General features: G+C 40.5%; 3 protein-coding genes and 1 long non-coding RNA gene across 8 annotated transcripts in view; 3 read left to right on the forward strand and 1 right to left on the reverse strand.

Moving 5' to 3' along the window:
- Nucleotides 1–346: 346 nt before the first annotated feature.
- On the reverse strand, nucleotides 347–36,562 carry STAM (signal transducing adaptor molecule). 3 transcript variants are annotated; one of them, XM_040547906.1, is made up of 14 exons: nucleotides 36,327–36,562; nucleotides 24,443–24,527; nucleotides 17,087–17,162; nucleotides 16,903–16,998; nucleotides 16,210–16,356; nucleotides 15,844–15,934; nucleotides 13,812–14,004; nucleotides 13,413–13,507; nucleotides 12,602–12,690; nucleotides 10,848–10,935; nucleotides 9,074–9,128; nucleotides 8,578–8,731; nucleotides 6,561–6,736; nucleotides 347–5,469 (listed from the first exon to the last, which is right to left on the reverse strand). In XM_040547906.1, exons 1-14 carry the CDS (start codon nucleotides 36,364–36,366, stop codon nucleotides 5,220–5,222), a joined length of 1,635 nt encoding a protein of 544 aa, XP_040403840.1. In that variant the 5' UTR covers nucleotides 36,367–36,562; the 3' UTR covers nucleotides 347–5,219. The 3 variants fall into 3 exon arrangements, with proteins under 3 accessions (XP_040403840.1, XP_040403843.1, XP_040403841.1); XM_040547909.1 differs by lacking the exon at nucleotides 36,327–36,562 and adding an exon at nucleotides 32,876–32,999; XM_040547907.1 differs by lacking the exon at nucleotides 36,327–36,562 and adding an exon at nucleotides 28,661–28,796.
- A 9,548-nt stretch (nucleotides 36,563–46,110) lies between these two features.
- On the forward strand, nucleotides 46,111–64,054 carry HACD1 (3-hydroxyacyl-CoA dehydratase 1). 3 transcript variants are annotated; one of them, XR_005816944.1, is made up of 8 exons: nucleotides 46,113–46,436; nucleotides 50,645–50,762; nucleotides 51,825–51,843; nucleotides 51,924–52,012; nucleotides 54,647–54,768; nucleotides 57,018–57,196; nucleotides 58,685–59,160; nucleotides 63,706–64,054. XR_005816944.1 is itself a non-coding variant. In XM_040547911.1 (7 exons), the coding sequence occupies exons 1-7, from the start codon at nucleotides 46,309–46,311 to the stop codon at nucleotides 58,765–58,767; spliced, it is 732 nt and encodes a 243-aa protein (XP_040403845.1). In that variant the 5' UTR covers nucleotides 46,111–46,308; the 3' UTR covers nucleotides 58,768–64,054. The 3 variants fall into 3 exon arrangements, 2 of the variants coding, with proteins under 2 accessions (XP_040403845.1, XP_040403844.1); XM_040547911.1 differs by having other exon boundaries at nucleotides 46,111–46,436; nucleotides 51,930–52,012; nucleotides 58,685–64,054; XM_040547910.1 differs by having other exon boundaries at nucleotides 58,685–64,054.
- Nucleotides 64,055–77,620: 13,566 nt separating this feature from the next.
- On the forward strand, nucleotides 77,621–94,137 carry LOC121066107. The gene is made up of 3 exons (XR_005817512.1): nucleotides 77,621–78,475; nucleotides 90,327–90,523; nucleotides 92,629–94,137. It is a non-coding gene; the product is annotated as an uncharacterized LOC121066107 (long non-coding RNA).
- Nucleotides 94,138–98,076: 3,939 nt separating this feature from the next.
- ST8SIA6 (ST8 alpha-N-acetyl-neuraminide alpha-2,8-sialyltransferase 6) overlaps nucleotides 98,077–144,179 on the forward strand; it is a 46,903-nt gene continuing 800 nt past the window's right edge. Inside the window, exons 1-9 of the mRNA XM_040547992.1 lie at nucleotides 98,077–98,321; nucleotides 98,477–98,572; nucleotides 108,707–108,805; nucleotides 114,465–114,551; nucleotides 125,987–126,131; nucleotides 127,947–128,059; nucleotides 129,343–129,435; nucleotides 132,451–132,923; nucleotides 137,481–144,179. The exon at nucleotides 137,481–144,179 is cut by the window's right edge and continues 800 nt beyond it. Coding sequence (XP_040403926.1) covers nucleotides 98,092–98,321; nucleotides 98,477–98,572; nucleotides 108,707–108,805; nucleotides 114,465–114,551; nucleotides 125,987–126,131; nucleotides 127,947–128,059; nucleotides 129,343–129,435; nucleotides 132,451–132,919 — 1,332 coding nt within the window. The 5' untranslated portion in view covers nucleotides 98,077–98,091 and the 3' untranslated portion in view covers nucleotides 132,920–132,923; nucleotides 137,481–144,179. The remainder of the gene's footprint in view (nucleotides 98,322–98,476; nucleotides 98,573–108,706; nucleotides 108,806–114,464; nucleotides 114,552–125,986; nucleotides 126,132–127,946; nucleotides 128,060–129,342; nucleotides 129,436–132,450; nucleotides 132,924–137,480) is intronic.

The raw sequence follows: 144,179 nt of genomic DNA on the forward strand, positions 1-144,179 counted from the left end.
TCATTACTAACACTTGAAAATATTTTATTTATATATATATATATATATATATATATGGGGGTATGCAGCATACTGAAGAAGTATAATGTATTACTTGGACTTTAACTGAAGGAAGTTAATCACAGATGAAAATCTTGAAAAGTAAAAATTCTATCATCTTTGTGTAAACATCATAACAACGGCAGTGGCAAAACAGCAAAAACCACCCACCCCTCCAAGAAATAAGAAAATTTGATTTCAAGTTTTTCTAACAGACCTTGTCCATTGCATCCCCAAGTCCTTCCAGCAAAGTCCTTTTCTGATTATTCTTCTATGAAATTTATAAATTGACTTTGCAACATAATGAACTAAATACTCCAACTTTAATATTTTGCATTCATACCAAAAACAATTAACAGTTTTTACAAATAGTGTTATTTACTAAAACAATTCTTGTACAACAGTGCAGTATATCTAAATATATACATATGCCAACATCAAAGGGAGCATCAAACCAAACAAAACCAAAAATGCACTTTGCTACTGTGCACACTTCATTACAACCAGAACAGACTGGAGCAGGCTTCTTTTCTTTTTTGTGACAAAGAAAGAAAAGATTTGGGTTTCCAGAAGCACATGCAAGGGAGAAGAACAAAAACTCTTACCACCTTTTTGCTAAGGTGGCAGCATGAAAATTGAATGAGGTCTGCGATTATACATAGTAGCAAATGGAATGTTTTTAATTACAAACATCCTAATTTAGGAAACGAGGCTGCAAAAAACTTACATAGTGTTTTTATGGAAGCAAAAAGTTCAAATTTCAAGGCCTTCCAAGGTTTTACTATGCTGTTGGATAGTATTAAAGTAAATATTCTTCATCACAGCCAGAACTGAGAAAGGAGGATCTGTAGTGTGAAGATGGTCAGCTTTACTAAAATTGAATAACAGAGTAAAAAATGATTCTGCCTGCTGTTAGCAATGGAGATTTTTGTAGATTTTTTTTTTTTTTTGAAAAGCTCCTCCTGATTTTTAAATGGAAAAATCACGCTCCCTTGTCCTTCAAAACAGATGCACCTTCTCCACAGGAAACTGCAGTTATGTAATTCAAAGTGCCATTGTAGCCACTGTAATTAGAGACATTCTCTTCCATTCTGTCTGTGAAACCCAGCAGACAAGGACTAAAGTATGACCTTTAAAAGTGAAGACAGCACAGAAATCTTTGAAATGAGATTGCAAAAATAAAGGTAAGTGATATTAGAACATACTAAAAAAAAAAAAAAGGAAATTGAGGTATTAAGCAGTTCTCCAGTGTAAATCTGATGTTCCTGCCATCTAGATGATATCAGAGAGAACTACAATAGCAGCCTAGATTTGATTGGCAAAATATGTACATGCTATTAAAAGCAGATTTATCTCCTTTGTTGTATCTAAACATTTGCAATCTGACAGAATTATAGGAAGTTCTGGTTATTCAAATCCATTTTAGTTCCCCCCTCAAAACGTATGAAGAATCAGGGTGCCATGAGGGCCATCAATATGCTGCTCCACGCCTGTTGAGAAACATGCGGTACTTCTTCTGTTCTGTTCTTTTTACTGTTGTTTTACTGCTGTATACGGACTGTCTGGTGACATTAAATACACATCTACATGGGTAACAGTTATTAAGCACAGGTGGATAAATACGTTGTAACTGCAACTGCACACTCTTGAACATACTACCATGACATCAGTGTAGCATACCAAATCTTAAACAAACTGCCTCAGTATTTTTCCTGGGACGCTTTACAGTAAATCTTTACATCTTTGTTATGTCCACAAAAACTGAGATGATACACATGGGTAAACAAATTTCGTTTATAGATGTGAAGTGTGCAGAAGGCACTTTCCAGAGTTCGCTCCTGTTCAAGAAATCCAAGCTACAAAGATACCCCTCCTGAAGTTAATGTTTTTGTATTCCTTAATGAAAGGATTAAATTACAAAGGTTTACACAAAATATCATGAAAATATTTCAGCCTTTCATTGACAGTTTACATGCAAAGAAACAAGACATTAAAAAATTAGTTCTATTGGAACACGAATGACATGTCTTTTCCTGCGGTTCTTAACTTTTAGATTAACTTCTTGACGCTTAACTTCTTTGCTAAGAAGTTTTTCCATACAGTAGCTGTACATGTCATTTCCCTCCCTCACCCATACTCAGTGTTCAATACCGTAGTGAGACAGAACAGACATGAGCTTGCTCAAAACAATGCATAAATAAGGAAATTCAGAACAAATCACAGCAGAGAAGCACCAGTAAGGTGCTACACCTCCATGTAGATGACACTGTATCATCAGAAAGGTGAATTGAAATTGATGAATTATCAGTTAGAGAGGACATGAGAGGATGAGTGAAGGAATTAGTGCAACGACAGCAGCTAGCAAAGCAGGAGGAGGCATCACTGAAGAATACTAGAGTGAAGGACACAACTAAGTGAGCAGGCAAAATAATCTTTCTGCTAAATGGAAAAAAAAATCTACATGAAGTAATATAGCTCCAAATTCAATTTAATCTGAAGACTGCATCTGAAATGAAAAAAATGTAGGATGCAATAGAAATGCTATGACTGAATCCAAAAATCTAGTGATCTACTACACCAACTGTGGACAACGAAAACTTATTTTAAATCAACTAAAATTCACAGATTTGTTCCAGGAAATATTTTAGAGCAGTGGCTCTAATAAAGGCATGAAGAAAAAAAAAATATATATAGATTATACTGAATTTATATGGCATTGCATTTTCAAAAGTGTTTTTTGGTCACGATGAACACAAATAAAAGGTGATTTCAATTTCTTTAAAAAAAAAGGATAAATGCCCCAAATCAGTAAGATGGAAGGCAGAAAAAATGAAGATACGTATAAGTTTTCTGTGATCAAAGAAAAAAGCAGGAACAAGCATTTCTATGTGTTAAGGGAAAAAGATTGAAAAATTTAAAAAATGACAAATTAGCAATATAAAGTATTTTTGCTGAGCCATTCCAGTTCATTATACAACATGTGAAGAACTAATACAAATTGTCAAAGTCAGCTGGACTATTTTGATGCTTCAAGCTCCTCCTTGAACGGAACAGTTATTTTCACTTTTGTGTAGAAATTACACACTTCTATACACTGTTTCTCTGCTTTCGAATACTTAAAGCATACAGAAGACACTACCTAACTGATACTGTATGCCCTTTCTACAGAAAACCACCTCTGATCTCTCTGATCTATTAAAAACAATCTATGACAGAATGGCTTGGAATTATTTTTTTTGGTAGCATTTCCTTTCAAATTCCACAGACTCTCGTGGTAACACCAAGTACTGATGTACTGACAGTTTGTGAGTGTGCTTAAGAATTCTGGAAAAAGGAGAAAAAAAAGGAAAAGAAAATACCAATAATCAAAACAACCAGTTGTCCTGGCTAGAACATCACCAACTGGAAAACATCAGGTATGGGCATGTTTTGTAACCACCCTGGCTACAGAGTTATGCAAATTAGTCATCTGAAAACATTATCAGGCAGAACACACCACTGTCTATTAAAATAGTGAAACAAAGGCTTGTAAGGTAACCGTACGCAGACAAAGCAGGAGTATATGGGGTAACTGAGGTTAACTTACAGTACAATTGCAAGTGCAACATTTAATTCCAGAAGCATCACACTAAAATACAGTACACAAAAGCGAACAATTTCTGGCATACACACTAACGAGACTGAGAAAACAGCTTTGATGTTGAAGCCACGAGTTCTTTTGCTCTAACCGGAATTAGAGTCACCAGAAAAGGTAGAGGAAATAAGGATGCATTAGTAGATTGAATACAAATGCAAAGTAACACCAGTCTTTGTACAAGAAACTCTGATCAGGCATATCAGAATTCTGCCTTCCATAACCATATTTGTTTTGCAGAACCTTGGCTGTAGAAAGAAAATATCATGCCTTAAAGAGCCACCTGGCTCAGTTTCTGAGAAATGCAAGTTGCTGCAAAAGAAAATTCAAAGTAATCTGAAAGTCAATGAAATTAAGAGGCCTCATAGAACTATTTATACTGCTAAATAAACTCAAGTGGTAGAACAACTGGAAATTGAAAAATTAACAGATGTTTAAGGCAGAAGTGTTTGTGTTAGAACAGTAAACAGAACAAATTGCTAAGCAAGGCCACAAGAGATAAAAATAAAGCCCTGAAAGTTTGTTCAGCAAAGAGATTTAAAAGTCCATCATTCTCCATTAATTCTCCAATTAAGAGGACTTGAATATAGTAGTGTTATTCATGTTGTGTGTTCCAGTTTACAACTCCATCATTTCTCCTCCAACTCAATTTCTCTGTCTTTGGTGTACTCTCTACCAACACATATAGAATACAGTTCCTGTTCTCATTTTAAAAAAAAAAAAAAAAAAAAAACAAAAACCAACAACTCGGAAAAAATAAATTATGTGCTTCTCATGATAAAATGCAAAATCCTAACCTGTCGTGTGGTCCCATGATGTGTTTAGCAGCCTCTGAATAGTAGTTTTAGTTGTATGTGAAACAGAATCATAATTTGCTGTTATCCTCCCAGATCACTTACTAGTTAACTAATTAACTTTGGTAGATAAAGCCATCTAATAGTCATGACACATCTGTGTTCAGTTCAAGAAGTAATGAAACCTAGACCCAGTAAGTTTGGAAATTTGCTTATAGACCTTAGCTTGTGAGTGTAACTATGATACGCAAAATTACCATTTTCCCTGCGTTGGAAAAAGACATCACAGCTGTCATAAAACTAGATAAAACTATGAAACATGGTTGTCAGTTCATGATTAAAATAAAATAGTAATGTAAATTATTTTTAACATTGTGTTAAATATATTCACATGATCACCATAGCTATACGAAATGGCCACTACTGCAATCACACACTATATGTACATAACATATGCCACAACAGTTTGCAAGTGTTGAGCTTTCACAGACTAGCCAATTTTACCAGACATAAATAATCTTGTACCAATTTTTAGGCATTTTAAAAGGAATTATATGTCCTAAATATATCTGTTCCTCTGCAAAATTAAAAAAAAAAATCCTAAAAAGTCAGTGCAAATTGAACTTGTTCACCAAGATAGATTCTTATTAAGCTGGAGATAAACAAAGTTTAAGAGATTAAAGGAAGAAACTCAAAGCATTGTCAACTGCCTTTAGCAGAGATTAAAGATGAGGAATCCGAAGTCCTGGATCCTATAGCAGAGCCTTCTGTGAATAAGTATGCTGTGGCTGTTGAGGTGGCGGAGGCTGTGGCTGTTGTGGAGGTGCTTGTTGACTGCCTGTTGTCTGTGGCAGAGACGTAGAAGCTAAGTTATAGTTTGGCACCTGGGACATATTAGTTCCAGCATTCTGATAAGCAGCAACATCAACAGTAGCAGGTGGTGGACTGTACACTGAAGCTTGGTTAGAGTAAGTGTTTCCAGCAACAGAGCCAACCATTGCACTGAAAAATAAAATAAAAAATTTAAATTAAAAAAAAAAAAAAAACCATCAGAGCAGCAACATCAACACAACTTTTATTGTTCCTTTAACCATGCTATATATACACAGAAAAAGCTACCTCCTGGCTCTGAGCACCTTGCATATATAAAGCTGTAGCCAGTGAATATTCCAATTAAAGTTTAAACATACTCCTCAGATTTAAACACACCTAACACACTTCTAATAGTTTTAAAACTAAAATAAAACATACATTCAGTCTAATGTGCAATACGGAACCCCACCTATTTTCTGTTCTGCTCATGAAAAAAGCCAAGTGTTTCATATGGCAAAACAAGTTAGGTGAAGTGTGCAGAAGCTTGCTTTATCTGTTTATTTGGCGTGTCTTACCACCCTAAAATTTAAATAACTTGGGGAGACCAAAGAATAACAAATACTTTAATAACTCAAAATGGATCTCTCTCTCGACTTTTTAAAATAAAATTACCTTATACAGAGTCCTAAGGTCAATTCAAAACTATCTCACAATATAGACATTTTAGCCTACGCATTGCATCTTCCCAAAGCAGAAAGCCACTTGTAGTGTCTTTATACGGGGAAATTGTATAAACTTTATCAAGAATTCATAGACCATTCATTTTGTTCACAAAATGAGCAGAATCCTACCCATGCTTCCACAGTAAGATATTTGAAACAAGTGTGATATAATATCCACTATCTCAAAAATTATGCAAAGCTAGACAGAGCAGCAGATTTTTTTTTAAATAATTTTTAACAGATGTTTAATGATGAAAATTATGACTATAGCATTTTCTCTAGTTTATATATTTTCTCTAACTTTATATATACACATATACGTACATATGCATGTATGTGTATATATATATACACACACAAAGAAACGTTTGAAATTTGTCAGGAATTTTTACCAAATTTACAACACCAATATAAAACACCACTGGAAGTAATTGCACTGAAATATACTTCAGTTGTCATTGAAATTATACTTCTACAAGACAAATTTTCTCCTTCAAATATGTAGTCCTTTATGTTTAAATTGATTTAAGTTTAAATAGGAAAATAACTTAAAATTACTTTGTATAAGACGTTTGTGCAGGCTGGCCAGGCAGTACCGAGCTGGCAGATGGAGTAACTGTGCCTTGGCTGAGGGAGGAGAGTTGTTCAGGAGGAAGATTATAGCCTTGAATATGGCCCATCTGTGCACTGCCTGCCACCAAATATGCATTACCTTGAGGTTGCCCCGGATAAACCTAGGAAGGAATAAAGGAATATTAAGAATAAAAGAAAATAAAATTTTGGTAGTTAATATCTGGTGAAGAACTTAAAGACAGTCTCTCAAAACTTTTATTACAGGTATTTTAAATAAAAAGTGACTGATTGTCTTCTATTAGGTGCTGAAGTACGAAAAAATACCGGATTTGTAAAGGACACTATTTGCATTTCTATCCTCAGGCTCTAGTACCAAAAAGGTCAGACAGTTCACTGGACAACTTGTATTCCTCATTTTATTTCAATGAGTATCATTCATGCTAGTTAGAACTTCCACTTCTGAATGAAAATACTGATTATGTTGTATAATAAATAGCAGTCTAAAGCAGAGGTTTTTGATGCCCAGATAACAACTCTACTTAGTGAAAGTTAAAATGGACAGCGATTCACACATTATTTTCCTACCTTTAGCTAACCTATAATTTCTTGTAACAGATGAGATTGCCATTGTTTGAGGGGGGCAGAATAAAAAAAGAGGTTTTAAGAAAAAGTTTCAATGGAAAATAAAGTTTTATAACTAGCTGGAGGGAAAGCTTGCCACTAGATGTTTCAACAATATTCCAAATGAAGACTAAATTTCTAAAACCTATGCTTTTGTTCAGTCTGAATTATCTAGCTTAACAAAAATTAAGAGAAGAAATTATGAAGTCTCATGCATAATTGAGTTCATGTAAGTTAACATCATACAGCCCTTCTATCTTAAGATCCATGAATCTCTTATAACATTTAAAGAGTGTAGATCAATATCGCAAAATAATCTGGAGGCCAGAAAAGGCAGGAGACCTTCTAACTTTTCAGGACTTTATACTGGTTCACGTTCACCCCCAAAATCCAGTTTTTCCTTTCAAAAATCCCCAGAAACATGCCCTTTAATTAAATATTGAAATTACTTTATAAGAGTTGTGACATGATTGCTTGTATGACATGCATGGTATACAATGTCTTCCTCAATGACACTGGAAAAACACATCTTTTTTAAAAGACACTGAAAGTAGGGGTATATTTGTAGGAAGCTAAAAGAACTAAATCTGCTCCAATGCTTTTATGAGCATTAATAAGTTGGCTCAAAGGTTTTTTTTGAGTCACTAAAAACCAAAGTAAATTATTGAAAAAACAACTTGAAACGTTACGTATTCCTACAAAGAAGAAATATAGCAAATGTACATTAGACTATGGAATTAAAAGCAAGCTAAAAGCCAACACTGATTTTAGGGTGGAGTATAATTTTTAGGGCGGAGTGTAATTGTAATCTAAGAATCACAATTCTTAAACAGGAATTTTACTCCTTTGATTCTGTACTTTCTTTGACCCACTATGCAAAGGCCTAGTCAGCTTCAACTTTCCAGCTGTTTATTTTGTGTGTGACTCAAAACAGGATAGACTTTTTCCTTGATCAAAATAAACTGAGCAGAAAAGAACTAGAATTGTTAAAAACTAGCAAATGGAAAATCTCTAAAGCTTGCAGCTGAAAACACAATATTCTGTTTTCATACTGTGATGAGAAAGATTTGCTAGTTCATTTTAGAATATTTCTGAGGGAGCAAGATGATTTTTAACCGAGCATTAAGGCAATGAAGTTTCATAGAGGTTTCCAACTCCTAGGGTGGAGGAGGCAGCAGCAGCAGGGCAGAAACAGGAAATACTTGCCACCAACATGCCCCACCACACTTTAGAACTTGCACTTTCTTACAAAATCAGTAATTTATTTCAGTAATGTACAGAAGTATATTGTAAAAAAACATTTCAGCAAAATTTGAGCAAATCAACTCTAGCCTAGTATGTACTTGATAATGTCGATTGCTCTTAAAGCTTACGTACATACCTGAGAACCAGAAACGCCCGATGACGGCATGTAATACTGTTGGTTTTGTAGCTTTGCATACATTGAATACATTGGGTCCTCATTCATCAACTTGTTATACAAAGAAAGGGCCTCCATTGCTTTAACATTGAGCTCTGAGAGTTCTGAGTGTTTCCTAGAAAATACGTTATATAGCTTATTCTACAGTCTAGATAACTTCAGTATAGAACATACAAAACAGGGGAACTTTCACAAGGGGTGATAAGCAAAATTCTCCTACTGCCTGTCAAGTGATGCCTGTTAAGTGCCATAATGTCAAATGGTAGAATACTATAAAATACTATGTGACCTTGAAAAAAAAAAAAATCCTTCAGACCTCCTCCCGGATGAGAAGATACTAATAAATACACCTGTTTTCTTTACCAGTATTGACAGAAATGGCTAAGAGTATATTTAAGTAGCAACTCCATTATTTCTAAAAACCTGTCTTAATTGAGTCAAAACACATATGTTTTACCTGTCTATATCTTCCAACTTTTCATCTATGAGGGGTCCCATCTGGTGGCACATTGCTAGAAAAGAACATTAAAATATTATCAGAGTAATAAATATTTCTATATAGCAAGTCAGAAAATAGCTTTAAAATGAATTATCGGATAGAAATGTGTAGATGCAAAAATAAAGAAAAACATTAAAAAAGAAAATTATGATCAGTACTATAAACTATATGCCAAAGAACTACAGTAACAGATGCAGTTTCATGAACAATTTAATAATGAGATCCAGCTGAAGTTTTCAATAATAGCACAGAGAAAGAATCCCAGTTTAAATAGAACAAAACAAAACACATTTAACATCCAGGGAGTGTAAAGCAGTATCAGCTGTAGATACGGCACATAAAAAAGGTAAATAGAACGATGAACCTATTTTGCATTAAAAAAAGCTCAGGTAATCTGAAAGGTAATCTTTCTTCAAGGAAGAAAATTTGCCACTGGAACCTCGATCATGTGCTCCATCAACAGTACTACAAAAAAGATTGCCTATCAAAACAATGAAGGGGGAAACAGACTGAAATGATTTAAATTATCTGCACATCAAAGCCACTAACAGCACATTGTTATTTCACTGGAATCCTAACTGCGTGAGGGGGATCCTGTCAGGTAAGGCTTTTTCAAACCACTAAGATATTACATGGAAAAGCCAACACGAAGAAAAACCTAGCAGAAGTAGAATGGAAGAACATTAAAATAAAAGTGCACCTCCTCACCCCAACTTCCAGCATAAGGACATAGGGTTCATGTAACTGCAAAGCAAACAACAATTAACTAACAGAAAGTCTGATTTTGTCAAACGTAAAATAAACAGGAAGGAAAGCTGAAATGGGACACTACAGCCTAACCCTACTTCAGAATGCAAAATGTGCCTACTTATCCAAGCAATGAAGTATTTACTAATTTAAGGCAACCTGCTCTAGGGAACCTGCTTTGGCAGGGGGGTTGGACCCGATGATCTCTTGAGGTCCCTTCCAACCCCTACAATTCTGTGATTTTGTGAGAAGATGGGAGATACCCAAGTTTACAAGCTCAAGAACCTTTTCTTGCTCAGCTTCTAGATAGATTCAGAATCTCCTATTTTCTTAAAGTCTGGTCCTATCTGGATTGTAAATTAAAGCCAATGTTCTGTTCCTTAACAGGCAAGTTTCTTTACTTCCTTCTCCAAAGTTCCCTTCTAAAACCTTCGCTGCATCTATTGACCCAGATAGAATGGTCTATAATGCCTCTTTGAAGAGGTATTCTGAATAACTTTGAGTCTAAAGGACTAGTCTAAGGTATTTGTAGTACTCTGTACGGTATTTCTTAACTCTAAAGTGCTAATAGGAAAATGCATGCAAGTGAAAAGCATGTGGAACACCCACAGGCCCATCCTAAGTCACAGAAAAATTTTTATTCTTCTCATGGAATTCTCTTTACATTGCTTTTGCCACTTATGCTGTGCTACTCTATGAAGAAGAAAAAAATGGAGAAAATTGAATTAAGTATTCCTGGGTCTTGAAAAGTAAATGAAAATGTAATATAAGGTAATTGAGAGAAGAGTAGATTTTCTTAAAGCTAAAATACTGCATTTTGGTCTCTTAGATGTGGGAAACAGGAAGTGAGAAGACAGTTAAGGCTTAAGCACTTTCCTCAGGCATATTTGTGGTACGCATACAAAGCTGAAGTAGTTTTAATTCATTTTGACATAAGTAATTACTGGAAAGCAAAACAATAACAACAACACTGAGATTTTCTTACCCTCAAGATGAAGCAATTCTGGAAGGTCAGGTTGGTCATCAGATGGATCTGCACTTTGTAACATCTGCAAGAGTTGGTCCATTTTATCCTAGAATAAAAATTGTGTAATTAGTGTGGATAGAGTGGGGGAAGAATCAGCAGTTTCAGAATAGTAACTTAAAGCAGCTATTTACAACATCCATTTGGGTCTCTTGGAACTTGGAAATCATCTATACTAGCTTTAACAAATGAAGATATTTCAACAAGGATAAGCCAAATGATAAAAAAATGATTAGTATCTGCAAGTGAAATGTGCAGTATACCCCTTTAATTTTAAAAGTCATTCTAAACAGTATTTCCTGAGCAGTTTCCATTTTTCCATTCTACTTATTACATACACAATACTACCACCTAGTGGGATTAGTGCAAATGTTTTGACAGAATACACTGAGAAAAAAAATAGGTACTTAAAACTAAATTCACTGAAAAAAAAAACAACCCACATTTTGCACATGCACGATGCCCATCAGCACATAAGCAATGTCATAACTAATATATAGGAAAGAGTTTTTTCAGATGATGTTCGGAGGGGTTGTATGGTTTACTTCAGAATTTTATATCCTCGATTAACAAGGTTAAGTGTAACCCATTTACAAAAATACCAAGGGAAAAAAAATTAACATACATAAGCTCTTCAAAAAATATGCCTTGCTGTAAACTATACTGCTTAACAAAACATTACATGAAAATGATTAAGAATCACTTTTTAGCTGAGTGGTATCAAATAAACAGTCTTAACAGGGCAGAGTTACATAGGCAGAAAGTGGAAACTAGACATGTTTTTTCCTCCTCAACCCTGGGGAAACGTGGGAAGAAGCCAAATGAAATACTTCCTTAAAAAATATACCATGGGAAGTTTAACAACAAAACAAAATGCTAACATGCAAACTAACATGGAATCATCACAGAAGACAAAGCTGAAAGGCACCTCAACACAGGCCTGAGGTAAGTCATTTCTGCAGATTACAAACTAACAAATACCTCTCTGGAGGAAGACTACCTGAGAAAGGGATAGATGAGGCAGGAGATATATAGGATTTTAGGAAGGCAGTAACTCATTTTCTTCATTTCACAAAACAACGAAAGAACCATAGTTGAGAAAGATATAGAAGCTCATGAGAAAGAAAGAAAAAAAAATCTTAAGACAATAGATCTAAGCCCCCTTGGAAAAAGAAAAAGGCAGGGTAAAACAGCTTTGACTGAGAGCTCCTGGGAACCCTGCAGTATCACCAAGGTGAGATTTTGTGAATCTTAATAAATACATTTTAGAGCTACAAAAAGCTCACAGTTTTCAGAGAAGGAAGTGCAGGCGAAGACAGCAGTGTTTATACTAGAGATAAATCTAAGACAGTATTTAAGATTGGTACATCTGAAGCATCTTGAGGTCCTTAAAGCTAAGCTTTAGAACAAATGCATCACTCCACACCAGGCATCTGGATGGGAGGTAAACAGCTGTACAGTCCTGGAGTGGGGCCCTAAATTGAATGCAGCCTCCAAATTCAGTTTCCGAAATTCCTAAGAACTTCAAGGCAAATGAACAAATTAGAGCACTGCAGATACTCATAAAAAGTTCAACTTTTCCTTCCCATTTCTCTTTTGGTTATGCTCTCTTGATATTTCAAACTGATTACTTTCAAGGTAAAGGATGAAAGAGTTAAACATCGCATGTTTAAACATACCACCAGTTGAAAACTCAGTACCTGTATCACACTTACTTCATCAATATAAACTGGTTCGGGCTCAGGTTCTATTGTCTCTACTTGAACTTCATCACTGAACTGCACTGTTTTCTTCTCGGTTTTCACTGTAAGGTAAAGTCAGATCTTTATTTTTTAAAATAGAAATAAACAAAGCAATGACAATGTTACACAGCTAGCATGTCACACCCCTGACACACACATATTGAGAACACAAGAAATTCATCTTGCAAACCCATCAGGTTTACAGAAATGAGATTTAGCATCTTAAATCTTTGCCTTATATATAATGTTATTTTACTACATGCTTAGAGTACGTTAGACTGATAATAAGTTGATACAGAAAGATAAATCAATATGCAGCAAAAAAATCCTTCCATAATGTACACATACATACCGATATAATTTAGATTTCTTAAACTGTTTGAGCAATGGAAATGTTTCTGATTCCTACCTTCAGTTTTTCCTTGATTAAATATGTACTGTTGCAACCAAGTAAAAAGACAATTTAGAAAAAAGCTGCTGTTGCATACAAAATTTATCTAGCTGTCTATGGAATTGTTAAATGAGTCTCAAGGAAGCTAATGACAAAGCCAGCAGTATGCAGCATCCTATTTTTCAACAGATGCCAGCTTAGGTAACCTTGGTCTGGCACACAGAGACATGACTAAGAGCACAACAAGGGCTCAGTTTTACTTAGAGCTTTACATTAACTTGCAGCTGAACCCTTCCCGTTCAAGAAAGGAAGCAGCGATAATACCTGACTACAGAAACATCCCTTGAACCAAGGCAAAGCTTAAATTATATATGTAAACATAAAGTTACTTACTCATTTCTGGCTCAGCAGAAAGATCAGCTGTTACAAAATTAGATGGAAACAATCCTATACCCTGATGAGTTTCACCCTTCCACCAATTTGGATCACTAAAAGATAAAAATAAATACACATTTAAAACCCCATACTGACATGGAATTTTTCCAAGAATTGCACTGCACAAGGCATTTGTATTACTTGTACATAAACACAATTTACATATATGCAGAAATCTTTATACATTAGTCTTTATACCATTACATTTCTGTGTCAAAAACCAAAGAGAAAATATTTAATGTATAAATGTATTTTATTGCAATGGTATTCCAATATGCTTCTACATAGCAGACACCATTATTCCTGATCGATTTTTAGAGTCTAAACCACTTCTATAAAGCATTCTATACAAGTTACCTGTCATCAAGGATAGTTATAAGTTCTCCAGCTTTAAAGGTTAATTCGTTGTCTTCAGCAGCCTCAAAATCATAGATTGCACGAACCTTTCGGCCCTCATGTTTGTGATTTGTTAAAAGGCTTGAGGTGCTTGGATACAAGCTGGAAAGTGTTGTTTGCTGTTGCCTTTGTTCTTTTAGTGACAGTTCAATAGCTACAAAAGAAAAAGTTATTCAGTTAAGTTATGAAAAGTTCTTAACCTGCAAAGTTATCCAGATGAACATTCACTTTATATTTGAAAATCTAACTCTATGAAAACTTGTAGTATAATTCCATTCTTTTTGCATCATAACCAACTTCTGACTTTCATTTAGAAATAATGGTAAAAAGATGAAAAGATGTTTTACAACTATGGAGCTTAATTCTGCTCCTACAGTTACTGAGACTTTCAACGTGGACAGGAGGAATGAGTAGCACTTAAGCACAAACAGGAAAACTCAGTGAAGTGATCCATTTATTATTATTACTATTACTGTTAGCATCTTAAACAGATATGGAGATCTACATTCTAACTAGCATACACGAGGTTCAACTCTTCCAGACTGCTTAAAATGCTAAAAAGATACAGCTGTTCAGCTGCACACTATTTGCCTTTTAGATCAGTAGGCTTTAGCCTAAATCAGAGAATCACACAGATTAATTAAGGTTGGAAATGAGCTTTGGAGGTCATTTGTTCCAAACCCCCACTAAAGCATGGTCACTTAGGGCCAGCTGTCCAGGACCATGTCCAGATGGCTTTTGAATATCTTCGAGAAAGGAGACTCTACCACCTCTCTGCAACCTAACTGTAAAAAAGTCTGTCCTTAAATCATAATTTATAGAAAGCCTTTTGCTTGTCTATTTGTCTATCCCTTTTTTCTCTCCCTATCTCTCCTGGAATAATTTTAAATTGCTTGATCACTTTCAACTAAACTTGACTAAGCAGAGAAGTTTCAGTCATAATAAACTCCTCCAAATTTGTAAATAGATGACTATGTATAAGATGGGACAGACTGAGACACAAAAGAATAGGACAAACATTAAAGAACCCATGCAGAATCTGAACCTTGAGACAGAGAAAACCCTTGAAAAACAGACTTTGGTGGATCAACTACAGAAGAAGCCAGAAGTAACATTTACAGATGGGCTAATGGTGATTTAAATAGGTCAAAGTTATATTAGATAATAGCTAAATTAAGAGTTTTTCTATCAAAGATGAGGAACTGCAAATATCCACCAACTACTAGCACAGGAGCTTCATTCATATAATGAATGAGTCATTGTTATAACTTTAAGCGAAAAACCATACTACATACAAGGGCTAACTGATGCCTTTATGTTGCTGAAATCTGAACACTCTGTAAGCCATAAGGATCAGTCTACTGTAAGAATAACTCTTTGCACATACCTCATATAGGATCATTAAATGATCTTTAAATATACCTTGGTACAACAGTAAATAAAAAAAACATCCTAGATTTGTCTACTGGGACTGCAGTGAGACATTTAACACTCTGCTTACAGCAGCCAAAGGCTTAAAGTTATTTTAAGTATATTAAGGAACCATTATTCAAAGAAATACAAAGTTTAAAGTAGCACACCCAACATACTGAATCCAACTTTGCATACCACTTATACTATAATCCTTATGGTCTGCTTCAATCAAATGTTTAAATTACAAGTGAATGTGCTTTACTGGCCCCTGAGAGAGGGAAAATCCAAATGCAAAACTTGTATAAAACATTTCCATTGTGGAGCACACTCTGAACATGAGGTTTTGCAGATTTTTACATTGTTTTGGTCTAGCAAGGGTTAAAAAAAATCAGGCATTATTCTATTTTGTTTTATACATAGAATAGTTTTGATCTCTAACCCTCCAAAAAGGAAGGAATAGAAATCATATCTATAATCCATAAACGCACTGCACACAGTAAGGAAGGAAGCAAAACATTTGTTCCTGCCTTATTAGATACTTACCAAGAAATTCTTTGGGTCAGCAAGTAAATGTACTCACCTTTAGCTAAATCCTCCTCTTCCTTTTTGTTAGCTACTGCACCAGGATCTTTGGCAACTAGTGCTGGACTTGCTTTTGCCTGTTCAGCAGCCTAGCCAAAAAAATTAAAGAAGTAAAAGTAAATTAATTGAAAAACTGTGACAACGCAGTAAGTTCACCGTTTTGATTTGCATTCATCTGCAATATAAAAATCAAAGGAAAACAGAGCAGTTCAACTCTCATATGAATGTTTTATTTAGAAAAGAAAGATTTTGTTTTGTTTGCCAAATGCATTATAGAATTCAAGACTACAAATTTTAAAATACAGAACTGAGGATAAAAAGAATTTGTGATTCCTTTTAAGAACCACCACAAAATGTATTATACCTGTGAACCAATAGCTGGGAAGGTAACTCCTTGCTCTTTAAGATTTTTTATCATAGCAGATATTAAACTAAGCTGCGGGTCATTCTTGAATTCATCAGTCCATTCCACCATAAGGGCTTTCAGCTTTTCACAAACTTTTGGATGACCCTGCAGAAAAACAGAAACTAGTTAAATAACGTAGGAATCTGTTCTTAATTCCTAAATTTTACATAATTTCATGTTACTGTCAACATAAACTGTATAGACACTATACACTTTAAAGTCAAGTATATTGACAAGTATATACTAAGTGATGTCCTTATTAGAAAGGGGACACCAGCTTTTCAGCACTGTGTTTGATGGCCTTCAGGAATATCACTTAAACAATAAGGACTAGCCTCAAAACAGCGTAAAACAAGGTTATAGAAAGGTCCCGTGTTATCTCCGTTTGTATATTTATAAAGTAATCCCACTGCCCAAGTGAACAGAATACATAAGTAACAGTACTGTGAAATGATATTCCAGAAGATCTTTCTCACAGTCAGTCTTCACAGCAACGTGTATCCTTCTGCCCAAATCACACACCCCCCTTCTCCTTGTTTCCCCTCCCAAAATTTCCAATCTTCCAGAAGTAGATTCCACTCCAATTTCAGGTTACCCCAGCTCTCTGATTTAGCTTTTATATGAAACATATAAATCAATGTAATACATTACCTTATTCAACACATTGCTTACTTCACTGGCAAAATCTCTTGAACAGACTTCTAAATGAAAGATTTTACCACAGTTTGATACACACGCTCCTAGAAGCTAAAGAAAGAAAGATTAAAAGTCAGTTAAGAGTTTTTGCAATATAGCTTTCTAGGAAGGAAAAAGACTACATTAAAAAGTAACCTACTGTTAACGCCTGCATAGCAACATGGGGATCTTTATGGTTCACTCTCTTCATAATAGAACGGAGACAATCCTTAGGCCTAAAGAAACACAAGACAGCTTTAAAATAATGTACTGCAATGAACATTTCCTATTGCACACATGACAACGCCAACAGAGAGCAAGCTCTCCTGAATACAAACAGTAAATTATTTAGTAGCTTTAAAGTGCAACATTAAATTAAAAAAAAAAATCAACACCATTAGCCGTTCTAGCCATTTTTATCTGTATGATTGCTAGTCTTGGTTATCAAAACCAATCCTTTTTTTAGTTGGAGAGAATTACTGTAAATACTGCAGAAATGCATAAAATTCCTGACAATTAGAGTACTGTAGTTCTCTGTAGTCTGTACACCTTCATTAAATACTTTTTTCACTCTAAGAAAAACTCTTATCAGATAAATCATCATGTAAAATATTTTTATATGATTGCAATGTATTTCAAAATTTCATAATATGATTTTAATGAAAATATTTTTGATACATCAAATTTGTCTGGTTGCTTTTAATTTCTTTTTAACACAGACCTCTTAATCTGGTATCAAAACAACACCTCTCAGCATCTAAGACATGCAAGTGAATTTACAATCATCACTTCAATGGCATGTTTGTGTTCTAAGATATTTCATAATCGGAACAAAGAATACAGAGAGTGTTTCTATGATCAGGATCGCAATTTCTTGTGCTTCTCTCCTACCTGTTCCCCAGAGTGTCTTTCCCTGTGTGGGTTACTCTTTCCCCACTCCAACCTTCTCACACAACAAACACGTTGAACTCCTTCAATTATCAAAACTCTGAGTTACTTCCCCCTTCTCCAAGTGAGCTCTGCAAGTGCCCAAGGACACTGAACACTTGCTGCAAGGATTCAGAACTCATACTCCATTAATGACAATACAACTCGAGAAAGGAATACTTGCATTTCGTTTAAGGAGGAGCAGGGCAGAAGTTGTCGCTTTTACATGAACATAACCAAGTTTTTGCACTGTAAATCCCTTCCTTTTCTCCCTCATTTAACATCTCTCTAGTTCCCACATGCATCCATTCAAATCACAATGAAAAAACTGTGACTTTTTAAAGTTAGTTTACAATCTCTACTTATGTCAGTTTTGTAAATAAGCTAAGCCTAAGTCAGTTAGAATCTTCTCTGGAAATACATATAAAATACCGTAACTGTCAGCGTTAGTCACTAACACAAAACTTGATACGCAAAAAACCTGAAATTAAGACATAAATGTTGTAGAAGTCTCCTTCTCGGATATTCAATGTTTTAACGTCACATTATAATTTTTATTAGTAACTGAAGTTAAGCAGAGAGCAAAGTTTCCTACGTTTAACTTGTGTCATGCTCATCAATTACCATCAAGAAAAATGCTCAGTAAGCTTAGCTTCACTTTCAATACATCCCACTCCATACTTAAAAATTAGTCTGAATATTCTATTCCTTTTAGTAGATATACAATCACCTTATGCAATTAATATTTATTTAATGAATTAGGGTGATAATTTCCTCCACATACATTTCCTTAAAATCTACTGCTAATCCATGTTCCACATACATACCTAAGAATATGTGCTTACATACTGATTACCAACATGCCTTTGCTGCATTTTTTTTTTTTTTAATTACCACCACTATGCTCCTCAGAGTCCGTTTTAATCTACAGGATAACATTTATAAAGAAAATACATAGCAAAGAAACAAGTGGAAAAAAAAAGCGTTAGACATACTGCATAAAAGTTTTAAAACAGCTAAATATAGAATTCACGTTTTACCTATGTTGTCCTAGATAGACATAATGGGAAAAGGAAATTTAACAATCAATTTGCATGGGATTTTCAGACAGTTTAGTGTATTTAAATCTGTGTGTGTCTCAGTTATTTTGTCTCTGGAGATGGTAGAAGGCTGAGCAAGTGTAGGGTATAATTACCATGAGCATACAAGCATTACCTATTGAATAGTCCTAAAAAGATAGCCTTGAAATAGGCAACCGTAGGGAAACAGAAAAAGAGAAGGGTAAATTTAAAAGTAAGAGATTTTATGCTTTTTTGAGTATTTACAGCAACTTTGAGGTTTGTTTTTTTCTTGGAAGCAAAATCAGTTTTCTATTGAACTGATATCCAAGAACTAATATGAAACTCAGGTATAAGTTACACCACTGCTTGGCTATACTATATTTGGCAGTGTCTACATTTTACAGAAATGTCTCTCTCATGTTTAGTAGTACTAATTATAGAAAATGCCATCACACTGAAAGACTACATATTACTCAGTGTATACCTTCATATAACCAATTATTACTGCAAATGAAGGCTGTAAGACAAGTACTGTCCGTTACCTATTAATTATCCAAGACTTCTGCTGTGTTCATTTTACCTGAGAAAGAATACATGATAAAACTTTCAGAAATAACTGTGTTTTTAATGTATACGTTAATATATAAATAACTGCATTAATTTATGAGTAGGATATCAATGTGTTAGAACGGCAAACAAAAAGAAATCATGGACAATGGACATTAACTGCTAAGCCAGTATTTATAAAAGTAGGCTACACAGTCAGGAGCTTAGTAGTCCAGGAACAGGACCATTAGCCTAAGATGATTTTGTTACGGTAACTCCTTCTAAAAACTAATAAACTAACAGGAAACCTTCAAAATCAAATGATCTTCCATATACGTCAAGTACAATTTAAATATATATATATATATATATATATAAAAAAACACCTTTCTCATTAATTCATAAAAACTTATAAATACATCAGCAAAGATTTTTGGACTGACCACAGCCCCCATTCCCTGTTCCCCTGCACTGCTCAGGGGAAGGCGGTGGAAGAGAGTGGATGGGGGAAAGATGTTTTTAGTTTCTCACTGCTCTAGCTTGTTAGTAATAGGCAATAAATTTCTTTAATCTCCTTATGCTGAGTCTGTTCTGCCCATGATGATAATTGTTGAGTGATCTCACTGTCCTTATCTCAATCCCTGAACCCTCTCCATAAAATTTTCTACCCCAATTCCCTTTGAGGAGGAGGAGTGAGAGCGTTTGTGGTGGAGCTCAGCTACCCAGCAAGGTAAAACCACCACACCACGTGTCTCCATTTTCCTCCTTGCTCCATTAGAAACAAGCTAGTCCAAGAGCTTCCTGGTTTCTGTATGACACATATGCTGGATGACTATGGATGACTATGTAAAATGCTACTTACATTGGGTAACTTGAGGGGGGGGGAAAAATGATAGGAAGTGGTTTAGAAGACTATCCAGCAAGCAATTTTACTGTTTTCTCTTGTACAAACAGGCATGGAAACAACAAAAGGAGAATGAGCTAACCAGAACACAGACTCATTGAGGCGGTGATTAAGCCATAAGGACTCAGGACAAAGTTAAACAAGTAGCGACACAGACGAGCCATTTCTGAATGACAGGTTTTCAATATCCTAATCTCTGTCCATGAACAGACAGCACTACAACGTTTCTATTTTCTCAACCATTGCTATATTCACCCAAGCACCAATTTCATATTTTTTCATCCCCTCATTTTTATTAATTACCATTCCTAGAGAAAAACTGCAGTAGTTATAGTTTCAAACGTAAATACTAATATGTCTCATTAAGTCAAAACAAAAGGTAGAAACTTCTCAAAGCCAAATGCAAACAGACTTGGACTCAGGAACTGGTCAGCACTGAACTAAAACTCACTGAGGAAGAAAAAGAGAGCAAGCAAGACGGGTGCACCTCATGCTAAAACACATTACACGTGGCCTTTAAGTTTCCATTTCTTTCTGTTTAATGAGTAATTCCAGTGTCGTAACATTATTTTACTAAGAGCTGATAAACTATAGCTTAAGTTGTGTAAGCACCTGGATTGCAAGCCAACAATATGCAGAATGTATAATTTAAAATGCAAGTCAAACACAATCAAAGGTTTTAAAATAAGTTTTCAAAAACACATTGTTTTAATAATCTTTTTGTGTTGAAAGGCAACTTGCTCACTGAACAGTTTTGGATACTAGCAGTGTTCCTAAAAAACATAATAAAAAAATGCAATACACAACTGCAGAACTGGACAACTTACTAAAAAAATAAATATACATATATCAGAGATTAAAAAAGCTGTTTTGATTGACTCATAGTTAGACAAATTTTAGATCACTGTAAGAACCTGATACGCAAAACATGCAGAAAGTATCGAGTTAATTCCAATTAAAAAGAGGGAGCTTTGGAGGAGTTCCAACTTGCTAAAGCAGGCTTTTTTTTTTTTGGTTGAATTAAGGGAAGAAAGATAAAATCAGTAGCTATTGGTGATTTTCTGTACCCAAGGTATGACAACATAAAAACTAACAGTAACACAACTGTATGCATCCAATTAGCAATTCTGTTACTGAACTGTAACTAATTTATCTTAGGAGAAAATGAAACGTCTCTGTAGCACAACAGGTATCCAACAACTACCCTGGATGCAAATAAATTGTTAGCAGACCTAAATGGGACAATGTGCCAGATAACACTATGCAACAAGAAGTGCCACTTAATAAATAATATAATCCCTCTAGTCTATCGTGGCTTTTGGTGTAAGGTGATTTCCATCTACAATGTTGCAGGGCATGCAATTTAAAGACTAGTACAAAAGAAAATCCATAAAATACAGACTATGTAATCTAAACTTCTGCCAAGAACAGTTTGCATCAGACCAGAATTGGTGAAGAAATTAAAGCAGACACCAGTTCTGATGACCAGTATCCCTACCATAGGAACTTAAATTGCAGAAGAGTTACAAACAGTGTAGCATATCTGCCTTAAACTTAATGGGGAATGCTGCCTTGCTTTACCTTGCTGTAGCATGACATAATCCATCAAAACAAAGAAAACACACTATCAGCAAGTTTTAACAGAATCTGATGTTAAGCAACGAGTCAGCTGGCAGCTTATTACAAGCAGGGTGAGTATTACAAAGGTTAAAGTCACAGCCAGTATAAAACCACTTTTGTTTTGTTCTGTTTTTAAAATCACAACAGAAATTCCAGCTGTCATGGAGACATTTAGCTGTATGTTGCCAGAAGATTTGTCTGCACTCCCAAGCAGCTGTCTCTTGCAGCCAAACACAGTTGAGCGCTGCTCAGGGTAAGTCACTGTGAGGCTAAATCTTGCCTATGCAAAAGCTTTCACTGATGAAATAGAATACTGAAGCCTTCAATAATATTATTATTGTTACATGCTCAGCATCAACACACACACAGCAGAAATACAGTTTTACATATAGGGACTAACAGCATTATTAATAACTTACCAGCTGTTATCTTAACTGTAGCTATACCCAACAGCACAGCAGTCTCAATACACCATGCTATTTATAAACACTCCTCTAGAGACCATCTCTAATCCCAAGGAATAAGCTTATTTTCGAACCTGTCCTTTGGAACAAAAATCCCAGGTGAGAATTTGCTGTCTGACATCCTGTACTGTTTCCCACAGTCTTACAAGGCAGTCCTAGTCCTTCTCAGAGAAGCATTGCTCTAAACAGCAGCAATGGCATGGCTCTCTTTTTGATGCTATTCCTTACGTGAATTATTTCAGAGAATGCTTGGGGAGGACGTATTCAATACATGTCCAAAATCTAAATACAACACTGAATAAAAACGTGATAGATACACTGAAATATTGTCTTTAAGCTGCATTTTTTATTTGCTATCTCAACTTACATTTTAACTTTTCATGTCCAAGAAATGAGGCCATGCATAAAGTCTATGAGAAAGTTCATTAAATAATTAATGATGGAAGCATTAATGGCCCATATCAAGGTGGGTTTCATTCAATAGCACATTTTCAAAATGAACAGTTAATAAAGCCCTGATGTCATAAAATAGCTTCTCAAAACAAAGGGAAAAACACACAACCTCATTTCTGTGACAAAGAGGGGGCAGCGGATGCTTTCTATTTCGATTCTAGCAAAGCTTCTACACTGTCTCATAGTCTCCTTATCGCTCAACTGGTGAAATATTGACAGGATGGAAGGGTGATAAGGTGGCTGGAAAGCTAGCTGGACTGCTGAGATCAAAGAGCTGTCACCAGTAGTGCAAATTCCAGCTCTTGGGACCAGTACTGCTACAGGTCTTCTCTAATGACCTAGATAATGGGAGGCAGTGCACTCTCAGCAACTTTGCTGACCAGTTGGAAGAAGCAGTCAATACACTGGAGGGCTGGGCTAACTAGAGGGATCTGGACAGTAAGGAGAAATGGTCTGGAGAAATGGGCAGACCTCCTCAAATTCAACAAGAGAAAGACAAGGTGTTCCATCTGGGGTGGGCAGCACTAGCCTGCCACCAAGAAAGCAGCTCCACAGGAAAGGATTGGCAGGTCCTAGTGGGTGACAGCAGTCAGCAGTGCAGCCTGACAGAAAAGATGACCAGCCACATCCTGGGCCACAGCAGAACATCATAGCCAGCAGGCCAGGGAAGTGATCCATCCCCTCTGTTCAGCACTTGTAAGACTGCACCTGGAGTTTGCCTGGTTTGGGGTTCTCCAGCACACGGAGGATATTGACACGCTGCAGCAAGTCCAGTGGAGTGCTGCCAAGACGGTTAGAGGAGAGTCACGTACACGGAGACATGGAGATCTGGGTTCAGTTTTGAGAAGGGCAGGCTAAAAGGGGACCTTGTTGCTGTCTTCAACTCCTTAAACTGAGAACACAGAGAAGATGAAGCCAGACTCTTCTCAGAGCTGTGGTCACAGGGCAAGATGCAGCAAAAAAGTAGGAACAAGGAAAATTGCAATCAGATAGCAGGTTTATTTATTCACTTGCTTACTATGAGAGTAGTTAAATACTGAAATGGGTTGCCCATATAGGTTGTGGAAACTCTGTCCCTGGAAGCATTCAAGGCTCGGCACAGTCCAGAGCAACCTGATCTAATTAGACTTGTTTCAAGCAGGGGGGTGGACTCGATGACCTCTGGAGGTCACTTCCAAGCCAGATTATGGTTCTACAAGAAAACCCCTAATGATGTCTCCTGGATTTACACTGATACTGCTAAAACATTTCAACTTGGTTATTCTGTTACACCAATGAAAAACTGCCGTATGTAATTCCTAATTTTAACAGATCAGTTAGTATCTCCAAAGGAAGAATTGTAAATATTTGGGCAGAAAATCCCTATGTTTTCCTTTTACTTGTAGTACTTACTTACCAGAGTAGATTTCAATTAAGTTAAACTGAGTTGCTTCAAAAGTCTGTACAAGACAACAAAACTTTCATTCCTCTCATCTGAATATAAGAAAGACTGAAATAACAAAATTAAAGTCTATGAGGAGACAATTTCTAAAATCACTTACCCTGTGCGTGACTGCCCAACTTTATCACAAATGTCTAAAATGAGGCCCCAGTCCTCCGCAGTGTTCATCTCACTGGTGGCTTTCTCTGATGAAAGAAGCGCAAGTAAATCAAAATACAATTATTATTCTTGAAAAAAAAAAAAAAGATAATTTAACCCAATTGACTATAAAGATGTTACAATATTACCACTGTATACTGCTAAATGCATGACAAATTAATATATTTAATATTCATATATTAAAACTGTTATACGTAATTCTTTTTACTTTTCAAATGTTCACTTGCAGCTCTAAAGTTATATTAATAAGCAAATTAATATACATATTTTGTCCACATAATAAACATATACAAAAGTGTATCAGTTAGCAAGAGATTTACTTGGGGGGGGGAGGGGGAAGGGAGCATCTGGAAATGTTAAGTTTAATACCACACGAATACTCCAAGTATTAATTCATTGTTAGCAGAGTCGGACATAACAGCATTTACCCCACCATCAGACACTAAGCTGCTGTATCTTGCATTTGCTTCATATGTATTTTCTCCTTTCTCCTCAATAAGGAGGCTTCAACAATTCATTAATAGTCACTAAACTTCTACCTCCCTATTCTTGTCTCTGCTTTGGGTGATATATTCCACCTTCTCTTTCAGCTACAGACTGCTAAACTAAAGCTGATCTGATAGAAGCCACTGGGGCTCTTTCTTCCAAACCTTCTGAATAGGACAAGAACAGTCCCTGCTGAAAAGTTAAGAAATAAAGAGGGTAGGAGGAAACAAAGCAGAAGTAAAATAGACTAACTCCTTCCCTAGTTCTCCACCAGGAAAGCTTGGGTACACAGAGGGTAATGATAAATAAAAGTGATAAAGGAAAGGGAGCCTTACACAGGAGCTGAACGAAAGGTTATCTGAACACTGACAGATCACATCAGGGCTGGAGACACACAAGCAATTTCCATTATTCTCCACACAGGAGAAACGGGCACAGAATCATAACCTATACCTGCTTCGTCTAATATTCACCTCGATCTGTAAAACACAAAATACGCCTCAGCAATGAGTACCATCCCTCAGGGAATGTCTCAGACTACTTTGAGAGAAAGACAAAGCAAGACATCTAATCTCCAGAAATGAGAAGGAATTATTAATCCCAAAGTCGACGGCCTCTGTCTCTCTGAATGAGTTTCTCTGTCCCACAAACTGAAGTCAGATTGCAGTTATTTAGCTTCTTTAATTCAGAGCTAACATGCAGAAAAGCAAAGCTCTCTGGTTGTGTTCTCCCAAAGTATTTCTGAGGAAAAATGAAAAAACCACCATATACAAGTGACACGTAACCCATCAGTTGTACTACTTGCTGCAATGAAGACAACAATGCCACACAGCAAATTGGAACTTACTTGATGACAAAAAAAATGTCACAATCAACAAAAATAAGAAAAACCCCGAGTAGACAACACGCTAACGTATGGCACTAAGAAATACCAGCAGATCAACTGACAACTTTATTTTTCTTTCAGTCTGCTAATGTTCTAAATCACACTTAGGGCTAGCATAACTAACAGAGAAATTCTTGATTTTTAAATCTTATTCATAAAGGAGACACAATGGCAGAACCCAGTCATCAAGCAAACTAAGAATGCCAAAACATGAACACAGAGGAATGACACCGTACCCCGTTTATATCAGTGAGCACTGTTCCATTACTTGAGAATTTCAATTCTGTTTTTGAGGATACTTTATAACATACAAGTAAATGAGATACTAAATAAAGGCAAGGAGAAAGCCAGACTGCAGACAGCTGGTCAGCACAGTCCAGAGCTGCACAAAACAAACCGCGCGGAGGCAGTTTAGTTCCAGGACTCCCCTGCTGAAGTTCGTTGCCAGTTTTGCTGGAGCTGGACCAGCTCCATTCAAAGTGTGTCTACACAGCGCCCTGCAGAGCCCTAACTTGCAGCCGGGCTTAGAGCTCACGTGCAGCCTCGCACACCACGCAGTTCACCTCTGCCTCACGCTGTGCTTCAGCTAGGGCATCCTTCAGCAGTCAGAGGGCTGAGAAATCCAATGGAACCGAAATTTGGGCCTCATACATTAATCTTCATAACAGACAGTACTTCTGGCAATAATCAAATTCTTCTTTCCTCACGACATCAGAGAGAAACAGCATGGCAAACTAAGAAGTAAAAAAAATAGACGCTTAGGGTTTTAAAATCAAAGAAACATAGAACGGTTTAGGTTAGAAGGGACCTCAAAGATCACCCAGTTCCAATGCCCTGCAATGGGCAGGGATGCCACCCACTAGGTCAGGTTGGCCAAGGCCTCATCCAGCCTGGCCTTGGACACCTCCAGGGATGGGGCATCCACAGCTTCTCTGGGCAGCCTGTGCCACTGCCTCACCACCCTCTGAGTGAAGAATTTCCTCCTTCTATCTAACCTAAATCTACCCTCTTTTACTTTAAAACCACTACTCCTTGTCCTACCCCTACACTCCCTGACAAAGAGTCCCTCCCCAGCTTTCCTGTAGGCCCCCTCTAGGTACTGGAAGGCTGCAATGAGGTCTCCCCAGAGCCTTCCCTTCTCCAGGTTGAACATCCCCAGCTCCCTCAACCTGTTTTCATAGGAGAGGTGCTCCAGCCTCTTGATCAACGTTGTGGCGTTCTCTGGACTCATTCTAACAGGTCCATGTCCACTTGTGCTGGGGGCAGCCTCAGGGCTGCTCCCAATCCATTCTACACCCAGCCAGTATTTGTGCTTGGAATTGCCCCAGCCCTGTTGCAGGACCTTGCACTTGGCCTTGTTGAACCTCATGAGGTTTGCCCAGGCCCCTTCCCTCCAGCATGTCAACCACACCACACAGATCGGTGTCATCAGCAAACTTGCAGAAGATGCACTCCCACTGTCCGTGTCACTGGCAAAGCTGCTGAACAGCGCCAGTCCCACTACCAACCCCTGGGGAACACCACTGGTCACTGATCTCCACCTGGACACTGAGCCATTGACCGTAACTCTTTGAGTGCAACCACCCAGCCAATTCCTTGCCCTTGTGGTCCATCCATCAAGTCCATGTCTCTCCAATTCATAGACAAGGATATCATGGGGGACAGCATCACATGCTTTGCACAAGTCCAGGTAGATAACATCAGTTGCCCTTCCCCTATCCACCAGTGCTGTAACCCCATCGTAGAAGGCCACCAGATCTGTCAGGCATGATCTGCCCTTAGTGAAGCCACGTTGGCTGTCACCAATCACCTCCTTATGTTCCATGTGCCTCAGCAGAGCTTCCAGGAGGATCTGCTGCATGATCTTGCCAGGCACAGAGGTGTGGCTGACTGGCCTGGAGTTCCCCAGGTCCTATTTTTTTCCCTTTTTAGAAATGTGGATTATGCTTCTCCTCTTCCAGTCAGCAGGAACTTCACCAGACTGCGCTGACTTCTCAAATACGATGGACAGTGTCTTAACAGCTACATCCACCAGTTCCTTTAAGACCTACAGATGTATCTCATCAGGTCCCACAGACCTGTGCACCTTCAGGTCAAATATCACCAAAATATCACCAAACCATGTTTTATGCCAACTTAAATAGCTTGGCTAAAACTAGAGATAAGATGGTGATTAATGAAATCCCTAATCCATACCAACCTCACCAATTACAACCTTCATTTTAATTCTCAAATGGAACATTTTGCAGCTTTACCCATGAATACAATTACAAGTATTCTACCACAGCTACATTTCTTCTTAAAAGTTGAACCTAGTCCTGTCTTAAAACTGCCATTTGCTTGTAACACCTCCCCACCTTCTGCTGTTAGAAGGACACCTCCTCCATCACCAAACATTAAGTAGTTTCTTACCGTATTTCACTCTGAAACCCGGTTTCACTGTATGCTCTCTGTCTTCTCTAGCAATAAGCATCTATTACTTCCCTTAGATAAAAATCAATCGTAAGACATGAGCAAAGTTTTCTGCCTCTAAAGGTTCAGTTAAATTCTGACTCCAAGGAGGGCAGTTAAAAGCTAATGGCACAGCGTGAACGCTAGCAGTACAGTAGCTGACACGGACTGGCCACAAAAAAGGCCAGTGCCTCTGTCAGAGCGTCAGCAAGCAACTCTCACCTTTCACCACGCTGGCAGCAGGAGCAACAGAGACGCTTTGACGAAATTGGTATGTTGCATCAGTGTTTTGTAGACAAAATTACAACTTAGGGCTACTTAAGTTAAATTACTTACATTATCATCACTTAAAATCCATGAACACTCTCTCCTCCAACATGAGGCATGCATCTGCAGCCAAAAAATCCTTCACGTTCGTTCAGCATTTCCTTACTCCAACTAACGGCTGGCACCCCACCCGTCTTCAGGTACAGCTGGCACGCCACTATCTTAGCACCAAAACAGACTCTGATGGGGAGGTAAAAACACAGATTTGGACTTCAAGTCTTAGGGTAGCTTACCACAGGAGACAAGAAGATAACCTCAAGTTAAACTTTGAAATGTTCTTCATCCTCCATCTCTGATCAAAAATAATTCTGTCATGGTAATATTAACGTTTACCTCCGACCCCCGGCCTGCAGCTCATCACTGCTACAAAATCTTACCGGGCTTGCTGAGCACCAACAGGAGATCAGAGAACATTTCAGGCTTTACTGAAACAACTTTTAAAGACAGCACTGGCTCCTTCACAAAATCAGTGTTCTTTAAGACTTATTAATGCTATTTCAAATGCAAAGGAAAACAGAACTACATGACATAGAGGCATACCGTACCAGACTTTGTCTCTAGTTTTCCAGAACAGCTCTCTCCCACAAAGTTGTCTCACTAATGAAGTAAATGCTCACGGTTTTTTTTTTTTTCCTAGCATAAGCAAGGCCTACAAATTAATGTACCGACTTCAACCTCCGCAACACTGTACCATCTTATGTTGCCTCAGATTTTAATTGTTAGTTTCTAAATTTTACTGCATTGCTTTCTTTCTTTGTTCTCAACTTTCACCTCTAAAAAGTGGCAAAAGTTGTTGTTTCAGAGGAAACGGATACGTAGACCTATGGCTTCTTTGGACAACAATAACTAAAATTCTGCATAATACAAGAATGCCTTTCTAGATAGCTTCTAATAAAACACAAGAAACACATACAAAAGTAACATATCACATTTTTTAGCCAGTTGGAAAGACACAGAGTGTGAAATCAGGGATGTTCTCCCTTTACATTTCCTCTGTACTCATACAACCTATCACACCAAGTAAAACCAATTCCATCTTGCCCCAAATTTAGTCTCTAATATACAACATACCTAAAGAAAGAGATGCCTAGGAAAACACAGAAAAGACTAAGGTAAGCATTAGTTGTACTTCCCTACAACACACCTTGAAAGAACCCCCCAGAAAGGTGACAGGATTGCTGAAGTGCATCTACACCAACGCACACAGCACGGGCAACAACCTGGGGGAGCTGGAAGCCGCTGTGCAGCAGGAAAACGACGACAGCTCCATCACCAACACATGGTGGGACAGCTCGCACAGCTGGAGCACGGCAATGGGAGGCTACAAACTCTTCAGAAGGGACAGGCTAAGAAGGAGAGGTGGGGGGTGGCCCTGTGTGTTAGGGAGCGTTTGGATTGACTAGAGCTTAGTAATGGCAACAACAAGGTTGAGTGTTTATGGGTAAGAATCAGGGAGAAGGCCAACGAGGCAGATGTCCTGGTGGGAGTCTGCTATAGACCACCCAACCAGGCTGAAGAGGCAGACAAAATATTCCGGAAGCAGCTGGGAGAAGTCTTGCAATCACTAGCCCTTGTTCTCGTGGGGGACTTCAACTTACCAGATGCCTGCTGGAAATACAACACAGCAGAGAGGAAATGGTCTAGGAGGTTTCTGGAGCATGTGGAAGACAACTTCCTGACACAGCTGGTGAGAGAGCCAACGAGGGATGGTGCCCAGCTGGGCCTTTTGCTTGTAAATGACAACATGGGCTAGCGATTGTGAGAGTTCTCCCAGCTGCTGATAGAATATTTCATCTGCAATTCGTCAGCAGTCCAGGCTATCAGGGAGGTCCCAGTCAACTGGTGGCTAGCAAATGTGACACCCATATACAAGAAGAGCTGGAAGGAGGACCCAGGGAACTACAGGCCTGTCAGTCTGACCTCGGTGCTGGGGAAGCTCATGGAGCAGATTATCTTGAGTGCCATCACGCAACACTTGCAGGACAACCAGGTGATCAGGCCCAGTCATCACGGGTTTATGAAAGGCGGGTCCTGCTTGACAAACTTGACAAGGAACCTGTCCTTCTACGACAAGGTGGCATGCTTAGTGGATGAGGGAAAAGCTGTGGATGTTCCCTACCTACACTACAGCAAGGCTTTTGACAGAAAAGAACCTGAAGGTATTAGTCAACAGCCAGCTGAATATGAGCCAGCAATGTGCCCAGCATCCTGGCTTGTATCAGAAATAGCGTGGCCAGCAGGACCAGGGAGGTGATCGTCACCCTGTACTCGGCTCTGGTGAGGCCGCTCCTCGAGTGCTGTGTTCAGTTTTGGGCCCCTCGCTACAAGAAGGACATCGAGGTGCTGAAGCATATCCAGAGAAGAGCTACACAGCTGGTGAAGGGCCTGGAGCACAAGTCCTGTGAGGAGTGGTTGAGGGAATTGGGGTTATTTAACCTGGAAAAAAGGAGGCTCAGGGGAGATCTTATGGCTCTCTACAACTGCCGCAAAGGAGGTTGTAACAGGGCAGGGGTCGGTCTCTTCTTCCAAGCAACTGTTGATAGGACAAGAGGAAATGGACTCAAGTTGTGCCATGCGAGGTTTAGGCTGGATATGAGGAAACATTTCTTCACTGAGAAGTTGATGAGGCATTGGAGCAGGCTGCCCCGTGAGGCTGTTGAGTCACCATCCCTGGAATTATTCAGAAGACATGTAGGTGTGGTGCTTAGGGACATGGTTTAGTGGCAGTCTTGGCAGTGCAAGGTTGGACTTGACAATCCTGGAGGTCTTTTCCAACCCGAGCGATTTTACGATTGTATGATCTCACCGTGTCTGAGGCAGCCTCATCAACACAGACACCACTCAGCTCAGTGAGCTGTACAGAACGCAGACCGAAGGATTAAAGTTCTGGTAGGAATGCTGAAAACAACAGTAAGACAAGCTGGGAAAAAGTAGAGATTTTATGGCAAACTGTAACAAATCCTCAGAACTTAAACAACCTTTCACCCAGAACTACCACAACAGAGCAGGAAGGTGAGCACATCAGAGAGATATGATAATGATGGTGATGACTCCATAAACAGGGTGCATCACAGGGAAGTAACACAAACAAATGGCGCCAGGATCTATTTGCAGAGCCCCACAAATCAAGCCATAGTAGAAGTGGCATTTCAGAAAGATCAGCAAGAGACATTACTATCCACATCAAACATATAGTGTTATTTTTACCAGCTAGAGGAACAGATCTTACATGCTGGAGAACTACTTTGATTATTTTGCATGTTGATGTCATAATGTATGTTGCCACGGCTGAAATGAGGGGAAGCACTTAAAGTGACAGCTCTTCCCTGGGAGGAAAGTAAAAGAATTGCCAGTAAAGTACAGCTACAAAAACTCCTTTGCCTAGGGAATGTGAGTTGTCGGCTTCAAATTTGCCTAGCTCAACTCAGAGTCTGGTGATTCATTTGCAAAAAGTGTGATACTAAAGAAAAATTTTTTGGCTATTCTACAGAAGAAATATTTATTTCACTCATCTGGATCCTGTCAACATTGCCATTTTTCATTGAGAATGTACACCAAAGTGAGATATCCTTGTTCTTCAGAAACATTTATAAATAACTGGAAAGGGGCTGGCTACACCCCCTTTCCCACACGTTTTCTGCTCAGCTCACAGTTAACATCCTTCTCCCTAAAACAATGCTGAGAAAAGCAGTAGGCCACCTTGAGCGGAACAAGTGCCAGTCTCGTGACAATCTGAACCACTCCTTGGAAGTCATCCCTCCTTGCAGCCAGAGGTAAGTTACCTCACTCTGCATTCTCCAGAATTCTTCAGGGTCAAGAGTCTCCTCGGTGACGATTTGCCCTCCTTTTGGCAAACAGAGAAAAGCCCAGCTCGCAGAAACGCGCAGTTGGGTGGTTTTGAAGACGCTGACTACCAAATGGGATAAATCTAAAGACTAACCAGTTTAAAGAGCAAGGGTATTTTATTATGAGAAATTACACAATGCGACTCGAGGTCAAAGCATTTCTTACACCCTAATGCGTCAAACTGTATGCTGTGGTACCTTAACATACTTACTTACTGTACCTACATATGACTGTGAGTACAGTCATACGTAATCCATGCATATTATTACATTTCTAAAAGAGCTGTAATAATAAAGTGGTCGATAAATGCCGTAGTTGATGAAAGTGTGGGAAAAACAAATACATCAGGTTGATAGTTTTTCTACATTACCAACCTACCTGCTTAATTTCCTATTAGTGTAAATATTAAGCCTGAATCTTTCCTTTGTTCCCACTCCTGTGATGCCTCAACCCAGTACACCAGCTACAACGAGAACAAGACTAACATGCAAAGCAAATGCAGGACGTGCCTTCATCCCTTCCTGTGGGTAAGGGAGAAAAATCATCCAAAAGAGTTAACGTCATTTGGCATTCTGGACATTGCTGGATGACAGATCAACTCTGAAAAGTTTTTATTTGAATTCCTTTCAAAATTAAAAGTAAACATCTCCCCTTAAAATTGTGTGATTTTTTAATAACTCATACCAGAATTTGTATTTATTATAACCTATACTACTTAAATATATTTCTGAAATTGTAAGTTTACGCCACAGAATAAAAAGCTCTTCCAATTCTCTGCTTACAGCATAGATTAAGTTTACAACACTTAATACCAAGTTAGAATTAAGCATGCACAGCACTGAGTCCAGCGTTACCGACTGTATTCTCGAGACAGCATCTAAATAACACTTGAGAACTGCTTCAACAGTAAGTTCTTCATCAAACCCAGCCTAACCACCGCTACATTACTGATCAGCCTGTCATGACAGACTAGCAGACAGTCTTTTGGTTCGTCAAGCACATTACATCGTTATCTTGCCTGCAAACTTACAGATAAACCCGTACTTCTCAGGAACAATTCTCTGCAAAAGATGTTGCGACTGAGGTTATGAAACATGGCAGAAATGGACTTCATGTTACACTACTAAGAACATCATCAATTCTAAACCCTCCCATGGAGAATTAACTATATCTTAACTCTTAACTATATCCTCAGCAGTTCAGTATCTTGAAGGGGTTTGTTATTTAATATTCCAGTATTATGTTCCTTACATGGACATACTGCCAATGTTTTCCACAGTTGACTGTGAAAACCCACGCCAACTTACGTCACCATTGATTAGCATCCCTTCATGTTGAAATATTCCTAATTATGGTAAAAAGAGGGTTGAGAAAACAGAAGTATTTGGACTCCTTGAGGATGACAATGACCTATCTCCTGAAATCTAGAGGCAGCTTACACTAATAATATTTTAAAACGTTTAACAGTAGTCTTAACATTATTTTGACAGTCACATCTAAAGAAGAAGTGCACCCCTCAAAATCTAAGCTGTGTACTAAGCTGACTGCAAGTGGTACACGATTCCAGATGACCAAGCTCCACAGCATGAGCATGCTAACAGGATTAGGCAGATGCTGATGACTGGAGAGAAAAACTGAGAAATTTCTCCTTCTGAGCTTAGAGACACTTATGCTTCCCAAAATAATGGCAAACTAGTTAGTCCCAGATGTGTTCACTGCAATCCATCATCCAAAACGATTCCAAAGTCATTTCCGACTATTACACAGCACTAATTAGCTGTCCAGGAGTCAAGAATTCACAGCTACCACAGCAACACTATCAACTAGACCGATGTCCAGCTTCATATGAAACTAAGACTAGCTTTTGACTGCTTTCCTACTTCAGGAACGTGATTTTCAAAAGAAAACTTCCTTGCTGAGCAGGAGCAAAAGCAGAGCACTCAACTTTCCTTCTGAGAAAAGAACTGTAAAGTAACACTACTGCTTGACAACTTTTGGAAGTTTCCCGAGAACATGAGAGCTTACTCTACAGCTGACGTTATCTTACGAAGCCTGCCAAGAAGTTCATCCAGATAATAGCGCGTTCCCAAGAGGCCTCGGGGAAGAAGGGCCTGGGGACACTTTCCTGGAGACTTCACCATTGCTGTCTCCATGGCACAAATCCAGTTAAGCGATGGATAAAGGCAGCAAGTAGTTCTGCCACCAACTCGGCTGTCTGCTGCTTCTTTGCTCTCCCTCAGGGCACTGTGAAAGGGGGCCCACACAAAGAAGCTGGATCTATTGCCTAGGGAAAAGCAGCCCATGGCCCACTACCTGCTTTTCCAAGAACAATTTGGAAGTGGTTATTTACTAGTGTTCATACGATACACAGAATAAAGCTTTTGAAAAATATCTACCGGTGTCTGTACTAGGCTGTCACAGCAGGTAAGGTGTTGGCAGCATCCTCTGTCCTCAAAAACAGCAAATAGCCCACTGAAGTACCAGTTGGGCACTACTACTCCACATCGTTAAACTTACAGTGCTGACAAACGTATCTATCTGCCTCCTCAGCTCTCCATAAACTCACTCAAGAAGCCTGATATTCACCACTGCTAGAGAGCTTCCTTAAGAAATAAGGAAACGAGCACTTTCCAGAACCTCAGCGACCACTTTTTAATCTTATTAGTTCAAATAATTCTCAAAGATATTACCAATGTTTCAGCCCTCTAACGGTCCACAGAAAACTGGCAAGCAGTGCAATGTCTTCCTTATTTTCAGCTGCCAAATTATGCTACAGGACAGTGAAACAATGAGGAAAAGATACTACTTTTCAAAATATAGAATTGTTGACTTTGCCATCAAGAAAATTACAAATTAAAAGCCAGTGTTCACCAGAAAAGACCGTGGCACACTTAATTATTCAAAATGGGAAGAAATGGAGCTACGCTTCATTAAGATGTAACAGATTAACAATTCCTGATAACATACGCACAGAGTCCGTGTAACACTCACTTGTTTATGCACTAACCCTTCCCCCAGAAAAAAATAGCCACTTTCCAAACAGTTTTGAGTTGTTTTTTGAAGGCCTGGAATAACTGAATTGGAGCCCTGACTTGTACAGTTGGGTAAACATTAAGAAACAAACGGCACGTTTGTAGCTGAGAGGTGCAGCAAACATAAGGCTACTGAAGAAATGTGTTCCCAGAAACATCGACAGTGTCACACTGCTGTTACGCTGTGGGGAGGTAATGGGGGGAGGTGGGTGCGTATCCAAATATGAGAAGAAGTCACTTTATATCCTGCTGGATCGCTCGGAATTACACAGATGTCAGCAGCAGGTATGAGACCAGCTGTATTACACAATCAGACGTGCAAATTTTCGGACTGCCTACGTGTTTGTTTTACCTCGGGTTTGGCCACACGAGCACGAAGCGTAATTTCTCTCAGGTGGAAGCCTCTCCGTGCAGCCTGGCCTTGGAACGAGCCAGGTGGGGGTGAAACCTGACCACAGCCCAAGTTTCACTGAGAGGGGAAAACAAAGCTCCCGCAGGGATTCGCGTTAAGGCAGCGACCCCAAACCCGCTCTGGGAACCGTGCCTGCCTTTGAGTTGCCTGCGGCTGGCGGCCCTGCCGCTTCCCACCCCCGGGGCAGGACGAGCTCCAGCCTCGGCCCAGCACCCCTCGGCCCGGCACCGCCGCCCGGAGCCTCCCGAGGCCGGGCAGGGCCCGCAGTCTCCCCGGGCAGGCCGCAGCGGGAGGGCCGGGGCCGAGCGGGCCGCGGAGGGAGGCAAAGAGGGAGGGAAGGAGGCGGCGGTGCCCCGGCGGAGATGGGGCTCCCGGAGCCACTCACCCACATCCTGGTCGAAGGGGTTGGTGGCGAAGAGCGGCATGGCGGGGCGCGGCGCGGCCACCCTCCGCTCCCGGCAGCGCGGCGACCGAGCCACGGGCCCGCGGCTCCTGCTCCACCTCCTCCTCCTCCTCCTCGTCCTCGTCCTCCTGCTGCTGCTGCTGCTGCTGCTGCTGCTGCTCCTCCTCGTCCCGCCCGGGGTCGCCTCGGCCGCCGCCTCCCCGCAGGCCCGGCACCGGCCCTCCCCGCGCAGCACGCCGGGAAACCGGGGCCGGCCCCGCCGCCGCCTCCCGGCCCCGGGCTCCCCCCGCCCCGCCGAGCCCTTCCCGGCCCGGCCCCGCCTGGCCGCCGGGGGCACCGGCAGCCGCCTCCCGTGACGCGAACGGGGCTTCGCCTGACCGGCCCCCCCCGGCCAGCCCCAGGGGCTAACTGGGGACCTGCTGCCGCAGGGATCTCGTTGTCCTGGGCTTGCAGCGGTTTATTTACTCCGGGCTGGCTGGGGAGCAGGCTGAGCTCAAAAAAAAAAGGGCTAACGCCCGAGGTGTAGACATCAGAAAGTAATAGAAAGGGCAGAGGGGGGCCGCTAAGATGGGCTGGAGCAGCTCTCCTGTGAAGACAGGCTGAGGGAGTTGGGGATGTTCAGCCTGGAGAAGGGAAGGCTCCGGGGAGACCTCATTGCAGCCTTCCAGTATTTCAAGGGGTCTTATAAAAAGGATGGAGAAGAACTCTTTACTTGGGTAGATAATGATAGGAAAAGGAGGAATAATCTTAAACTAAAAGAGGTTAGATTTAGACTAGATGTTAGGAGGAAATTCTTCACTGAGGGGGTGGTGGGGCACTGACAGAGATTGCCCAGAGAAGCTGCGGATGCCCCATCCCTGAAGGTGTCCAAGGCCAGGCTGGATGGGGCTTTGGGCAACCTGACCTAGTGGGTGGCATCCCTGCCCACGGCAGGGGGTTGGAGCTGGATGATCTTTAAGGTCCCTTCCAACCCAAACCATTCGCTGATTCTAACACTGGCAATGACAAAAAAGGGAGAAGGTACGGCTAATGTTTGCAGCGCAGAAACACTAGATGAAATCAATAGCCCTAACTATGCTCAATAATGAATGTAATTGCATGCATTAGGCAGGCTTTTGCCACATTAGATGAAAACTCCACACCAAGCCTCTTCCCATAGGGATTTGCATTCATCAGGCACTACTCGTTTTCATTTTTTCCAGGATCTCAAGTTCTGTTTCTTTCCCTATCCACAAAGACTGATGCAGGTCAGCATTGATCTACTGTTCAGGACAGACTCCTTTTAAGGAATCTAGTATTCTCTTTTTAGATTCTGCCTCAATTTAATGACATCTGTTAGGTATTCCCAGAGGACGCTTTACCTCCTCGCTATTCATCATCCCCCCACTATGTTCACAAAAGACATATGGCAGATATTCTCGGAGCCTGCTTTATCCCCTCCTTTTTCATCCCTTCCTTCTGATGGGTTTCTAAATGAACTGTAAGAATCCTTTTAAAACAGTCAGAGCCTTTATACTTTTTTTTTTTTTTCTTTATTAAGAGCAAACATGAGATGTGGGGAATTTGGGTTTTAGACCCTCTTCAGCCTGAATGGATTCCAGCCCAATGTTACTTCCCAGGCAACACCCCATTCAACATCCTGAAAAAGGTAGTCCATACTCAGGGAGCATCTTAAGGCTTTATAATTATGGCTCATGTTTTGTTTCTATAATTATTATTTTTCTGTTGAACACAGCATAATGTACAAGACTCCTCTGAATGCTCGATACTATACTGAATCTCCCTCTTCTCCCCATCTCATGGCTCTAGCATTCTTATTGCACAACACTAGATGATGGTTAGAGCACTCTCTCATGAAGCGTGGGTTTTGCCCTCTCAGACAGGGATGGCTATGGAAACCAGCTTTTCCACTTTATGAGTGAGTAGTATAAGGAACATGCCATTAAAAAGGGTGTGTTAAGCTTCCCTTATTTTATGTAGTTCAAAATGTTTGTATTATTTCCTACTGTATTTGAAATGGGACTCGTGCTGCCTAAGCTAGCTATCTAAAAGTAAGGAATCTTGTCCAAGGGTACAGTGTCAAATTGCATCTAATTTCAGGGTAACTACTGCTGATACAGACTGCGGCAACACTGCGCTCCCCATGCCCACAGCTATGTGCTGCCATCACATTTCTTGCTTTAGATTTGGAATTTGATCCAATTCATTTGTGGCTGCACAATCAGCTGAAAACTACCTCACTGCAGAAAAGTTCCCTGTTGGATCATGTCACTCATCTTCCTCACCTTGTAATTAGATCCCGTGCAAGGGAAGAGCTGGGAAGGAGTTGCTGGGGACTGTACACCAGCTTCACCAAACTGGATCAAGAAAAACAGGCACGTCCAGGGGATTATTCATCTATTTCTATTTCAGAACTCCTTCCAAAGATGCCTTTTGCAAAGGTCTGACTATTAATTTCATAGAGGAGCCTATCTGCCCAACACTTCTCTGATGCAGAACTTGTCTTCTGACACCCTTATAGCAAGATAAATTTTCTTTCTTTTTAAATGTATGTACTTTTTTACCAAATAGAACAATCTCCAAGCATTGGTACAGACATCTGTTTTGGCACACTTCACCTTTTATATATCGCACGGTTGTTCATGTACTTCTATGTGATCAAGGTTTGTATTCAGTTAATTGCCACTGCAACTCACTTCCTGAGTTTTAAAGATGTAAAATACTTCTAAATTTAGTTATGAGTCACTATCAAGTAACTTGCCCTGATATATATTCAAGTCATATCGCTATCTATATCTAAATAGTGAGAGTACCAGCAATATTAGAAAACACTGCTTAAGAACTGATGTGTGTATGCAAAGATGTTGCTATAGAAAAATGTTGTGATATGTAGGACATTCACTAGAGTTACATTTTCTATTTAAAATAGAAAAAGGTGCAGTGATGCCACCTAAATATTTTCTGAACTTACTATAGAGTGTATTTAGGAAATACACCATAGTAGTTTATCTACTAGCTAACACGGAGAATGATTTTGTAAATGACCACTGTAAACACATTAATTTTCTAATTTAAGAAAAGTAAAGTTTAAAACCTGCTAGTTGTTGTCACTGACAACATTTTAAAATCTGAAGCAGCGAGTGTAGTCCATTTTCTCCGCATTCTATAGCAAAACTGACAACATGCACTAACAGACTATTTTTTGAAGATGGACACCTGCCCACTAAGAAATTTACCAAATCCAATAATCTGTTAGTTCTTGGCCACTCCATATTCATCTAATACTGATGAAGTAATTAGGAAAGTACACACAGGTGCCAAGTGCAGACACAATTTTTTGTTGTTATATGTTAAACCATGTAGAATGTTGATGTCTAAGTAGCGGTGTGTTTTGTTTCCTGTTGCTGTTGGTTGGTTGGTTATATAAAATATTACTTATTTTTAAAATGTTGATAAGTTTTTTTCTGTACCAAGCTCAGTGCCAGATTCTGACGCTACACAGTGAATCATTTCCCTATAGTTTTTTGCTAGGAAAGGATACTTGGAAACAGTAACTTACCTGCTGGGAAAGTTCTGATATTTTTAGAAATCCCTCATTTGATACACAGCTGCATAAGAAGTGTATTTTTTAGAGGAAAACAAAAACCTTGTGTCCATTGGAGGGAAGGTTCACTGCAGTTCCAGTTCACTGGAGGAGAATTTTACTTGGCATCCCATTTATTTTAGCACATATTAGTTTGCTAGCTGCTGCACTGATGAAGATAAGGTGTGTAACTCCAGGAAAATGTCAGTTCAGTACACTGTTAACAAGGAGACAGATATGAAGACCAATGGTTGTCTCTGGGATCAGTCTCACTGACCTTGGTTTTAACTGCATTTTCACTGCAGTCTATTGCGTACATTGCTTTCAGAACTGGAAGCTGGGCAGAAAAGAAAATCAAAGGAAAAGAGGAAAGTTCAGAACGGAGAAAGTGCCAGGAGTCCATTAATCACAGCTTTTGTCTTTGACAGGGCAAGTACAAGATGTTTTGGATGGCACACAAGATGCTGTAATGCATAACGGTGCAATTATATGATTAAGACAAAATTTATCCCAGTCATAAGCCACATGTAGGTATTCCAAACACTGGACTGCAATGATTTAGTTCCCATCCACAAGTTTATTGTGCACCTTAATATTTTGCTAATTCCCAAATTGCATGGCTTGCTTATGGTATTCTTACATATTGCCTTATATAAAGAGAATTCATGAAACATATCAAAACAGTAAGTCTGGTGTCCTGTGTTATACAAGAAGTCAGGCCACAATTATTTAATTGTCCTTTTTGGCCTCAACAATTATGAAGTATGCAAATGGAATTACATGAAGCATATACCTGGAGTTTCTTCAAGCATTAGGACTAGGCAAGTAATCAAATAATAAACTTAATAGAACAATCCCATTTGCCCTGACCACATTAGAAATCAATGTGCAAATTTCTAGTTAATATTTGCATGTATTTGTGCCAGAAACTGGAATTTGTCTTCCTATTTTTTTTCCTCACTCAAAGCAGTACTTGCAGCTCACATTAAGTAATATTTAATATGTTTACATTGCAGTTTTTTTAAATGATTTTGGATAACAAGTCCACCAAAGATAAACATAAAGATGTGGTTATAGTATTTGCTTTAGTAAGCTTACAATGATGCTTTGTGATATAGCTGTAAGAGGCAGATAATCGGTGAGCTGCTGGAACTTCTGGGTGCCTGGGCTTCCTGGGGTGCTGGCAGGAGCATCACTCTGTGCCAGGTTCCTGACACAGCCACAGGGAACCACTTGTCCTAATGCTTTTTTTGGCACCAGCACCTGTTCTCAGTGTGGCCAAACTGACTACACCCAATATCTTTTCCTTGCTGATAACTTGGACCAGATTTCCACCAATGATGAGGTTAAAATTAATCTTCATGTTCTCTACCACTCTTCTAACAAAGAAGATAGAGATATTTCTACCAACCCTAATGGAATTTAGATTGGAACACTATTCCCTTGGTAAAGAGCCCTTTTGAACTCAAGTCCTTGAAATAATACTAAATGTCAAGCGAAGACTGAGTGTGCTATGAAACTACTAATGGAAGCAGTCTCCTCTATAGAGACTGTAGTACTCATGTAAGCAAGTTACAGTAGAAATATACTGAAAATCAAAAGGTATTTTTAATATTACTGAAGTATGCATTTTGTAAGCTATGTGAAAAACCTGCATGACACATGTTGACAAGGTAGCAAAGCTTTTTTATTTAAGAAAAATATTACATGCTATAGGGAACTTACTCTAACAGTTACACATGTAACTCTAACTCACATGAACAGTACCTTTGAACTTAATGGTACTAATTTTAAGCTTTAAGCACTTTGTACGTGCTTCTGTACCACTAGAACATTATAGCAGAGTTAGCTTTTTTATACAGCCAGTCTGCATGCTGAGAAGCCAATTGCACAGGCTACAGGCTGTGAGGCAGGTCTATCCATCAATCTATCCAAGCCTAGCAATGCAACAAAATGTCAGGATAGTTAAACAGTGGTACAGTTCAAAATATCCCATAAGGAAAATAATTATTTTACGGAGTCCAATTAGTCTATTATAACAAAAAGCACACTGAGTGCTAAACCAATCTCACATAAGGGGGATATTCATCTCCGAACATGTGTGCATCCTTCAACACTGCAGTTTGAATTATACTTTTGTTTCTGAAGAGGATTAAATAGGACAATACACAATGGCATCTCAAACTGGTGCTTTTCATATATATATAGAATCAATAGTTTTCATATACAGATTTCTAAATGTTCACACCAGAATTTTTATATTTTCATATATAGTTTCAGCCTGTGTTCATGACACATTTTTCTTCTCTGACTGCTAAACTATATAGTCAGAGGCTTAATATGAGTCATTTATCTTGTGATAACGGCACAAAACCCCAGCTGTTTCAGACGTACCAAACAGAGACATCTTCTAGTTCTTTCCAGACAACATGCAATCCATTCTACACCACGTCTTTTGAAAACATCTTCTATCCTATTCCTACAGCAGTAAAGAAAATCATAGATACACGTGCCTGGATGAACTCAACACACAAAAAGTACATAAACACTGTGTTGTTCAATCTAAACATAACTAAATCTAAACGTAACTAAATTCTGTTTACTTACCCTTGAATACCTCACTGACAACTCAGAAAATCCCAGAAAGCCAAAATAGTATGCAAGTCCTATACATAAGTCTGTTGTCTCAACAGCTTGTTCTAGCGAGGTGTGTTAGGAACATTAAGAGAAGAGAGGGCAGGGTGACAAACGGAATTTCAGTTGTTACCTTTTTAACAATTTCTCCTTCCTTGGGATATAGTTATCATCTGGCATTCAGCTATTCTGAAGTGTAAAAGGTGATTTCATGATGCTGCGGGGCTCATTCTAAGTAATTTCTGCAGCATTTCATGGTAGGTGACTTTCCCCTGTGATAGTGGAGCTGATAAGTCATTACATTATTTTCACTTTACAGGAATATTGGATAGGTAAATTTTGTAACAACAACAACAAAAAAATGTTATAGAACACTGCAGGAGAAAATAATTCTCATAAAAGCGTCACCTTGTGTTCCTGGAAATAAATTGGAAATAAAAGCCATTCAGGTTTCTAAGGTGTTGAATATCTATTTGTGAAATAGGAAAGGTATAAAAGAAATGTACATCGATAATATCAATAATGAAGAAAGCTGGGAAAAATGTTAATTTTTGTAATAACAGCGTAGCTGTTTATGGTTTGAAACTAGAGCAAATAAAGGAGAACAGCCTATGAAAGTTACGAATTAATATAAAATGTAATGGTGTGCTCACCTACCATACAGAAGACCAACTATCTTAAAATGTATTCAGAAGTTTGATTTCAGACCATACCTGAGTAAGAGCCTAGCTGAGATAGACAGGTATATCAGTCATTATATGAGTTTAAAAACTCTATTGGTTTAAATAATGCAATTAATATATAAGCTGATTCAGTTCCATTGATTAAATTTCCGTGTGTAGACAAAATTTGTGTCAAGAATCATTCTGAGATTTTTGGGGCCAAAAGGCGTTATTAGCCAAAGTTTAAATATTAGAGGAAGACATTGCACTCCGAAAGAAATTGATGAGGAAATACTTTTTAAAGCACGGTATTTCTAATTAAACACAGATATTGTACTTAACGCTTTGAAAAGAACTGACATCAAAGTATCTTATAGTGATTCAGAAACTGAAACTAGTAAAACAGAAATATGTACACAGAATGCTGACAGAAAATCATAATTAAAAAGAGAACAATAGAAAATTTATGAAAATGAAATTATGTTTTAACTATTTTTTTTTTTTTAATTCCTGGAACACATCATTACAAGAATGGGTAAAAAAAAATATTTTAACATAGCAAACACATTTGGAAAAGGCTGCTGATAAAAAATTTCACAGAACTACCAAGCATATGAAATAGTTAGAGGCTTAGGAAACAAATAGCTCCATGGATCAAAACACGGGAGAGAGAAACAAAGAGCAAGTGTTCTTTGTCATGGGAAAAAGAAATCAGTGGGGTGTTTATGAACATTCTGCAATAAGTTGTGTGCTTAATATATTTATAATAAATGATTGGGAAACATGGGCAAAACATCGAATGGCAAAACTTGTAAATGACACAAAATGTTTAGTTAATTCAAATCCAGAAAGGATTGTACGGATCTTCAGAAATTTCTCATCAATTGGGTGAATGGGTAATGTGGTAGCAAAAGAAATTGTACTTTCACAAATAAAAAATATAATACTAGAGCAAAAACAGTGAGATACTTATCCTCACTAATAAGTTCTTAATTAACTAAATCAATTAAAGACAGAACTGGTTACATTAAAAATAATTTGTGTATCCAAAATCAATGACTTTGAGCAAACAAATAACGAGAAGGAAAATAATACAGAATTTTAATGAAAATATTTATATATCGTTGCTTATCGGATTTCAAAAGCTTCTGTGCAAAAGTATGGAAAGCATCCAAGGAAGGATTTAAAAACTGAAAATACCTACTTCAGAAAACAAATATGACTTGTTCTCTCAAAACTGCTGTGGAAAAATCTCGAAAGAGAAATGGCAAACTATAGTGCTAGTGGTATTTTAAAAACTACAACTAATATTAAGAATTTGGGTCAGGTAATGACTTCTTCCTTGTACCAAAATTTAAGATCAGAAAGCCATTAGTGAAGTCACAAGTTGGCAAATTCAAATGAGAGAAAAAACACTTTTCGCATAGCACGTGGTTAATTTGTGATATCCATTTCAACTCCACATTCTCAAAGCCAAGAAGCTGGGAATCTAGAAATACAGAAGAAGTTTTCGAAAGCTTTGGAGTTTAAACCAACTTATAAGCATTACATTAAGGTGAAATTTAGGCTCAGATAAACCATGTATTTGCCTACTATGCAGTTTTTTATGCTTCAGATAAGTACAAGGTTGGCAAAAGTTTTTGAATTAGATTGTTTAATCCTGTGTATAAATTGCTCTAAGTTTTTTAACTACAGGATTCCCAAACAGGGTTATATTTATGACTACTTGTACATGAAAAGTGCCTGTGTATGTATGCATATATATATATATATATATACACATACATATATAAAAACCACTGGTACTTCCTATAGTCTTAGTAGCACATATCTGGTGCCATTTGCCAAAGTTTTGCATTTTTGCATGCATGTTACGCATTTGCTGTTGCCAGTGGTATGAAGCTGAAAGCTGAACATCTGCTTGTGTGCTTTGGTAAGGAGAGCGAGAGAAAGTTTCTGTATGGCACATCTACTAATCCTTTAACCGAAGGCCCATGAACTGAGACCACCTTAGTGTTTAAACAATAAGATGGCTTACCCCATGCTAAAGGAGGTAGGCTTGGATTCTTGAAAACTTTTGGGGCTGACAAAGTAGGATTTCAAAGATAGGTCCTGACTTGCCTTTGGAGTTCTTCTGTCTGCATGACTGTGCTCAAGGGATTTGTCCCGAATGGCAATGGTTGCAGTGCCTAGCCGTGGAGATGAGGGGCCTGAGGCTACATGCCCACCACCCAAAGTGGAGCAGCTGGCATCTCTGGGCTAGCACAGACTGAGCCAGATGGCAGGGTGTGCATATGGCCTGCACCTCTGTGGGACCATGTCACACCAACACAGCTCACAGCGATGCTGCTCTGGGTCCTCAGCTCACAGCCCTGTCCAGGCTCTGTTTTCATGTGCACAGGCTGCAGGCTTACAGTTTAAGGTAACTTATATGTTCAAATCTCATCCTTCAGTCCATAGGAAGGACTTTTTCCCCTTGTCAGGGGGCCTGCCTCAGTCTGCCTCGTGCATATAGGGTGACACCAAGACACACCACACTGGAAGGGATCGTCCCCTTTAGGGGGACCTCTGAGCTGGGGCCCCATGGACTTGGTTCAACAACTCCACCTCTCACCAACCAACCTCAAACCTCCTTGTGTTTTTATTTGTGTATGTGTTTGTGTTGTGTTTTTTTTTTTTTTAAGACCGATATTTTCTGTCACTGGCGCTTGGAGCCGGGGACAAGGCGCCAGCTTCCCGGTGTCGGGGGGCGTCGAGGGGCGGTGAGGGGCAGCCGGGGGCGGCGAGGGGAGGCGAGGGGCGGCGAGCGGCAGCACGGCGCTGCCTCACCCCCCGCGGGCGGGCCGCGGCCCCTTCCTCCCGCCCCTGCCCGCCGCCGTGCCCGGGGAGCCCGGCGGTGCGGAGGGAGGAGCGGGCAGCGCCGTGTGAGCGGGCGGCGGCGGGCGGCGGCCGCCAGGGCAGCAGCCAGATGGGCTGAGGGACAGCGCGAGGTCCAGCTGTCAGCGCGGCCTCAGCCCCGCCGCGGCGGGAGCCCCTCCTCCCCGCGGGCGGGCGGCTTCGCTCGCTGCCCTGCTGGGGGGGAACCATGGCGTCCAGCGAAGAGGACGGAGGCGGCAACGGCTCGGTGGAGGAGAAGGAGAACGGCAAGAAGAGGAGCCTGGGCGCCCTGGCCACGGCCTGGCTCATCTTCTACAACGTCGCCATGACCGCGGGGTGAGCGCGGGCCGGCGGCGGGGAGCGGGGTCGGCGGCGCGGCGGGGACCAGGCGTGGGGGACCGGGACCGGGGCCGGGGCCGGAGCCGGGGCGGGAGCCGCCGTGGGGCAGGGGGAGAGCCGGGGGCGGCGGGGGGTCGCCGGCAGCGGGGCTGCAGCCCCGGCTTGCCCGGCATTGCCTAATACGGTGCAGCGCTACCCGCGAGCGGGCGCGGCGGAGGTTAAGTATAGCCGGGCCAGGAATGCCGGGCGGCGGGGCCGCGCTGCCTGCTGCCCTCACAGCCCGCACAGCCCGCACAGCCGCCGGGCCCCAGCGGGTGAGGGCCCGGCCGGGGCCCCGAGCTGCCCTGGAGCCCCCCCGGGCTCTGGGGACGAGGCCGTGTGGGCGCCCGCTGTCCCTTCAGCGAGGCGAGCGGTGGGGGAGAATTAATCGTTAAAACAGCTTTATCTTGGGTCCCAAAGGGTGAATTCCCACTCTTTGGAATACCGTAGAGTACTGGTGATGCTATAGTTCTGTCAGGGTGTCCACACAGAAGGTCAGGAATAGGATTTAAATGGCTTTCTTCTCACTAGCATCCGTGCACACACTATTCATATATCGCAAGCCTTTGGAAAGTGCTTTTACTGGCGATTTTTGTAGCTTGCAGGTTAATTTCGCCTCATGGAGTTCCCAGCCTCGTCCTCCATGTGTGAATTTGGCAGTGAGCGCTGACTCTTGCCATTGACTTTTATCTGTCAATGCCATTGCCTTTCATCTTTTAATCTGTGTAAAAGATTATTGAACCATTTTAGTTCTGACCTCAGGTGCTGATTCAGGCTGTCCCACTTCCTCCTCCCCATCTTCTGTTGTCATCAAGAGGGATTCAGACTTGCTAAACTGCGTATTTTATGTGGAAACAGAGAAAGAAGAGATAGGAACAAATTCTTGTAATCTTTTCAAAGAGATAAAGTTTAAGAGAAAAATAAAGGTTTGAAATAGAGAAATATTTCACAGGGGCACTACAGAGGACAGGTGAACATGAAGAACAGTATGTTTGTCCAGACGGTGCACTATGGCGAAGTGTTTCTAGAATTTTAACAACCTCTCTGATACATAAGTGCACGTGAACAACCAGTCTAATACCAAATTGCATTTTATCTTTCTAATAAAAATTTAAGGGATACATTCAGCGACTAAAATGGCAGGCCAGTACCCAATCTTACTGAAAGTCCCAGCTGGAAATCCTACCTTTATTGCACAAATTGTTTTCCATTTCCTGCTGATTTACAGTATTCACTACAAGGGCTTTCCTGAAATCCAAAGTTGAAGCCACTGAAAGCTAAATAAAATGATCGGCAGAAATTCCAAATGTCCAAGCAATAATTTACTTAAGAAAAAATGTATTTACAGTCTTCGGTTCTGAATGGAGTCCCAGACTACTTCTCTCTGCAACGCTTTTGTTAAGAATGAGATGCAGAAAATGCCTTGTGAGATTAGATGTAACATGACTTCTCAGGCTAGGCCTAGCACAAAGCTGTGGCTGTCACCATTCGTGCTGCCAGCTGGATGCACACGCGCTGTCACCTTCCTCTTGTCAAACACGTCACTGTAAAACGGGGCAGCCTTGCTGTGAAGGACTACCAGTGAGATTCCAGTAATTCCTCATTTCCACCGTGGTAGGAGACAACCTCAAATTAATGCATTCACCTTTAAAATCTGTTATAAAATCTAAATAATATTTGGGGAGCTGGGCAAATTTTGGAGCTCCAGCAGATCAGATTCAAGGGCTTAAGATAGAAAGAATGAAGGAGGGGAATCATTCCAACAGTGTGGGGAAGCCTGACTAACTTAATGTAGAGCTTGAAACGCTGTCATGAACTGTTGTTGGCATGGACAAAGCGAAGTGACTGTGTAGTGGTAGATGCTACGTGTGAGAGTTGTTGAGGGACTGATACTGAACTGCATGTCATGCGTGGGGAGTACGGAGCTGTTATGATCCATGCAAATTTCATGCCGTTACAGCACAACATGTCCGATAAATTATCCATCTTTCTTGGTGTCTCGTTTCCAATTTTAGCCAGAATGTTATGTATAGGGGACAGTGTAAAAGCTGGGGAAGCGTTAAATATTTATCCAAACGTTTATATAAATATAGAATCATAGAATCATTCAGGTTGGAAAAAGACCTCTAAGATCATATAGTCCAACCTTAAACCTAGTACTGACAAGTCCACCACTAACCCATGCTACTAAATTCTACATCTACATGTTTCTTGAAGACCTCCAGGAATGGTGACTCAGCCACTTCCCCGGGCACAACCCTTTCAGTAACGAAATGTCTCCTAATATCCAACCTAAACCTCCCCTGGTGCAACTTGAGGCCATTTCCCCTCCTCTTCTCACTTGGTGCTTAGGAGAAGAACTTGATCCCCACCCTGCTACAACCTCCTTTAAGGTAACTATAGAGCACAATGAGGTCTTCCCTGAGCTTCGTTTTCTCCAAGCTAAATAACCCCAGTTCCCTCAACGGCTCCTCGTAAGACTTGTTCTCCAGGCTCTTCACCAGCTTCGTAGCCCTTCTCTGGACATGCTCCTGCACCTCGATGTCCTTCTTGTAGTGAGGGGCCCAAAGCTGAACACAGCACTCGAGGTGTGGCCTCACCAGAGCCGAGTACAGGGGGACGATCACCTCCCTGGTCCTGCTGGCTGCACTGTTCCTGGTACAAGCCAGGATGCCGTTGGCCTTCTTGGCCACCTGAGCACTCTGCTGGCTCATGTTCAGGTGAGCGTCGATGAACACCCCCAGAGCCCTTTCTGCTGGGCAGTTTTCCAGCCACTCTGCCCCCAGCCTGTAGTGTTGTATGGGGTTGTTGTGCCCCAAGTGCAGGACCTTGTAACATTTAACATGTAACACTTAGCCTTGTAACATTTCGTTTATTTCCCTGAATATTTCTATACTCTCCTAGTGTGCCTCTGAATATTTCTCAGACCCCACCGCTTTGTGTCTTGGGCCTGCCTCAGCCAGAGTTCATGTTGCTTTACAATATGCTTGTGATGGCTTTGTGGAGCATGAAAGGATTGAATGATTGCTCCCAAATATCATCAGACAAGAACTTAAACTAATGTTATTGCAATTCATGTATTTTCATTTTTAACTCTCAAAATAGCCACTCGCAGCTCTGGCTATGCCTATAAGTTTATATCTAACAAATTTTGTACTTAGCCTTTGTGGTTTTAAGCCTGAAGTTTCAAGGAATCTTGCTAGTGTGATGTTTGTAAGAATGTGGGAATGCATTAACAATGGAACATATGGTATATTATTTTGAAAATTTTAATTTCATAAACATGGATTAATTACGTGGAAGCAACTGCTCATACCTTGGGTTATTGTACTTGATCTGGGCTGGGATGGTGGGGGTCAATCCACCATGGTTATGAAGTGTTTTTTTGTTGTTGTTGTTGTTTGTTTGTTGTGTTTTTATCTCAGTTTCCATTTGAGATCTCAATTTGAATTTTATATTAAATTTCAGTTTGGTTCAAAGATGTTGTTACTTTCTTTCATTTACACATTTACATTGAAAGGATGATCAGCTAATAGCATTGTTCAGTTTCCTTAAAAAAAAAAAAGAAGCCAACACCATCAAATCTGCTAGTTAAATGTTCTTGCCTCTGGAAGCCAGGAGCTTAGAGCACCAATCTGACAGCACATCAGAGTTTGATTTCCAAGGTGACTTCTCAGCACTTCTGAACTGTAGAACAGAAGCATCGATCCCCAGTTGGTTCTGAAAATGACAAGTAAAGTGCCATGAAAAATGTAAAAATGATGTGCATCGGTTCCAACCTGAGACCAAAATGGTAGCCTCAGTGCTGAGTTCATCTGATGTTTTCAAATAACAGTAATTCACAGTAAAGATGCATGAGGATTTAACAGTAAAAATACAGTCACCTCTTGTCTGGTGGGCCCCTAATTTAGGTAATTCAGGTCAATCCTCTGAAGATAAACAAGTCATTCGCTATCCTTTTCCAGGTAAAGAGATAAAAGAGCGTAGTGTTGATGTAACACTACATAATATTTCTGTCTAAAGATATTTTTAACAATCTCCTAAGAACACCGACAAGTGAAGAAGCAAAGATATTCTGTGAAGAAAATATTCTGCTAAATTATTTACCGCGGATGGATATTTTTAGAATTCTTATTTGAAATGTATCCATTCTCTTTCTTTTGTAGGTGGCTGGTATTGGGTATAGCCATGGTGCGATTTTATATACAGAAAGGAACACACAGAGGCTTATTCAGAAGCGTGCAAAAGACGCTTAAATTTTTCCAGACATTTGCTTTGCTTGAGGTAAATTTCAAACATAGTTTGCTTTACTGGATGCTGCGTATCATAGGCAAAGCACATTATTAGCCTGAATTTAATATCAAAATGTTGTGTTAGTGCTGAAAGTTGTTTTACCTTCCTTATTTGATGATAATTTTTTGTGGGGGCAAGGAGATTAGTTGGAACAAATAAGCACATTTAAAAAACTTAATATTTTCATAAATCAAATACTCCCTGGGAACTGCTATGCTTCTAGTTATTTCCAGACTGGATTCACATGCCCCGTATAAATCCTTACAACAAGGTCTGTGCAAGTTGTGCAAAGCATTCTTGAAATAATATGACTTTGCCAACCATGCACTCATGGTCTCAATTTATGGTACACCCGTGAAATAAAACTGTTGGGTATACTGAGCAGTTACGGTTCTTTCCCAAGCTCAGCTAAGAGTGTCTGTCTGCATTTTTACTCTTTTTCTCAGTCTGCCCCTAACATCTGTAGTTCAAGCAGCTGTTTAAAATCATGTGGCCAGCTGTCTATAGGCTTTTTTGCTATTAAACTTTCACAATAGGTAATTCCACTTGGGTCTATCAAAACAATGAAAATCGCTCTATTTGCTAAACATTACTGACCAGAAAATAAATCTCAAGATTCATAGCTCTCATTGGCAAAATGATAATGCTGATATTAATCCATAATGAATACAGAACATTTTAAAATTTCTATTAATTTAGCGTACATTGTACGACTCCTTCCACATTGTCCTGTGAAATTATTCTTTGGCTAAGATAATGGAAGGGAAGTTTACCAGTTCAAAAAAGAAGCGCTTTGTAAGTATTTAAATGTTCAATATATCCAATTAGGAAAATAAATCTCTTTCATTTAGTGCTTACACAGGTCAGATACTGAGCCCATCACCGGTTGCTAGGGCTCCAATGTGTACTTCTTTTAAAGATGCTGAAATGTTAGCTGGAGAAAAAAACAGCAGAAATAAACCTAGGTTTATATTAATATCAAAAAGCCAATGTTAGTAGTGCAGATAGTAACATACTGTAAATTAGTAACCTTTAACTTATTTTTATTTACAGGTAGTCCACTGTGCAGTTGGTGAGTTCTTTCTTTAGTTTCTCCTATAACTAATTAAAACATGAATAATGGAGCAGAGATAACATGTTTCTCTTTTCAAGGAATAGTTCGCACATCTGTGCTTGTGACGGGGGTCCAAGTGAGTTCAAGAATCTTCATGGTGTGGTTCATTGCACATAGTATAAAACAGGTATGTATGTGAGCAAATTGTGTTTTAATTGTTTATAAGAAGGAATTATTAATGCAGTTCTCATTTCATCAGGAAGACATTTAAAAATTAATAAGACTCATACAGAGAAGACTGACGTACTCGAGTGCTGTTTCTGAAATAGGGGTTACAGGACTGAATTTATGTGCTTCTACCCAGGTGGCTGGGTCTGGTTCTCAGGTATGAATCAGCACTGTGTTCAGCATCATGCCAGCCAGCTATGGTCTGCCTAAGTGAAATCAGCACTAGTGCTTTCATTTACCTGCATATGTACCATAGTGCTACCTATTCCCTTTGAAGAACTTAACTTAGCATTTACTGAATGAATCTAAGTGAAAATGTGTCTTAAATTGAATTTACCTGGTTTAAATGGTTGTGATTTTGCAATTTATTTTAGGAACCTTCTCAAAATTTTATTGTTATGGGAATATCAGCATTCGATGGCATGCATACTGCATTGTTTTCATTAAAAGTATATCAAGTTTTCCAGCATGCCACAGGAACACTTAAGGTCCTGAATAAATGACAATAACTTATTTGCCTGGCTGTAGGTGGTTATTGTAAGTCTAGTGATACGTTAGCAGAATGAAACAAGCAGACTGCTTACAGCTAGTAGACAGGACATTTATTCTGCTTTCTGTAAAGGGTATGTGAGAATTCAGTGATAGATTTTGAGTCTGTGCTTCTGAATTTCTTTAAATTTAAAAAGCTGAGCCATTAAACTGTCTCACCAGCAGATGGCATATGCCCTTCTGCCAATGGGATATCATAGCTCCTGCCTCAGTTGACAAATCCTTTAATTTCAGTTCACAGAGAACTTTTTCTAAACACTTCATCTTTTCCTTTACTGTGCTTTTTTTTCTTAACATGAAATAAACTTTTCATAGATTTTTGTAAGTTAAGTGTATTCAGTGTTTTCTTTTTCCCTTATGTGAAAAAGTCTCAAAGATTCACACGTTTTTTTGATATTGAATATTTACATGAATGCTGGAATTTAGCACTGCTTTTTGCCATTTTTTTTTTTATTATCTGCAGTGGATTAAATCTTTAGCATATCCAGTCATTTCTCTTGTTTCCTCTATCTTCAGTACAGCTGTGTCCAAGAAAAATACATCTAAATGTATGTCTGATTGTATTTCACGCTGTTACTGCTTAGCAGGCATGAATGTTCAGGGTCACGTAGGTGGTGAGAGGCATGTTAGTGATAACAGCCAGACCCAGATCTCTCTACTTGACTGGAGATTTGCAAGGCAACAAATAGGAATTCTCTGCATACTTACTTAGAGCACTTCTGCTTGGCTTTAGCACTGTGACAGGAATCTAAGTTTGGGTTATCAATGTTTGTCTCTAATCGCATGAGGCTAAGAACAGCCTAATTCTGTCTTTTCCTTTGCTTATCTGTTTGGATGTCTTAGCACTGCCATTGTTGCTGTTTCTTTGTGAGTTTGGTGGGATTTTTATATCTTTTTATTTTGTTTGTGAGATCCTTTCACTAAAATTGCACCTTCTTTGACTGACACATCGAGGGCGCGATTTTATGAGAAGACGATCAATTAAAATTCTTCTTGACTTTTGACAGAGTTGTGCATTTTCAGCATCTTTGTGATGTATTAAGCTTTGTCATCGTGTTGCATTCTATTAAAAAAAAAGTCATTTCCCTTTTTGTCATTTTAACAAAATTTATGTTACTTTATTTTATTTCACAGACATCCCTGGAGCTTTTCAGCCTTCAGGCATGGAAGTGTATTACAAAATTCCTTCCCTTTTAAAGAACAGAAAATTACTTGCGTGTAATTCTTCTCCTCAGAAGGTAGTGTTTGTAATAGATCCCCACATGCCTTCTTTGTATTTGGGGTCTTCTGTTTATTTGTTCACTTAAGGTGAAAAAGAACTGATGTTTTGAAAGAGCAGATAGATGTGCTACCTACTGATGAGGCAGTTTAATGACTCAGAACTTAAATCTTAGACAGGACAGTTGAGTAAGCTTACACAAAACTCCTGATCTGCCAACTACTCTTCATTTGGTGTTCATCAGTGTTCCAAGTCCTTAACCATCTTGCAGCCAGATTTGATCTTCTGCTACTAAGTTCCAGTCAGCAGGCGATACTAAACATTTCCTTTCATCTAAAGTTTCATGGAGACATGCACTGTATGGTGGGGAAGAAGCAAAATAAAAAGTAAGAGAAAGTCTAGGAGATAGAGAGAGTAGTGAAATACGGAATAGGTAAAAGCTGGTTATGAAAGGAGTGTATCTTACGTAGTATTTTCTTTTTTCTATTTTGAGGAGCAAGAAAATAAGCAAGCAAATCAACCACAGATAAAGAGGGAGACAGTTAGATAGCATAGTGAAAGTGCAGATAAAGAGAAGGAATAAGCTCAAATATAGTTTTATGGTTTTGTATTTGCGTAATGGATAAAGATTGCTGAGTTTGCAAAATGTCACTATGTTAGTAAATATATATATAATAGTCATGGTTTCAGCATGGTTTCAAAGAAATTTTCTTTCTTTACAAGATGTTAGTTCTGTTCCATATATCTTAAACAGAAGACTGTTGCAGTTTGCACAGAAAAGAAGCTTAAGGATGAAGAAAGTGTTGGTTCTTTATACTTCTGCAGATCCAGAATGAGGAGAGCGTTATTCTTTTTCTGGTCGTATGGACTGTGACAGAGATTACTCGATATTCCTTCTACACATTCAACCTGCTCAACCATTTGCCATACTTCATTAAATGGGCCAGGTGGAGATGTCTTGCATTTCAGTTTCTCATGGTTCTGTGCATGTTAGTTTCATGCATGCAGAGCTAACACACGGGAGAGCTTTGGTTATGTGCCAGCAGAGTGCAAGTTGGTTGCTTTCTCTACTTGTGATTATTGTTACTTGGTTTAAAATATGAAAAATATTTTAGCTGAGATTTTTGGGTGTGATTTGTTCCATGCTTTCTTTGTCTCATGGCTTGAACTCTGTTTTAATTCACTTTAATATTTTTTCCTTATCTTTGGAGTCATCTTTTAACTTACAGTATGATTCCTTAAGAAGCTTTTGAATACAGTGCCTAAAATTAAGCACCTGTACTAGTCTTTGTAGATTTAAGGTCTTTGAAATTATTGGAGCTGTTGTCTTTTTCTGTATGCGTAGTATTGCTTTGTGAGAAGTTCTGCTTTATCAGAGCTTTTGTAGTTATATTAATGTAGTGAAGCTAAATATTGGCATAGTTTAGCCAACATAAAAAGTGTGTTCTGTATCAAAACTACTTTGATTTTGAAACACGCTTAAGGTCTGTCACTATATCAGATATATTACAGAGACTGCGTGTTTATCAGGAGATTTAACTGGAAGAGTAACATTCTCTGTAGTTACCGTTTGAAAAATATATGCCAAGACAGACAGACTTCCCCTGTTAGAAATGAAATACCTACATTCAGCACAGGTGACTATTGAAACAAGTTTGTGTGTTTGTTTATTCTGCTTTATTTGTGTGCTATAGATAATGCAGTTCTGATGCTTCTAATGCACTTCTTTGAGGTGTCCAATAATTATGTCCGTTATTAAAAACGTTATTTTTTTTGCTAATACCTGAGGTTGTAGGTTTGGTCATGTTTAAGCACTAAACTTACAAATTATCAGGTCCAGCTTCAGTAATGATTTTTATGTAGTCTTCAGAAAGAGAAATGCATTCAGAAAGTAGTACACTGACGGGCTTTTTGCCATCAAGTCAGTGTATGTTGAACGATAGAATTTTTGTTTCTTCATAATAGGCAAGCTGACATTCTCACAGCAGAGGCGTATGGCGAAATATATAAACAAAACATTCAAAAATGTATTATCTTTTCAGGAGTCCAAAATACCCTCTTTTTGATTTTTAGAGAATCAAATAACACAGCTGAGCATAAATCCAGGATTCCTAAGGAGCTGGACCTTTCTGATCTTTAAGATATTGGCCTGTCCCTAGTTAATGGTATAGGTATGATCTAAATTTTAGCTCAGAGTTTTTACGTTGTTTTTTTTACACTACATAGAGACAATCTGTGTATAGGTCATGGCATCAGTTCCTTCTTATACCTCACGTAATCTGTTCTCTGACCTATGAGTCCTCTAAGGCCATTGGCTCCTGAGAGGGTTTCATGTTCAGTTGCTACCATTTTGGATCTCATCTCTTTTGGTCATGGAATGCACGCTGTACACTTCTCTCAGACCCTGTGTGACAGCTCTCATTGCTCTTCCCCTGAGTGAGCTCAAGAGAGCTGTTCCTTAGGAGAGACTGCAGCTACATGATGCACTGTGCATAAGGACTGCACAAACCCCGTTGATTACATTTTTCATTTTGTCCACATGTCTGTAGCCTGTGGCATTCAAACCATATTTTCTTTAAACTCAATGTCTTTGCCCTTTATTTGAATGTGTTCTGCTTGTTTTTAGGTGGATTTGATGATTTTCTGGAGCTGTTGTTCTCTTTAATTTTTAATTTCTATTAGTGGTAAACGTAGTTTTATTTAGATTTCCCTTGTGGCAGTGGGTAAAACAAGTTTCTGATATTTCTCAACTTCTTCATTGTCTTCAAAGAAATTATAGTACATAGAGTTGCCCTAGTGTGCATGCACTGTGACAAGGATGTGCAGGATCATCTGAATTTGGGATCCAGTTCTGGTTTTAGTCCTACCAGTGACAACAGGAAACCAACAAAAAAATTAAAAAGACATTATTGGAGACTACAAATTTACAGAATAATTTTTGACTCTTTAGTATTAGAAAGGCATACATGCATTCCGATATTTCTCTGTTTTTAAATAAAATGATTGAGGAATTCATTCTCTGTAAACAAAAATGACGCAATCCTAAGTAATTGATATTCTGTGCCAATTCGGGAGGTGGTCCTTGACTTTGGTGCAGGACCTACTCCAATATATTGCTGTGCCACTAATGATAGCAAAATGAAATTTTAAATTCATGAGGCATTTCTCACAATTTTTTATTTATTTTTTAACGCAGATACAACTTTTTTATAATTTTGTATCCTGCTGGAGTTGCTGGTGAACTGCTGACTATATATGCTGCTTTACCCTATGTGAAGAAAACAGGAATGTTTTCGTTGAGACTTCCCAACAAATACAATGTCTCCTTCGACTACTATTACTTCCTTATTATTGTCATGTTCTCCTATATACCATGTAAGTATTATTTAACTTTAGTAACGCTAGCAACATAATAATCAATTATCAGCAGTGCTGGCAACACTTCCTGTAGTTAAATTTCCTGACACTTTCCACTCTTAACATCTGCTTTCTGTTGTTCCAAGCTTTGCTGTGCTTTAATTATTTAAACTGAAATTTTCTGTTCTGTTATTTGCCTCAGAACATAAGCTATCTTAAAAATTTTTGTGAAAATGCTAAAAAGACCATCAATAAGTAAAAATATTTACGTACAGAAATGTCTGTCTGTAGTTGTATCTCTGTGAATTTCTAGTGCCTCTGCTGCTTTGAAGCAATGACTTAAAAATTCTCCTGCAAGATCCAAAGATTGGCCTTCTCTCATTTTTTTAATTTTTTTTTTTTAATTGCTGTTAGTATCCTCTTACCTGTGACCATTTGAGCAAGCATGCTTAGGAAAAACTTGAAGCAAAATTTCAGCATCACAGAAATCCACCCCCTGCCTCCAAAACCTCTCCGAGTGTACTTCAGACCTGGGTTTAACCAGATCTTCCTTGTACTTCTGGATACCAGGAGCCACAGATCAGTTGGCTAACCAGAACTAAGACTAGAGAGACTATCTGTCTTGAACTGCCATTGTTATTTCCACTGTAGGCTAAACAGTGCAGCCAAGGAGAAAGCAACCTGATTTAGATATAGCACAATGACAACTGAAATGGAGCTAGAGCAAACTGGGCAAGTAGTTTATGTTAGATACTCTGGACAGTGAGGCTAGAAACAAAGCAAGAGACTAGGCAGAGGAACTGGGAAGCAGGACAACTGAAGTTAAAAGGAGCTGTGATGTGCATCCATAAAATGTATTCCTTCAAGAAACTGACTTAAAGTGTGGACTTTGACTGTATGTACACACACTTTGAATTTTCTTGTTGTAAGAAATCATGGAGGCCAATGAGAGAGATTTATATGAGTAAACTGATGGTTGAAGTTATCATAACTTACTAACAGTTTAAGAATTGTTTGCATAACTTTACATTTCAGGAATAAATCCAATTTTCTTTGCATTAAAAATAATGATCAAATGCATCAGAACCATAATATAATAGGACCAGGAGAAAGAGAGAGCTCCTAATTTCAGACTTCAAAAACTAGGGTAAATTTGGATCCTCAAAGTCTCGATTCAAACATGCTTACCTTAGCACAGGTTTGAAGACTTAGGTACTGCTAAGTCCTGTTAAGTGGTTAAGTCCTGTTCATACAAATAAAATGTTGAAGGGAAGATCCATAAAAGGAGAGTATACATTCAGAGGGCTTTGTCTGACTTTTGAGTAATTACTGTTTTGTAACTCACTGTGAAGTTCATGACTCACTGTTATTTGCCTTAACCAGCTGTGGCACTGTGTGCCATAATTTTTTTTCAATTCATCATTCTGCAAAAGTGTACTTTTCCGTAATGTGATCTGTTGATTTTTTTTTTTAATCTAATTTGCTTTCTTCTATGCTTTGATCAAGTATTTCCACAACTCTACTTCCACATGCTGCGGCAGAGAAGAAAGGTGCTTCATGGAGAAGTGATTGTAGAAAAGGACGATTGAATTGAGCCGTGTAATTATGGTGCTTTTAACGGAAAAACAAGGGTAAAAAAAAAAAAAACTTCCTGTGATTTTTCTGAGTCCAAGTTTTAAAACATGGAACAAGAATAAACAACTGTGTATAAAGTAACATGGACTGTATTATTTATACAAATAATATATCATCAGAATTACCTTTTCATCTTTGGTTTCACTTTGATTTTTAATTGTTCATTTCTTCAAACATTGTTTTCATATTTTCAATAGGCTGACAAATAGCTTTAACAAACTGAGTAGTTGGCTAATGTGCTTTCTATTGTGAAAGGCCTTGATGATCTGTAGTCATGCTGAAGAACAGAAGGAGAGTTGATGAGTTGTATTGAAAATGAGTCTTCTGGAAAACAGAGCATAAATTAGGTAATGATGTTTTTCATAGAGTAGGTGGCTTAAATGTTATTTAAGTTGTATGTTAAATTATACCTTTACGGTTATAAGTACTGTTAGTGTGTTGTTGAACGTTCTTTGAATTACAGGATCACACTGTAGAATTCTAGAAGGATTTTTGAAAGGAGCTGAATTCTTGATTGTCAGCGCAAGTTTAGATTTCTCTATATTTTTGCATCTAATTTAAAAGAAATGTTGATTAATAGATATATTAACTGGTTAAAAGTTTGTGCTGAGGAGTAGTCTTGATGTTCTTACTTTTCTCTGGTCAGTGGCTGGAACAGGACTCTTGTGGAGGAAGACTGATTGTCAGCATGTTTCATATTCTACATTTAATTATGTATGCAGAAAAATTATGGTATTGCATTTAGAAACTGTAGCTACAGTGAGATATTTTTATTCTTATAATTAGGTAAGAGGGATAAAATATACTTGAAATAATGTCTTAAAATACAAATTGTGCTTTGAATCATCCCATTGTGCAATTTTAATTGCTCCCTCCCCATTAATTGTTTGTAATGTGATTATGTAATTCTAATTAACATCTTCAATAGTATGCAAGAGGGATCTACAGTGTATTAATAAAAGTTACAGATGGTACTGCACTATATGATACCTGAGGGAAAGAAGTCCAATAGATGAATTAAATATGGGCAAGAGTTGGGCACAGCCTAAGAGATCCAAAGAAAAGGTAATGCATTTAAGGAGACTTGGATAGTTAGTGAGAGGGAGAGAAGATTGAAAAGTAATAACGTAGTAGGAAGTCTTGATAATATAGGCAACAAAGTTGCTTCCAGAATCACTAATATCAAAAAAAGAGAATATATGCAGAAGAGCTGCATCAGGCATTTGGGAATCGGAATATTCCCTGTGATCACTGAGGTGATTTCTACTGTCTTATATTTTGGGTACCTCGGGAGTGCAGAGTTGAGTCAATCTTCAGAAAGGTCAGAAAACATTAAAAAAAATAGTTAAAGTAAGAAGGAAGTTGGATAGGTTGAGTCATTAAGTATGTACAAATTTTGGTTATGTGACAAATACATGTAGAGGAAGAGGCTTTATTATTATGAAGGTGTAACTAGAATTGGTTATATATCTAGTGAATGTCAGGAGAAAGATCCTACCAGTGAGATCAGTTAGGTTACAGAATCATAGAATCATAGAAACACAAGGTTTCAAAGGACCTACAAGATCATCTAGTCCAACCATCCAGAATGATACAGTAAAGCTTATCGATGCATACAGTTTCTTGAAAGGTTTTAAGTTGGATGTAATACAGTACTGGAAAACAATCTTTCTTTGGAAGGAGTTTGAACTTCATAGTCGAATAGGCGGTTTCCACTTTTAGCTTTGATGATTAGATGATAATACAACTTTTTTTTGAAAATTGTAGATGCATCTTTTTCAGGCGTATCAGGTAATTTGATGAAAAAGCAAGGATTTACTACACCCTAACTTTTAAATTCCATTTTGTGCCTTACATTTTTGATATTCACATTGTCTTCATTACATGTAAATTAGATTCCTTTTAAATGATAGGTGCATAGTGGACTTGAGATAGAATAACTATATTCCTTAAAATTTTAAAAGGTGTAATCTTTGTATTTTTTAGAACAAATATATGCAAGGTGCTATAAGTTAACTTATTACTTTTCTGTTTTATATGCAGCTAAAAGTATTTCAAGTTTAAAATACAAACCACATTTACAATTCTGATTCACAAAATAGTTGTGTTACACGTTCAGACTAGCAGTTGTATTTGTCCAAAGTTCTTAGAATACACTTTTATAAACTGTACTTGCATTTTGATGCATGAGGAGCAAGCATCATGGCAGTTTTTAGAAATATTTCTGAGTTAGTAAGCAGAAGAGTATGATGAAATATGAGTAAATAAGATTAGATTAAGTTCTGTCTTTTTTTTTTTTTTTTTTTTTTACTGTCAGGGCAGCTCACCAAAGACCATAGCTATCAATTTATTGAAAATGCATTGAATACTTTCAGTATGTGATTTTGAAATCCTTTATTGGAGTGTATCCCACAGATACTATTCTTGTAATAAAAGAAATACCTGAGCTCTAATACTGTATTACATTCGTTTTCATTGTGGCTTAAAGCTCTTATCATATGACAATCCAGGAGCTATTTTTATATCCTTTTGTAAATGTGACAAAAAAAAATACAGCACAGCTTGTTAAAATCTTGTTTTTCATAAAGCAGCATCGTACAAGATATTGATAAAATTGTAAAAGTAATTTTCTTCTCTTCCTCTTCTTTTCTTCCTCTTCTTTTTTGGTTAAAGTCTTTCACTGAAGCCTCAGTGTATACCTTTTGTTTTAATATCTTCCCTAGAGTAGTGAAAATTTTGGGTAAAATGGGCCAGGACTTTATCCTTTGTAGCTTAATTAAACTTCAGTATAACACCATGAAACATTCAATTAGTTTGTTAAATGGACATAAAAAGTTAAGTATGATTTTCTTATGGTGCTCTCTTTCCAACTTATTTTTGACACCTCTTTTTTGTATTCTTCTCTGCAATATTCCTGGTTTGCATTGAAATCCTCCAGTTTATGAGAGATTAGAATGTAGTCAAGCATCAGTGTCTGTAATGTTTTGATGTAGTCTTTAACAAATTGTTTGTATGAATATGTTTTCTTGTGCTGTATTTGCTTTCTGAAATGGATTAATACAAAGTATGACCTTATAAAGTTTTTTTTTGTTTTTTTTTTTGATGCTAATACATAGGAACAGGTGTTTGGAATGAGATTTCTAATCATGAAGTGACATTTCTTACTATTGCTAGTGACATAAACACATGGTCCTTTTTATAAACTCCAGCTGAAAGCAGTTGGATTTCTTGAGGTTCCCTATAACACGCACGCTGGGAAAGGCTGTTCGAGGACAGGTTGGGTGAATCACCTCCTTTCACAGCTCTGCCCACAATGTCCGGAGGCCAAATGTTGACATTGGGGTGAGGCCAGTCCAATGGAATATAGTGCTGAGAAATTGCATCCTCCACATTAGCTGCCAGGAGGATCGTGGAGGCCATTGTGAACAGTAGCTGTTATGCATCATTTCCCTCACTTCTCTCTGCTCGGGATTTGAGAAGAGAGACGGGCAGCTGAACATGCTCTCATACCCTCTGCATAAGGAACTAATGAGATAGCTGAAAGGACCTCTGTGCACGAAGGGTGTGTTACAGAAAGAGGCTTTGTGCTCCACTCAGCTCTCTGTATCTGTATCTTGATCTATAAGCATGTATTTCTTGAAATACTGGTATGCCCAGATAGCTCTGTCACACTGCTGTCAATAGTACAGCTCAAAATTAACAGCCTTGGAGAAATTGTGCAGTATGCTGTTTCTCCTAATTCCCGTTGACCATAACACCCGGCCAAGTCCGTGTTAATGGGCAGATTGCAATGACTCATTAACAAGGAATTGAATGGAGACCTTTTCCGTGACCTTTATTTATCCAGAAATATGTGCAGTTTAAATCTAGGTCTAGCTACTGCTCTGACTGTGGTACTTGCACCCTTCATAATGGCTTACCTTAGTGGATATTTGTATATTTATGTGATTAGAAGGCAAATAAATTAGAAACATTGCAATAAACTGTAATTTGGAATAACTGCTGTGTTAACAGTTTCTGTGAATTGAGCTTTTGCTTAATTTGTCTTAGGAAAAAAAAAAAGGAAAAATAATACAAGTAAATATTCTGCACTAGGCAGAAGGGCTTCATAAATCAAAATTTCCAGGCAGGCATGCAGTTCTTTACAAAGCATTGGTTAAATGTGTTTTTGAACAAAAAGATGGAAAGCTTTTCTGAAAATTAAATTTTATTTCATAACGTATATTTTAAAATGTGCTCAGAGAGACTGTATTATTTATGATCAGTTTACAATTTAAATTCATGCTTAACACAGACTTTTGTAGATGATTAACCATAGCCCATTAAAATGTTTTAATAGATGTTTGTTGTAATGACCATTTAAGAAACAAACACCTTATGTTTCTGCAAAGCTCTTCTGTCTGTGCTCCCGTGCTCAAGTGAGTTTCAATAGCGTTACTGCCTACTAAGTTTTGCAAGGCCATTAAAGTGGCAGGTTCACATTTGCCAAGGATAGTCCCTTAATCTTGCTTTCATGGTGGCACACCTTAATAGGGTATGGTACTTTTGTTTCAGTGTCTGATACTGTAAGCCACTGATGCCTTTTCAAGGGGTCTTGAGTGCCTTCAGTAGGACAGGTGTTTATAAGTGTTTCATCCTTATTAGCATATTCAAAGGACCTATCCAGTGAATTCTTAGGTCACAGTAGGAATAAGTCTATAAAGTGGACTTAAGTCTGTACCAAGACAAACTGTGGAGAACCTGAATGTTGGATAACTCTAGCTCTCTTACAGGAGCTGGTTGTCAAGATCAGGCCTGCAACTGCTAATGGTTTTAGAGTTCTAAAATGTAAATGTGTACTACTTTCCATGTCATGTTGTATCAACTGAAACATGTTGTCTTTTTGTTCACAGTTCTCTTGCTTCTCTGTTCAGTCTTGAATGTATTTTGTGTCCTTTCAGATGGCTTTGTAAAAGTGTAAGTACAGAAATATTTATGTAAGCATATCATGTATAGATTGTACTTAAAGATTCTTAAAAATGTAAATGCACTGCAGCTGTTCATTATTGTTATTTTTCCTGGAATGCGTTATTATCATTAGCAGTTTACACAGACAGGAAAACGCTCAATATGATACTTTTAATAACTTATTTATTTGTAAAGATCATAAGATTTGATGAGCTAGAGATTCAGATACTTGTTTTAGAGATTGCTAAATTGCTGTAGCACTGTAGAAATTCATCATCAATTAAAAGCCATATTTTAAACTGTGTTCTATTTCATTTGATTTGATTTTTTTTATTATTATTTTTCTGCGGTAGCATGTAGAAGTCAGTTCATACCGACATTATCATTCAGTACTGTTCGTACTGTTCAGAGCATTACACCAGACTGGTATCTGTTTATAAGTACTGTGTGTGTATATATATATTTTTAATCTGGAATTATTTCACAAATCTTGAGGCTCCAACTTTAACATATTACTACTATTAGTTAGACTTCCTTTCTATATTCCATTTAAAAAGAGGTAAGTGGGAATAGTAATATTGGTTTAACTTCTCTTTAACAAGACAGAAAAATACAGTGCATAAAAAAAAGACATACAGCATCTGTCCACATGACAGATTCATGACAATATGAAGACAATTACATTACAATGATCTTGAAATAGGTATTACAGTAGTGGATATTTCAACGTTTTGGAACAGGGCTTTTAGTGATATTAACCTTTCAGGGGTGCAGGCAGCGAACATCCTCTGGCTGTCCTTCGCTACATAGCTAACAACGACATTGCAGCTATGAGGATTTTGTTGCCATGACAGTAAGATAAAGCAGTATGTGAGCATTCACACCTACTTCTTTTGAATTAGGAATCAAGTGGTTGTAACCCCAAGGAGCTTAACTGCATATAGAGGCTAAATCCTGTTAGTCAGAGGTATTATAATGCAGACTAAGATCTCCTAATCTGAAAGTTGCAGAAGTGGACTTCTGATCTAAATTTATAAGAGGGGATTTATTTGTCCTGGCCCACTACCAAGGTTAAACCAGCGTGATTTCTGTAGAAGTTAATGGAAGAATGTCCACTGGTCTCAGCAGGAGTGTGCTGGGACATAACCATTCATATATTCTGTGTAAATCTAGATTTAGCAGGAAAAAAGTAAACTGTGGCCTCCTTGTTAGCACCATCTGATAGAGAGCAAATGTGGCTCACCTGCCTCGCAGCTTTGCAGTGGCTGCACCCATCACTGCTCCTTGAAGAATGCACCAAAAGACCAGAAAATCTCCAGCAGTACACTGCTGTTGCATTATACTAATCTGAATTCAGCAGAGTCATACAATCTCTCTTCACTTATCTGCAGAAGTATCTTTTATTTCTGAAATTAATCTAGGCCCAATGACACATCTCATTAAAAATAGGCAGGGTAGATCAGCCCTCACAGCTGCTTTGACATTCCTGGTGTGGAATGCTGCTGTCACTGAGTAACTTTGATTTTCGTATGTAGTCTCTTGGCGGTCTGTGTACATACCACTCTCATAAAATGGCACTTTGCCTGCCCTTAAGTGGCTGTTCCAGGTTCACTAGAACAAATTGCAAATGACAAGCAAAAAGAGATTCAGATGGGTATACTACTTCACACTCCAAGCCCTCTGAAGTGGGTCTGTAGTCCTGGGTGTGTAGTCAAATGGATGTGTCTCTTAATCTATCTTGTTTGAAATTGCGTTGTATAATGGAATGAGACCTTCACATCATGAAGGAAAGAAAGAAAATTGAGTACTGAAGGCAGTAAATTACAATATTGTCTAAATTAGTTCTGGGAAGACCATTAAGATTGAGATTCACTCTGTGAGAAAACAGAGACTGAATTTCAACTGGCGGATCTCGCAGCCAAGTGGAAGCCGGAACTGGAACATGGCTCCCGTTTGCATTCAAAGAGGTGATATTGCTGAAAGTGAAAATCCAGATTTTTTTTTCAGAAGGGGTCTTTTATAGTGATCATCTGTGATGACCTCAGTTGATTTTACTGTCCAGTCTCTTCACTGTAGCCAGCAAACTAATGAAATGGCCTGTCTCCCTGAACAAAATGATCCTGAAAAAAAATCCTCTAGAACTCCTGTACAGAAACTACGCAGAAACTTCGTATACAAAACCTTCACCTAACCATGAGCTATGAACACCTTGGGACATTCTCAGTCTATCAACTCTAAGCAGAAATGATCATTTAGTCAGATGTGGATTAATTAACTTATTTATTTGTTCTCTGTGCTTACTACTATAATATCAAGCATAATATTTGCAGATTTGGGAATCTGGAGAACGATGCCCAGTTACTAAATATGATGGTAGTGAATCTTAAAAAAGTTGATAATATCTTCGGGCTAACAGCAAGAAAGCAGAGATGCAAACTAACTTTTTTCAAGACAGGAAAAATGGCTCAGATCTTGGGTCTGCCTGTTCAGCTCTGTTTAATCCATAGGCAGTGTCTGCTGTTGACTACTGTTATAATTCTCACTATGTTCATACATAATATTGAAAGTTTTTTTTGAAAAAAACAGTAGACATAATTAGTTACTGATAGAAATGTGTTATTACTGTGTGCTACTCAGCTCAGAAAAAAAAAAAAAAGGAAGTTTCTCCATTTCTGAACCCTTTTAAATGGAAAGGTTCTCTCATTGTAAAAGCCACATTAGACAGTGTTGCCATGATATTTTTCTTTTGCCATGAAACCAAAGTTAAGGTACTTTTTGAACGACTATTTTTGTTTTCCCACTTCTTGTGTGTGTTTGTGTGTGGGGAGGAATGAACGTATGATTTAGAAGATTTTTGGTTCTCTTAGTGCCCTGCTTTGTTATGAGTCAGCAGTAGTCCACAGTGCACAGCTGGAAGAGTGCTGCATTATGGTGTGGCTAAATTGATGCAACTGCTAGGTTCTGGAGAGATACCTTCATTCTCCCAATGACTGCAGGTTGAAGATAAAATATTCAAGACTGATTTTTTAATGAGTGTGATTACCTCCTGAATAATGTCTGTTTTGTGTGAAGAGGTTTGGGGTTTTTGTTTGTCTGCTTTTTCCATGTGTACAGTTACTTAAATGTTATTATGATATTATCTACTGAATATGCTTGTGTGGTTGGCTTGTGGTGTGAGTTCCTTGAGTTTATGGCAGTTTTATTGTCCACTTCCTTGAACATTAGTTTTAACACTTAGCTACAAATATTTATGCGAAAGGTTACAGTGATTTCACCTCCTGTCTGAAGTGTGAATTATACTTCAGGGTTTCTTTCTCAATGCATTCTGTATTTAAGCATGCTTCCCTTTTTGTCTTGCATCCTTCTGATCCGTGCAGGCTGCTGACAGAAACTGAACAATCACAAGATCTCTTGTAAATGGCAGCCATTTCTTGTCAGTTCTGTTGTTTCACTCCCCCAGCTCCAATCCTTCAGCTGTTAAACAGCGCTAAGTTGGAGATAGCTCAATCACCTTCATATTTTTTGTAAAGTTTCCTTCTCACCTTAGAGGAAGCCTGTGGCACATTTCATTTTCATGCTGCAAGATCTGACAGTGCATCTTCCTCTTCAGCACTCACTGCTTGGGTGACCAGAAGCAGCAGGGGGCAGAGTCCTGCTTCCAGTGTGCAGAGGGCAAAGTCAGCAGAGAACAATGGAGCTAACATTAAATTCTGGGTGAGGTGAAGAGTGGCCAGCTTTGGCCATGTGCTGAGGACGGTATGTAGGGTGTATGTTTAGGGAACTGAAGAAGAGACAGTGTGTTTCTGAGTCAGAGTCACTCCTAGATGGCTGCTGTGCTTGTGACTGGAACAAGCTTGCTGTTTAGCCCAAGGTATTGAGAAAATACATGAGACGTGCTTCACTGTGTATCTGTTCTGTGTTTCATCTCTGGGCACTCTATGTGTTTGCAGGTGCTGCTTTTTACATGTTAAAAAAATTAACACCTTCCTCTAGTGTTTTAACGAAGTTTACTTCTGAGGCGCCAAGAACTTCTTGGAAGAAACAGCTCCTTAGACTGATCCGATTCCATCTTGAGAGCATGAACATTTCAAGCAGCAGAAGTAAAGCTACTCAGGGTTTCAGGTGCCATGTGTAAATAGTTCTGGCAGCTAATTTGGTTCTGTCTCCTATCTTTCTCATGCCGTCTTTTTCAGCATAGCCTGTATCTTCATCTTCTTTTTTTTTTCTTTCTTTTTCTGTGCTATGCAATATCATTACATGAAGTATGTATGAAGGAGAAATACTGGGTATGCAGGCAGACCAGCATGCTTAAAATATGGAAGCTATCCTTCCTCACTACAGTCTCGTGACATTCCTGGGAGGAATGTCTGCCAGACAATCCTGAGGACTAGGAAAAAGGTTGGTCACTAACAGTGGTCTTAAAGTTTCCTGACTTGGTTTGAGGAGAATCTGCTCAGGATGTATTTTATTTTATTTTATTTATTTGCTAGGTGCTTGCTGAGAAGCCAGTTGCAAAGTCTCTTTTCCAAGGCTTGTTGGGGTGATCTTCCTGCCTTAAGATGACTGCTTCTTCACTTTGGAGGTGATGCCTAAACCTTCAGGGTGCCTTCTGCTAAGATTAAGATTTCTACCTTTAAGGTGTCTTTAACCTTTTTGTTATTCATATATACTTCCATTGCAGGTACATAGCATCCATCCAGCGATGATCTTTCCTCAGTATATATTCCATATTTCCCTGTGTCGCAGTGACTGTTGTACTCAAGTCAGAACAGTGTTTCTATTTCCTCTAGTTGAGGTAGGGTATTACCCTTGTTTTGATAATGTTGAACATTTCTTTCTGTATTTATTTTGACCAAGGAATGCTTAGTTTCAAAGTTTTAGCATCCACAACAAAAGCAGGAAACGTCAAATTGCAGGAGGGGTTAAATTACTTTATTATTTACCAGAAACTCTAAGACCTGTAACAGGTGCACATTGAATGAGATACTTAGGCATGCTTTAAAGTCAGCTCCAACCAAGCTATTATTTCAGTATTTCTCTCTCAGAAACCACAGGAAGAGAATTATTGGTCTCATAATGATAGTAAATGCCCTCAGAGCTCTACTCAGGCTAACCAGCGTTGTTTCCCTTTGCAACTCCTCTTCCATGGGAAAGTGAGAAATAATTACCGTGCGAGTACACGGAGCTCTAAACAGCAGGTATGCTGTGGTGCAGTCTTTACCAGGGGGTTTCATCTGCAAGTAATGCATTTTGAGCTGGTACATGGGGAGGATGGGACAGTTTAGAAAAACCTTTAAGAGATCAATTTTTAAAATTTCATAGCTGGGTGAGCTTGCAGTTCACAGTAGGTTTGGAGCTATAGATAATGGGAGCAGATCCACTGCTTCCTCCCCTCAGTGGCATTACACTGACTTACACAAGCTTGGGGACTTGACTCTTTAAAAAGCTTTTCTAAGGACATTTAGTTTGAAATTAGAATGTGTAGTCCATGGGAAATGCTGATATTTTGTCTTATTGAATTTATGCAAACACTGGACATACCACCACTTCTTTCAGAACAAGAATTTTAGAAAAACAAAGCTGGGAAGGTGTGGTTTTGTTCTGAACCAGTTCTAGTTTAAAACTTTTTGTGAACACTCCATTTTTGTGAAAAGGTAAAATTTGCTGTCCAAAATGTGTTATGCATGTGGGAAAATCCTGGCTAGCTCAGCCTCCAGGTCCTGCGACTGAGGATGTGTGTATAGACAGACAGCAGGGCAGAAGAGGGTGACTGAGAAGCGGTGCTACCTCCCCAGCTGTGAGCAGGCCAGCAGGGAGGCTTCCACGTGGAGAGAGCTGCTGTACGGGACCGTAGCCCCGGCAGAATGGGGTCAGTAGGTGGAGAGGCTGCTGGCTGCCAGGGGGAGGCTTTAGCGAGACCAGCTGCAAGAAGCTGTGGAAGGAGCAACATGGAGCGAAGCCTGCCAAGTCGGGGAAGTGGGAAGTGGCCACAGGGAGCAAGGGACAGAAAGGAACAGCTCTCGGTTGCTTAGCACGCGGTCATTAAAACTAGATGAAAGATCTCCTGGGTCTTCTGCCCTGAGGGAGAAGCGGGGGTGGAAAGAGGTAATATAATATTGCTGGAGGAGGAGAAAGGGAAAAGGATTAATTAATCCCAGACTTGAGGTCTCAAAAATACAGTCTCCTTCAATGAGATTCCACTGTATTAATTTTGCCCTCCTCTGACACTTACACCACGCCATCTTTTATCCCAGATTAACTTGTTTCATCCCAATATTAGCAACGGAGTGGAAACATCTTCTGATGTATGATGGCAGTGAAGAATGGGAGTCCGTCTATTTTCTCTGCTGGTGCTTTTGACTTGCATTTGGAGAACAGTGGCAGGAGCTGGAGCCAGGAACCAGCCCACTCCTCCTGATGGCAGTCATGCCTGCATTTGTGCTGCCTGAGTCCAAAGGAGCATTTGGTTCATTCTGTGCATTAGGAGGCGAACCATGATTTACCTCAGCTCCATAAGGTGAAAATTCTCAAAGGTCAACCCGAAACACCTAGCGGTGTTCCACTTCTGTGAAGCCTTTGGGTATCCCTGAAGTAGTCGGTTTTGCTACCAATCCCACAATTTGAGATCCACCTCTGCTGATCTGCAGGAGGGAGGAGACAGGAGGGTTTGGCTTCAGGCTCAGCTAGCCTCCAGCTCCCCTCTGTTGTGGGAAACCCAGCCACGGCCGTGAGTCGGGACTCTTGCACTGGTTCATCGCTTTCAGGCTGGGAGCATAGATGGGGTTAAAATAATCCCTGTTCTAACAATTCACCCATCTCATTTTTCACCACTGTGTCCTTTGGGAAGTGTAACCAGCTGAAAGAGCCGTATTTTGAGGCTTAATGTTGTGACAGACAAGAAATTGGGTGAGAAAGCAAAGGATGAACAAAAAGCTTAGATGGTAGGAACATGAGATTTGAGAACAGTATAAAGTAAAAATCAACTAGTTCCACAGTATAAATGGTGATCTTATATATTTGAGGTAAACTGAGAAGGTTTCCATGTTTCCTAGGTTTTTCTGACACTGAAGGTGGACCAGCTGGTCATTTGGTTGGAACTGGCTTCGTGCCATCAAAGTTGCTGGTTTACATCAACTGCTACGTGCCCCCATACAGGAATAAAGCAGAGCATGTGTATTTTCCTGTTCTATATTGAATTAGGATTTCTAAATCACAAATCACATTTCTCTAGATCGTTTTTCTTTTTTGAAAACTGAAAAAAGTTCAGCAATTCTCTCACTTCATTGTATTAGGCCTTGGTTTAAGGCAATGGCATTTTTTTTTCTGTCTGAGTCCCTTCTGACACTGAGAACATTGCATTGTCTTCACAAAGAATTGATGCTCTTTATTGAACACAAAACTAAAGGGTGCACTGAAACCAATGATAATAATACAGTATCTGCAGACAAATAGGTTTTCTGACACAAAACAACAAAATGAGCTATTGCTATAGATATCAATTAATGCTTTAAAATGCTTTAATTGCACAGTATCTATTTCAGAATATTGAAATGCAGAGTTAATTTGAGCTAAAAGAAGATATGATTCACAGTCAAGATGTAAGCTGTGACTTGACAAGGGGTTTAATAGCTGCCTCAGGCAGATCAGAAAGTGTGATAATGAGAATCCAGCAGAAAAACATCACGGAACTGAGCTGCAGAGTTTGCCAGGGTAAGCGGTGTCAGTGGCTGGAGAGCAGTGCTCCTTCTACGAGGTAAAGAGACAGAAGTGGTCACTCTTGGTAACAGTGACTGCTCTAAGCTTTCAATCTAGCTACAGCATACTCCTTTTTGGAAGGAAATACATCCTTTCATGTGTAGTCATATTCATATATGCATGCATACTCACACATATATAAATATAGAACCTATTTTTTCGAAGTACAGTTTAGTGAAATGCATTTCAGTGTGGCAGGGAAGTAGGTTGATTGCCTTCACCAATATATTGTGCTTCGTTGTCTGCTCATGTCCCCTGCCAAGTCCTTTCTGGGAAGCTGTAAAAAGAAAATTATTTGCTGGCTTAGGGTTGGACTTGACTCTGTACCCTTCATTGCTACTGTACTCCTCTCTGCGGGGGATCATTTTACATTTTCTTAATTGCAGAGACAGCTCGTGGTGTTGGCAGTGGTTGTACCGAGAAGTGGATTTTAATGAAGTGCAGTTCTCTTAGTCCACTGGAGCTTCAGCAATCGCAAGCTGAATGATAGCATCCTGTCAAGCTAATGCAGACAACGTTGTCACCACAAGGAAAGATTTACTCGAGACCCGTGCATTTTATAGCAAGATTATCCTGTAAAAATGACTTGTCATGTTGCTTTATGTGTACTTGCATTTTTCAGTCTGAGAACATTTTTACATGGGAGTAAAACGAAAGGGAAGTTACTGACTGGACTCTAAGGTGAGATTCCTTCCACGTAACTGGGTGTCCGTGGTGCTGATGTTTGCAGCTGCAGGGGGCACCCAAGGCTCCTTTAGAATCAGGAGAGAGAAGTGGGCGCTCAGAGGGCTCATTCATTTAACCCATTGCAGACATCGACGTTGAGTCGAGGTGAATCACACTCTAGCCGCCCCACCAGGAGCAGGCAGGTTGTGTCGCTGCTGCCTAACACCTTTACCTTGAGAAACTCTCCAAAACAGGTCACTCTCCACAACTTCCGAACCTCATGTGGAACAAATGGAGGAAAGCATTGTAGATGATCTCTCGAAGTCGGAAATCGATCTCAGATTTTTGAAATTTTTGCCTACCGGAAGGTTCAAAGTCCTGCGTCTCTTAGCAGCTTCCTGAGGGATGATGCATATGGGACTAATTTCTGTTTGTGCCTGATCCTGCCCCCTCTCCAATGGCTTTTCAACCCAGTTGTGAATTTCAGCCACATTAAAAAGAGCCAGTAACATCTAAAAGACGTATATATGAATATATTTAAATTGTTTTTTGGATAGAGAAGGAAGAACCAACTGAGTTTCACCATAAAAGAAAAGTGGCAGCAGCAGCCGAGCAGTTACCTGCTGTGTTTGACTCGCCCGGGGCGTGCACGTGGCTGCCGTGCCAGCACGAACGGGCTCTGAACCAGCCACTGCCCCACCGGCTTCTCTCTGGCTGGTACTTAGGGGACGCGAAAGAAAGCAGGGATTTCAGGAACATGAGAGCAGAAACTGGGGCCGCTGAGGCAGGAAGTCTGTAGGGAATAACTGGGGCTGTGGTGAAATGGGTGGGTTACAATCCATAGGAGTCCAGGCTAAGAGTAATCGCGTGTCATTCCTGAGCACTCATAATGTTGTAAATGCCGTGAACTTCTAAAAGTCAAAGGAGGACCAGGAGAATTTGAGAGGGTAAGAAGGGCGCGGTGTTCCAAAACTAGAGCAAACAATTGTCTTGCCTTCACCTGCAGCATCCTTTTCTGCAATCCCCAGTTTCCTGCTGTGAAATCCTCTTAGCATCCCCCCGAAACACTTACAAGTCTAAAGAAAACTGCACTCTGTCTCCAGCTCTGTTTAGGTAGCAGAAAAGAGGTCACCTCTGCTGTCTGGTATTGTCCAAATGCTATACTTCCTAAGTCTGCTTAAACAACTTAATGAGAGAAAAAGGTGTAGAAAGGCTATTCCTCCAAGCAGTTTATCACAGGAGCTCTTAAAAGGTCAGTGGTGGAAATAATGTGAAATGTGCAATGCCTGTAGGAAATGGAAAAGCCTTTTCTGTTGAGGAAACAGTTTTCTGCCCTAAGCACAATTCGTAGCCTGCACAAAGCTTGCTGCTCAAGGCCTGGAGCATCCAACAGCAGTCATCAAGTGGTGTTTGAAACAGGGAGATTCCGTTTGGAAAGCAGCCCCTCGTGTTGCTTTTCAGTTTGTGTCTTAAACAGGAAAAAATCTAAGTTTTAATTGTATGTCCTTCAGTGTGTTGTGGGGATTGATCAAGGAGAACTCAGGGCCAGAGCACGTACCTGAGCCACATCTTTTAGATAAATTAACGTAAGGGTGAGAGGGAACTTGGATGGAGGAGAAAGAATGTGTCCCCCACCTGTCAGGCTGCAGCCTGAGTGACTGCTTAAAATCAGAATTGCCTGACAGTTCTGTAGCTGGGAACTTAAACTCCTCAGCCTTTGAGTTAATCTTCTTTGGTGGGTGTTCAGAGCATCTCATGGCCATCAGTCCCTGAAATGCTCCATTCATTCCCTGCACTGCTCTGCTCCACTCTTACTCTCCGTTACTGGGTGTTTCTCTTTTTCCTTCTTTATTTCTGAAAGGAACTAAAACTGTTTCCTTTTCCATCTGTGTGTCTTTTGTTACTTGGAAATCATCACACTGGGCTGAGAAGAAGCCTGATGAGAGATTACTCACTGTTTTACCTGTATTTTAGTTAATCTTCCCTTGACCACAAGGGCTTTGGGTCATATGAGCTTTTTCATTATACATTTTCTTTTTGATCTGTTTTATTTTTCTTCCATTGTGTTTTAAAGAAATTTTAGTGCCCTGCTTTTAACACCAGTTGTTCCATGCTGAGGTGGTGTCAGTGTCAAACAGCAGACGGCAGTCCCAGTGCCCCGGGTGCTGCCCTGGCACCTGGCAGTGCTTGTCTCACTACTCCTCCCAAGTCTCCTTCTGGCAGTTTCAACGCTGCTTTCCAGCAAGGCTTTGGACTGTGCCTTACACGCTTTTTAAAAGCACCTGAAATTATCAAAATCATGTGTGAGTGTACTACTTACCATCACCATAGCCGGTACGCGGAGGGCAGTAGATAAGATGAAATTTGGTGTCTTGCATTGTCACAGTGCTACTTCTAAGCAGTGCGAATAATAGTCCAGATGCAGTATGCATTTATTTAGCACAAATAAGTTCATTTCACGCTATATTGAGTGCTATGAATAAAATACAAGACTCTATGTTGTTAATGGTAACAGTATTTTTTTGTTATCTTGTTTTTGCCCTTTTGTCTGCTTGCTCTGGATTATACTTTGTTTGCCACTTCTAGACCTCTGTTTTGTCCATCGTTCTTTTTATCTGTGTGTTTGCTTTCTGTCTTCACGGACTCTTTTAATGAGAATGGGTATTTGACCTCTTTTCCCCCTTACAACAGACGCAGTAGTCCATTGCATAGAAAGGAGTTTTCGAGACGTTATTGCCCTTGTGCATGAAGCCCTTGAACGCCCACCACAGCAGCCCACAGAGCAACCAGCAGTACGAGGTTTTCTCTTTGAGATCCCAGGTTAGCTCAAAAGCCAACATCAAGTTGATACAAACTTTTACTTAATAAGGGCCCCAGTACTCTGGGTGATATTCTGCTCGTATGATTCCCTTTCAAAACACTCTTTTTCACTATATAGATTGTGATTGATTCACTGTTTCTTTATAGGTTGTTATAGGTACCTGATCTGCAAGCTCTTACAAAATGTATTTCCCTACAAATGTAACTATTCTTCTCAAAGTCTGGATGCTGGCCTGCAAAAATCCTAAAATTCCTTATTTTTTCTTTGTCTCTTAGTGACTTTGGGTTTATCCCTCCGTACTGCAATACCATCTGCTGTTCCTTCTAACTCTTGCAGTTAGATCTGGTTCTGTTTTGCTAACGCTGAATAATCCCTGCTTTTTCTCAGGTTTAATCAGGACTGTTGATTATTTTTCCCCCAATATTGATATCTGACCCCTTTCACAATTCGTTCTGACCCAGTGATTAGAATAACAGTATAAAACGTATTTTGAGTGAAGACAAGTTCCAGATCTGCCATACTTGGCCCAGAAGTTTTTTTTCCTCGGTTTGGTTCCTGTTGGAGCTGGTATCTTTGATAAGTACTCTTTTTCTCCTAGATGTGATGTAGCCCTTCAGTATCTTACTGCTGACTGATCATTGGCTCAGATGTCAACACTTGAACACTTACCTGGGTAAACCTGAAAAGATGAAAATCTAGTGCCTCTCTCCTGACAAGATTTTTAAAAATACCCACCCCTAAGGGCCATCTTTCAGTGACCATAATGGTCCCTTGAATTTCTTCCACTTGTTTGGTACATTCCTGGAAAATTTCACCTTTCTTGCAGTTTTTAACCATCTTCATGAAACGCTTTATTCGCTACTTCTTTCTTTTCCTAAATCATTTGAATTTTGAATCTAATTTTGTTTACCCTCCCACTCCTTGCATCAAGGAGTATTCCTTGGTTTGGGAGCTTTTGGAGAATTCTGAGTTACAGCTTCTGAGTGCAGTGAGTCATTATTACAACAAAAGGTAAAAATTAAGACACTGTGAAGAAATAGTACACGAGGGAGGGGAAAGAATCCATGTAGCCCACTCTCAGCCTACCTGCACATCACCTAACTAACAATGTTGCTCCAAGTTGGCACGTTTCAGTCTCTTTCGTGGCCCGTTGTCCTAATTTGCGTGACACCAATCTATAATCAAGTGCACTCTAGGACAAATGTTTCACTTGATCTAGTAAGTCAGAAACGTAGTAAAAAATATTCTCGACACTGAAGAATCATAATACAGCTCTCCGTACAAGAAAAAGTGTCGGTCATTTTTTCAGCTGTTGACAGAAGTGATACAATAGTTATGAAGTATAAAACCTTTCTCAGAAGGTGATATTCGGCTGTTTGTAAAAATATTAGTTGGAAGCAGGAAAAAAAGCAGTAAAGTTGAGCTATAAGCTGATTGTGAAGAGGATCTGTGCTTCTGGCAGTTGATGCTTCTTAATTCCAGTGGGGGAATATGTGCATGCAAGAGCCCCAGGGCTCACATCAACTCAAGAAACATTGCACTGCTCCCCTAGTAGCCGCTCCCCAAATGTGCTCTTCTACGTTTGCAGAATGAACCTGACTAGTGACTGGTGTGTTGTTGGCAGCAATAAATAACTACCGGGAAGGTGGTCATTGGAAGCCCTGAGACAATAGAGATGAAAGAGACAAATGATTATTTTCTTAGTTAAGAATCACAGCTATTTTGAAAGGTGCATCATGATGAGCAGAAGGCAAGGGGATCTACCAGCAGTTCCGCAGGCATAACTGACAGCAAGAGATGAAGCAATTTAATGATGTGAGAGACAGCCTCCGGAGCGAAATAATATGGAGGACAACATGTCTGGAAGGAGGGGTGGTTTGCTTTTTTTATTTTTTCTTTTCCCAGTAGCTGACAATAGCAGCAGCAGGAGGTACCGGAGGGTGAACAGACTGGGGGAGCCGGGATTATCAGCAAACGACAGTAAATAAGTGACTTGAAAAGGCTCTGGGTCCTGGGTGGCTCTTAGAATAGTGAATTAGGACAACAAAAGCAAGAGTGTACTTTGAAAGAAAATATAAATGTACTCTTCCACCTGGCCGCGTCTGAACCCTTTCTCATCTAATAGATCAATGCACAAAGCAAAGATCTGTTGCATCTTTCATGTGGCTACGCTGTTCTATAATAAAACTTGAACAAACAGTTTTTGTTTACCAGCCTTCTGGAGAAGCCACATCTTTCAGATGGGAGTCTTCTCATGTCCCTGTCTCCACCCTACAGCAGCAGAGGGCTAGATCTTCCCTTGGCATTGAGGAAGCTGCACCAGCATGCAGTGGTGAGTCTCTAGCTTCTCACTTTGAAAGCAAACTTTGTCATGGAAAAAAAAAATCTTTAGGTATTGGGTATGGGGAACAAAAACTGGTTTCATCAAGCCAACAATTTTTGGTGGTCTGAATTGATGGAGTTTGCAAACAGACCTGAATTTTGATCATCGCACTCGGGTAAATAGCCCACTCTTCCCTTGGATAAACAGCTTCACACAATTGCATTTTCCTACTTGGTTGGTTGGTTTTTAAAAGTAGAGTTTGTCAAGAGAAAGAAGAATTTGGTAGGTGCCCTGTAGAGTGCCTAACAAATAGCTTTCTGAATCACCTTGTTTTCTGCCACTGGCAATCTCAGAAGGAGCTTGGGTCAAAGTACTGTGAGTCAGGGATTTGTGGAGTCATCAGCATATGTTTTAAAACATTTCCTGTTTAGTCAAGTACTTATCTTTGTCTTCATACCACGTTCTTAGCATCTCTTTTACTGGATATTATTTTGGGGAGGCAACAGCAGCAGCAAAGACATAGGCAGTAACATGGAGCTCTGACCTCTGACAGCAAAACTCCCTTCTCATTGTAGAGACGACAACTTTTCAAGTCTCAAAACCTTGTCCTCGCTCATGAAAAACATAAAAAACCTTAATTAAGCTGCCCTATCACGGGCAGCCCAGCTCTGTGCAGCCCCAGGTTAGATATGAAAACTCTTTCAGATATATCCCTCCTGTCTGAACATAATGTCATGGAAAATGAAGTATGACAGTCAAATCTGTCGGTAACCATGAGGAGAATAGTAAGTCTTCTCCCCGCTCCCGACACGTCTGATGTTCACAGCGGCGGTTGGCAGAGCTGCTTCATTCGCTCATTTCCTTTGCTGTGAGCCAACATTCCCAGTAGCGTCAGGACAATTTTAGAAGCAAAATGCACTCAACTGAACTTCGTCTATGAAGAGATGAACAGGTGCTTATAGCTGAGTTTTCAAGTCCATATATTACCTTGATGGCTTTTTTTTTTTTTTCTGTCTGAAATGGAGCAATTTTTGAATATGGGCATTTAGCCAATCCCCGAATCTCAGGAAGCAGTCTCTCCAGAATTTGTTCATTCTGGGAAGAAATGGAAAAGCAGAGAAGAAGATAGGAGCACGTCTGCAGCACACGGGTAACTGAAATAGGTGAAATAATTGTTTGGCAATATCCAGAATGCCTTCTGGTGTAATAACGCTCTCTCTCAAGCCTGCTTACTAAATAGATTTTAACTTATCTTTGCTTTGCTACACTGAATGATTTCAGATTATATCTCAGGAAGAAATAGGGCTGAGGACATCCACAGGTGTAAACAAGTGATAAGGAAATGTTGTGGGGAATCAGGAAGAAAGGAGCTGGATGTTGTGTGGGTCTGTATGAGGAGGAATGCGTGGACAGCCTGACATATAGTCTGGGGGTTCAGATTTGGAAGCGTACAGCCTGCAGGCCTGAAGATGTGTCAGCTGATGTGCTCCAATAGAATCGGAAGCAGCAGAGAGCCCATACTGCTGAGCAGATCATCAGACGCATAAATCAGCGTGAGTCTGGCTGGCGAGTCTGAATGGACACCCACACTGGCAAGTAGTGCCATGCAACAGGAGTAGGTCCGCAGAGTGAAACAGTTGGCACTGGGGATCCAATGTCCACGCTATTCAGGGTGGGGAGGGGAGGAGGAGGAGGTTCAGATTAAATTAAACACGAGGACATGTGCTCCATTCGGTACAGTCCAGCACATTAGGTACAGTCCAGAAGCATGTCTTCATGTTTAATTTAATCTGAAAGCAATCCAGCTTGAGCACCCTGAGACCGTACCACAAAGCAAACAAAAATAGGGTTGACAGGGTGGCTTGCTTTAAAAACATGTTCTCTGATGTCCTGCTTTCTGCTGGAATGGAGTTAGTTTTCTTCCCAGTAGCTGTATAAATCGCTGGTATGTATGCAGCCTTTTTCAACTTCTCTAATGATATAAAAGGATACATGCCATCTGCGTGCAAATCTTTCCTGCAGGAAAGTTTGGTAAGAGGTGAATTAGTACCCATGGAAAAAAAAAAAAAAAGCAGTGTTTGTTCTAGAGTTATCTATTTAGGATGCCAAAGATTTTCTCACGCAGCTCTTAACAATTTGTAAAATACTACAGACCCACAGTTCTGTCTGGAAAACTTCCTTTGATTGCCTGCACACGCATCTGTGGGCTCTTGCACAGCAGATCTTTGATCCCCCTGCTGGGTCCTTGGGTGATACTGCACAACGAGTAACATAAACCAGTTGCTATTTCCTCTGATCATTAATCACTCAGGATTTCATCAGTACTTAACTGAGATACCTAAGACTCCCTTATAAAGACTATAAGATTTCTTGTGCTTGGAGCCCTTCTCCCTTTCTAAGGCACTTACGTTTTCTTTTTCTAGGAATAGCCTCGGTGATAAAATGAGTCACCTAACTCTTTGCCAACAGGCAACACGATGACTGACACTTATATGGCACCTTTCATCCTAGGAATGTTTAAACCTATGCCTGGAATCCTGCCCTGGCTGCTGGCAGGGCTGTCAGAGTGATGCAAGGACCTTCCCACCAGCACCGAGCGGGGGGTGCGATGTGAGGGTTCAATGCCCTTTGTTGCTGCTCTGAAAAGTGTCTGTGCCCTTGGCTACCTGATCTGTCTGACATGCATATGCATTAGAGAGAGGGTTCTTGGGCTCATAAGGAGGCTAGCCGTGCCCTGGGAAGCAGAAATGGAAGGGACCTTGCATGTTGTTGGGTCAGGCTCCAACACGGCCGCGTGCCAAGAGCTCCATCCTGTAGCGCGCCCCCGCTCTCAGGGGTGTTGCAGAGATCCAAGCAGTTGAGTATGGAAAGGTGAGTGGCACCAGCTCTGCCTTTACTCTGTTCCCGCTGGCTTAACATAAGCCAGACTTGGCTGTGCATATTATGAGAATGAATTACTTTCTCTGGAACGTGGTGCCTAGCACTTCTGTGTGTCTAACCAAGCACAGCAACACTATAAATAATCAGGCAAAGGAAAGAGACGTCGCCTGATCACAGTCTATGATGGTGTTGAGACTAACTCCATTATTTTCTAATAACACCTTTGGGATATTTACTTATCTGTGTTGTCCAAGAGGACCCTTGCTTTATTTCTCATTTAAATTCCTCACTAATGTGTGTCCTAATTGTACTCAGGAGCTAGGTGGAAAAATATTCCCAGCTCAATTTTCAGCATTATCTCCTGTCGCCATTATTAGTGATTTTCTCACCCAGCTACTAACGAATTCCAGCTCAGTAAGATGTGATTTGATAACACTATAGAAATTGTTACTGTAGCATGGCAAATTTCCTGAAAAATGAAGATAACTTTTTAGATAAATCAGAAATAAGATAAAATGTGAAGGTCCTTCCTGATTTTTTTAGTACTGACTGATTATCCCTAATACTGTAATTAGGAAAAGGGTGTTCAAGGAGTAAAAGAACAGGGTCTATAAGCTTACAGATTGTTGCACTACGGCAAAAGGAAACGTGCCTCTTACTGAGCGTAAATGTCACTCTTCCTACCTTTTTGTGCGAACAGCTAGGACTGATGCCATGGCTGCTGGCAAGGCAAGCTGCGATCCAAAGAGGGAGGCTTGAATATTGACAGGTAAAGCACAGCACAAAAGCCAAAGTGCTTCTATACAATTGAAATCTATACTTCAGTCATGGGCCATTAATTAATATCTTGGTGCCATTCTAAATTACTGTCATGTTACAAAAGTAGAATGACACATTCTTTTTGGCAACTCAGCAGCAAATTAAAGAAGAAAAAGCCAGTAGGAATTCTTAGATGTCAGACTGAAGACTGGAATTATTTAATGCTAATAAGGAAGCCAAAAGTGATCTGCAGATCTCAGAGAGAAGACTAGGAAGTATTTAATATTAATATTGGTAGTTTATGGAATGCTCTTCATGGACAGAGTCATGATGCAAGACCACCTGAAGAGCACACACCTCAGCCGTTCCTTCAACCAGCGTGACAAACACGTACCTGGCTTCTACATTACAAACTGCCTGATTCGGAGAAGCCTGAAAACTGCATGAGGGAGAAATTAGAAAAACGAAATTGGACCTCATTTTTTCTTTTCTGAAACTTGAGCTTCTGCAGGGCAGATACAGAAGTTCTTAAATGAAAGTGTCAAAATTATCAGATGAAAGTAATCATTTAGTTACAGAAGAAGTGGGTATTTCTGTAGCCAGAAGCAAGCAAGGAGGACAAGAGGGAGATGTAAGTGGATAGTGTCGTTCAGCATGAATGAGAGCCCTGGGCTTTTGAGTGCCTGTGCTCATCTGCCCGGAGACATCAGTAGTTTGCTGTTTAACGTCCAAGCACCGGTACACTGAACGTGTCTCAAAGATAACCACAGCGTGTTTCATAAAACTGAAAAATTAATCAGAGTGAAATGTATTGGAAAACAGTAAGGTTTTCATTTGCCTCAGCAGTTTCCTTATTAGGTAAAACAAGGTTTTGATTGTTCTCCTAGGGCATACAATACCTCCACATGCTGTAAAATAGGCTGTTATAAAACGAGTCCACGTGACTCGCATACTTCAATGGCCACTTCTGCAACAAATTCAAATTAATAGTTTGATTCCAAGGTCAAAGTCTTATCATTCAAATGACAGCAGCTCTGCCGGTGACCTGTTTCTTTAGAGGTGTGCCCTGCTGTGCATTGCTAGCTTGGCCTGGGCTGACTGGGATCTGGGGGGCGCATGCAAGCAGAGGGCAGGGACCACCAGCTTCCCTTGTGCTGGGTTCCCTAGAAAGTCACAATGCAAGTTCATCCCCCCAGATGCGAAAGAGACAGGCATATGATCAAAATCTTCTGATGGAAAAGGAAAGCACCACACATTAAAATAGAAAGATTAGAAGCTCATAAAACAAAAGGTTGGCTTAGAGTTCCAGATATATCATATTGCAAATGGTCTTTCACAGTTGGCTCCTTTCCGTGGAACCGCTGAATCATTTCCTACTTGGATATGTTTAGAAATGTCAGCTTTTTCCAATTCAATTCTATCTGGTTGCATCACTGAAAATTCAGAGTTGCTCAGTGCCAAAGTCTGGTAAAGACACTTGCGCAGAAGAATATAAATGAATTCATTACCCTAGCAGAATTAGCCTAGTTTAAATAGCACCACCCTCCACCCCGAACAATGTTAGAATAAATATTAAAGTAGGTCCTATTGCAGGAAGAAAGTGTTTCTCTAAATCTGGACTGTGTTTCAGCAAGTAATGCGGGTCTGGGCAACTTTTTAAACCTTGAGAAGTTGTTTTAATGGGAGGGAATGTACTAAGACTTGTGACCTCCAGCTGCAAAATACTCAAGCTGGCATCTGAGCCACTTCCTTGGGCTCTCAGGATTAAAGCCTGCATCCTTCTTACATAAATTTCAAATTGTTCCACGATATCATTTAGATAGTATTCAATTATTAAGTAGATAAAAGAAATCTGGGATGAGAATTAAAGTCTTAATGAGGAAAAAGTTAGGTATAACGTGAAAGCTGCCATCATACCTAGACATGGGATTTATAAGGCATTGAGAGCCAGCTTCTAAGGCATGCGATGGAGATTGATGGGGGCAAACTCTCCTAAACTTAATGAAACAGATAATCCATCTTTCCTCTCGTATTAGTGTAAGAGGGGGAGACTGTCACAGTAAGAACCTGGCAGAGCCCCTTACGAACCTGAATGCATGGAACAAGCCTGTGTGTACAGGGATGTTTCATCACAGGAGCTGGGGCACCTTTGGTGTCTCCTCTTCCTGCTGTCCAACTGCAGGTGGCACTGGCTGGACACCTTATAACAATTTATGGAGTTGAAGACTACTTCCACTCTTGAGAGTTATGGAAATAGCTGGATTCAGGCGATCTGGATGCTCTGTGGCCCTAGCCTTGAGGGACGGGGTGATAAGACAAGAAAATCTGCTGAATTAAGCCTATGTCCAGAACAATTAATTTTGGCTCTGTATGCTCGCTATCAGCTGTCAGCTCAAAGGAGAAGCATGATGGTGATGGATGTTTCAATGCATATTATTGAATTGATAGCTACTGATTAATGACTACTTTCTATCCTGGATCTGAAAAATGACACGGACTCTAATTTTATGCATCTCCTCCCCAAGTGCAGATTATGACTAGGAAAAAAAGAATGAAAAGGGATGGTGAGACTGCTTCGTATACATCCCTATGTCTGGTCTAAATGTAGGAGACTTCCTGGCCCAAGATGCGAGCTGATGGTGTGAGTTCACCCAAATAATAAATCCGGGATGACGTTAAGACAACGCCTGCTGGACGGGCTTCTGGCCTGCCCCCTCCTGCCTCCCTCCCTGCCCTGCCAACAGCAGCTGAAGCAGCTGCGCCCTGGCCAGCACTGCAGTGTGGGATGCCCAGGGCAGGAGCTTCTCCCCAAACACTTCCACAGTGACTTCAGTTTTCAGAATCACAGAATCACAGAATCACCTAGGTTGGAAGAGACCTCCAAGATCACCAAGTCCAACCTCTGACCTAACACTAACAAGTCCTCCACTAAACCGTTTTTTTTTTTAGTGTCAGGGTAATGCTGACAATATGGATGAGAGGGAAAACATCTTCCTACAGGTAAGAAGTCATAATAATATCGAGGTAATTATTTCTAGTGTTTTGTTGCCACCTGTAGCAGCAGTGAAAAAAAGCTTGACCATAAAGCAGTGTTCATGAACACGTAATTTCTGTGATGACATTTATTCTCTATCCATATCATATTTGCTGTTTGCAGAAGTTAAATTGTAAAGATTTTATTTTTGTCTCCATGAAAAAAATGGAGTTTTATGAGTAAAACAGCCTGTGAAGATGGTCAGTGTGCCACTACCCCCTTTAAACCATCAGAAACAAAACGCAACCTGAAATTCTATGATGCTCAGATCCTTTCTTTTTGCTATCTATTATTTATATTCATTGTCAATAGTTTATCAGTTCTGGTCTGTTTTTCCACTTCAAAGAGCTTGTTTTTCATGCATACAGCCGTACAGTAGAAAAAACAGAGTGATCAATGACCTCAGTACAATGAATATAACCCACTTAAAATGACCTTTTTGCATACAATCCGCAAGCTGAAAATTTCTCATCCCATTTATGCAAAAAACATTTCAGTGAAATGAAATTCGTTTTCAAATCGAAATGAGTTTTTTCTTCCTGTTTTGAGTGAGGTGTATGAATGAATTCTTGCAAATAACAAATAGACTGGTGGAAATCAGGATGGGTTTGTAAACAGCCCACAAAGAGGAAACATTGCATTCTTCTGATAACATAGCCCTCTTCATAAATATTGTAGGTAGTCCCACCTAACCACAAGCTGTTCATCAGCATTTCTCAAAGTGATGAATGGCATCTCACCATTTCATTCTCTTTCTGATGATCTGTTACAGCGGCAGCAGCTTTTATCATAACTCTGTAAAGCCTTCTCTTTCTTGCAGTCTTCCTTGTCTTCCTTCTTTTTCTACAAAGGCTCTGAAAGGAAGCCTTTGTATGTCAGGAGATGCTAAATTAACATAATATGCAGCACCTATAAATAGTTCCTTCAAATTAGATTCTTCCACAAAACCTTGAAGTGATATTTCTTACATTTTTTCCTATAACAGTGTTTTTAGTGTTCTGATCTATTTATCCTGACATTTTCTTTGGCTATTTTTCAGTGTTTTCATTCAGCTACAGGTGAAAGATAGTCAGCACCTTGGTTATTGTATCTTGAATTTGTACAAGAAGACCTTGTTAGAAATGTGGCTTGTAATATTGGCAAATTAATTACCAAAGACAATGAAAAAATGTCCTAAAGACAGATATTGGAGACCTTTGATATCTTTGTAAATTGTGTTCCTATTTTTTTTCAGTCTTTTTGAGGATTGCTTCCAGATGTAAAGGAGTAGAATAGAAAATAGCTCATCAGCTTGGAAGCATTAAGACAAAGATATTTAAATCAATGGCTGGTATGAGGATGATAAATGAGAAAATGTTAGTCACTGTTTTCACACTGTGAAGATCATGTGGTGAAACTATCAGAGATTTAATCCAAACAAAGTAGCAGAGTGTTTTTTTCACGCAATGCCCAACCAAAGTGTGGGATTCAATTCCACGTGGTGAAAGGCGTTTAGACAAATTCATGGAAGACAAATCCCTTATTTTTTTTTAACATGACAGTCTGGAAATCACCAGTAACTCAGAGATTCCACAGTGCTTTGACTGCTGCAAGCTGAGGAGTTATACAAAGGGAAAGCCTTCTCTCTGTATCCCCTGTTCCTTGTATTTCTCCTCTTGAACATGGTCGGACAAAGGAACTAGGCTACCCTAAGTCACGGTGGCTGTTGTTATGGCCTTAAATGTGTGACAGCTGTTGTCCAGCTGTCATTCTGGAGGCAAAGACCCAGCCGTCAGGACAGCGTGTATGTGTGTGTGTGCTAACACTGATCTGCTCGCTTTCATAACAGCCTGGCTTAAAAATCTGCTCCCTGAATACGGAATTAATACTGCTGTTGACTGAGGGTAGTTGCCACCGGGTTGTCAGCTCTGTAAATATCAGCCACTGTCAGGAGGCACCAGTTCCAGACATGCCAGAGAGCTCCTACCTGGTCCGCGTGTGGCTTGCTGGAGCGGAGGATGTGCCTTATCCTCTGCTCTGCCTCATCCTGATGGGTTTGGGTCTAAGGATCAGATGGCAAAAAATGGGTTAAAAACTATCCCCATGAACTATCCGAGTCTCTTGAGAATATTAGCTGCTTGCCACTGCTGGATACAGAAAAAATGACTGATATTGTCAAGCACAAATTTTTAAAAACTGCATAGGAACACAGCAATTCTTCCAAAACATTTGATCTTTTTTCTCTTGGATTTCTTTAACACTCCAGAGGTTCCTTCCTTCCTTTCTCTCTTTCTTTCTCTTCCTTTCTTCCTTTCTTCCTTTCTTCCTTTCTTTCTTTCTTCCTTTCTTCCTTCCTTCCTTCCTTTCTTTCTTTCTCTTTCTTTCTTTCTTTCTTTCTTTCTTTCTTTCTTTCTTTCTTTCTTTCTTTCTTTCTTTCTTTCTTTCTTTTTTTCTCTTCTGCAATTTTAAGGGCTGAGAATTTAGTTTTTAAAGAAAGAGCTCAGCTTCTCAGAATCTCATGACTCCAGTGACTGAGCAGTGGGAAAAACACTAAATATCACAAGATGAATAATTAAATCCTAGGCATCCTTCAGCTTCTTGAGATTTTGTCCTGGGAGTATTTTTCTGATCTCAAAAACAGCTATCATTTTAATCCTGGCCAGGGAAAGGCAATCACCCCTAATCCAATTTAGTTTAGGGCATGCAGTGAAGCCAACTCATGACCAAACCATTTGCATCTCTAATTCTGTGGCAGTATAATCTATTGCTACATCATGGGCTAATTACTGATTCCAGCTCAGGTATAAAAATAAAGTGTATTCACATAAAGCATACACTAACAAGTATCAGACGGCTTATCAAAGAGCGTCTATTTTGTTCAAACTACGAATAGCACATGCGTTGAAGAAATCCTACGATAACTATTATTTCAAACTATCATGGCTCCTCGGCAGATATTTTTTGAGAAAAGGTGGAGAAGCGTGGCTGGAGTGGCTGAAGAAGCATGCATTCTTCTCGGAGCCAAGCTCCCTCTTTTCTGCGATAGAACCATCTACACTAATTAATAGTTCCCCTTCCATAGAAAAGTTGCTTAGTAAAGAGGAACTTAATAAATTAAAACAGCTTTGAATGTTTTCCGTGATGGAAATTCTTTTAACACTTCTGCTTCTTTAGCTGAATACAATGACTCAAATGCAGCATAGCAAAGTTCTTGAAGCAAATTGACAGGAGGGTTGTAGACACAGCTTTCATGCAGGGCTTCAGTTCCACTGCCAGTTTCTAGAAGTCTTTCCCTTTTTTATTGCAGCTTAAGGGTTGTTGTTACAGCGCTGCCAGTCTTTGTTTTAGGGAGTTCGGCTCCAATTTGTTTGGCCCCTGCAGGACAGGCCTGCCGCAGAGCCCTGCCAGAGGCCTCGCGTGTGGCCAGGCCGTGGGCCTGCTGGTCGTGCCTCCGAGGTTTCTGCATGCTGCGTGCCTGGCTCTTCAAGCTCTGTTCAGGGGCTTTATCTGCCGTAATCACCTTGCACATTTGTGGCTCAGCACAATGAAACCACTGGCAGCTTATTTTCTTGAAGGAGCATGCTTAGCTTGACAGAATAGGGGATTTCACTGCTTTGCTCCTCTCTCAGCTTTCTGGCACATCACAGCACATAGCCACTCATTAAATATTTTCTTTCTCATCAATGTAAAAGAAAATTTAAACCCATTATTCTTCCCAAGCCTCTGATAACCAGGGAAAAAATAACTTAGACGAGAAGGGGCTTTCTGTAACCTCAGCACCACAGCAAGCGTGTTCTTTGTGACATTAATACGACCACTGCCACCAGCCAGCCTGGTAGAGCTCCGCACGCACCCCAACACCTCCCAGACTCAGAGGACCAGAGCCCTTCCCAGCCAGGGGATGAGTTCCTCTGGTGAGGGTAGGATTTTCCTGAGTGTCCCTGCCAACTAATTCTGCTCTCTGTGAAATTTAGCAGCCAAATCCCCTTTGATTTCAGCGGCAAGTGCAGATAAACTCCCACCCTGCTGTAGCCCAGAGGGTGATGGCGGCCATTTTCTACAGGAAAAGGGAAGGAAAGATAAAGGTGAATTTCTGCACTAATTTCAGAGGAAACTGAAGTAGGCCAAGCAAATGCACCAAATGCACTTATTGACAGGATAACTTATGTCAATAAGAATATTTATGAGGGTAAATAATATAAAAAGAGGGGGCATGCTGCTGTTAGCAAACAGATGGCAATGCCTGAAATCCTGCTTCTACTAAAACTCTCACTACTTTGTGCTCTCATGTTGCATCCTTTAGTCTTACATGAAATATCATGTAAATTGAAAGCCCAAACTCCATAGCCCTACCAAATCTGACCCACAGTTGCTAAGAAAGCATAGGGAGCCATAACTCCTTTCTGGGGCATTAGTGCAGCAGTGGCCCTGAAGTGCAGCAATAGCCCCTTCATTATGAATAACACTATTTCAAACTGTAATCCCATTTCCTTCAAGTTTCCAAAGCACTTTTTTATCAGGCCAAACTGTATAGATTAAATGGCTTCAAATTAGAAGTTGAAGTGGGATGAAGAAGGGATCTCTGGGTTTGGGTTTTGCAGGGGTGCACAGTGCTTAGTCTGGAAAATTAACTTCTAGAAACATCCATGAAGTTCATGTAGTGTACCAAGTCTCTGTGAATTATTTTTCCCAAGTAATTAAATATGCAAGTGCTATTAAAACCCAGAATTGACGAGCCTAGTCCATGTTAAATCACAGAATCATTGAGGCTGGGAAAGGCCTTCAAGATGGGGCTTGATTCAATCACGTCTTCAGTAGAAGTTATGTACCAAGCTATGTAAGAAATACTTAAAAGCTTGTACCTGTCTCATGACACAAAACATTTGAAAAAAGGAAACAATCTGCATTTTCAGATGAGGACAGGAATGCTTTTAATTCCCCTAAATCTCTCTCACTATCAGGCAGGAGGGCTTTATCTCACTTATAGCCAAACAAGTTTTTTTTGTTTGTTTGTTTGTTTGTTTTTTTTTGTACGAATGGTAAGAAACCTGAGCTTAAATATGTTCTCATTTGGATGAGGTAAATTTCTCCCCAGAAGTGAATGTCTTTCCTTTAAATATAAGTGGAGCCAGGGAGAAGGATTCAGGTGTGGATGTGTATACTTTAAATGACTGTTATCTGATCATATGAAACCCAGCCATGCATCTCAGCTGTGCCCATAAAGGTTGTCATTCATATCTCTTTTTTCAAGATCTTTTAAATAACTAGATCTAATGAGGTTGATGCTTGCCTGTAAAATGCATTATTTGAGCCTCCTTTTAAAAGCAGAGGTCCTTACAAATTTTTGTACCTATAATTGGCAAAACCAGCTTGTTTGTACATCATTAATTCATCTTACATTTTATCCTGCCTAGGAGAAAACAGTATCTGTAGGCTGTTTAGAAATAAAATGTGGATGGGAGGTTAGTTTTCTAAGCCTATATTTAATAACTTACTTAATTCCCCAAAACACCGTGTGTGTAAATATCAGAGAGGTGACTAAATGTGGAATCAGGAATCTAACATAGATTTCCAAATAATATACAGTCTTAACCTTGTGTTTCTAGAATAGATCGGTACAGTCAAAGTGGGAGTTCTGTCACTTTTTTGTTACACTGCCTTGACCCGTGAGTGCAGATGCCATAGTTGGAAAAAAATAATGCCTACTTGCTATAGCTGGAAAAGACCAAGAGTGATTTGATTCCAGTGTGCCCACCCCACAGAGCACTCTGCCTTCCCAGGGCTTCTTCACCCAGTGACTGGGCAAAACAGGGCTCCCATCCCTGCTGTCCCTCCAACATGTGCTGCAGGACGTGGCCAGGATGATGCCTTCTGTTAGGGCAAAAGGAACAGACACCTTTAAGCACCACCACTCATTTCACATCAGCCCCAAGGTCTCAGCCAAGCACGGATTCAGATCGGTGCCTTGTGAGTGCAATTCTCCATGCTCCCAGGCTCGTGCCTACCTCCCCTGATTCCCTGCAGAACCTCTGGCAGCACCTCCCCACTGCCTACTGGGAATTGCGCACTCCCATGGTCACACGTTCTCTTTTGTTTAGCCTGAAATACTTTTACCTTTATTACAAAATTCCTGCACTAGCTTTATGAGTCTAGATAAAATATATGCTCGATAAATGTAAAATGTCAGTAAATAGGAAAATGGTATTTATAACTGGGCTGCTAAGCAATCATTAAAGAGAAAAAACATTGAGCTATAGTGCTGTGTTGCAGCTTTACAGATAATATGGTGTCTGTACAAAGAAATCAATATGTCACAATTTTGAATTCCTTGGCACCTTTTAATTTCCAGAGATCGTCTTTCTTCGGATCCTGACATGCATCACAGGCAGACACGCAATGAGCCCCATGACGACCACCGGCTCCTGTCTTGCAGGGCTCGGTGCGCTACGTTCACAGCAGCTCTTTCGGGTACCTGCCACTACGTGTTAGTCATCCTTTGCTAGAAGCCAACGTGCCACGGAACTGAAAACATGCAATTCAGTGCAGGTAATTTAGTTCACCGAGTCTGAGAAAGGGACCTAGTTCCAGTTCCTCCTATCTGGACTGAATCTGTGGTCTCAATCTCATTCCTGGTGAAAAGATCAATTCTTCACGAGACTATTGCATTGTGGGCGTTACTGAAGACTGGGCTGCAGAAGGAGGGAAGGAGTGGTGCAGGGGCTGAACCTGTTCCCGAGGAAAATGCAGGCAGAGTAGTTTGGGGCAGTACGGAGAGAGGCTGCTGTGCTGCTTTGCTGCTGCCTACCCTAGCCCTGTCAGCTGCCAGCAGCACTCGTCCAGGTTTTCATGACCGCACCCAACAGCTATCAATAAAAGCACATATTGCCTGCTTGTTAAGTTCTCAGTTTGCTCTTAGCCACAGCCACACCGAGCCCGAGCACATCTGGGAAGCCTGAATAAATTTTCTCCAGCTGTAGGTTTCAAGTGATGATTCCTTGCTTTAGAATCGCCTTTTACACACAGTCAGCTATTCGGTCAAATGCACACTCATGCAATATGCAAACACAAAATTAAAAGCAAAGGATTTTAAACATGGGTATTTAAAATGCACATCTCCCCAGCAGCATGATAATGGGACTTCAAGCATCAGCCCTCTCTCTGATGGAAGTGCCTTCCTCCTTCTCCCCACTGCTCCCCTCCGCCCCTGGGGCCCCGCAGACCCTGGGGTACCACCGAGCTGTCCCCCGCACCAAGCCCCCACGGCCCCCTCAGCATCCCCTCGCCAGCTTCCCGTCCCCAACTCGCTCCCTCTCTCCCCTTCAGGTCCTCCCAAACACTGATTCGCTTTTAGTCTCTCCTAGCTGATGTGTATGCCAATATTATTGAATAAAAATGACTCAGAAATGTTGTATGTAAACCATACACCTAATGAACTTAGTCCATTAGGCAGACTTGTTAACTCGTGGACAGCCCTAATGGCACCTAACGTAGTGTGCCTCCAGACAAGTACTGTGGGTCTCACAGCGCTCAAGGTTAAAAAGAAGGTGGATCAATCTGTAAGTACCCACAGAGAAAATGAGCACGTACTACTTAAGTCTCACCTGGGAGCCAGGTACTGAATGCCTGTTTTGGAAAATAATGCTAAATATAAGAGCATTTATTGATCCCTCTGTTGAGATGGCACTCGTTTTTTCTGGGCTACATTTGGTTTTCCCCTTCGCCAGACCTTAATCCTGTCAGGACACTGAAAGCACTGGATAATAATAAACAAAAATGTACTTTCTCTGGAAGTACAGTAATTGAGAGGGAGACAAATATGTAATTGGCTGTCTGAGAACCATAAGAGAGATTCTGGCTTACCCAGCACATGGATTTAGTGAGAATTGCAATATATGTTAAGAGCCTAATGAAAGCGAGTCAGGAGCGTAACACGATCAGCGGCGTCTGTCTCTGAGGCACAGCACACCGGTGTATTTACCGAAGAGGAGAAGGTAACATTTAAATTATTTGGACTTTTTCTATTATTACTGTGTGAATCACAGAGGAGATGGTATTTACATACGGACGGATCTGGCTGTGGGGATGCAGCGCTGTACATAGCACCACGAACTGACAGGACAGAGAGACAGCTCAGCACAAACGATGGTTTGCTGGATGAAGGAACAAGCCCCAGCTCCTTCCCGTAGCCTCACCTGCCCTGGCCAAGGCACAGATCATGGTTTCTCACTCCCAGCCCTGACTGGGGCAGCACTGCTCCCGGCTGCCCTCAGCCCTGGTTCCCCCACCACCTTCCCAGCCTCAACATCACGGCATTACCCTGACCATACACCAGCACCGGCACAAATCCCACTGCTCCCGTGGTGACTCGTTCCAGACTGCAGGCTGCCAGCCACTGGTATCCTTCCCAAATGCCTGCACGTCTTGCCGGCTGTTGAAGTTGCCTGGACATATTTCTGTTTGGAGGTAAAGGCTTTCAGTTCCAGTTCAGAAATGTCTCAGGGTGTTACTCGACAAACAGAAATACAGAATTGTCTGGGATTTTTTCTCTCCCAGGCTTGGTTTCCCTGAGGTTCCCGAAAAAGGAAGGCAGCCCCGATGCCAAGAGGTATTTTATCACATGGCTTATTTTCCTGTGTCACTTCTCTTCCCAGGGTGTGCTCTGACAGTTGTTTTTCCCTGTCGCTGCATGAGTATGCCCCCACCCGGACGTTTCGTGCTGATGTTTCGTCGTGGAGACATACTGACCTTTCAGATGATTTGTGCTTCACTGGAAGCAGGAGACTGGCCCCAATTTAACAGAGATATTCATGTGTTTAAAGCCAAGTCTAAAGAACCTTGCTGGGCCCTCCAGCACCCTCAGGGCAGTGTCCTCACCTCCGACGTGACCTCTGGGACGTGGGCTCGGCCCCAGGTCCGCTCCCAGCTGGGCACCTACTCTGCAAACAGCTTCAAAAGGACGTGGTAATGGAAAATGGGGAATCCGGGATTTGCAGCAGTGATGTTCCTATGGAGTATTCAACATTTTTTTACTGCAGAATATAATGGGAGAATCAGTCTTATGTGAAAATAGGTTTAGGTTGCAATCTGGGCAGTTATATTTTTAACTCCGTTTAATGAGGTTAATGGCTTTTGCTCAGTTTAAAGACAGACATCCTGTCATCCTGGTTCCAGGTTCCTTTACACCCATGAGTTTATGGTGCTCTGTATCACATCTGCTGCTTTCTTCAGTACCAACAAAGCAATCTATACCCATACATCATCAAATAATGTGTCCTTATTTTATTTACTGTACTCTATGTGAATTTCTACAGAAGAAATGTAAGAATGGGGAAAAAAGGCCTCCAGCTTTTTCCAGTGCACTATGATCCCCCCAAAACAGCTTGGAGATGGGCCACAGGCCACTGTCTTGGAGGAAACTCAAGAGGTAATCTTCCCATGCCAAGATTAGGCCTCATACAGTCATCCCTCTCTTTTCTCCTTCCCAGTAATCCCTTCTCTCTGCATATTTACATCATCCATCTATTTATTTTTGTAAGTTGTGGCTCTGATTTCCCATAAGCATAAGTGATGCTGACTGACCACTGCAGCCCATCACTTGTATTAAGGATGACTCTGACTCCACCATGGCCTCTCACTCTTATTGCTGAGTATTTTCTTTGCACACTTCAACAAACGTGATCCCAAATTAGATTTTTCTACAGATAAGTAGCTGGACACATCATCCATACTCAGCGATGGAAAGAGATGTTTAGCTGGACATAATTACCTCAACTGTTGACCATCCTGCCTGCTGAGAAGCCTTGTGCTACGTGACATCCCTCCTTCTGCCGCGCAGGCATTTTCAGAACAGCTGGGAGCTGCACCATCCGCCTGCATGCTGATCTGTGACGAGTAAATGTTGCTCAAACAGTTTTTGTCAGCGTTGATTTACTTGCTTTGTTTGTTTGTTTGGGGTTTTAATAATAGTATTAAAAGTCTTTGCTCCTGATGTATTTGACATTGTGCCGTTGGTCCATTAGGATTTGTTTGAGTGCCGTGCATTATTTTTAATTTGCATTCACAGTATGCTCTATAATAGCTCACCCTTGATTTTAGCAATGGATGCTGTGCATTTGTATTAACAACAGCTCTAATTTGTGCAATGTGTAGCAAAATTCTTTACAAAAGAATACTTAGCACTTCATGTCCTTTAGCATAGGAAACCAGAGTTTCCAAATAACAATATAATTTTTTCTCAGAAAATTGTTCCTGGGGTAACTGTAATGGGAAAGATTTCAAATTGGATGGAAATCATTGACACAAGCTGCTGTCGATGACAAAGGTTTACATGGTTTCAAAAGCAATTAGACACAATTATGGAAGAAAAATCTATGAAAGGCAACCAAACCCACAGATAGCTGATCTATTGATTGCTGGAAGCTGAGAAAGGATCTAGGGATGGATCGTTGCATGCCTCTTCCCCAGGAGTCTGCTGCTGAGTGCTGCCCGAAGAACATGCTGTTCTCACCTGACCCAGTGCGGCCTTTCTTATGGTGTCACGTTAAGAAGTCACGCTGAGTGCATTTAGGAAGAAGAGAGAACAGAAAAAGAAGTCTTTACCTTCAGGTTAACAACTTGCAAGTTGTCAGGAATTCTGCATTAAAATCCTCCTTTGTATCTAATTAGTATTCAGATCCTCTTCTTCCCATTAGCTTCCTTCGGAAGAACATACACATTGGATTGCGCTACAATCACGGGCATATCAACACCAGCCGTGCCCTTAATTGGATGAAGGCTTGCATGGTTGCTGGCAAGAGAGCACTGATTCTCAGTACAGTTACTGGCCTCCAGTTTGCTTATGCTACAAGGTGCATTTTAGACAATGAACGTTTGTCTGCTGTCAGGCGGGATCACGGTTATTGAACAGTGGAAGCTGGTTACCTGCGTAACCTAAAGAGAGGAATCTGGAGGAGCACGAACAATGCATTCCCCTGACATAAAAATCATAGGCAGTTCGCAACAGTGAATACCATATTTGTTTTCTGCACAGGAGGCCAGTCCTACCATCAGTGTGACATCTTATGAGACACTCAACATCTTGAAGAGTTCTCCGCGTGCCCTCTTTTCACCTTGACTGTGGAGAGTGAACAGTGCCTCATGGGCTAAGCTGTCACCAGCATTCTTGATGACTATCTCAAAACTGGGGTACTTGTAACTGCTTTGAAACACCCAATACTTCAGCGTGTTTTGTCCAGACCTTGACACACTGTATGCTGGCTTAATTTAGTTATTAGGTTATTATTTTAATAAAGCCCAACTTGTAAGATCTGAAAAAAATACTGAAAAATATTAAGAAAAGACTGAACAAAAGCATAGCACCACCACCACCATGAAGTACTCAATAGTTTTGGATTTGGCTTTCGTTTTTGTTTGTTTATTTTAAATGAGGCTACTTGTCTTTTGCCTGGATATTTTGATCTTGGAGTTTGGCAGACAGCAACTCAGTTTTTGCTGCTTATGACTATTTAAACCATGCTGCCTGGAACTACAGGTAGAAAGAAATAAAAAGTTGTGAAATTCAATGAACCAGTGACTTCTTCCCAGTTTGAAATGCATTTTTATTTTATTGCTAACAGCATCTACTTCCATTGATGCCTAAACTAAGCACAGTAGTCTCACACCCACGCCTCACTCTGGAGACGTCCATGTTTTACCACAATGTGGGACTCCAGTTTCACTGAATGCCTTTGGTACCTTGGTCCTCCTCCTAATTGTACCAACTCCCCTCCCCTCCTGTTTGGAATAGCTAATATCCCTGTGACAGCCACTGCTTAGATGAGAAGGCAGCATTAGGAAAGCATTTAATGAACATTAATTGCTTCTTAATATGATTTAGCCGCTGGAAATAAGGCGGCTGTACCAGCACCATGTGACCAGGCAGTCCTACAGGCACCACCAGGCTCCTTTTGAGATGCAGTCCCGTCAACCTGAGGGGAGCAGCCCTTCACAGATGATACCCAAGGCCGTATTTTATTTTTCCAAATTAGCAGCTAAGTAGGATTGTAGGAACTCGGTGGCAAAGTCATCGTGACACCACCTGGCTGATTAGTGATCTCTTCCTTCTGTGCAAGCCAGCAATTAGCAGTTCTCGCCGACTCCAGAAGCTAATGGGAATCAGAAGCTGGGGGCCACTGCCAAGATGCAGCAGCTTCCAGCTGTCAGGAAGGGGATGGGATGGGACGGGACACAGTCCTCTTCTGCATGGCTTCTTGGGCACCTGTGCCTTTACCTTTTTGACCTCTATGCTAGGTTATGGGAAACTGTTGCTCTTGATGTGACAACACAATGGAAGAGACACATACAATAGTTGAATCCAGCATTCCTAAATTCAAATTCTGATTTACCATCGATTCTTGACTCATCCTTTAGGTAGGTCATTAAACTTCTCTACTAAGCTGCTCTGTCAGAAAATTAAGGCTGTTAACACCTACAGATACTGTGACAATCAATCAATAGGCATTTGTAAAGTTGTTTGTAAACAATTGCTAAGCCTAATTTAAACAGATATTGTTTATTATCTTCCCCTTTTCTTTGCAAGAACTTCAACATGATGCAAAGATTAACCTTTTGATCTGGGGGAAAAAAAACTGCTGGTATTAGATCAGTGTTGGTAGCAGACCTGTAGCTTGAAATACAATGTCCTTACCTCACTAATTTTCCCATGGATTAGCTGACAAAGATACTTCAGAACTCATGGGAAAACTACTTCAGAGAGAAGTAATACTGAGTGGAAAAAAACAGATTTATTTTCTGGACTGTAATTCTTAGTTGTCCTTCCTTCACACCTCATATAGAGTATCATTAGACATTTTAAAACGGAAGATTTATTGGTTTACATAGTATTTAATGGAAATTGCAAAATAGTTTGCTAGGATCTACTAAGATAAGCAGAAATCTTTGCATTTTTCTGAGGTAACAGTGGAACTGAAGTTTCTATTATCTACTAACCAACAAACACACATTTACCTTGAAAAGCTTGACAGTATGTCCATGTTCACATACAGTGCCAGCTGGGTTTATACCACAGGCCTGAAAAGGAAGTCAATTTCCCAGAAAAGGTGATTTTATTTTTTCCCCCAAGATGTTTACGATTTATGACAGACTCAAACCAGCAAACCTTTCCAGGACTTCAGAAGCCTTAATGCTGACTTCTGTTTCTGCGTTATGACTAAGTACTTCAAAGCCAGGAGGAAGGCTGAGCAGCCTCTGAGGGGCTCGGTGAGCCCAGGCAATACTTGCTGCCCCTCGCCATGCCAGCCCACAGCTGCTGCCAGCACCCCACGGCGCTGCTCTCCGGTGCCTTAGCAAGTGCCCTGGAACAAATAATGAGATATTTCCTGGTGTAGAGCCTCACAGCTGGTGCTGTGCAGTTCCTTTGATGGACCATAGGCATGCTGCGGCTTATTGCAATATCTAACCACTCACCAGCCACATTACCGAGTCCCTCGTTATTTCATTTATATAACTACAACAGGGCTCTCATTTTTGAGACTTCTGAGCCACTGATTTACAGCAGAGCAAGAACGGAAGCTCAGATGTAACAAATACAGAAAACAGGAAGGATACAGAAAAATCTGCAAATGTAAGTTGTCAGCCTGCTCGCTCTTACTTTAAGACGTAGCATCTCTATTATCCATTCTCTTAATAAAGGGTGCCTAATTAAAGGTGCCTTGTCATTTGACTTGATTTCTCATAGCAGCGCTTGGCTCCACGCAAACACCATTAATGACAGAATTCAAAAGAACTGCAAGCTTTACCACAGATTTATTCACCGAGGGCAATGACAACACGTTTTATATAAAAAAAAAAAAAAAGCAGGCTGAGTGTTGTAACTAGAGTAAGACAGAGACACTACAGCGCGCCGATCTGAGCTTACCGCTCCCCTCCAGGACCCTCCCCCTGCCACCGCCTCGGTAGAGGACCCGCTCCCCACACGGGAGCCCCCCTCACCCCACAACCGGGAAGCCGAGGAGGCAGCCCCACAGGGCTGCAGCCCCACACGGCGTCCTCCCGAGGGGAAAGTTGGGCGGGAGGGCGGGCAGCGGCACGGCACTGAGGCGGGAAGGGGGGTGCTGATGGCGGCGGCGGCGCAGGGCGAGGGGCGGGGCGCAGCGCCCCTGTGCTGCCATGGCCGCCTCCCCCTGCCCGCCGCCCGCCTTAAATACTATGGGGCGGCCGCAGCTGCGGCGGGAGCTGCCGCCGAGCGCACCATGCGGGCTGTCATCGCCTTGGCCGCGGCGCTGGGCAGCCTGCTGCTGGCCGCCTGCCTCCTGCGCCTGGGCGGCGAGCGGCCGCTCCGCGCCAGGTAGGGCGGGGAGCCGGGGGGCGGCCGGGGGAGAAGGAGCGGGACGGGGCGAGACCCCCGGCCCCGCCGCCGCTGCCCTTCGCGGACTCGGCTCGGCGCGGCTCACGGCCGGTGGGGGCTCGGCACCGGTTTTGTCAACTTTGTTTTCCCGTCAGGGGCTTGGAGGAGGAGGCGGAAGGAGCGCCCGGCACGCCGAAAGTGGTGCGAGCCCTCAGAGCCCCCCCGCCGCCCTTTCCTCGCACCGGGAACAGGTACGGGCTGCTCGGCTGCTGCTGCCGGCGGAGGTGGTTGCGTTTGTGAAGGTCTACAGGAGCACTAATCTGCCCTTGCTCCGACTCGTTCAGCCTTTTTTTTGGGGGTGGGCATCTTAGCGTCCTAATAGCGGACAGCTTATGGGGCTGAGAACGTGCAAATTCACTTTGACTGGGACATATGGTCCCCTGGTGGGGCCTCGTAGTGACGGCTGTTGCTCGGACACTGGTTTTGAGCCCAGTAAAATGTTGTGTACGGCAGCTTGGTTACAGCCGGTGCAAAAAGTCCTGACAGACACCTTCCAGCTATCTTTATCTGCCTTTCCATGAAGGTGGGGCTGGAGTTGGGCAGCGCTGTGACTGCGTTTGTAACCTGTATCCTGTTAAAAACACACATTTCTCCTCTAAAATCCAAAATGGGCTGAAAGCCAGATGTGCAAAGCCTTTTCCATTTCGTGGAGCATCTTCTCAGGAGTCCTTTAGTCTGTTCCCATGCCTTGGTCTTTTACATCAACTTAAATCTTTGCTTTACAGCCTGCTAATTTACACTGGAAGTTTAATAAGAAAATAACTGGTTAAATCAGCTGTGAAACGAGTTGTGTCTGATGTGCAGGTACCAGCAGTAACACCAGTGTTTTTGTTCTCGAGCCTTTGCGCACTGTAGGCAAACTAATAGTGCAGAAGGGGATGGTGCATCCCCACATGAGATGCTGCTATGTGAGAAGTAGTTTTACAGTATTTTTGCAGATATTGTCTTTTACGTTATATGACCCCATTAGCATTACAGTTCCAATGGGGGGAAAAAAACACAGAAAGAACATGGGAGCTGGGTCTTTAACTGAAGCTGTGATGTCCTGGCTATACTGAAGTCAGTGGTGACACTGCAGGCAACCTTTCAGCCAACATTTCATCTATTTTAACTGAATTTTGAGGTTGAAACAACATATGCTCTCCTTAAGTGAATGGAAGTGACTGTAGTCTTAATAACCATTGCAACAGCAACGTACCCTAACAGTAGGTCTATTACACGTTTCCAGTGAGAGACCCTTGTGCTCCATACCTCACAATTTTGAACTTCCATAAGTTTGTAACATCGTTCAAAATCAGAGTGAAAGGAAAGAACAGGAGCATTTGCAGACTCCTAACAGCTGTTATGTTCTTCTAACCTGCTTCTCTTTCCTTGTTCATTTTTCCCTTTCTGCTTTTTTTCCTTCTTTTCTGCTCCTTACAATTTATTGGCTTTGCAGTATGTGCTCTGTTCTGCTTTTTTTTCCCTTTTTTTTTGTAGCTGTCACTCCATTCTCATTTCCACTCTGTTTTGTGTTATGTCTGTGGTTCCCCCCTGCAACCGTCTTCTCATACTCTGCTTTTCCCTGCTTGTTTCTGAGCTGCAGTCTCCTGCCACTCAGCTCTGTGTGCTAAACCATGGAGTCAAATTGACTAGAAATGCTGGCAGAGAGCACTTCAGAGAGCAGAATCTAGCCACTTCCCATCTGCTATTAGTACACACACAACTGGAGCAAAGAAAGGGGAAGCAACACATACCAGAGAGGGTTGAAAATTCACCGTGTGCATGGGTCAGTTGTTAATCTCTGTAATAAGGCAAGCGAGCGTGAGATTTTAATACATGTTTTTCATTAAACTGCTTGAAGGATTCTGACACCAAAGTGGAGCTAGTTTTCCTCAACCTGAAATTGTATCTTTTAGTGACTAAGTGACTGCAAAAGTACAGTAAGTGAAATATTCTTCCAAAAAGCTTCACTTCACTCTAGCTCCAGTAGCCGTAGAGTGGAGGGATGGCTTGCTGGCTGAGTCAGAAAGAGGATGGTCTTTCTCACCTGAGTGACTGTGCTCGGTAGGCTGTCCTTACAGGAGTTGTGGCGCATGTTTGGCATCTGAGGAAAGAGAGAGTGAGCTGCGGGACCGACCAGGAACTGCGACTTAATCCAGAGAGCAGCTGGAGTGGGCAGGGAGCCATGCTTGTAGGGATTTCATCCAGACAGCAGCTGGACTGGGCCTGGCTGAGGGCCATGCTGGAGAGATGTGATCCAGAGAGCATCTGGACTCGTTCAGGAGATTCAGACCAATCCCTCAGTGATGGAGATGGATGATGTGCGCAGTAGGAATTAGGTTCCAGTTCTCGGTGGGATTTTGTTGCAATATCTATGAGTATGGCGAAAGGGCAGAAGAGTCCACGGCTGAAAGAGTTTGTGTAGGGATTAGTGGATTTTCGAATCGGATGAGACACAGTTAGTATGTTGATGCATAAAAGTAGGAACAATCTCTTGGTGCAGGCTTCCCAAAGTGCAGTTCTCCTAAAGTACCCTGAAGGTTTGAATAGTCGTGCTGTGTTGCTGACAGCAACGTCCTCCCCTGTGTAAGAATAAGAGGGTGTGCATAGGTGTTAGGTTAGACTCTGATCTCTTCATCAGTTTGACGCATTTCTCTGGCAAGCTAATATTTTTGTCACCAATTTCAGTGGGAAGAAAAAAAAAAGGAAAAAAAGGCCACTTTCCTTTTTGAACTCCAATCAGAATTAGTAGCCTAGGTGATCTTTAGAATCACAAGCTAACCTTTGCTTTTATCGTGATTTCCTGTGCTGCTGGATGCATATTTCTAATCAAACATCTCTTGAAGAATCTCTAAGACCCTATTATTCTGTTGCCTTGCAATAATGGAAGCTAATCTGCTCTTTCACTTTGAGTAATTCTTTTAAAAGGATGAAACTGAAAGATGAAAGGATGGAAAGCAGGAGATTGGTTCAGACTGTCTTAGATATCTAGGCAGCTACTATGTGCAGCAGTGTTTAATTAGACAGTGACTGGGCACCTAAAGTACTCTGAAGATCTTGGTAACCTTGAAGATGTGGTTTTGTCTCTTACAAGACATTTCATACTGCTTTTCCTTGTTAAAGGTTAGAAATATCAAACGATGTGACTGCCTCTAGTGTGATTTCCAGTTTTTGCCTTGGATTTATTTCACAGCCTCTATCTGTTAGAAGGGTTTCTTAGTGAAAACACAACAATTGTTAGCAAGACTTCTCTAGTAGTTGCCCAGGTTTTTTTTCCATGGAACTGGTATCATTTATACTGCAATGTGATTGTTCTCATTTCTGTGCCTCATACCATCCCCTCACATTTTAAGCTGCAACTGCAGGTACAGCTTAATCTTGCATAAGCCAACAGTGCAAGCAAAAAAGTAATCCTGCACTTGTCCCACCTTTAGACACTTGGTTCTCCTTCCCTGATTGTGGTTGTGCCAGCATATGTGTTTGTGCTAGTGCTCATCACGGGAGAATGTCTATATTGAGAGGATCTAGGTAGTCTTTTCCTTGTCGTGAAGCTGCCGTGAGTGTGCTACGTTAAGCTTGAGCAGAAATTCTAGCTCCTTTTGCACTGTGGAATATAGAGCAGATAAATAATTCCAGCTCCTACCAGGAAGGTGAAAATAGCCTTTTCAAGCACTATGTATGTACATTTTATATACGAGCACTAACAAGGCAGCAGTACACCGAAGAACTGACCACTGCTGTTCTTTTATTCTGAGCGCGTTGCCTATTTTAGGGCACTCTCTTACTGTTTTCCTAATTTACTCTCTGTCTTTGCAGGTTGAAGGCAAGCACAGCGTAGAGACTGTTGGGGTAATTGAGCAGTGGGAGGAAGTGATTGAGGAGCTATGAGTAAACAAGTTAGTATTGATACAGGGTTTCATAGTTCTCCTTTCCCCAATCCCTCCCTCAGCAGCAGATCTTTATGCAGGCCTAGGGAATAAACAACTATACTTAATTAACTATGCTACAGAGACCTGTACATTCAGTCTCCTGTCAAAATATTGCATTCTGTCAGACAGAAAGGGAAGAAGAGATGGGCTATCACCAAGATTATAAACAGTAGCTTAGTATATTGCACAAATAATTTGCTACGGTTTAGATTAGTCAGCACTGGTGACCACTTCACTAATTTTACTGCTGTTTTAGTATTCTTTCCCTTCGTTCCCAAGTGATGCATGCAGACATATTTTAAAAAGCACATTTCTAAGGCATGCCTCGTGTATTAGTTCTGTGTGAATGAATAGGTGTTCAGTTGAAAGCTGCTGCCTGGACACATTTATGTTCTGACAGTGGTGAAAGGTTTCCCAGCCTCTTTCTGTTCTCCTTTCTGTTTGCTTGGTCCAAGTGAAACTGCTCTGTCATTCTGTCCATCATGTAAGATCGTAACATCATTTTAGTGCAAGTACCTTATTTTTTTCACTTTACCCACTGTGAGACTCTGAATATTGTTTTCCATGTTGTATGCCATGCGGTTAATGGATTTTATAAATAAAAAGTATCTGATGTCATGGATAATGCTTGTGAATGCACTGGAAGGTCTACCAAATAATTTCAAAATGCAGCTTGCCTTAAAGACCTGATTTAGCATTCCTTAGATAAGCAAAAGCTCCATGGGAACTTGAACAAGGATAGTAGGATCAGTCTCTTTCACAGTTACTGTGATTAATGTTACAAGACAAATTCTTATTCGTTACAAAAATGGCTTGATAAAGCCATTTTCATAGTCCATTTCACCAAGCATTTAAATTGTGTTAAATTGCCTTATTAATCAAGGTGTTGTGAACCTTAAAAACATCACTATATTCTTCTCATCTGATTCATTTTGAAGTGGTGTCAAAGACAGTTATGAAGAGCACGCTTCCCAGGGCAGTAAGGATTCCAGGTTTTTAACAACTAGTATTCAACTAGCAGAGTATGAGATTCCCTTGAAGTGATTCATTTATATTTGAGAGATTAAGTCCAAAGGTATCCACAATCTGTATAGTGTTGTTTGGTGCCAGAACGATGTGAATGTGTAGTTTTGCATGCAGAAGTTAGCCTGCCTAGCTGGAGATGCTCAGCCGGAACAGAGTTCACAGGTTTTGTGCTGCATCAGGGAGACAGGAACAGGAAGACACAGGAAAAAATGCAACAATTAATTTTGCTGGGCAGTGAGTAAATAAAGCCAATGAATGGGATTCTTCTCTGATGTTCAGTGTGGACTCCACTCCTTCGGAAATTAGGAGTGAAGTTCTTGTTTCTTTTGGTGCTGCGAGGCAGCCGAGTCCTGAGATCTTTCAAAGATTTCATCCCAAATTCTTTAATAGTTCCCAACTTTTTGTGGGAGTTCTGGAGGACTGGTCTTTCAGCCCTGGGCATATCTCTGTGTTATAGTATAGGTCACCGCTATATTTCCTTTTTTTTCCATATATTTTTTCCCTGCCATTAATCCTTTCTTTTTGTCCATCTTATATCCATCCACTTCCCTATGTGCATCATTTTTAGGGGGATCGTGTCTGTTAGTTTCTTAAGGGGCTTCCCTTTTCTTTCCGTTGCCATACCACTGCTTCCCTAGAATTCCGTGTCACCAGAGGTACCTGTCTGTCTGGTGACTCCCTGCACCAAGGCCCCTTATAGTCCCAGGTCTGAATGCTATAGGTACAGCAAAAGGGGCCATGCATTTCCTATGTAGTTTCTCAATTTAAAAGGGTATTCTGGAGCAACCTGCCTCTCCAGCCCAGTTGCTGGAACATGATTACAAAAAGGATGACTCTTTTTTTCTCCCTATTCCTGGTTACCTTTCATTTGTTACCACCATCCTCCTGAGGGAGGACGTGTACTTTTTGAGCTGGACACACAGACTTAAGGTGTATTTGCCGTGGTCAATTAATTTCCAACTGTTTTTTTTTTTTTTTTTTTTTTTTTTTTTTTTTTTTTTTTTTTTTTTAGAATTTACATTTTGTTAGTGTCCGTTGACTCTCTCAGGACCTAGACCCCATGTGAAGTCTGTAGTACTGCATGGAAGTGGGTGCAATCCATGTCGTAAAGGCTTTTACAGTTTGAGGAAATGTTGTATTCTGTCTTCCTGTGAGTAACATATAGCATAACAACATACTGATAAATATGGTACATGATCTTAATGTACTGTGGCTTTATTAAAGTACAGATGGTGTACTTTCTGAGTTTCTAGAATTACCATAGGAAGGATGTAGCCCTCAAGCTGTTCATACACAATTTAAAAAAAAAAACACCCTTCTTTCAGATTTGGGCGAGTAAGATTGGCTTTGAGAACATCTAAAACTTGAAGGGAATTTTATCAGAAATGGACCTTTCATCTGTTTTACATGTTTGAGCCAACAGAATGGTTGGCATGGTTTCCTCTTTAAGTTCTCATCTAGCTTAAGAGTTTGCAAAGTCAGTTGCATGTAGCTTGATGTCTGCGTTGTTAGATACATTATCTGATTTCATTGAAAAAGTTTTCGCGCAGTTCCAAGCACTAAACAAAGACTGTCATCCACAGCCATATAAACTCATTCAGTGATAAATGTTGCCTAGCATGACCGTCCTAAGTGATCAGAAATCTAATCTGAGTCTGATGTCTGCACAACTCTGCGATGAATAATGCAGTAGAAGTCTGGAATGCCCCTTGCACACCCCTTTTTATTTGAATGCAAAAAGCTTCTGCTCATGTGAAGCAGAGGCCACTCTAATGGTGAAAGAGGAATTCAGAAGTTTAACCTTTACTGGAAGAAGTCATTGTTTTGCATGTCTTGCAAATAAGTTGTTTTATTTGTGTGTCTTTTTGCATTGAGTAAAACTTGTATGGAAAAAAAAACAGCAGAAATATTTTGGTGATCTGTCTTGTGTCTGCATTGTGTGGATAAAGAGTGTGGATTAAAAGTTATGTTTGGCTTCCCCCACAGCTGTGCCATTTTCACCAGTCTTTATATGGGTCATGGAAAGGGAAGGAAAGATTCCTTATTCCTTTTCCCTCCACTGATGGCTATAAAAGTGATTGTCAGGATTTAATGACAAAATGGAACAGCAATTTATTTGGCGCATTCTTTTTTATCTGAATTCTTCCTTCTTGAATTTTTCAAGTCTTGTAAATGTGTGCATAAAAAACAATTATGTATGAAAAAAACAAGGCAACTCGCTTCAGTTGATCTTAGCGCTATGAATTTAAAATGCTAAAAGTCTGTTGAATAAAGCTTTTATTTGGGTGAGAAAATGTTATTCACTGCCTCCACTGACCTCAGGACATAAATTATCAGGGAGCTGTAAGGCCCTTCTCTGCACACGGTTGAATCCTGCTTGTGAAAGGATGTTACTTCTCCAGCGATGCCTGCAAATGCACCTAGCAGCGACCTGATCAAACCTGCAAGCCAGCTCCTGACGTGGTCTTCCTGGCAGGCTTCGTGGTGAAGGTGATCTCCTCTGGCCAGCTGTGGTTCAGAAGGGCTAGGGCCACTTCTCAAGGCAGCGCCCAGTGTCTTGATTTTCGGCTGTAATTTGAGATAATTGGCAGCAGTAACATGCGCTTGGTTTATGATAACAATAGCTCTTTTTTTTTTTAGGTATTGTTTATACAGCTAAGCTTTGCCTGTAGCCATTTCTCTCTCTTGAAGCTGCAGCTTTAGAAGGATCGTTTTCAGCCTACTGAGTTAAAAGAAGCAAGGGCGAGGAAATATGAATTAGTGCTAACTAAAGTCGTTTGGGAACAGGCATTGGCTTCTGTGAAAGGAAGGGGCAGCCCACCTGGTTCTTCTGTGTACACAGAACCACTCCGACCAAGCTGCAATAAACCTGTGTACCCAAACATTGTAAGCAGAATATTTGCTGTCACTTACCATGTATGATCTGTAGAGTTGTGTGCTTGACCCTCTGAACTGTGTGCTTTGAGAGCCTTCAGCCCTCAGCCTTGTGTGTCACTCCTTGAAAGGAATTAGTTAAAAAGCTGGGTGCAAAATCAGCCGTGGAGCTCTCAGCGGGTAGTGCCAGCTGTTACTGACTCTTAAAGTCACTGCAGAACTGAAAGGACAGAGGTTCACACTGTGTTGTCTTACCATTGCCCTCAACAAGGGGCACACTTCCTTGGGGGCAGTGGGCATATGGTGGGAAGAACTTCCTGATGGCGGAATTAAAGGGGGAGAGCTGATCTCTCTCCTTTGCAGCCTACGGCCTGGGTGAATTTCTCCCCATTTATGGGCAATGGAAAGAGGAAAAAAAGCTGCTTTATTCCTTTTTCCCCTGTGTTGTACCTATGAAAATGCCAGTCAGTTTAGTAGCAAAATAAACAAGCATTTATTCTGTTCTTTCTTCTTCAGTCAGACTTCTTCCCGTTTCATAGAATCATGAAGGTTGGAAAAGACCTTCAGGATCATCTGCTCCAACCATCACCCTACTACCAACGTCACCCGCTAGACCATGTCCCTAAGCACCAGGTCCAACGTTTCCTTGAACACCCCCAGGGACGGTGACTCCACCACCTCCCTGGGCAACCCGTCCCAATGCCTGACTGCTCTTTCTGAGAAGAAATTTCTTCTAATTTCCAACCCAAACCTCCCCTGGCACAACTTGAGGCCATTCCCTCTAGTCCTATCACTAGTTACCTGTGAGAAGAGGCCGACCCCCAGCTCCCCACAGCTTCCTTTCAGGCAGTTGTAGAGAGCAATGAGGTCTCCCCCGAGCCTCCTCTTCTCCAGGCTAAACAACCCCAGTTCCCTCAGCTGCTCCTCACAGGACTTGTGCTCCAGGCCCTTCACCAGCTTCGTAGCCCTTCTCTGGACACGCTCCAGGGCCTCGATGTCCTTCTTGTAGTGAGGGGCCCAAAGCTGAACACAGCACTCGAGGTGTGGCCTCACCAGAGCCGAGTACAGGGGGACGATCACCTCCCTGGTCCTGCTGGCTACACTGTTCCTGGTACAAGCCAGGATGCCGTTGGCCTTCTTGGCCACCTGGGCACACTGCTAGCATTTGTTTAAGATTTTGTTTAAGAAGGGAAGGCTCTGGGATATCTCAATGTGTATAAGTATCTGAAAGGAGGGTGTACAGAAGGTGGAGCCAGGCTTTTTCACAGGAGGTTCTCTCTTAGCATCAGGAAGCACTCCTGTGCTGTGTGGGTGACGAAGCACTGGCACCGGTTTCCCAGAGAGGTTGTGGAGTTTCTCTCCTTGGAGATCTTCAAAAGCTACCTGGACGTGGTATAGGGCAACCAGCTCTGGCCTCAGTTTTTTAACAGGTGAACCCGAAATGGCTTTGGTCCGTGTTAGTAAAAGAATGATGATGCAGAAGCAGACCGTGATGTGTACGAAGTAGGAAGACCCTTGTGCTTCTAGGAGCAGCGTGGGGTCTGTTCACTGCTGCAAATCCCAGCCAGGAATGAATGACACAGCGTCTGTGTCTCCTGTATTTCTAATTTTGGTTTGGGTAAATAGGCTGCAGTGTCCAAGTGCTCTGTAAGTAGTGAGTCAGTGGAAGGAAACCAAGAGGAATGAGGCAGGTGGAAAGATGGTGAGGAACGGTGAAAATAAAAATGACGGAGGAAGGAACATCATGATAAGTGATAATACGGACAGCAGAAGGTTGATGAAGTAGGAGGGTGATTGTATGAGATTAAACCTAGGTACATGGTGAACTGAGGTGAATGAAATAAGACCGTGGTATTTCAGGCATTTACTAATTTACAGCTCAGTCTGGCAGGACTGCTAAAGCAAGAGGACCACACAAGATTTTGGTGAAAATAAGGCAGCAGGAGTTAAAGATCACTGTCTGGCACTTGCATTGGTTCCTTTTACAAATATTTATTCTCACTGTGTAAATAAAGAATAAACGAGGAAGGAAATATTAAGCTCGAGTCAATAAGTTAACGTCTAAGTAAAATGATCCACTTCACCTGTGGTGTTTCCTATATATATTATATTGGCTCTGAATATTGCATTTCATCAACAGCTTTAGGAAATCACATCCGCTGGAATATTTTAATGACGAATATTTTAAATATCTTCATAATGTTCAAGAGGCTCCCTGTTTCATTTATTTTTTAATTACATTTTTCTGATTACAGTGTAAAGCAGAAAATATAATTCAGACTATGAAATAGAGTTTCTTTAAGGAATCTAATATGTTATAGTCACTAGCAGCAAACTCTCCTTTTATACAAGAGCCTCACAATAGAGATGAATAAGATTGCTTTGGTAATGTTTTCAGCTAAATTAACAGTTATTAATCTTATTGTCACAGCAAAGTAAATGCAACGGGCCTGTCAGAATATGTTCTTTCTTTTAACGTATGTTGCTTTTTCTCCCACCCCACTTTTTTAACAGAACAACTGCTAATAAAAATGGAATTTACCAGTTTGAACAGGCTTCAAAGTGTAAGGCGATTCAGGACAATATTTTATCATCATCAATCAAGAAGAAAAGGTAGGTGTTTGCTGTGCTTTCTGCTTTGTTTGTTTTAAATAAAAGGCTAAAAGATTGTCCTCCTCTTTTACATAATTCTTGATGATATTAGTGTGGAACAGCACAACAGGAAACTGAAATGGTTTAACGAATGTTTGCTTGCATTTTTTCTTTGACAAGTTATATTTATTCTAGGTTGAATTTTCTTTTTTAATTCACAATGTAAGTCAACAAGATTTCTCATTCTCATTTTTTACAAGATATTTACAAAAAGGTAGACCAGAATCTGTGAGGCACAATTTCATTCTTGAATGTCTTCTTCCTGATTGGTGAACACTCCCGCTATGAGCAATCTTAGTTAATAGTTCTTTTCAGCATATTCACTAGATTAAGTATAGAAATGTACTAGTATAAAAACTTCTTAATTAATTGCTCTCATTATTATAATAACTAGTGCACAGGAAACTAATTATTCAATTTCAGGTACATCAAAACAAACAAAATTCCATTTCTGGTTTCCACTTGCTGTTCTGCCTTTCCCTGACATGGAAAAAAATCTTTGCTATCAGCCCTGCTCAAATTCCTTCCCACTTGCTGAAGTGGAGGTGGGAGAAGCAGCCCATTACTTTTGACATGTAACATGGTGCCAATAAGGATACAGCAATAAATAAAACATTGCGAGTAAGAAGAGCGTTCTATCCGGACCAAGTGCCAGCTTAAAATTAATTATGTGCTATGATGTCTTTAAAATTGGAAGGTTTTTTTTTCTTCTTCTTCTTCATTTGTGAAGAGAAGTGGAATGGAATGAGAAACAAAAACTCTGCTAAAAATAATTATGTGCTTTTCCCCATTCAAAGGACTGGCGAAGTCAAAATTTTCCTTAACATAAAAAATAAAGAACCATTGAATCATAATTTTAAATGCTCTCCTGTGTTTTCTGCCCCCTCTTCACTTTCTCATTGCATTTTAAGATCTTCCACCCATTTTTAAGTCACCATATTACCAGCATTTTGCCTTTACTATTTCAGTTCTTTTTTTTTTCCTCCTCTATAACCTTTTCTCCCACCGCTGTTCCATCTCATCAGCAACACTATCATTGAAGTTTTACTCTTCTGAAAGGTGGTACTATGGTACTATGCTACCATTCCACTGCTAGTGAGAGCTGAAACAGAGGTGGGCAAACAGAGGGCAAAGAATATAGCTGAAGTGCCTGTTCAATGCCAAGAGCAGCACAAGCAGTCACTATATTGGCTCCCAAATCCAGCTATGGTGGTATAGGTACTGGTTTTATCCTGTGTGTTACAAAGTTGTAGAGGCTGCAGGAAAGCAGACTTGCTTTTTACATCCAGAACGTTTTGAAGCTGAGTTTATAGGAGATACATGAGGAAGTACCAGACCTTTATTTTGTGGCTAAAGAAAAAGGAGGTGAGCCATCTAATGGGCAGGTGAGAAGAGCTACTGGTGTTTGGAACAAAAGAGCAAAGCATTGCTTTGGGCCATGAATATTGCAACTCATTGCCCTTCACTGGGAGGAGCTGCTGGATGTTGGCTGCTTTTTCAATATGTGACCCACGGGCATGGTGTAGAAATGCTTTACATTGCAGCTTGAGACTTTCAGGGATGTTCTGGACTCTGGCCTCTTGAACTGGCAGAGACTGGAAAAATTTCCTAGTTTAGAGCTTGTCAGATGATTTGATAGTAAAAAATGCTATCTAAGTGGGAAGTATTATTGTAACAGGTATGTGCTGGTGGTGATAAAGAGCTTGAAATGCTGTGTTCTGCTGGCAGCTTTCCATTTTCATTCTAGAGCAAGCCCTGTGCACAGTCTCCCAAGGGCTTTAAAAACCGGTAGTTGTTTTTATAGTATTAAAGTCCCCAAAGGCACAAGAGATCCTCCATTTCTCTTGCTTTTCCTTCTGATGTTTTTTTTTTTTTGGTTTTGTTTCTTTCTTGAATGTAAGCTGCCAAATAGGAAGTTCTCCCTTTTTCACATCTGCTGCTCAATTTTCCTGCTAATTCAAATAGCTCTTTTTTTTTTTCTTTTTTTTTTTTTTTTCCACATAGATGTTAGTTCTAGCGAGTAACCAGTGGGGCTGCATCTGTCTGTCTGCTCTGACATTTTACCTGTTGTGTCCCTATTATCTCAGCAATGCTGTCCCTGCTGTTTTCTGTTAGATAGCTGCCAAAAATTAGAAGGTACTTTGTCAGTGCCTCAACTATGCGTAATAATTCCGCGTTAGCCACGGTGTTTAACATAGAAGGCCAATGTGTACCTGATGAGTACTAGGCAGAAACAACCCCTTCCAGGTGTTACTTGCCAGCAAGACTCATACAGTGTAAGTGAGTTTCCTACAACAGCAAATTTTTATAATGGCTAGGATGCAGGTGGCAGACAAAACTTGGACCGAACATGTTTCTTTCGCTATTCTCAGCACTGTAATTACTGTCTCGTCCACATATTGTTAGAGTTCAATTTAACTGAGATTTTTTTATCTTAATAATAAAGATATTTTAGCATCACCAAACATATACTCTAAGTTTCCAGGTGCCAGTGGAAATACAGGTATTGTTCCAGCTCTTTAAAATGAAACAGTGGAGAAAAGGACTGTCTAGGTTACAGCGGAGCCATGAAATAATATCTTGATGGCCTTCCTGGACTGATTCCATTGGAGCATGTCCCTGAGGCTCCTTTAGAGCAGGAAATGCTAAAATAGGCTTTCAGAGAGGAAAACAAAGCTTTCTGGGCTGTAAACCCAGCTGCTGCAAATCCCAGAGCTTCGTTTTGAGTCTTTAAAAAAAAAAATTAATCTATGGGAATATTGTCTACGTTCAAGTAGAGTTCATTTCATGGAACAGAACGGAACGGACGCCTTACGTTGCTGCAGGCGGATGTGGCAGCTGCCTCGCAGAGCTCCTGCCCCCCGGGATTTGCTGCTGAGATATCTCTGATGCTTGTGGTGCTGTGCCAGCTCTGGCAAAGATGAGGTCTGACAGGCCGTGTTGTCTCTGTAAGTCACAGGAGGAGCAGAACTGGGCGCACAGGGTGAACAGAGGCGTTGCTCCGTCCCGTAAGGACTTGGGAGCGGTGACTTCTTAGTGAGCTCCTGGACACCTCTGAGCAAGAGATTTCCATCCAGCACAGAGCAGTGGAAAGGCAGCAAAGTCCTTGCATTGACAGGTGTTTTTACCCTAGCTGCAGCTATACAGTTTCTGTTACAGCTATCAGAAGGCCCTCACAGTTTCTGACAGGCCTGTGTTTCTCATGAGGCCTTAACACTAGCACTGTGGATGATGCTTTAATTTTAATCCCCATGAAATGTTTCCCTGTAACTTGCTAATAACTTGTCAGTCCATGCCATTTCTTCCTGGTAATTTTCCCATTTGTTTCTGACTCTTATTTTCATCTTACAGATGTCTTTAGGCTACAATTTGCTTTCCTTTCCCTATATTTTTTCTCCTAGATAATGATAGCCTAAGTAAATTTTCACACTCTGTTATCCTATTAATTTTTTGTTTGTTTGTTTGTTTTTACCTTAAGTCCCAACATCTAACATTTATTTATTGTTTAGCCTTAAGGAACAAAACTAGATGAGTGATTCAACACCGGCATAGGCTGTTCTGATCCTCTGCTTCTATCCCACCCTCCCCTGCTCACACGCTGCCTGTCCTGCCCTGTGCTCCTGCTGACACTCCTCTGATCCCACAGACGAGCCAGTTTGGGTGGCTGCTTCAGCAAGAACCTAGTACCATGTGCTGTGGCTGCAGTTGCGAGGCTGCTAACACAACGTACCAGCAGGCAGCTGCCAAAATAGGAAGGCCTCGTTCCCAGTTTCTCCACTCCTATCACTTCTTGCTTATACTGGCAATGGTGTGTGATGGGGTCTTTCCTGATGCAGTTTAAGACACTAAAGTGGAAGAAAATGTATATGCTTTTTATTATTTTATTTTTATTTTTATTTTTTAATTCTGGATTACTTTTTTTTTTGTGCCATGGTAGTGACTTAAAGTGGCCTGGGGAGACATTTGCCCAGGGCAAAAGCTGGTAAAAACACAACAGAGGTGAGGTCGAGTGAGTACCAGCCATGGTACAAGGGAGAGAGCAGACACGGAGTTGGACTGGAAGGAGGAGGAAGGTACTGCGCCAGGTCGGATTGGCCACAGCTGCAGTGAAACTAGTTGCACTCTGCTCCCGCTTCTGCACATTTCTTCTTGCTCTCTTATAGTTGTACAAGGGCTCGGTAAAATCAGTTTGGTCACAATGATTTCGTTCCTTAGGTGTTTTCTATGTCTGTTAATGCTTCCTGTGTCTGTGCGTAGTAGAGAGTGAACATCATGCATGTTGTCACAGGTGCAAACTTGAGGCAAAGACCCATTCCAGTGCAGAATTCCTCTATGAAATTTTCATTTCTTTTGCCATGTGGAAATGCAAAGTGATTTTACTCTGCGGTAGACAAACCAGTAAACTCAAGCCATAGTAGTACTTTTATGAAGCAAACAAGCAAAAAGAAAAGGATTCTGCTTTTTCAAATGTTTACCATAAAGCTGTGGTACTAAAAGCATGTTGAGCGTGGAGAGAGAAGGAAGCTTTCGGGTTGTTGAGTGCTCTTCTGTTGCAAGCCATCATTGCCTTTTTGTTTTCCTTTTTATCAGTTCTCATGCTCCATTTAAAAACGAGTGAGGTTTCATGCCTTCCCACGTTTGTTTTAAGGTTGTTTGAAATACACACTTCTAAGTTCCAGGTTAAGCAAACTCATGATCATTTGGTTTTGGGCCAACACTAAGCCATTTTTGCTAGAATGGTACAAGGTAGATATTTGCTGGAGACATGAGTCACATAGAATTTGCAGCCTTGACATCCACGTCATCTCCTATTCCATCTGCCCAGTCCTCCTTTTAAGTCAGAGTCATTGTTTTTAAAAACCTAGTAGGAACCAAGCACAAATGGGAGAGTTAACATTGAACCTGAAAGGGAAGAAATGTCACAATTCTTTTTGGCTACACGGTCTGCTGTATTTCACATATGGACACATTTATATGTCTTGAAACAACCCATAAAAAGAGCAGAAAACTCTTTGGGTACATGTGCCCCTCTGGTGCTTAGTGCTGGTTGATGTAAAACACTTTTTTTTATTATTATTTAAAAGATAGTCCGAAGGAAACCTTATATCTGTAAATATTGGTTTATGGTCTTAGATGACTGAATTGAGCTTTGGGGACTGGATAAGGTGAATGAAGGAAAAGGCATAAAAAGTGTAATTTTAGTCTTTGCTTCCAAGAGGCACATGTCAAAACAGCTTTGAAGTTTAAAACAGCAAATACAAGAAACAGGGGGTTTGTGTTATTTTGGACTTTTACACGAGAGATAATTTTTGAGGCATCTAATAACTTCAAGATATTTATGGTTAAATACTTACATTTGAAACCAGAGTAATTTGAAAGTTTCTGAAAAGAAAAGTTCATTAGGACGTCATTATTAAGAACCAATGTTTAATAGGTCATGCTAATTAAATGAGGACAGTACTGTTACAAATTATGGAAATAAAATAGGTCATGGAGTTCTAAAAGCAAACTATTATATATGCACCATGCGCATTATTATTAATACATGCATCATTTGAATGTTTTAGAGACTGTTTCTAAATATATATATTCAAGTGTTTGATGTTGTTGCCGTTTTTAGATATTCAGAAGATTATTATCTTCACATAGTCAAAAAGCTACAGAACTGCACGTGGATAAGGAGACCAGAAGAATCTGCAAAATTCAGGTAATTTTGTCTCATTTAGAAAAACTGTTTACCCTAGACTTGTCTAACGAGCCATAAATTTAGATCTTCCGTTTGAAAAGATAATTTTGTATTACTTTCAGACTTCATTTGCAGTAATACATTTGTATTATGCTTTTGATGCTGGGACTCTTCTTGTGTATTTGAATTGAACTGTGCAAACTGAGTAAGATAAAAGAACTACACAAATGAAGTAATTTCACCTATCTCCTCTATAATGAATAGTTAACCAACTGATCTAGAATGGATTAAAAATATTCCTGACACAAAACCTACAGTATTAAAGAAAACGAGTAATGTGATGTTATCCATCTGAACTGGCACCCTGGTAAAGACTGTAATGAAGCAGTTTATGTCTTACCCCAAGACTATTGCTTCTATTGCAGCAGCGCCCTAGGCACTCATTAGGTTTGACTCTGTCATGGCCCCCGTGCATGTAAACACATGACTACATCTGTCCTTGCTCAGGATGGCGCATAAGTACATGCTCAGTAGGGACAGAGATCCCTGAAAAGCTTCCACGTTCATTTGGAAATGCACCATGCTGTGTTTACAGAACAGCTTCCCTGTGCCAATTCTATTTTTCTTAGGGGCAAATACTCTCTTGAATTACATTATTACATGGATCAGAATTAAAGATTCTATCAAGATCATTAAAAATAATTAAACTGTCCTACCTTCCAACTCTTTGGAACTGACTAGCACTGAAAACTTAATATCCACGTGCTCAGCTTGATGCTACTGGAAGAAATAGTTTGTTGGTGGAGGAGGGGAGGAGGAAGGAAAGCTTTTTGTGCAACATAAATTGCTGGGTTTGGTATGTATTGTAACTGATTAATAGTGTTTCCTGAAGCTGAGGTACTATATTACATAGAGTTAAGGTCTAAGAAACTTTCAATTAACTCAGGCAGGCTTTAGCTATGCACAGAGATATCAGAGCATGATAAGGAACTGTTGAAGCAGTCCATTCTGGTTCAGAACAGGTGGGTGTTTTGTACAGAGTTGGCAAGAAATAAAACTACTCTCATTTGCTGTTCACACTACTACAGTTAGAGTTTTTGCTTCCTTTTTTTTTTTTTTTTTTTAACTTCTCTTCCTTCTGAACCTCTCTACCTTCCTTCCTTCAGCCACCACTTCACAGCAATTTGCCATTTCTGCTGTGCTAGGTGCACAAGTCAGTGTCAGAGTAACTGCTCCCTGTTCCAGCTTTGCTTCTTTCCTATTTATTGCTTCCACAATCTACCTTCCACTGATCCAACTTCTACATTTTCCAGGCCTGTGAGACTGGAACATGACACCTTCTATCTAAACCCTCACATAAGGCTGTTGGACTTTAAGGACGAGACGCTCACTCTTCCATATGCTATCTTTTTGCCTTCTGGCAAGGACAGTGAGTCATAAGTGGTCAAAGTGGGTTTTAAAACCAGTGATCAGACTTGAAATATACAAAAGAGCAAACTGTGGGGTGCACAAAGCCATCTAGAACATGTGGATAGTATTTACACTGAGGTGAGCTTGCCAGCTTTAACTTAGCCCTAACACCAGGTGAAAAAAATCTCTTTCAACCCATGGTTCAGCACAGGCTGGATAAGCTCTGATACTCCTTCGACATTCAAGAACTCTGCTGTTAGGGTTTCAATGCTTTTTAACATCCAAACTGGCTGGGATACTGGCTAGTTCACATATAACAACCTGTGCTGTAATTGCAGTTCTGAAGACAGCATTCTGTATTCTTCTCTCTGTATTAAATTTGACCAGCATTGATATCATCCAAAAGTTCTATCAGTATGACCAAGGACTGGTACTTTGGTTTGAGGCATTGCTGATGATTATCATACAAAAGCTGTGTGCTTTTGCATAAATCTTTTCTTTCTTTCTCTCTCTCTTTTTCTTTTTTTTTCTTTCAGAGTCATTTTCTCTGTTATTTTCTGGAAACAGGATATTAAAATTTTACAGTTATCCTTGCTCCCAGACCATATTGGAGATTTTCAAGGCTCCCAGTTTCTTAGTAGTTGGTCAAAACAGACTTTTAAAGGAAAAAAAAAAAGAGAAAAACAAATTCAGTATAAAATTTGCTGTCTAAATCAGTATACACTCCGTGCTTACTGCCCTCCCAGCCTTGTTTATTAGACTTAAGCACGAGAGCCTGGAACTATCTTTGAAAGGATGCTCTAGCTGAGAAGAGATGCATTGACAGAGCTCTATGGGGAACAGAGCTTCTAGAAATGTGGTGAAATTAATGATTTAATAATCCCTTGGCAGTGCATCTCTTCCTTCTTCTAACATTGTGTAGTATCAGTAATGCATAATAATTGTGTAATATAAATATTATTCAGTTCTAAAAATCTCATTAAGTGGGTAGATAAACACACCCATTTTGCAGGAGGGGAAATTAATCTCGGAGGGGCCGTGCAGCAGGAATTAGGTAATACAGCTAGCCACCTTCAGGAGGAGAGCTTGAAGCTGCCTGTCACATTATTCACCTGCCAGTGCCACCAGAAGTCTGCCCGCTGACTAGACTGCAGAGAAGCTGCTTGACTTCTTTCCCTGTTTGCCCATCTGTTAAATGGAGTGAACACTTACATGCTTCTCAGGCATAGTGTCAATTGTATAACATCTCTGTATTATTCTGAAGTTCTGAAGAACGAACATGCATATTTATAAGGGATTTAATGTCTTATGCTCCAGGGCATAAACTAACCTCTAATTAATAAGGTTCAACAGAAGCTTCCCCGGGAGTAGTGGATTTCTCAAAGAAGCTCTATGTTTTCCTTTGCAGCTTTTGCTGTTGGCTACTATCATACTGGTAGTGGGGTGAATGAATATGTGAGCCAATCCAATAACTCTTATGTTCCTAGAAGACAGCACTGTGTGCCAATGAGTACACATCATTTCTCCTTGTAAGCCAAACTCCCAGAAGATCAAAGCCAAAAAAAAAAAAAAGTAAGAATTAGAACTGCAATACAGGAAAGAAATACTTGTCTTTGTGTATTGGCAAAAGGGCTACAGCTGACAGCCCTGGTTTGCACAAACCACAGTGCTTGTGCCAAGACATTGTACAAAAAGCAGAGAGCAGGATTCCAGGTTGACCCTCCTCTACCTAGCTCAGCTTTGCCATGCAGCTGTGTGAACTGAGTCTATTCATTGTCAGAGAGCTGCCCTTTTCCCTTTCCAAATGTTGTCTTCTAAAGCTGCTCCAGCGTGTGTGCTCACATCTGCTAGACTACATATTTGTCTGGCAGTGGTCTGGTTCTTGACAATCGTGTGGTATTTACCCGTGCACTTCTCAAAGTCAAAAAGAATCATGAGGCAAGTACAAGCCATGACGCGGCTGAATACCTCCCATACCCACAGCCTCTCTTCTGTGGTGGATTTTTGTCCAGCCTCTGTCAGGTTCTCAGAGCTTCATTTAACTCAGTATCTGGAATGCTGACATCAGCTCTGCTAGACTGAGGCTAACCTTGGAGAAACTTGTGCAAGCACTTTGTTCATTGCTCCAGCAATGTAGTTCAGATTTGGAGTGTCCCATGTAATTGTTTGTCAGCCCCTGCTAAGGAGTTCCTTAGCACTTGATGCTAGCAAAGGGGGCGCACATATAGCAGAAGACCTAGCAATGCTGTTAATTTACTGGTATAAATGGCATCCTACTAAAAGCAATTTAGGGAAGCTCTTCACCAACATTTATGTATATGCTACTGACAAATAGAGAAATACTTAAGTTTTTATTCAGACTTTTCCTTTATACAATTCAGCTGTGCTTCTCTTTTTTATTATTTCTCTTGTTCTTTATGGCTCTACAATCATCTAGCTTCTTCACATTATCCTTTTGCTACTACCCTCACCTGATTTCTTCCTCCTTTTTCAGATTTACATCAGCTCTAACTTGTTTTAGACAAAGCAAGTCCTCGGATTTCTTGGTTATTAGAGAGGATTGATGCAAACTGGGAAAGGGAGGTGAAATAATCTCACTGCTGCCTGGAAGCATCGTTCTTAAAGCTCTAGAAAAAAAGATGTGTTGGGTAGCTTCCTCTGCAAAGGCTCTTCTAGCTACAGTCGGTAGAGTCTTAGGTTCCCTAGGTAACCTGAATATTAATTATTATATTAGTATTCTTCAAAGGTTCTCCACTTAAAAGAAATGTTTCATTAGTGCAACAAATTACAGAACCCAATTGGGTGGAAGCTGTAATTGGTTTTAACACCTCCACATCCCTTTGCTTTACAGACTTTTAAGCTTGATGTATTCTCATTTGGGCTATGCTCCCATGGCGGCAAATAATCTGCAGTTCCTCCAAATCGTTGCAACTCCTGTTTTTGCTGGAAGGTAGCAAATAGCTAAAAAAAAGCCCTCAAAATGGCTGGGGAGGAAGAGGGGGGGGGTATGGAGAAGGGCTGAGCAGATGCTGTGTTTCAAAGAAGCCTCTGGGCACTGTATTTCTGGGCTACCTTGCTGAGCTCGGAGCCCGGCAAAGTGATACAGCAGTTCTTCAGGAGCAGCGTTGTACTGTGATAGCCCCGTGTGAGCTGTGGACTCTGGCTCCCCTCCCTGTGCAAATACCATTCCTGAAAATCTTATTTGCATTTGATAATAAAGAGGAAAGGAAACTCCTAGACGTAAAATACAGTTCTAAAAATCCTGATATTACACCACAGTTTAGGCAGCAGACCGCTTCACCGCTACCAAAATATTTGTAACCTTGTATTTTTTTTAGGGGAACATTACTACTTTAAAAAAGAACCCTAGATTTTGAAAAGAAACAGTTGAGATCAACCCATTTTCCTAGCCCTGTTATTTACTCTTCTGCTTTTTATTCCAGTCAATTTCTATTACTCTTTTTCCACTTCAATATCTCCTCTGAAAAGTGTGATAAACATTTCTGCAGATTATATAATCTCACTGCTTCTGGGAAGGATTAATTTGTAGTACGTTACACTCTAGCATATATAACAGTATTGCTTAACACAGCTGTGTACTGCAGTGAAACAGTTGAAACGCAAATAAAATACCCTGCAAGGTCAATTTATGCTTACATAAGATCACACCACCACATAATCAATAGCTTTCCTAACACTAAACAGATCAATAATTCCACTGTACTCTCTGAAATGTTCCATTCCAGTATACAAGAAAGAACTCAGAGATTACAGTGTGACTTAAGAATGCATTTGCTGTGTGTTTGATAGACCGTGTGTAAAATCAGAAGTATATATTCAGAGACATATTTCCATTTCAGAAGAGAAAAAGGCTGGGTCGAGAGAGAGGAATTGGCGACAGTTTGGAGAAATGAGTGAATCTTTTAATTGCTTCGCAGACTTCATACTTTCCTAAATGTTGGAGGATTCCTGTAAGGGAAGACTGATTTTGAAACGGATTTAGTTATGTTTTTATGGTTGACTCTTTACATAGTCTTTGGTTTGAAAATTTTATTGCATTTGTTATGTATTCAGCCTTGGTTTCAAGTTCAACCTTGTTGGATTTCATTGTCTTAGACATAAATGATGTTACTTCATTTATAAACAGTTCAAGGGCTGTCAGTGTAGCATATCCCTTCAGCATATTCTGTTCCAGATATATTTAACCACGCTTTTTAAAAAGATTGGAATATGTCATAATATGCCTTATTGCACTTTGATGCTATTGACTTGGATTGACAAAAGCCTGAAGAAATCAGTAACGTGGTCTACCGTCCCCAGTGCACTACAGTAAGATAATTGTTTGCTCATTGTAAAAGATTACAGGAGTGGCCATAGATAAGAGGTCCTCTCACTGTGATTACACCTTTTACATTTTGCTGCTACATTGAGTATTTTTTATGGGTTCTTTGTATTGTCTCTTCAGTGTGAACCCTCAGAGTCTTTGTCATCTTCACACGTACAGTACAATAGCTTGCATGAACTGATGGTTGCAAATACCCAAGCTAAGTGAAAAACTAAAATAAGCTATTGGGAAAAAAAAGATTTTCTCAGGTTGTTAGTACTCCACAGACATTTATTACTTTGAATACTTTGTCTTTTATTCAAATGATATTAAAAGCCATGTTGTGAAATACACTTAGCACCAGGCTCAGAGGAGTTACAGCTTTAAATAATTGCCATTCTTACTTCGTGTTTGGTTATCTATTTTATGTGGTGTTTCAGTTCCTGACTGAGTAACTGAAGAGCCACAAAGAGATATGGCAGTAAGCATTGCTGGTGTGGATAGTGTGCAAATAAGAGTGACATGATAGGCTTTTTGCAAACCAGCATTCACTTACACAGATATTTATGAAAAGTGAATTGAAGAGATTACAGTTTGTAGAAATACAGAGCTTGAAGGGATCTCAAGACTATCTGGTTTCTGAACTATCTTTGTAGTCCATCTTGACTTAGACAGAATGCAATGTATTCAGAACATTAGTGAAAGACGTTTGGCCATATATCTATAAAAAAATCTCCAGTTGTTGAGATTCTGCGGCTTACCCAAGCAACCTGTTTCAGTGTGCTTCCTAATAGTGAATTTAAACTTTCTTTTGTGCAAATTAAGATGACTTCTTCTCACCCTTCCCCCAGTGGCCTTAGTGGACATTTGAGCATCTACTTTTTAGAGCAAAGTTTTACTCTACATCGACTTTTCCCTTCTCCCACCTCAATTTAGTCCAATGTATAACCACTGTGATATATTTCACACAGCTGTCCTCAGCACTGAAGAATGCCCTCTGGCCTCATGTCTCCAGGCACTGGTGTCACACTAAAGTGTAATGTACAGAAAATAAGTCCTATGAAGTTCACAGAGGTGTGTCAGATTCTGCCAACTCACATGCCATTGGGGGGACAGTAACCCCTTGAGGATCACAGTTAACTGTGTTGGCCAGTGGTCCAGCTCTAGATTGGATCAGACTGTGCCAGTGGTATAATTCTTTTTCTGTGCCACAAATTATCAGGGTGTGTAACATTTTCGTGCAGAAGCAAATGCCTGCAGGTATTTATCTGAATATATGTTTTTGAAAAATATAGAACAAAATGACTTTAGCTAAGTGTCTCTGATGAAAGAAAGCATTCTGGATAAAAAACATCATACTTAACTGCAGGAGGATGAAGCAAAGGTCCTCTTGCTGCTTATATTAGTAATGTGGAGGAGTCAGGATCTTTTAAACTCTGCAGAATCTGTTTGCATAAAGACAGATTTCACTGTTATTGACTGTTACATTCTTCCCATTCCACTCAGGATAAGGCCAAAGCTGGCTTTTGGATCTGCTGAGAAACTCTGCTAGCCCTTGGTTAACCAACTGCATTAGCCTTTATGGCTGGTTCAAAACGAGCTTTTGGAAGGAAAGTGTTGAGATATTTGCAGTCTCTTCAGGATGTGCACACGCTGTGTCTTGTCAGCAGGCATGTGCGGGCTGTGCCCAAGCACTGAACCAGCTCAGAGACATATATTTGTGCAGAACTAGGCTGCGCTAATTAATTTTGCAGCTGGGAGGGATACAGTAGTTCTGGCTGGGCTTCCTGGCTACACAGCTACTACAGAAGCTGTAAAGAAACTGCATCAGCGTGTTTAGATCCTGCAGATACTTAGACATCTGACTTCCAGTTCACTAAATAAAGTATAGTATTTGTGTGGTGGGTTTGTGTTACGCAGAGGATTTTTGATGCAGGTGCTATCCACGCAGCAGTCCTCTATTACTGCCCGCGGTTCAATATGGGCTAACTGCATAGGAGTTGGAAAACATCATTCCTTTGGCTTGTCTCAATACTTTGAAGACTTGCTTCAGAAAACAGGATTTTCTTAAGTTCTCAGTGCCTGCAAAGCAGAAGAAACTATCTAGATGCTGTGTGGGCTCAGAATCCCATCTCAGTTGACCTCAATACAGAACTGGTTCCAGTGTTGCTGGTCTACGAAGGATGAAATTCAGCAAAAGCATCTGACGATCAATAAAAAGCGTTATTCAGTTCAACAATGACTCTGTGTTTTCTAATGCAAACAAAACTTCAGAGACAAATGCAGCACACCGCTCTGGTGAGGTTATTGATTAAGGCTATCATGACTGTACTTCCTCAGGTTTATGAGATATGTATTGTCAGTTCAAATGGTGTAGCAGCTCTGATAACAATTGGCACTTAAACCTCACTGTAAGATGTGCCCATGTTCTTACACATATACAGGGTGGATGCACAACCTATATAGCAACATCCCAGCTTCCAAGAGCTGTCCCCATATCAGCATTTTCTCTTGGTATGAACAGACAACATGGATCTCTTTCTGTCCTTCCAAGGGAAATTTATAGTTTGGCTTTCAGGTAGCATCATTTGGTGCTGTTATGATTCTGACCTTGGTCTCTAACCATCTGGTTAGGAATTGTCTTGTATTGTAGATTTTACCAATTTCTCTCTCCTCAGGTGGCATGATACACATGTTAAAGTTTTGTCTTGTCTTTGCACCACCTAACGTATCATACCTGTTAAAGAAACAACTTGTACAATACATGTCACAGTCTTATGAAATCTGAGTACATCAGGGTGTCGTTAGCTTATGACAGAGACCATGAATGACGTTAATATTAGGATGACAGTGGTGCTAATAGGTTACCTGAACTGCCCAGTCTGTACCCCTTTCATTGTTTGCACTGTAGAGGTGCCCCATGTCACAGCTTGTAAAAATCTTATATGAACAGACTGCTGAGTATGTTGCCACTGAGTATTGCTGTCTGCAGCTACACGCTTTCCTGCTAGAGCTTTGTACATGGATGCATGGGCACTGTGGAAGTCTGTCCTGATTTGATCTAGGTAATAGGTTTTTATTGTTACGTCTTTAGCATGTATGCTGTTAGGTAATATAAGAATATATATCATTAATCAATGTGTATTCTCTTCTCACTGCATTTCTGAACTAGCCTGGCTCTGTTTTACTTCCTCAGTGAATCCATAATATTAATTTAAGCAATTACTTTCTTATTAATTCTGATATCTGTTTTTCTTCCCGACTGTTTCTGCTTTTATTGAGGCATTCATTCCTGTGGATGAGTAATAAAAAGCAAAAATGCATCATCTTTATTAATGAATGTTATCTATCATCAGTTTGCTTTCTCAGATTCTGGTAGCTATCACACACTTCTGCTTTACGAAAGCTGGGCAAAAATATTCTGGTGTTACTCCTTCTACTCTGAGTGTCGTGTGGTTGGCACAGAAAATATTTAGGCCTGTTTGGTTTACCTTTGAGAAAAACATTCAAGCATATCAAAATAATAATTTTTGTTATTGCTTGTCTCCATGTGCTTGCCAGGGAGCAACAAAGGCTGGTTGCTCTCTTAGGGACAGAGAGTGGGGTCTGAGCACAGTAACCTGGCCAGCAGGAGGGAGCTGGACACAGGGGCTGAAATGGGGCAGATATGACCAGTCAGTCACGACTGGTCGAGTAACATCCAATGTTCCTGGACTTACTCATTTAACTTGCCTGCCTCATGGCTCTATTTGTGTTTTTCCATATGTTTAAAACAGGACACTATATGCACAGAGTAATTATTTTCACCATTTATGCACCTCCTGACCTACAAGGGTATAGTCCTAGTTCCCTCCCCACCTCTGTACCTTACTGGTTTTGGCTGACTGCAAACCCCACCTTAAGGCTTCAAGCGAGGCAGTGGGAATCACTGTGCTTAGGGACAGGAGTGGAATATGGCTTGTGCAAATCCAAACCCTACTGTTTACTCCCTCAGGAGTAATTATTTCGCTGTAACATTTCCTGCTAACTCTCCCAGTACGATTATTTCAGATCTGTTCCATCCCAGGAGACAGTCATTCCCAGTGTTCCTCACACGTCTGGTAACTTTGTCTTTGAGGAGTTTCAGACATCAGTATTTAAAATGGGTTAATATATACCAGTAAGCAGTGTGGCAATTGAAATGGTATTCTTTCATTTGGTCTTCCATGTATTAACCAAACCAATTAATTACCAAACTCCTCCTTTCTACCTCTGCAGCCACCATTTTGACCATTATTTCAAGAGAAGTGTAGGTTGGGAAGTATCACAGACCTAATCGTTCTCTTCCCTTGTCTTCCAGGAAACATAGTCCTTGGGTTCTTCCATGTGCTAAAGCATCCCCCATCTCCATCAGAAATAAAATCATATTACTATTAGAATATGTGCTCTGCATACAATGTTGATGAAATCAAATTTAGCAATTTCTCTTACCTGTCTTACCCTATTAAAATCAGCTTACTTTCAGACAGAATTTGGCCTGTATTGTTTAATTTCTTCAAAGTTTGTTTTACCTTAGCCACTGAGAAAGTCTGAAATAAAACTTTCCTGTTTCTCTGGTTCTTCCTGTAAGTGTATTTATTCTTTATCTTCACAATTAACCCTCCATGTTCGGACAGGAATTATTATTTTTTCCCTGCTGTGTTATCCTTTTCAAAATTCCAAGCAAGTCTGTTATCAGTGAATTTCCACCTCTAAGTGGTTGGTAGTTCCCTTTGTATCACACCTCATGAGATAGCTATGCCCTGTCAATTGATACGTAACGGCTGGCCACGGATGGTTCAGCTTTGCAATCTGAAAATTGGATTCGGTGCTGCAGAGAGATCATCATTCCCTAAACCAAATGCATTATAGAGTTTCGGGTCTGATCTCAAACTTCTGATGGGGCTTGCCATTGCATTTCGCAGTTAACAAAATAGGTTGTTTACATACGTATATGTCTTTATAAATTTGGAGGTAACAGGATTTGTAAGATGAGTGAAAGAGACTTCACTCCAACATGAAGTTTGAGTGGGTCCCTTGCGCTCTTATATTTAAGGACTTCTGCTAGGTACTCTGGGGCACAACTAGACTGTCTCTACAGAGAAGATATCTGTCCTCTTATTTACAAGTTGTGATATAATTTATTTAACATCTGTGATGTATTGTGCACAAGAAAACTGTGCTGAACAGTTGCAGAAATGAATTATTAATTAAATGACTTGCAACCATTTATTTGTTCCCTGAGTACTATACCCAGTACTTCTCATCATTCTTTTCATCTGCGTGGTTCATTCTTTCTTCAGCTTTCTATTATCTTACAATCACTTGTTCTAGGTTGATGGAAATCCCATTGTTAACTCTTTGGGGAATGAAGTCTCTCAGTGTTTCTGCAGCAATCCTAACAGTTAATAATAAGGAGAAGCCTGATTATGACTTTTTCTGCATGGGAAAGGGAGACCAAGAGAGCAAAACAGGATAAGGGAAGGATTTCTTGAACTGATCAGCGCCTGCACATTTGCTGTGAAAACGGGCTTTCTCTACAAAGCAAGTCAAGGGAAATGACATTATTGTAGGGGGTTCATACAGACTTTTGGTGCTTAGTTAATTAGAACTGGTTTTCATTCAGCTAGTTCTGTACCGCATCTGTTCTGCTTATTTGCCTGTCTTTGAGCAGGTTTGTTTGTTTGTTTGTTTGTTTTTGCAGGTCAGAGTTGGCTTCCTGCTGTGATGCAGCTCACAATTTTATTGCTTCTCAAAACAACACCCCACTGGGAAGTAACATGAGTTATGAAGTGGACAGTAAAAAGACCATCCTTATTACAGAGGACATTTATAGGATGCTGCCTGTGGTAAGAACTGTATCTTTGCCTGTTATTATACTTGCAGTATCACATATATTGTGGATTAGCAGTAGAGCTGCTTTGTTTCATCCATATGGAAAAGCCTCTTCAGCCCCTGTATGTGCTTCTTCATTCACCTTGCAAGACCTTTTGTTGTTTTTTTTTTTTTTATCTTTCTTCTGCAGTGGTGGAGGCATGGACAGCACATCATAGATCTGATTGTAGGTAGAGATGCTACAGAACCCATGTTGCAGCCTGTCTTGGCAGCCAGCTGGTTTCAGAACTGAATCCTCTGAGATAGCTTGCTTTACTTTCCTCATTCCCTTTTCAAGACGTTTCAGTTTTGAACAAAATTTCATATTCCGTGTGTTTCCATGCCCTTTCCAGTGAGGGCTTAGGCATTTAACTTATGAAAGCTGTTTCGGGGTAAACCTGATAGTGGTGTGGGGCCTTTGCAGCCAGAAACACAGATTGAGCAAAGGAATCAGATTTTGTAGCTGGGAACTTTTAACAGACATACAGGCTCTGGAGACCAGACAAAGAGGGGCACAAAGATGTACTTAATTTCTCAATACCAGTGCATAGGAGCCCTCTTACCCCTCCTTGGGATTCTTGATTTGTGAGATGAGCCTTATGCTGCTCTGAATCACTAAAATCTTCATTGCAAAGGAGAAAGTTACAGTGGTTCCAAACTTACACTGAAGGAAAGAAAAGTGTAAGTTTTTTTTTTTTTTGTACATATATATATATAAATACATGCTAGGCCAGCCAGAGGTATCTGGCCTGTGTGTTCTCCTGGTGTCTTTTCAGAGCTGAACAAAGTATTTGAACATGTTGTTTTGTGATATATGGGTGGGCAGCATGACATCCGCCACTTTCCCCACTCTTTTTTCCTTGTTCGTAATGGTGCTCCTTCCTGCTTTTCTTTGAGCAAGCTGATGAGAAAATGAGGAAGGATAATGATTTCTGTAAGCAAGTTTTGACTCAGTTTTACAAGGAGGTTCGGTTTCTGCAGTTGAAGTAGCCCAGCTGTTGGCCTCTCTGTTGAATGCCAGTACTCCCACAGCAGGAGAGACTGAATGAGATGTACGAGATGTTTCTGAGACCCTGGGATAACAACCAACTATATTGTCAACTGAAACAGCCAACAAGTTTCATTAATTTGCTAGGTTGTGATCTGTGCTGGTTCACAAGTGGACGTACTTCGCTCCCATTCAGCTTGCCCACTGCAAGACAGCAACCTCTAAAAGAAGAGGAAGAGAGAAGGTGAACAGCCAGAGGCAGTAACTACTTCAGTTACCAGTCAGATTCACCATGAGCTAAGCCAGGACCCATGCTTATCCCTTGCAGCATCTTCAGGTTCCCTTACATTCATTATTTTACCTCCAATATAATTGAGCGATAACAAAGTAATGAGTATTTACAAAGTTATTTTCTATAAGCTGACACAGTCAGTGACCGTGTGACAACTCAGCCTGTTACAGTGCAAAGGAAAATGGGTGAGTTTAAACTATCTTCAGTAAGAGTTAGTTCTTTAGCTTGTCAAAAATTCAGTCCACTACTAGATATTTTTTCATTATGCAAATTTTAAATGTATTCATCCAATATTATTCTCTCAAAGCGCTGAAGACAGAAGTAACAGTTCTCAGTCTGTTGGGGCCTATTTTTGGCTCTTGGCTGTCCGTGCCAGGCAACAACGTCTGCTAAATGGTGAATGCTTTCACTGGGATTTACGGGATTAAACCTGCAAGGACAAATGACTGAAGATGCAAAGAAACAAAAGATTAATAAAGCATAACGGTGTGTCTTTTTATTTGTTTGTAGTCCCCTCCTCTCTCGGTTTATCCCTTCAAGAACTGTGCAGTGGTTGGAAATGGAGGCATTCTGAAAAATTCCAGCTGTGGAGCTGAAATCGATCGTTCTGACTTTGTGTTTAGGTAAGAGCTGCTTCATCTCACTGAAGAGTGTTGAACATTTCCACAAGCTTGGCAGGCTTGGAAGCATGCCAACGCCAGTTTGTATCAAGGAGGAAAGATCTTCTGCCTCTCAAAGGATACTCTTTCTGCTTTGTAGATTTCAGGACTCTGCTTCCTAAGTAAAGAGGGGACTATGTGGATAGATGTATAATCCATGATTATAAAGATACCTTGCCAGTGATGTGAAATTTCATTATCTGAGAATCTGAAATTTCTTTTCATTTAGCACCCTTAGGGAGAGAGAACTCTTTTTTTTTTTTATCAGGAGAAGAGAATGAAAAAAACCTGAAATTGAAACAAGAAAGACTGGTGTTAAATATCATGTTCACTTCTGCCCCTGGGTTTACAAAAGGTTTACTTAGTCTTAGGTTGTCTCACTAATGCAGTTATTTAACTGCCCCAGTATTGTCTCACCTTCTGTTATCAATCTAAAAAATTGGGCATCTAATTTAAGTATTTTTTTTTCAGTCCCTCTATAGAATGTGGTGAAAAATAGGCACATTCAGAGCATAATTTGACCCACTCTTTCAGTGCAAGTCGTGGATTGTTGTTTCTGCAAGTAAGGAGATTAACCAAGTGAAGTTTCATCACTCAGTGATGTCCGATCACACGGTCTCCTGGATATTGTTTATCTTCCTGTCTTTGAGTAATATATGGGCTTTTCAAATAATAAAAAAGTATTTCTAATTAGATAACTGATTTTAATACAAATGGGAATTCTGCATCCTAAGATACTAAACCTAAATACCTGGCTTTAAAAAAATACCTTCTTTACCTTATAACAGAAACCACTGTTTCTGCAGTTGGGTGAGTTACGCTATTGTTGTCTGATGAAAGAGCCATCAGCGTTGCTGTGCCAGCTGAGGGATTGGTATCAATCTTTTTAAACAGGAAATAATAGAAGACTTTTCAGATGAAATGCATTGTTTAGGCAAGAAGTGCAATATTTTCTAGCAGCTAACATAGGGCATTCACAGACTGGCTCCTTATGGGATTTTAACTTTGCCTCTGATTTGTGAGATGATTTATGAAAATGAGCTCTCTGTGCCCTATTTTAACCATCTGTACAGTAGATTAAATATTTTTACCAGAAGTGCTCTAAGCCTTATTTAATATTTGTAAAGTGCTTAGAGATCCCTGAGAGCTGACATGAAAGTGTCATCGGACAAGAGAGGAATTTGCAAGTAACTACTGCAAAGCATTTCTGGTGGGCATCTGTTTAAATAAGTGTTTCTCGATTTCAGGTGTAACCTCCCTCCAACTACAGGAAGCATTAGCAAAGATGTTGGCAATAAAACAAACCTTGTGACTGTTAATCCAAGTATCATAGCTCAGAAGTAAGTAATACTGTAATTCTGATTCCGTGCAATATCGTATAATTGTTTGACATGATTTAGTTTTTGTTAAAAATCCATTGGGATACCATCACAGAGAGCAGTGCATACAGATTACCTCATTAATGAGTTTTAGTTCTCATGTAAAATATGCACCATTCTAAATGGAAATCTGTTAAACCTGGCCTTTTGTAGCAGAAAGGAGTCAGCAATACCCAGCTTTGCAAGGTTTTTGATTGGCATCAATCTATACTTTATGACAGAGTAAAACTGATGATTGCAAGCCTGAGCCTCTTCCTTCTCCCCCCTCCCCACCAAGGCTCTCATGACCCCCAGCATAAGAAAGGAACTGTAATCATAAATCAGGAGAGCTTGGAAATGTGTGTCCAACTCTATCAGTTGTACTGTAAACACATTACTAGTTAATGTTCTAAGGGGCTGTTCTGATTAAGGATGTTTCCTAAACAGAGGCCCAATTTCTCTAATCTGTTTTCTCTCTCTCTCTCTCTCTTTTTTTTTTTTTTGTATAAAAGCTGGTCACACCTTTTTTTTCTCAGAAATTTTTTTTTTTTTACTTCCTTGATGAAAAAAAAAAAAACACTAATAAGACCAGGCTGACTAATCTGGCATCTTCAGCAGTCTGGAGCTGCAGCTTATCTATGAAAAGGACTGCTGTGGCATGTTATTTACTCCTTACTGATCTTACTTTATCTTATTTTCTGTGATATCTGTATTTGGCAAGTAGACAACATCAGGCAAAGCTTTGTTTTTTTTCTTAAAAACCAGAAGGAAAGGTACAGTAAGCATAGTAAGCATAGAAATGACAGGCATTTGTCATTGATTCAGGACAGAACTTGATTTTTTGGAATGAGTACTAACTGCTTTGATGCTTACCCAAAGCAAAATTTAAATTTAAATGAAGATGAATTTCTGCTTCCCATATAATGGATATAGCTCATTGATGTTATTGGGCGTGCACAAGAATATGAGAAAGGAAAACTTAGTCCAGTGACTTAGCTTCACTGGTGACTGCTGGCATGATGCATGATTTCTCTGGGCTTGATCATAGTGCCCTGCCACAACTACACTCATTTTTAGCCAAATTAAACCACGCCAGAACTGATAGCACTTACACTGAAAGTAATAGGAATTAAACCTGTTTGAGGATGAAATGTGATTATGGGAAGACTTTAGGATTTGTAAAGAATAATTATTTAAATATTCAGAGAAGACTGTAGATGCTTTCGAAGGAGAAGAGGAAAGGGAAGTAACTTGGTACCATTCAGCAGAGCTAAGTTTGTTTGCTCATTTAAAAGACCTGTTCTGACTTTACTCACTTTAATTTCTAATACTGTGTTTGGGTACTGGGTTAATCTGATGTTACTACTGTTAAGGTAATCACCTCATGAATTGTGTCTGCTGGGGTATATGATGCAGACAGACTCTCGGCGGAAAGAAGCACAATTCTTACGTGTCCTAACGGAGCTGGGCTGTGCTGCACCTTACCATAGCAGAGCTTGAAGGGAAAGCAAGACAAGACTGAGTTGTTCAGGCTTTTAGCTAAGCCGGAAGAACAGACGATTTTGTCCTGAAGGCCTTTTATGCATTTTACACTGAGTAGAAGCAAAGATGATTCTGGTAGTAAAGGGCAGAAGTTTACCTTCTGGCCACTTTTCCTAGCCATAGGACTTCCTGGCCATAGCTCAGGACTTGCTTGCTGGCTTTCTCTCTGTGACTCTTGGATGCACAGGGCCCCTGGTTCAACAGGGGGAGCTGAGAGTCTCTCATTCATTCTGTTTCAGAGTCTGGTGGTAATGGCACTTTTCTGGGAAGCAGAAGCTGTAAGTTTAAATCCCTTCAGACTGAGAGGGGGTGTATCACTCCTTGCATGAGTTCAGTTGTGCGAGAGGCACCTGATAACTACTCCAGCAGGGAGAGTTTTGAATGGAAATGGCAGTGGCTGCTGTCCTCTGTCTTGAAGTGCTGCATGAGAAGAGGGTTTGAACCTGCTCAAGTTGCAAAGAGAAATGAAACCAGGTTTTCCATTTTCTGCTGGAGCCATTTGTGGTTCTGGTAGCCAAAAAAAAGGTGAAAGCACACTGCTCAGGTGATCAACTACCAACAAAAGATGACTCAGTGCCTTGAATCCCAAGGGGGGTGCAAACGCCATATGTTCAGGTCATTCAGACAGCTAAGATCTACAAAGGAAATGAATTGAGAGACACCCTTGTGGGTTGTATCACTTTGTAAAGTTTGCTATTCAATATTTGGGAACACTGCATTATCCAATGGCGAGAAATAAGTTTATTCTCTGGCTGTTGGGGAACTGAAGCAACTGAGTATAAATCCTATTCATTTACGAAGTTTGACCTCTAAGTCTTTACAGAACCCCATGTGTGTTCCCTTTGTTGGCAAAGGAGACAAATAGACATGCCTATATTTTCAGCTATTTTAAAAGCATATCAAAAGCAGCTAAGACCCTGCAAAACTTGAGCACACACTAACCTTTAATGCTCCAAGACTGTTTACATGCATAACTGTATTTCCACAAAGGGCAGATGTCCAGGATTTGAAGAGGGGTTATTTTATGCATGTTGATGGCAGAAACATTTTTCACAAATACATGCAGTAGATACCATAGTGCCTGTATTCTTACACAGAGAAAGTATAAATACAATTTCTTTTTTCCATTCTCCTTTGAAATTTCTTGAATAAATCATTTCCGTAAACAGGTCCTGGTCACATTAACAGTAAATTTGATTTTCTCCAGTAACTCCTGTGTTGCCAAATCAATCCTATGAAATGCAGTCTTATTATACAATAAAGCCAGATTTTCATAACAGCACGTATGACGACATCTAACAGGTTGGTATAAATCTGCAGTGTAGACAGGCTGAACTGGTGCAGCAGAGTTCACAGCTCGTATATGCAAGTACAGTTGTACAGTCTTGGTCTGTAATGTATTTATGGCAGTAGTACATTCCATTCACTCTTTTCCTAAAACGTTGTACTTGGCAGATACAACAAACTAAACGAAAAGAAGACAGAATTTGTGGAGAACATCGCAGTCTATGGAGATGCTTTCCTCTTATTACCAGCCTTTTCCTTCAGAAGCAACACAGCCACTTCTTTTAAAGTCTATCACACTCTGCAAGAGTTCAAAGCAACCCAAAGGGCAATATTTTTTCACCCCACCTATCTGAAAAGTCTTGCCCAGTTCTGGAGAACTAAGGGTGTGAAAGCCTATCGTTTGTCATCTGGTTTTATGATCACTAGTGCTGCTGTTGAGCTGTGTGAGAATGTGAAGCTTTATGGCTTCTGGCCTTTCTCAAAATCCACAGAGAAGATGCCAATCAGCCACCACTATTATGACAACCAGCTGCCTAAACCAGGTTTCCATGCAATGCCCAAAGAATACAACCAGATCCTTCAGCTTCATGGCAAAGGCATTTTGAAGTTGCAGTTTGGTAAATGTGAATCAGACTAAAAAGGTAGGTCACATTCTTACCACATAAAATGTCCTTATTTAAGTACTGTGTCAAAGGAAAACTTGTTTTGCAAACAGTTTGGGTCTATTCTTCCTTAAAGACACCTTACAGTCATCAATGGATGCTGTGTTCATAAATAAGAGGAAGATTGGAGTTTTCTGAATAAATATAATGTATTGCAGAGTTGAGAAATGCTTCCTAATAGTGAACTTTAGATTATGGGCATAACTAAATACATATTATCACCACAATTCACAGTCAATCAGTAGTGTCTCCTCTTGTCAGATATATGTCTCTACCAGCCTGTGTTTGGTTTGGTATCAGTGAACCAGCCTCCGTTGCGAATCGCTTTATTTAAGGCAGTCACACACGATACAAGAGAAGATGCCTAATCCAGACACAGCCTTTCCGGGTGTCTACAAAGGCCAAAGTAAGGATTACGATGAAGGAGTAGCATGCATATGCACTTTGGTTCCCTCTTGTTAGGGAAGGAGATGTTGAGAGCAGTATGCTGTCAGCCCTGGGCTGCAGAACAGCTTGTGGACAGCAGCGAAGAGGCTGCCATGCGCTGTAGCAGATCTTGCTGAGCATTTTACCTCCAGGCAGCTCCGAATCTGGGAGTTACAAATGTAGGGTGAAGTGTCATTCCCTCACTGTTCTTTCTAACGGTCCCATCCCCCTTGGACCTCTACCTTCTGTGTATTGCCTTAAAGAAATGCCGCACACAGTCTGGCCCCTGACCTTGAGCCAATTTCCTGCATACAGATTACAGATGACTTTGAAAAGATTTGTCTGCATGTTTTCAATCTTAATTTGCCCTGTTGATAAAATAAGACCCATTTGTACAGATACTTAGAATAGAACATAGAATCTCCCAATTTGGAAGGGACCCAAAAGGATCACTGAGTCCTACTCCCGGGTCCACACAGGAAGGACCACCCAAAAACCGGACCATATGTCTGAGAGCGTTGTCCAAACACTTCTTGAACTCTGGCAGGTGTCGGGCTGTGACCACTTCCCTGGGCAGCCAGTGCCCGTACTTCTTCACCTTCTTAGCTAACTGAGAAATTCCCCAGCTTAGAATGCTGGTGTCAGATTTGCCTTCCATACAACCAAGGTTTTTTTTTTAACTTCAATTTTTTTTTTAACTTGAACCCAAGTTGGTATAGCAGGAAGTAAACTGTATAGGCGAACTACCGCTGTATGCTATATGTTTTATTTGGAGTGATGTAACCTTATGACTGTATTTCTAATTAAATAAATTAAAATAGCATCAGATTTCTTAAGCCAGAAATTTTAAGTTCGAAAGCTAAGGGCTTTCTTCTGACTAGCTTATGAAATGTATTTTAAGTTACCCTTTGGTGCTCTTTAGAAAACACGCTGTCAAAGATGCATTCACAGTTGGTTCATACTCAGAGGCTGCTAAGTGTTAAACTAACAGATAGCTAATACCAAGAAGGCACAATCTTATTCAGTTTCAGTTTCTTCAAAGAAATAGAAAAATAAACTGCTTTCATGTATTATTAGCATAATATAAAGCAGGCTAAAAGGGACCTAGAAGCTGTCTAGTGAATCCGTTCTCATTTGTAGTCCATGGCAGGAGGTTACCTAAAACGAGGTGTGTATGATTCTGTGATGTGTTTGCAGTTTCATGCTGCTAAGGTAAGCTTTTTCATTAGTAAAAAGTTGCAGCCTTATGTAGTTTAAGAAATACATAATGTATTTTTCGTAGTGGCCAAGCTGTTTACATTCCTGCATTGTATTTATTCTTCCTACAGTATAAATCGCTGGAGACATACCATGTAATTTTAATTGTAGTAACTACACCAGCTAAGAAAATGGAAGGCAGCTCCTTATGAATTTTTCATCTAGAGAGAAGCAGATAGCAGCCACAAAAATGTTTAAGCATCTGTATAGGTTAATTAAATGCTGTCCACGCTTTGCAGGCTGAAAATGACTTCTGCGGCCAAATTTATGAAATAAACTGTAAAGAAAAAAGCAACCAGGAGGATAAGTGGTACTGCCCTAATTTTTATCTCCACTACGTTAATCACTTCTATTTACAAAGAGAAAAGTTAGTCCGTAAAAAAAATAGAAATTAAATGCTTTCAGTGTGATTTACCATTCTGCTGCTATTATCAACTATTAGAGATAATTGAAATTCTATAATGAGTATATTTTGCCAGAGATGACCTTTTCTAAAAACTGAACAATCTCATTTCTCTTTTCAATTTCCCTTTAATGTTCTTCTCCCTGCTCCCCACTCTTCCCTGTTAGTGGGTAGCTGAAGGTTCCCTATATCGCCGGGTGTCCCCAAAAGTCTCAGGCAGAATTTCCCTCACACATTCCTGGAGCACAAGTCTGCTGCTCTAAACAAGAAGTGAATGAAGCTGCTGTGCTGCAAGCAGGGAGCAGGTGCCGGAACACTACCGGGAGAGCAGAGCATACCTGCATCCCAATGAACCATTTCAGCCCTGTCGCTCCTAAACACCATCCTTGCCATTGCAGAGGTGAACTTTGCTTGTTGGGTAGAGGGGATTGTCAGGCACCAGAGTCCCGTAGAACTGGTTCTGACCATTGTGGAAACTCCGTCAGCCTTAATATCCACTCCTGCACCATTATGATTATGCTCAACAGATATGCCCGTCTTCACTAAAGCAGATGCCTACCTATCACACATGGTAAGATGGGAAAGGAAGACATCAGCAAAATCTTGAAATGTAATTAAAATAATGAACTTGATTATTTTGTATTAAATTATAAAATCATTTTTGCTATGGCCCTGCAGCTGAAGGAAGTCTTGTTTGTTCACTGCTTTAACCTGATAAGCCTAAAGGGTGTGTTATTAGCTTCAAGTAAACATAGGCTCAAGGAGGGGAGTTGGCCTGATTCCTATTTAAAAATAGAGAGAAAAATCTGATTAGAAAAATTGTGAGATGATAAATTAATCAGACGGGCAAAAACCTGATTGCTCAGAAGCCTGGTTAAAATGCAAATAATGTCTGACCAAGGAACCATCAGTTTTTCTGCATGCTAGAAAGAGACAGCAGGGAAGAAGAGTATGTGTTGCTTTGACATACTGCACAGCAGCATTAAGCAGCTGCTCAGAGGAGTCAATCAACAGAAAAAAAAAACCACCACAGCAAGTAAGAATGAAACCGAGACTCCCGGAGCCTGGGGAAGAGAACGGTGCTCAATCGTCCAAGCAGAAGGCACTGAAGGAGGAGAGGTTGAGCAGAGAGGAGCTGGAGGTTAGAGTAAGAACTGCTGAGTGAGTGCATGTTACCTGGAAAGTAAAAATTGGCTCTAGGCTTTTCCATTCCAAGCAGATGATTAAAAGCCATCTATTTTTGACAGAGGGAGAAGCAGTGCAGCCTTCCAGCCCAGGTGGAGCTGCCTGGGCAGCATCAAGTAGAGCAGGGGGCTGCTGCCTCTTCACTTTCTCGTGATTCTCTTCTCATCAAAGAGAGTCGTGTTGTTCCAAACTGCCAGCATGTGATGTATTTTTTAATACTGAAAGCTGCTGGAAATCCAAATAAGTTATAAATACTACTATAAATAACCTATTTATAAATATAATTTGTTATAAATAACCTATTTACAATAGTAGGATACCAACATGAGCTTAAATTCTACTGGAATTCTTTTATCCTTGTGGTGTCTCAGCGTAGCTGGAGAAATACGAGCTACATCACAATTTACTTTTAATTACCTCGAGAAAAATGATACCACATTTTGAAAATAAGGACCCCTCTGGATTCCTGTCAGGCAGCCGAATTTCAGCCTATCCTTGACCTGGGAAAATACTATCCAGCATGAAATTATTAGATGCGTGCAATGGTGAAACAAAGATCTTCTGCTTTAGTAGCCATGCGGTATAGCTTTTAAGTACACCCTTTGCTCATGTGTTCAGCCACTGAGCTAAGTTTAAGTGTTAAGAATAATGTCAGCGATGAAACCAGTGGAGATAAGTTGCTTCTATTTAGTTAAAACCCACCAGAATAGAAAAATTTAGATTAAATCAGATTAGAATTTAAATTAGGTTTTAAATCGAATGAAAAAAAATATCTTTACAGATTTATGAGGGTTTTGTTTTGTTTTTCCACAGCAGAACTAGCCTGTTGAAGAAACAGAATAATTTCATTCTCTAGCTATTGCAAAATATGATTAAAATAATTTAATTCACCCGTATTCAGATTTGCAGTGGATGTGTTTATGCCCAGCCTTGTTCAGCTTAGGAAGGCTGAAGAGGGTGGTGCAGGTAGGGTAAATGGGAGCAGTTCTGGGGGTTTTAAAGTGAAGCAGTCCTCCTTTACAAGGAGCAGATGCTCAGGTTAGATCAGGCACTAAGAGTCCAGCTTACCCAGGAGAATTTTGTGAGCCTGTAGGACTGTATAATAAATGTCACCGACTTCCAGTTTGAAATAAGGCAGAAAAAGCACATGCAGAAGGTGAAATGCATACACAGAGGACCAAACTATTGGCTGATTTGGAATATAACAAGCGGTTTTCCTACTGTACAAGTAATATCAGTAACATGTTTTATTGTTTTAATTCCAGGGTGATGATGCTAAGGAGACAATTTGTGTATCTCAGCAGCTTGGTGTTGGATTTGATCCGATGTGATTTCGTGAGCATTAAACTGCATTATTACAATAGAGAAATATTTTACACTTGGGGAGAAAAGAAAGTGATTTTTCACACGCTGACTGCTACATTTCTGAATCTCGAGTAATCTTTTTTTTTAATACAAAATAGCATTTGTCTGGTAAATTATGGAACTCCTTACTATTGTTTTAATTGTAGCAAAGCACAAGCTCAGGATGGTGGCAATGTGACATTCATCATGTTTTGCTTCTTAAAGCATTACTAAAATATTTTGATGTAAGATCTGCGATTTTGTTACTATCCCATAATACAGGCAACAGTCTCTGTATGGTAGCTCCGTGAGTTGGCAGTGAACACTTCCAATTAAGAACTGGATCCTGTAACGGCTAGCATTTGTCTACATGAGAAAGGTGATGAGAAGAGCAATGGTGGAGTACTTAATTCAGAGCTAAGTCATCCTTAGTTTGTCCCTGGGTGCACAAATGAAAAAAGTTCCTCAGGTTAGAGATAGTAAAGTAGTTTATGTGCTTTAATTTTGTGGCCAATAGATAATGCTGTGGATTTAATGGGATCGCTCATGTGAATGATGTTAATTTTGTGAACAACTGTGTGAAGGACCAGAGATGTGTAATTATTTTCAAACCCCTTTTCCTGCTCCTGTTCCTGTCTAAGGTCCAGCTCAGCTCCAAATGAGGACAATAAACCAGGTTTCATGCTGCAGTCCCCAGAGTCCTGGTAGGGCATGACTTTGCACACGTTCCTGCAATCCCAGATCTATATCTCTGCTGACACACGAGATGGACCATTCACTAGAAAAATGATCTGTACCAGCCCTAGCAGTTTTTCTGTTTTTTTTTTTTTTTCCACCTAGCATAACACCTTTCTCTATGTGACCACAGATAAAGAAACTGCATCGAGCATTATTAGAAGAATATTCCCTTTAGAGTCAACTCTCGTACCAGGCCATATAAGAAAGAAAATTACAGTTACTTAATTCAAACCCCATGCAGTTCTTGTGCTTGAAGTTTCTATACGGTCCAGTGGAGCAACATCCTGCAAAAAACAAAAGTGAAATAAAGAACCACATTAACATTTATGGGCGCTACAACAAGCAGTTGTTCCCCTAGCTGTAGCAGCTTGTATATTTCTGCTTATATTTTTTACTGTGGTGAAAAAAAAAAAAAAGAAAAAAAAGTGGTAACCTGTTTCTGTTACAAGAAGAGTTTCAGTGGTTTTTTTGAGACTCAATGATCAGTTCAAAGATAAAGTGTCCTTCTTATCCTTTCACAGTCAGATACTGTCAGGTATTTTCTTTACTAAAACTCATTTTACCACAGTAGCACTAAATCCCCAGTCAACTGATAGTTTACAGAGCATTCAATTTTCCACTCATTGAGGATTATTTATGCCCCCCCCCCCAAAAAAAAAACAACAAACCACAACTGCTTAAATGTATTGAACCTTATAAAAGACATTTTTAGGCTGATACCTTATAAGAGCATTTCTATATTGATGTAATATTTGAAAGTTTACCTTGCAGCAGTTTTATAATCACAGAAATAATCCTAAAAATGTTAGAATCAATCGTTATCGTTCCCGTTCTGTTAGCTGAGAAATATTCAGCATTTTGAGCCATTTCCAAATAATGATATCAGAATCTAATAGCACCCCACTAATACACAAGTGGACCTCTGAATATCAGTAGGGCTTTTACCAGAAACAAAGATGTCATAATTGAGCCGCTGGTACAGCTGTGTTACCAGCTGGTGACTGAAAAAGGCGAGCACAAGGGTTTGATTCATTGTGATCTGTTACTGTTCCAGCGCCACACGTCCACATTTTGTCCTCACTAGCAGTGAAATTTGTGCCAGTTTCTGGCCACGGGCATCTGTCACTTGTGCAGAGAGCTGGCTGCTGTAAGACCTCGCATCCACGTTACAAGTGTGGTGGATGATTGCCTACTGCAAGACCCCAATTAAGAGATAAAGGACAAATTTGCTCCATCCAAATTTGCTCCAAGACAAAATCTGGACAAGACAAATAAAAGACCAGTTTTCTCCAAGAACTTTTCTTTGCTGTAAATCACTCGTGTGGACTGTACCTGAGCGTTGGTAACTGGAAGGTGTGCAAAGTGATGTACTTCGTGTGATGCAAATAGCCTTGGTTGAGAGCCACCTCATATTTCCTCCAGGAGTCAAAGACGTACCTGTGTTCAGGCAAGGACTGTAACTTACCCCCACGTAGTGCAGAGCAATGAGATGATCTTGGCTGTCTGTGTAGCTTTTCCTCCTTCTTGCTGAGTTCTGTTCAGCCTATGGATCATTATCTCAAAAGGCTCCACAGGTAATTTTTATTCATTCCCCTTATTTTCTTCCATCCTGGCTGGCTCCACCTTTGAGCTCAGTGCAGGGAGAGATCAGTGCCACATATGTAGCAGGATTTGGGATTGGACTGTCCCTATAAAGAGTTTTGGGGTTGAAACTACCGTTCTGTTTCGAGGCAAAAGAGTTTGCTAACACAGACGTACAGCTGGCCTCAGTCCTCGAAACTATTTCTTGCCACGTTTACCAGTGCAGACCTTGTGCCCAGGTAAGAGCTCCATTTCCTTTGAGATTTGCTGGTTGACACCTGTAGCTGCATGGCATGAAATTTTTAGGTAAGCTGTAAGAAGCACCTGTCAGAGCCTCTGTTTAGTCGTGTGGCAGTTGCAGCAGACCCCAGACCAGTCTTTATAGCCCTCGACTCTTCCTGTGCTTTGCATGGCAGTAGAAGCAGTACCCTACGTGGCAGGAGAGGGGCTGCAAGCCCACTCAGCCCTGTAGCCACCTCCCACTCACGCCTTTGGGTGAGCTACATGGTCTGACTTCCAAAAATTCAGACATCTTTTAGAGACTGAGACAGTCTCACATGGTATCTACAACAATTGCAAGTGTTTGTATGTGCTTAGAGGTGATGCATAGGTTATATCATTGAGTGCTCAGATTAAATTTGATGAACTACTCAGCATGACTAAAGTGCAAAGCCTGGTTTTGTGTAAGTAGAGAAGTGGAGAAGTGTGTTGGATAGCACCGTATTACCTTATGTCAGTGAATAAATGTGTGCTGTGTGCTCTGACACACCACAGAGCTGAAGTTACTGTGTGTCTGGGCTATTTCTGTGCAGCTATGTTATTTATAACACACGTATATTAGTAACTAGAAAGTTTATTGGAATATATTTTAAGAGTTGTAGCTGAAAAGAAGAAAACTGTTCTAGTTTCCTTGACAAAACAGGTCTAAACTGAAGGGTTTAATGGATCAGCACAAATGGGGGCAAAGTTCTGTAACACGGACAGATACTCTGACTTTTTAGTGCCTTCAGTGAAGTCTGAACTTGGCATTGACCTGAAGACCTGCTCCTTTATGCTCTCAGAGCTCTCAGCCATTTATGTGGATCACAAGACTGGCAAGAAATGTGTGGAGGGATTGTTAACCTTTCCTACCCTTTCCTGCAAATACTCTTAACTCCTCCTTAGTATAAAAACACAGTCTGTTAGACTTTAGATTAAGAAATTATCCTTAATGTAACTTTCTCAGGCCATGCTCCAGACGCGAAGCCATTATGTGATGCTGGTTGCATCCACTCCACATCACCGGAGCGCAGCTCTCGCGCTTGGATTTGTTGTCTCCGCTGCTGCCGTGTGCTTTGTGGCTGGTCCTGCTTCATTTGTGCACAGGCCAGGCGAGCTAATAGCAGCATTTCTGGGCGGCAGAGTGCAGTCAGATTAATCAAGACTTGCCGAATTACAGTCACTGTGGTAAAGGATGCTTTCTCTGACAGCTGAATAAATTATTTCTCATTTAGGGTACATCTGTGCCAGGTTAACGATGAGTAAATGGATTTGGTACCTGGCTGGGAATGTTTATGATGCTTTTGCAAGACCAAGCCAAGTGCGGTTTTGATTAAGGACTCTTGACCAGAGGTTAGGAAGGGCCTCTCAGCTCCCTCTGCTTCGTATGAGGAATAATCATTCCTCGGGTTTGTGGGCCTCCAGTGCTGTCACACGCTGTGGAGTGAATACAGAGATTAAATAGTTTTCTAAAGATAGAAGCACTGACAATGTGCTAATAGTTCCACTGCACCTTTGCAGGGGCTGACAGTGTCCTTGCACATGACTGGTTCACGGCATCCTTAGATTAAAGCCCGCTTGTCTGCTTTTGTTCCTTTTTCTCCTCCGAATCTTTACTGTTGCATTTTCCTGTAGGATCCGGCGCTGCCTGGAGTTAGTTACTGCTTTTCCCTCGGGGGGCGTTACGTGGTTCTGTTTGCTGTCTGTCACTGAGCCTCTATGGCTATGAATCAAACGCTGCTGTGCTTGCAGCATAGTAAAACACACTTAAGATGGCTTGGTTTACAGTCTCAGGGAAGGCAGCAATGTTCACACTGAGGTGCTAAATTCGGGCTGTAGCTCCACGGTGACTTCAGCTGTGAGGGCTGGCAATGGGGTCCAGCCCCCCTTCTCGTGCTCCAGCCCTTCCTTCGTGCTGTCTGTGATGCCTGTCTGCTCCCACACTGACCCGTTTGGCACACCGAGCCGGCACAAAGCTAACCTGGCGCCAGAAGGAGAAAATTGGCTCTTGCCAACAGAGCCAGGGGAATTCCAGTCACAGCAAAGGAGGGGTGAGACCAGGCAGGTGGCAATGTAGGGATGCAGCAATGCCCTTTTGGTATCTGATGGCTCTTGGATGGGCCCAGCTGTCCGCCGAAGCCTACGTCAAGCCGGGGGGGCGACACCTCTGGGGACCTTGGGGGCAGGAACAGCAGGGAGGCTGCTCTGCTGCTGCAGGGCTGGGGCCCATCTTTCCCCCAGGGACAGAGGGGGCTTAAGGGCTCTGGGTACCTGCACTTCTTGATTAGTGATATGGTTTAGTGGAGGACTTGTCAGTGTTAGGTCAGAGGTTGGTCTAGGTGATCCCGGAGGTCTCTTCCAACCTAGATGATTCCGTGATTGTTGCTGCTCTTTTCTGCCTTTCCCAATTCAGTCATTTTAATAAGCTGCCCACCATCAGTGGGTTCAGAAATGATAACCGTAAATGAAGACTTTGACTGGAAATACTGTTTCTCGCTTGGTAAGCTTGCATAAACTTGCACACAATTCAGCACACCTGGGCTTTCAGCCTCTGCTCAGCCCAGCATCTCATACAACATCTGCAGAGACCAGGGAGCTGTAGTACTTTGAAGCAGTAAAATTCTTACACGTGAGCTTGCTGGTTAAGTATATCTTAGCTGGAACTATTCACAGCCAGGTAATCCTTTATCTTGCAATATTCCAGCAGCCAGTCTCTCTCCTCTCTGGGTCTGCTCGCCCAGAGTAGTGGCAAAGGGGCATGTTATTACCACGTAAAGCCTGGCTCTCTTGGTTTCAGATTCTCTCATTTGAGGCAGGAAAATCCTCCTTCTCTGCATTTCTGGATAGCCAGAGTTTCACAGGCTGCTGTTCTCTTGGGATACTCTGAAGGAATCATTTGAGGCTTTCGGCTACAGGGCACAATGAGTGGGCAAATTTATTACTGCTAAGCTTTGTTCTGGATCTTCTTGAGGCTCATATTAAGTATTTCTTAATTGGCTCTAAATTATAATAATGTGTCAAGTAGAGCATGAGAAGATCTGCAGCATACCACTAAGCAGAGGAACTGGTATGGTTATTTGGCGGTCTCTGTTTGTAACATAACCTTTCAGAGCAACTTCCTGTCCCATGGACCCCATCACGAGGGAAATGAACTAAAATTATTGTGATGTATGAGAATTTACTGAACTAACATCCTTTTGTGGGTGAGAAATAACTGCCCTTCAGTGGCCAGTGTTGGCAAATACCGATTTAAGGATGAAAACACTCCGACTGTGTTTCTTAATTCAAATACTAGAACTGCTGGACCTTCTCATTCCTTGTTATATCCAAGAAGGAATGGCATCCTCGCGTTGCCTTCCAATAACTAGTCAAGCCTGTCTTTTGCTAAATTCTGAGGTAGCATCAGCAATACAGTGTGCCACATAAATTGCTGCACCTAGTGCTGTTTTGTCTTTTATTTCTTTCATCCTGCTTTTCTCCACAGCGGGAGACAGCTCAGAAAGCTGAGTAATGGAAGCATTTTCATGATCCCACCATTAATTCATGGTACTATGGCAAGAGGCTATCAGAATGAATAATGCTAATGGTTGGGATGGGATATTCTAGTGTAAGACAAGATTACGGGTTTCTAATTCCTCACCATTCACTTCAGTCCCCGACAAGAGGAGATCCTTCACAGCAAACCTGTGGTTCAGCAACCTGCTAGGTTTCTCAGCTCTTGGCTTAGCAGTGAGGTGATTCCCTAAAAATCCTCTTTCTGCTTCTTAGTGCATTTATTTTTAGTGCTTATGGTACAGAATCGTTCTTAGACTGTTGTGAAATTGAAGTGTAGTAGCTGAAATTTCTGCCTGTTTTATATGCACATTTTATATAGTAGCTTCAGATGTGTTCTTTATGTTAATATTCTTAATGTTCTTTTCTTCAGGTATTGAATTAAAACTATTTTAAAATATTAATTTTATTTTATTCTACCAGAGTAAGCTGCAGGGAAAGTTACATAATGCCACCTAAAATAACAGTGATACATCCCAAAGTCATTTTTG

Source organism: Cygnus olor, chromosome 2, assembly GCF_009769625.2.
Source record: "Cygnus olor isolate bCygOlo1 chromosome 2, bCygOlo1.pri.v2, whole genome shotgun sequence".
NCBI classification, from domain to species: domain Eukaryota; kingdom Metazoa; phylum Chordata; class Aves; order Anseriformes; family Anatidae; genus Cygnus; species Cygnus olor.

Coding starts and splice junctions, on each gene's coding strand:
- STAM (XM_040547906.1), bottom strand. CDS start 36,366: ATGCCGCTCTTCGCCACCAACCCCTTCGACCAGGATGTGG. Junction 24,528..36,326: donor CCCCTTCGACCAGGATGTGG/GTGAGTGGCTCC, acceptor TTCTTTCATCAG/AGAAAGCCACCAGTGAGATG. Junction 15,935..16,209: donor TCCCAGCTATTGGTTCACAG/GTATAATACATT, acceptor TTTTTTGGCTAG/GCTGCTGAACAGGCAAAAGC.
- HACD1 (XM_040547910.1), top strand. CDS start 46,309: ATGGCGTCCAGCGAAGAGGACGGAGGCGGCAACGGCTCGGTGGAGGAG. Junction 54,769..57,017: donor TACTTCATTAAATGGGCCAG/GTGGAGATGTCT, acceptor TTTTTAACGCAG/ATACAACTTTTTTATAATTT. Junction 57,197..58,684: donor CATGTTCTCCTATATACCAT/GTAAGTATTATT, acceptor GCTTTGATCAAG/TATTTCCACAACTCTACTTC.